The 121,896-nt window shown below is 37.4% G+C and overlaps 4 protein-coding genes and 1 long non-coding RNA gene across 8 annotated transcripts; 2 read left to right on the top strand and 3 right to left on the bottom strand.

Moving 5' to 3' along the window:
* Positions 1–917: 917 nt before the first annotated feature.
* Positions 918–27,886, bottom strand: LOC126830548 (protein Aster-B). The gene is made up of 17 exons (XM_056102616.1): positions 27,524–27,886; positions 14,945–15,049; positions 13,362–13,806; positions 12,308–12,392; positions 11,230–11,333; positions 10,415–10,591; positions 9,594–9,743; positions 8,085–8,274; positions 7,166–7,309; positions 6,214–6,338; positions 4,992–5,184; positions 4,363–4,416; positions 3,873–4,040; positions 3,273–3,336; positions 2,574–2,687; positions 1,881–2,001; positions 918–1,085 (listed from the first exon to the last, which is right to left on the bottom strand). The coding sequence occupies exons 1-17, from the start codon at positions 27,766–27,768 to the stop codon at positions 1,014–1,016; spliced, it is 2,556 nt and encodes an 851-aa protein (XP_055958591.1). The 5' UTR covers positions 27,769–27,886; the 3' UTR covers positions 918–1,013.
* A 179-nt stretch (positions 27,887–28,065) lies between these two features.
* LOC126830744 (intraflagellar transport protein 46 homolog) lies at positions 28,066–42,484 on the top strand. 2 transcript variants are annotated; one of them, XM_050561140.2, is made up of 13 exons: positions 28,066–28,138; positions 29,212–29,317; positions 30,164–30,193; positions 32,313–32,410; positions 33,196–33,347; positions 34,121–34,195; positions 36,791–36,884; positions 37,637–37,771; positions 38,439–38,551; positions 39,429–39,495; positions 39,764–39,824; positions 40,521–40,624; positions 41,439–42,484. In XM_050561140.2, exons 1-13 carry the CDS (start codon positions 28,106–28,108, stop codon positions 41,538–41,540), a joined length of 1,170 nt encoding a protein of 389 aa, XP_050417097.2. In that variant the 5' UTR covers positions 28,066–28,105; the 3' UTR covers positions 41,541–42,484. The 2 variants fall into 2 exon arrangements, with proteins under 2 accessions (XP_050417097.2, XP_050417098.2); XM_050561141.2 differs by lacking the exon at positions 30,164–30,193.
* Positions 42,485–43,157: 673 nt separating this feature from the next.
* Positions 43,158–66,598, bottom strand: LOC126830746 (tryptophan 2,3-dioxygenase). Of its 2 annotated transcripts, none has more exons than XR_008789113.1 (13): positions 63,042–63,064; positions 57,079–57,181; positions 56,246–56,319; positions 55,823–55,900; positions 52,829–52,890; positions 50,941–51,016; positions 49,968–50,024; positions 49,720–49,773; positions 48,987–49,085; positions 48,495–48,558; positions 47,652–47,801; positions 45,803–45,893; positions 43,158–44,867 (listed from the first exon to the last, which is right to left on the bottom strand). XR_008789113.1 is itself a non-coding variant. In XM_050561142.2 (13 exons), the coding sequence occupies exons 1-13, from the start codon at positions 66,485–66,487 to the stop codon at positions 44,786–44,788; spliced, it is 1,029 nt and encodes a 342-aa protein (XP_050417099.2). In that variant the 5' UTR covers positions 66,488–66,598; the 3' UTR covers positions 43,158–44,785. The 2 variants fall into 2 exon arrangements, 1 of the variants encoding a protein (XP_050417099.2); XM_050561142.2 differs by lacking the exon at positions 63,042–63,064 and adding an exon at positions 66,449–66,598.
* Positions 66,599–79,365: 12,767 nt separating this feature from the next.
* Positions 79,366–90,412, top strand: LOC126830743 (acid-sensing ion channel 1). Of its 2 annotated transcripts, XM_050561139.2 has the most exons (9): positions 79,366–79,841; positions 80,729–80,893; positions 81,766–82,339; positions 83,257–83,355; positions 85,132–85,306; positions 86,625–86,681; positions 87,152–87,311; positions 88,632–88,723; positions 89,437–90,412. In XM_050561139.2, exons 2-9 carry the CDS (start codon positions 80,754–80,756, stop codon positions 89,565–89,567), a joined length of 1,428 nt encoding a protein of 475 aa, XP_050417096.2. In that variant the 5' UTR covers positions 79,366–79,841; positions 80,729–80,753; the 3' UTR covers positions 89,568–90,412. The 2 variants fall into 2 exon arrangements, with proteins under 2 accessions (XP_050417096.2, XP_055959010.1); XM_056103035.1 differs by lacking the exon at positions 79,366–79,841 and having other exon boundaries at positions 80,527–80,893.
* A 16,097-nt stretch (positions 90,413–106,509) lies between these two features.
* Positions 106,510–111,459, bottom strand: LOC126829462 (uncharacterized). The gene is made up of 3 exons (XR_007683410.2): positions 111,312–111,459; positions 110,257–110,401; positions 106,510–106,848 (listed from the first exon to the last, which is right to left on the bottom strand). It is a non-coding gene; the product is annotated as an uncharacterized LOC126829462 (long non-coding RNA).
* Positions 111,460–121,896: the final 10,437 nt, after the last annotated feature.

The following is a 121,896-nucleotide window of genomic DNA, read 5'->3' as shown; positions in this document are numbered from 1 at the left end:
ATATTTGATTCTCTAATAAGATCTTTAAAAGAACCAAATTAGGCCTCACCAATTTTATTTTCTGTTTTTTTCAGGAACAAATATAAAATATTTCCTTCTTCTTTCTTCGGGAAAATAACTTATTTAAAAATCAAAAGTACTTGATTGCAATGTTGAAAAGCTTTTAGTTCCAAATTTTTGAGTTTTGAAATTTTAAACAAACCATCTTTCACGTGATTCAAGTGACTATTTATTTACTACGACTCCAAAGAACAGAAAATAAGATAGGTTTGACCTTAGTTCTTTTTATCTGGAAATATTATTTTTACAAGTATTCTTGTTAAGCGTAGCAAGCGAAAAACAATTGTGAAAGTATGCAGAAGGAAAAGCAAATTGCATGGGTGACACTATACAACCACAAAAAATATTTCTGGGTATAGAAACAGATGGTTTATCTGTTTAAAGATGCATTATGTAATATTTAGATAAAGAGCTGGTAGTTTTTGCTATAACAGTTCAAATTCGGTTATGAAAAATAAATATTATTGAAAATTTCAGTCAAATTATATATTCTGAGGAAAGATATGAATGTTTGAAGTTTAGTTTTAATTGTCATTGCTACAATAATAAACAAAAATTTGATTTTCCATTTAACGTTAACCTATTAAATGGAGCAGATAGTTTAATCCACTTAATATCCACGCCATCCGATAGTATTGCGAGTTGATTATAGACTTGTCATGTTAATAAATGTCTAAATGACAATTCAAATAACATTTGAAGCCAGAAAAAAAGACCTGCAATAGTAAGATTTAATTCTTACATAATGTATCTTTAACCAGTATGAAGGCAATTTAAAATCTGCAACTTTGGGATCCTTTTTACACGCTAGCCCTACCTGTCAATAAATATAGTATTTGGACTGTTAATCAACAATAAAACAGAATGTACTGTATATTCATAAAACTGAATGAATTGTATATTTATAAAATAGATAAGTTTTGTGACCATTTTTTTAATTATTTTTTTCGATGTCAGCTACTTGAATCTGTATTTTTTAAACGTCCTTCAAGACTGCTGTGTAAATGTACCAATGTTCCTTTTATCTATAATAAAATATAATTGTTCAAAATAAATTATGTATGATGAAGAAATGTTTAAAAGGGCTATAATTGATACAACAAAGGATGAGTACCTTTCTGTGGCAACCAGGTATATCAAGAAGACGGCCATACGCCATGCTGTGTGCTATCAGACTGATCAAATTCAGTGGTATAATCAGAATGACCCAGATTGGTGGTATAAGCAGATTGACCCATATCAGTGGTATAATCAGATTGACCCATATCAGTGGTAATATATTTACCAACATTTATGGTAATATGGCACTTACCAACATTCATGGTTATATAGTCATTTACCTATAGGGGATCACGGTGGCTGAGTGGGTAAGGCGCTGGCTCGCTAGCCTGGAGGTCGGGTGTTCGATCCCTGCATTGGCCGAGAAAGTTCATCCAGATTTTCCGGCGTGGTTCTCCCTTGTCAGTGATTCAGGACGGAGGGACTGACAAGGACAGCTGTCTAGTCGTTCGGATGGGACGAAAAACCGAGGTCCCGTGTACACATTGGCGTGCACGTAAAAGATCCCTTGACAGTTGGAATTCGATATAAGAGTAGGCCGTAGTGCCGCTGTCCGGGCAAAATTTCCCTCATAGCACACTGTATGGCGTATGCCCGTCTTCATTAGCCCAGTTCGGAGCAAAACAGTAGGACGTTAAACCCCATTTCATTTCATTTCATTTCATTTACCTATATGGATGGAAATATAGCCATTTACCAACATTAATGATAATAAATATGGTCATCCATCCAACTAGGTACTCTACCAAGTTGAAACTTACCTGATCAACTAATATTATTGATGTTGATAAAACGTCTCTCCATTTATCTATTTCACTATCATGTAAATTCTGTTGTTGTCGTAATAAATGTACCCATTCATCTTGTGAATGTGGATATTTACTGCCAAAAAGAAAAAAATGACGCAAAACTTAAAACCCAAGGGAGAAAATAAACTTTAAAAAAAAAAGGAAAGCATACAAAGCAAATATTTTCACACAAATGTTGGTCAGTTCAATTAATTTTTGTAGATATTTTCCCATATTTTCCTGTAAAGTAACTGCTTTCATACATTCAGAATTTCTACCTATTTGAAAGGTATTTATCCTTGAATATCAAACTATAACTCAAACATCCATTCTACAAAACAACCACAAGTTCATACCTTTACCTGCCTTTATTGTACATAGAGGGGTGGGGTGGAGGTGGAGGGAAAACCTATAGTTTTGAAGAATTTTGTAAACATCCCAGTTTACTGAATATCAGTCTAATTTTGTCATATTTTCACAAATGCAATGATTTTTATCAAGCACTGTGACTGATGCACTTTTAGGGAGCGTCACATGTCAGTCAATGTACAACAAAGTCAGCTAAGACAGTCAAGGTAACCATAACAGGTAACACCCATCCACTACCATAACCCAACCAGGCCAGGGAATCATTGTTTTAGTTAATTTCTAGAAATGAATACTTACGCTAGGTTTTCTAGGATCTGATCAGAGTGTGATTGATAAAAAGCTCCAGCGAAACTTTCTAAAGACCAGAGTTTATAAAACAATATAGCATTAAAAACAACTAGTAGGGTTAAACTGAAATATAAAACAAACAAAACAAAATGAAATGGGTTTTAACGTCCTACTGTTCTGCTCCATCTGGGTTATTCAAGACGAACATATGCCATACAGTGTGCTATGAGGGAAATTTTGCTACAACCTACTCTTATATCGAATTCGGATTGGCAAAGGATCTTCTACATGCACTCTAATGTGTACACAGGACCTTGATTTTTCGTCACTAACAAGGAGGAACCACGCCAGAAAATATCGATGAACTTTCTCGAGCAACGCAGGGATCGAACACGGGACCTCAAGGTTAGTGAGCCAACATCTTACTCACTGAGCCACAGTGGCTCCCATTTTGTCGAATAATTCAAGTAGGAAATGAAATGGGGGGTTTGAGGTCACACTTTACTCCATCAACCTGGTTAATGAGGATAGGACATTGTCTGTTCTCCAACACTGATAAGGGGAAACCAGGATGGAAATTTCCAGGGATCCAACCCCAACCTCATGTTTAGTGAGCCATCGCCTTACTCACTGAGCCTACCAATATCCCACCACATCAGCTCACTGAGCTCAGGTGATTTAATGAGGTTACAGTATCTAAATACTTACATCAGACAGATAATTCTAACTAAAGCATCAGATGATATCCATAATAACCTATCATCTCTTAAACCTATAATAACACAAACAATTATAAAACTTTAATCCAACTAAAACACATATACAAATATAAGAATTTCATCAGTTAAATATACAAACCTTTTATACACAAATATAATGTATTTTTTTTGTTTTAAAGTCTCTTAAATGTCATCGGAGAGATTGAGGAATCCTTTGCAAACTATAATATTGAGAAGATTGAACCCCTAAAAGACATATCCGTCCAATGTTATAATAAACAAATGCAGTGATGTTATAATAAACATACACAATGATGTTAAAAAAACCATATACAATGATGTTATAATAAACATACACAATGATGTTATAATAAACATACACAATGATGTTATAATAAACATACACAATGATGTTATAATAAACATACACAATGATGTTATAATAAACATACATAGGTATGTTATAATAAACATACATAGGTATGTTATAATAAACATACATAATGATGTTATAATAAACATACACAATGGTGTTATAATAAACATACACAATGATGTTATAATAAACAAACAATTAAAATAATCTTACTTTTAAGAGGAGATGGTGGTGTAGAAACCTGTCTATCTGCCTGTCGAGAAGAGGTTTGTGTTTCTGATCCCGTTGTACCTCCTTTCCTTCGTTTTCGTAACTTTTTCTTGGAAATTGTATGAACTAATAATTTATCACTCTCTTCAACTTCTCTACGTAAATGAACGGCTTAAATAGACAAAAGAAATACCACAGTTGTTTTATAGTCATAACAAAAACAAAACCCAGTCGACTTTATTGCTACAAAAACAAAACATTAGATTAACAAACAGCTCTCGATTATAAATTATATTCAGTCAATCATTATGAATATTTCATGTGCTGTTTTTAAGGCAGAACAGTCACATTTTGGATAGAAAATATACAAGGATATGGTATGGTCACATACAGCATTAGTCCAGTTTAACCAAACGCATCAAACTGATAGAGTAGCTGATGTCTGGGTGTGGTAAACTACAAGTGGTTATTAATCTTTATAAAGGTAACTTACCAAGATCTCTGAAATAATCTGTTAATCCACCTACCGCTGATCTTTCTATCATACCTGTAACATTTTATACATCTTGTCAATTATGTGGTCAAAGGGGAGATAATATTGACTTTAGGACAAACATACAGAGTTGTCTCCCTTTAATATTCAAGAATTGTAAAAAAAAATGCATAAAATTCCAAAGAAAATGTTTTATGTCTATGCAACAAGACAAAATTAATATTCTTTTGCTTAAGTTTATGTCTATGCAACAAGACTTAATTAATATTCTTTTGCTTAAGTTATGTAAATGACTTTGCTTAAAAACTAATTGGAAATAGGTGTACCAAAATGTCATAAAGAAAACTTACACCCACAGGAGCTAAATAGTCAAAGCAGTCGACAAGGGTTGTTGCATATTTTTACTTTTGTAGATAATGGGAGTATTAACAAGAAACTAATATTAATTTAGTAATGATGATCGAGGCAAGGCCTAAAATTCAATAGCTAATATCTTGGTTCAGATTGGAGCAATTTGACTGAAATTTTCAGCATATTCTATTTACGTTATCTTTTTTTAAAACTATTATAGTGGGAACTGTCAGCTCTTTATCTAATATCCCATAATGCCCCTTTAAGATATGACTTACTTTTTATTAAACCCATCACAGATTTTTTATATTTGACTTCTCCGGTGACACGAAGACGACATTTATCCTTGGTAACTCTAGTGAGACAGTATTGTGTAATAACGAAGAAGGAATCAGCGTAAGGGATGCCGTTATTTTCACACTGACAGTCGACAACATATATAATACCAGGTTTACTCTGTTTATAACATGTCTGAAAACATTCAAATATTACAAAATAGTACAAGATGTCTACAATATTCAAATATTACAAAACATACAGAAAGTTTATAGTGTAACACTTTGGTCCTTGAGATAATTTTGGTTCTTTGAAAAATTGTTGCTTCACTCTGTCTATAGAGTTAAATCACACGTACTTAATGAACGTGATATAGTTATACATAAAAAACAGTGATATTTTGGTAAAATCATAACCATTATCAAAATATCCATCAAATTCTATCTGTTAAATGACCTATGGTTGGTAGAACAAAATAAGGTAATGTCTCCTATCTTAGTCGTGGTGAAATAAAGAGGTTTATTCCATATATGGGATGGAAATTAACATCAAGGTAATTGAAGCCTTGCAGAAATTAAGGGGTGTAAATTAGGGTGTAGAGTGAGTTGGATCAGAGCTCATTCAGAAATTCCTAGCAGCCATTATTATTGATTACAGCTTAGCAATAAAGTTGTGAAACTATTTTATGCTGTAATCTTGTTACGATCACGAAGAAACAAACACAACAAGAAAGAAGTACTATAGTACTACAATAGCATGTCTACAAGATTCAAGTATTACAAAAAATACAGAAAGTTAATATCATGGCTACAAGAACCAAATATTACATCAAAATCATCTACATAACAAATAGAAAGTTGGCTTCCAATTCGAGAGAAATACAAAATAAATGTAATGAGATTTCCATCCTACTTTTCTACACAAACCAGGATTACATGTATGAAGACAGAGGCAAACAATATGAGTGAAATTTTGCCAGAAACACAGTGTTTCTAGCTACTATTTGCACAATTCCAACAGTCAGGGATCTTTTACTTGCACATCAATGAGAACACAGACGAACCTTGGCTGTTTGTCCAGCTCCACTAACAAGTGTCAAGGCTGGAAAATCACAAACTTCCACGGCCATCACTAGTATCAAACCTGTGACAGCTTGGTTATTAAGCCAGGGCCATACTCACTCCACTTATACAAATAATTATAATGTATGTGAAATGATCTTACCTGTCGTTCTGTAGAGGGAGATGTTTTTGGTCCGATAGAATGATTTAATGATAACGTATAACTTATAGTTCGAACACGATTACCATCTTCATCAACTTCTTCACCCCAATTGGGTATTTCAACATCTACAAAAAATAACACATTTACTAGTAATTATAACATCTACAAAAATAGTACATTTAAGATAGTACTAGGTATTATAACATCTACAAAAATAGTACATTTAAGATAGAAACTGAACTTAATTTTTATTTCAATTGTTATTAAACTAACATACAAACAAACACACAATTTTAGGTGTGGGAATGGGGATGGCGATATAGCTGTAAATAAATTAAATAAATAGACAAGCCTGGCAAATAAATATGACACCAAGATATAAAGATGACAGATTACCGTAATAACAGTAGATTAGGTGTTCGAAGCCTATTTAATTATTATTTCATAAATTAGTTCTCTCCTATTATGCACAAAAAGGAATTCCTTAAAATGTAAAAATCAACAGACAGACCAAATGAGACAGAAATGAAATGAAATTAAATGGGGTTAAACATCCTACTGTTCTGCTCCGACTGGGCTAATGAAGACGGCAAATAAGACAGACAGGTTGGCCTGATAGGCTAACAGGGTATGATCTTACAATGAATCAGGATTGCTAAAACAAATCAGAAGTCCCAAAAAGCAAACTTGAAAAGTTTCATATTGACCACAGTTGATTTGGCGGAGTCGTAGGCCATTTTTGAAGAGCATCTCACCAAGAACAGGAAGAAGATTGACATATGTATGTAATCATTTACTGGTCTATATTTTCACGGCAAGATAACATCAATATTGATCGAAATTAACCAATATTGAATTCTAATTTGTGTTTTAAATTTCAAATATTTATATTATGCTAAATATTGAAATAGAGACTAAGTTCGTTTAAAACCAAACTGTTGTTATGACTTACCAAATGTTTTTCTTGATTCAACAAAGATTCTGAAGAATGGAGTATCAGTGAATAATAAAGTGAACATTTTATCAACTGATATATTAAATACTTCATCTACATATAACTTCTCTAGATGATCATGTCCTGAACATGCTACTTCACCTAGAAATATAATAAACATAGCAAATACTTTAATATCATGTCCAAACAAATGAAATGAAATGAAATGGGATTTAACGTCCTACTGTTCTGCTCTGAACTGGGTTAATGAAGACGGGCCTATGCCATAGAGTGTGCTATGAGGGAAATTTTGCCCGGACAGCAGCACTACGGCCTACTCTTATATCGAATTCCAACTGTCAAGGGATCTTTTACGTGCACACCAATGTGTACACAGGACCTCAGTTTTTCATCCTATCCGAACGACTAGACAGCTGTCCTTGTCAGGCTCTTATCAATACAATAATTTAATTTTATTCAGACCAGGGATCTAAATCAACTGATTATAGTCAACTTCAGTTGATTGATGTATGAAAATGTTTATTGATAAAACAATGAACTAAACACATGAATTAATCTACAATTGGTTCAATTACAAAACTTAGGTCATTTTGGGAATAACATATAACTCAATTTTATTTCAATAACTCGCTTGCGCATAGGGGTCTTTAGCAGTGGGATGAAACCAGAGGACCCGGAGAAAACCCACAAGGTTGAACAGGCAACCCTACTCCTTGTCACGTACAACCAAGGAATCAAAACCACGCCAGTTAACTCAATGACAGACCTTATGATACAGCACGCACGTGCTATCATGAAATACAATACTTAGATAATTTTTCAATACTGTATTTATTTTGTATATATTTAGCCGCAGATTTCAATATTAATTAAGTTTTGTCTAAGATCATGAAGTACAATAGATAATTTCTGATACCTTCACTGTCTTCTGTTGTATCACTGAAATCTGTTGGTATTTCTGAACGACCTAGTGATAACGGCGAGTCAAGTGACGGACTCGTCTGGGGATGAGAGAAAACTTCATCTGATTGGATAGCATCTTCATCATTACTAGCCATCGTCAACATCTCGGATGTACCATGAATATCTGATGAATCCGTCTGTTCCTGAAGAAAAACAAACATGTTAAAAATTTCATATTTTTAAGTTATATTTTTAAAATTTATTAAAATAAAGCCTTAAAATAGATGGTATCCATAAACCGTTCTACCTTGTTAAAGAATAATCCTATTAATCCTATAATTCACTATTGCCAGCTGAGAAATTGGCAAAAATATCATTTTCAACTTCAAATTCCAATGTTTGAAAGTAGCTAATGCATGGAGGCAATAGGAACACAAGGGAGGTAATTGTGTTATTATTTCCTGTGTCAATGATTTTTAAGGGTGGGAAATAATCCCCATGGTCATATAATAGTGAGTTGATAACCTATTGAGCAAAAGACATAGAAATAATTATGTTTTGACTTTCTTAGAAAATATGAAATTCTCGCTTTAAACAAAATTTAAAATGATGATTTATATTTTTTTTTTGAGCAATTATATTTAAAATATGAGTCAACTGATTTTGACAAAATATAACCTACCCGAATTCTGTTCAATTACACTTCAATACAAATATATTATTATTAGATACAAGCAACAAAAGGCCATTTGCAAGATTTGGAATCTCATGTAAACTACAATATTTGACATCATCTGTAGATGATATAATCGAGTCAGCGCCTCCTATAAGCGTTGGAGAAAATCTTTTGATGGGCCTCTTTTTAAGCCCAAATGAATCAAAGAATATCTACCGTAGTGCTGGTACGATATATCGTTGAATTGATATATCACGCTTCACCTTCTTGCAATTCGCTTATTGAATCATGAGATGCTAAATCGATGTATCGCTATTCACCTCCTCCCAATTCGCGTACTGAATTGTGAGACGCTGAATCGCAATTCATTTTTTATGTTTTTCTTTGACACTTCAATCAATAACCCATCATTCTTAATTATCCATGTCCCACATTATCCATAGGTACACACTCTTAAATTGTTTTGGTCCTTATTTTGATCTACATCAATATCTTGATATGAAACAGTTTTATTTCTTTGACATCAACAAGACTAAAAATATCATGTATTCATTTATCCTGTTGTTTTCTTGTTATATATTGACCTGGTTATGAATAGTGATGCGAATTGTAACGTAACACCTGAATCACAATACATGTCGTATTGTTACTACAATGGCAATACACAGCATTACCTAGCATTGATATTTTAATTTTAGAATAGATTGAGTCGTTAAAAATTAGACAATTTTGTTCTGACATGGTCAAGCATTTTGTTAAGATAACATCCATTTTTTCTAGTGTATGTAACAAGACCTTTAAACCCTTCGCACAAATTTACTACAACAGCTATTTAACTTAATATACCTTTAATGGTGGCATTTCTGGTGGTAATAGTTTCTCCTTTAAATCATCCATTCCAGGAGGTGCTACATAATCTTCATCACTAGATGTTAGTCCCAATTCTTCTCCATAACTATAGTGTATCCACTGCCACTGTTCTTTAGGATTCATAGGCTACAATAAAATTTCATACTATAATTCAGAATTATAGATACATTATGTAAGATTTAGATCAAGAGCTGGCTGTTCTTGCTATAATAGTTCAAAAATAGATAATGCAAAATGATTATATTGAAAATTTCATTCAAACTATTTTATTCTGAGCCTAGTTATCACATTCTATAGTTTTGACAAGATGTGTGCATTGCTTGTTTATTATTGTAACCATGGTACTGGTATAATTGAGGCTTATATCAATCCAATACTTTAATATTCCTATTCACTTCTTTCTATTTATGTCATCCCTTACAAACTACGATATTGTGAAAGTTGAATCTCTAAAAGGAATTCAAATTCAAAAATGGTTCAATTCCATGCAGTATTTAAAAAGAAATAAAAGATGTCTGCAATCAGCTTCCTTTACATACGATATAAACAGGATATGAAAAAAAAGCCAGTGCCACCTGTATTTTTTGATTGGCCTCTTTTTAATCTGACTGAATCCAAGTCTGAAGATTATCTACCATTTGAGTGTAGATTAAGCCGTTAAAAATTTGATTTTGTCTGAAAAAAAATAAATGACGAGGTGTTTACCTCAGAAAGTTGAAATAGCATCATATATGTTTTATCTCTGGCTTCAAAAGCAAATGAGGATCAGCGGTTTAAAATTTATAAATTGTGTTTACCTCAGAAAGTAGAGCATTTTGCCAGAGTCGAAATAACATCATGTACGTTTTGTCTCTGGCACCGAAAGACGTGAAGAAATATTTCTCTTTTTCCGTTGTAACTTGTATAGCATTAGGTATTACTCTAGCTGTCTTCTCTTTAGTTATAGCAACGATTTCACTACATGGTATCGTTAACTGTAAATACAAGTCAATAATAAATCAAATTATTTATATAAAAAAGTTTGTGTCTGCTGTCAGAAACTAGCCATTTCAGAACTTACATTTTTGTATCTTTTTATTTCAAGCAGTAGAAGGAAACTGAAAAGTTGACCCTACTCCTTATCAAATACAAGCTGAGATTCAAAACCTTGATACTTGATTTGACACCAGACCTTACGATCAAAAGTACATACATGTAAATGACAACACAATACTTTGGTAGTTTTCAGACTATTGCATGAGTTTGCTTATTTTTCTGCGGTCACATGCAATAATAGGGAGGTGAATTTTGTCCAGACAGTGGCGTTTCTCCCTAAACTTTATCAAATTCAAAATATACGTGTTCTTTTACTATTTTATGTACACAGGTGTACCTCAGTTTTTCATCCTATCCTAATGACTGGGAAGGCACGACCCTTAACAAGAGGGAAGTGGTCCTGAAAAATCCTGAGTTTATTCTCAGCTTGTAAGTATGATTCTAGACAATAAATATAATGTTCATTCCACAATAACAATAACTCCAGAGAACAAAGATATACATTATTTATCAAATTAATAATTGAGGCCAGACTTGAGAAGAGATTTATTAAAATAGATAAGTATGTTTTACTTACCACCGTTTCCCATCGAAATATGTTAGCATAGAAACAGATCCAATTCTGTGATAGGTACATTCTACCTTGTACTAATATATCTTTCTGTAGAGCACATGAATAATCTACACAAAAATAAACAATATTCATTGACAATTATAAACATATATCTTTGTATACAGCATACAACACATTCATAATCTAAACAAATATAAACTAAATTCATTGACAATTATAAACATATATCTTTCTATACAGCACATGAATAATCTAAACAAAAATTAACAATTATAAATATCTTTCAGTAGAAAACATAAACAATTGGGTTTAAAGTCAACTCAACACTTGCGCGTAGAGAACCCGGAGAAACCCCATGAGGTTTGAACGTGTAATATAGAATGAATACAGATGAACTTTCTTGTATTTGTTTCTCCATCTAGACTAGAATCATGAGAAAACAAGATAAATTGATAAAGATCCAAATATCTAGTATCAACAGTAAATAATCTCCCGGCTTGGAATCAATCTGTTTAAAAAGAGGACCATCAAAAGATTTTCACCAAAACTTATAGGTGGAGCTGGCTTGTTTATATTGTCTACAGAGGATGCCAAATGTTAGACAAAATTTCAATACATGTACTGAACTATTATTGGGACTCATATTCCTTTTTGTACTGAAATGTCCCTTTTTTGCGATTCAACTTTTACAACATGATCGACAGAGGCTTTTAATTAAAATTTTGATTTTAAAAAAGTGACATTTATCTTTGTAAATACTGATAGAGAAAGAGAGAGGAATGGGGTTTAATGTCCACTCGACACAAACTAGGTCATTTCGGGACTAACATATGGTTTAATTTTATTTACATAATTCACTTGCGCGTAGGGGTCTTTAGCAGTGGGAGGAAACCGGAGGACCCGGAGAAAACCCACGAGGTTGGACAGGCAACCTTACTCCTTGCCACGTACAACCGGGGATTCGAAACCACGCCAGTCGAATCAATGACAGACTTTATGATACAATGCGTGCACGCTAACCATTCAGCCATCCAACCTCCCTTGTAAATACTGAACAGAAATTATGATGTTTATTACTTACCAACAACCAACCTATCATCTTTAGGTACATCTTTAAATAATTTATGAAAATCTTCACTACGAGATTTATAGGTTGGACTTAACATCTGTAACATATAAAACAAAAGAAATAGGCATACGTCGTGCAGTGTATTATGAGGGACATTTTGCACAAACATCAAGGTTTTGATTTCCAACTGCCAAGTGCTTTTTTTTTGTTTACATGAACAGCAATGTGAAGGGACTTCGGTTTTCGTCACATCTGAATGACTAAGATGCTGTTCTCTGTGAGGCCTGGAGGTTTGGTAGTCTACAAAGAAATGTATGTCCCGCTGGCATTGCATTCTGAAATCAAGTGGGGTATAATATCCCACTTTTATGCACAAACTGATGCATACATGCAATGCAGCTCTGTAAGGAACATTTTGCCTGGACCTCTGCATTTCTGCTTACATCGCATTACAATTGTCAATAGCTCATATTTTTAGCCCCATCCATACAGCTTGATGCCTTTTCCTTAAGAGCGCTATACTTCCTTCCTCTCCCTCATGAGTCAGACCTAATGTTCTAGACAATAAATAACAAGTAAGAACTACAAGCCAACATTTTTTAATTCAGTATCGGTGAAACCTATAAATGTAAGTCACCTTGTTTGTTTGTTTTTGTTGATATAACAAAAACAGCAGACAACATTCCAATCTAATTAAAATACAGATCTATATTTCGTTTCGTTTTTTTTTTTTATGGCCTCTACTACATGAAGATCTGACCGTTTGTAGTGGGAGATCGCGTCAGAGGTCATACGAGCAGCTTTTGACCCTATGATGTAAGACATTTGATTAACCAATCAGCATTGATGTTTCTAGTGGGTTACCCACAGTTCTGTGCAACTCACACCAAAAACTTGCCGTAACAGACCTTTTCATTAGCTAATCCCTCACATCATCCTGAAGGCAGGTCATATAACAACTCTTCCAGATCCTAGTGCAGTAAAGTAAAACAAAACTTTGAACTATAAAAAAACGAAACGAAACAGGATCTGTGTTTTAATCGGATTGAAGACATTCAGGACTTACAGTGTACCATGATTTTGCTTTTCGTTTTTTCTCGATCTTGGAGCATTTTGTCCCGTAAGATGAATTAGACAGGTCTGGTGTTCTAACACTCGTGTCACTGACAGAACCATTCCAAGAATCAACACTCAGATTCAAGTCCAGAGATTTCTCCGAACATTTGTCCATAATATTATCCAGGGAGCGTTCAAACGATCTCTCCCTAGTCTGCTGACCTTCACTTTTGTCACTGCTTTGGTCGAGAGAGTCTGATTTTGAGTAAGGCTTCGATGAGACATCTTGGTTTTCGATTGCTGAGGTGTCTGGTGTAGTTTCCTTGTCTTCTGCTGCTTCGATTAAATCACTAGCAGATGCAAACTGATCGACGTCTGGACTACTTGAGTGACTTTCTTCGACTTCCTGTATCGTTGTCTCAGACTGTTTGTTGCTGCATTTCAATTCTGATTCACTGAAACAAGCAATTTAACCATCAAATTAAAGGCACAAGTTAGATCATTTACATACAGGTTGGTACTAAAAACAATTCAACATCAAATTAAAAGACACAACAAGCTAAATCATTTACAAATTGGTTGGTACCCAAAACAATTTAAAGGCACAACAAACTAGATCACCGATGGAACCCTAAACAATTTAACTATTAATTTAAAGGCTACACTAAACAATTTAACTATTAATTTAAAGGCACAACCAGCTAGATCACCAGTTGGTACCCAAAACAATTTAACTATTAATTTAAAGGCTACACTAAACAATTTAACTATTAACTTAAAGGCACAACCAGCTAGATCACCAGTTGGTACCCTAAACAAATTAACTATTAATTTAAAGGCTATATCACCAGTGGTACCCTAAACAATTTAACTATAAATTAAAAGGCACAACCAGATATATCACCAGTTGGTACCCTAAACAAATTAACTATAAATTCAAGACACATTATGTAAGATATAAATCTCCCTATTTGCAAGTCTTTCTTTGGCCTCAAATGTTCTATAAATCATTATTTAGACATCTGCAGGATTTAAAAATTTAACGATTAAATACACAATCGAGACAAAGCCTGTCATAACTAGGCTCAGAATAAAGTCAATTGAATAAAATTTTCAATATATTCATTTTTCATTATATATTTTTGAACTATTATATTATAGCAATAATTTCCAGCTCTTTATCTAAATCTTACATATTTAACTATCAATTCACAGGCACAACAAGCCATGTCACTTACAAATACCCGAAAGCCAATAAAATGTACTAAGCATCTGTTAGTATAAAAAAAAAAAAAGATATATTTGTCTTAGAAACATAGTTATCTTGCTACTTTTCACAGATTTTATGCTGCCATCTCCAATTCTTGTAATCATCTGTTGATGCCTGAAGGATAACTCAATTCTATTGACAAATATCAAGGCCAAGATGGTATCTACATGTACATGAAGTCTTGGTTTATCGTTTTTATTATCTAAAGCCACGGTGGCTGAGTGAGTAAGACACTGGCTCAGTAACCAATCCCCCGACTGGGGCAAATTTCCCTCATCACAGCAATTTAAATAACCAAATTTTAAACTGACTATGCAACTTACACATCATCTAAATCTCCTGCTGAACCATGGTGACCATCTTTATTTAAACCAACTGTATTTATAGACTCCTGACTTGAACTCATTGCAGAGTCTCGAGATCTTCGACTACAAAATAAAAATACACGTTGATTTAAATGGCATGAATAAAGGCTACTTGTGACAGGAACATCAGACTAAGGGACGATACCACGTCCACCATATATGGCTCCTTTCCCTTGAGCATCATTTGTTTGAACAACAGAGCTGTGGTGGCTAAGTGAGTAAGATGTAGGTTTGCATCCTGGAGATCCAGTGTTCGATCTCAGTGTTAGCCGAGAAAGTTCATCAGAATCTTCTGGCATGGCTCCACCTTGTCAGTGGTGTAGGACAGACGGCAATGTACAGGTATAGTCATTCAGATGGTATAAAAAACAAGGTCCTGTGTACACATCGGCATGCACGTAAGGTAACCTTTGAACCCTGCATTGGTGCAGGAAGGAGGGCACGGCAAGGAAAAGTGTCCAGTCATTTACATGGCCTGAAAAAACAAGGTCCACCCATAGACTCATTGACATGTAAAAGAACCATTGACAATATAGCACACTGCATGGTGTATAACTGGTGACAGTGTGAATGTACCTTTAATCTATTGGCCCTACAAATGTATGATGTAATCTTATATACTTCCATATAAGGTATTGAGGTGAGGGGGGGGGGAGAAGAAATGGCCAATAAGAAGTAATGAAATGAAATGAAATGGGCAGCGGCACTATCGCCTACTCTTATATCGAATTCCAACTGCCAAGCGTCTTTTACGTGCATTCCAATGTATACACGGGACCTCGGCTTTTTGTCTCATCCGAAGGACTAGACAGCTGTCCTTGTCAGGCCCTCCATCCTGTATCACTGACAAGGGGGAACCACGCCGGAAAATCTGGATGAACTTTCGCGGCCAATGCAGGGATCGAACACCCGACCTCCAGGCCAGGGAGCCAGCGACTTAACCACTTAGCCACATGATCCCACCATTGAGAAATAAGGGAGAGGTGAATTGCGCATGACTTTAGTTGTTGGCAGTGAGTGATAATGGAAGACTGGACTACATGTAGGATGATATGCTAACTGAAATAAAATTGAGTTCGAACTAATGCCCATTTTCAAAGTAGGCATGTACATGTAAAACCCCATACTTCATTCCATTTTCATAAGAACAAAATGATGCCATGATCATTAAATATAAATATTGCTATAATACAGGTATAAATAGACTTATATTGTATTATTATAAGTATAAAATAATAAGGGGGAACAAATACAAGCTGTTATCATATATAACATCTGGTGCTGTTTGATAGATTAGAACATTATAGACCAACATACATGCCAACAATTTAAATAGACCTATTAACCATATTTCATTTTACTGCTTTATATGCTATCCATAAAGCTACTGAACAATATGACCCCCCCCCCCCCCCCACACACACACACAGAGTAATACACATTACTAATTATTATAATGGTGTATTTATACTAAATCTGGCTCCCGGATTCATTCACTTGATTTGATAATTGTTTGTACTGTCTGTGTATTTTGTCTTGTCTGTAGGTTTGGTGGCTCGCTAAACTGGAGGTCCTGTGTTCAATCCCAGCCTGCATTGGCTGAGAAAGTCCATTACGAAATTTCTGGGCCTAGCAAAGGACAACACATAGTCGAGAAAGTTGAGATGAAAAAACAAGATCCATGTACACAATGGTGGGCACATAAAATAACCCTTGACAGTTAGAATTCAATATAAGAGTAGGCCGTAGCAAAACTTCCCTCACAGCACGGCGTATGCCCGTCTTCATTAGCCCAGTTGGTGCAGAACAGTAGGACACTAAACCCAATTTCATTTCATTATGTAGTGTGTAATTTGGTCCTCCTGTTCTTAGAATATTAAAACCATGTTCATTAATAAACTTTATGTCATTCTACTGCTTTATATGATAATAATGAATCATTACTAATCATTATCATTATGTATATATATTGCAAAACTTTCACATACTTAATGTATCCAGATGTCTCTTTACAGAAAATAATACAAACAATTTGTCAGCTGTCACAAATAAATAAATAGACAAGATAACCTACAAAACATATAGATATTGATTATACAGGTTATATGGCTAGCTATATACCATTAATAATTAAATAGGGTAACATCTACATCCTTCTATTCTACTTCAACATGGATAATGAAGACAGACATATTGCATGCAGTGTGCTATGAAGGACTACTCTGAATGTGAATTCCATTTGTCAAGGTTTCTTTTTTCATGGATGTTAATGCATCTCATTCCGAACCACAAGATGCTATCTATTTGCAATTCTGTCCATGTCGTAACATTGACATTGGGAATCTATGCAGTGTGTTATAAGAGAAATTTATGTATTTTAAATCTCTACTCTCAACAGTACATGCACACCCTTTTATACACGGGAGATGCCAATTGTAGACCGGTTATGGAGGTTCCGGTGTTTCCGGAGTCCAAAATGGCCACTTCATATAATTTGGGGAATACTAACCCCAACGCTAAGTCACTAACCCTAACCCTTTTTTAAATAGACTTTGAACAAATTTACCTTTTATACCTTTTAAAAGTGTTAGTGTTTGGGTTTAAATAGTATTCCCCAAAATTCTCATTTATATAAAGCAGCCAGTTTGGACTCCAGAAACGCCCCCCCACCCTTTTACGGCCTACAATTAAAGACTAGATGCTGTTCAAAGCATTAATGAACAGCTTGTTTAATGATGAGCTTTTTTCAAAGTTTCGAACCCCTTTCACTTATTAATGAGAGCTTTGCATTAATAAGCCCAATATTTGCTCCAGGTTAGCGAGCCAACATCTTACTCATTGAGCCATAGTGGATCACTAATTTCATCTGGCGTGTACATGTAATTGACATGAACCCACATTCACAACTCAATCAAATTAATTGGCTCTCCATTTTACCTGTTAAAGATAAATCGATTTTGACGAAAAACTCGAGAAAAGAATGAGTTATCCAGTAATTTTAACGGTATTTGTTCTTTATTTTCAATGTCTGTAGGAACCTCCATTTCTAGTATCCTACAGTTTTAACTTTTATACTGTTTTTAATAGTCTTTATGTGAAAGTTTATCTTTATAATTGGTTCATTAGTTTATTAGATATGGTAACAAAAAAGTCTGTATCAATAATACATTTGATCATTTAAACTTCTACTTTCACTTTCATGAAGAATAAACCACATCCCATTTCAACTTGATCATTCAAACTTCTACTTTTACGAAGAATAAACCAGCTCTTTATTCAACATAAAATCTGTTTGTACTACTAATGTTGATCAGGAATTATATAAATATTGACTACTTCTAGTTTTTCCTATGTATCAATACATGTATGTGAAATTTTCATCTAAAAATAAACAATACCATCCACAATACAAAGTATAAAAACACAACACTAGCTTGTATACAATGTTTCAAGTTTTTTTTTATTGTACTCAATCACGAAATCTCTGCATCTAACAAACAGCACATTTAATAAAAGACCAGTTGTTTCAAACTTCTACTTTTTCCTATGTATTTAATATGTGAAATTTTCATTCCAAACTAATACCATCTAAGTGTATAAAAAACACAACACTGTTTTTGTACACATATAATATATAGCACAACGTTTCAACGTATTTTCATTGTGCTAAATCTCAGTATCAAAACACAGTAAAATACGACGCAATTCTGTATCGGTGTACATGTATCTATTCTCTGTAGAATTTCTGCGTAATTTTCCTTTGTTCATTCCAACTTCTACATTTTCCTAGATGTATTAAGTAAAAGTGACATCTAATTAAGTAATTTTCACTCAAAAACACACAGTACACACAGAATTCAGTATCTGAATTGTCTCTAAACCGAAGAATATCTGCTCACTTTTTGACCGTTTGTCAGAACAACAGACAAACCAAATAATGGCAATCACATTATAAAGTTAGAAGAGCGGAAAATTAATCATATTTTCAATACTAACTGACTAATTAAAATATTAATTTTATATTAATTATATATTAATTAAAATGTAAAGTCAATGTCGCCCATTACGATCCATCAATAACTGTAGAACTGTTATTGAACAGAGATGAGAGACTTCTCACGTCTTGTTGCCCGTTATCAGTACTACAGGATGCAGGGTCTGGAAAGTAGAAGTGTCTCCCGGTAGTCAGTCATGACAGTCACATGTATACTGGTACATGAATGTTGGAAGTCTAAATTATAAGAATAAGATGCAACATATTTCTCTTAAAGTATACTGCATGGCAAATGTCTTCATTAGCAATGATTGTGAAGAAAACTAAGACATTATGCTTAAATACTATTTAAAAAATTTAGTGCATATACATGTATACATATATCAATAAAGAGAGAGAGAGAGAGAAATGGGGTTTAACGTCCACTCGACACAAACTAGGTCATTTTGGGACTAACACATGGTTCAATTTTATTTCCACAATACGCTTGCGCGTAGGGGTCTTTAGCAGTGGGAGGAAACCGGAGGACCCGGAGAAAACCTACGAGGTTTGACAGGCGACCCTACTCCTTGTCACGTACAACCGGGGAAACATATATCAATAACCCAGTCTTGTTATCCAAATAGTTCCCACATGTTTACTCATTTTTTTAAATGACATAGTCAAAGGGTCATGAGTCTATGCAAATAAGCATTTTTATAATGGCAATTCATTAGCCACCTCTCTGTTGACCAATAATGGAAGTAGACAGGCGTACGAGCTGGGGGGCGGCCGTCCCCCCATTTTGGGCACCAAATGCTGGGAAAATTTGGGCACACAATTGTACTTTGTAAAAGTTGTATAAAAAAATATTGTGTTCTTGAGTGTGTCCAATTTAACAGCGAATTTATTATTATTATGTAACATACTAAGAACCTAACTACATTTTTTGGGCACCAACCACCACCGCCCCCCCCCAGTCAAAAATTTCCCCGTACGCCTATGGAAGTAGTTGATCTGGCGATATAGAACTGCACCGGTCCACCCAAGACTCATTTTGTTCTCTGGTCCCCGACAACTACATGTATATAAAAGGGAACATCCACACAATCTCACTTAAAATTACAATTTCATATTTTCTAAGAAAGTCAAAACATAATTATTTCTATAATCTCACTTAAAATTACAATTTCATATTTTCTAAGAAAGTCAAAACATAATTATTTCTATAATAATTGGTTGTCAATAGGTTGTCAACTCACTATTATACGATCATAGATTATCTTTCTCACACTTAAAAATCTTCACACCGGAAATAATAACACAATTACCTCCCAATTACCTCCCTTGTTTTCTTATTCCCCACCATGGGATAGCTATCTTCAAACGTTTGAATTTGAAGTTGAAAATGATATTTTTGCCAATTTCTCAACTGGCAATAGTGAATTATAGGATTAATAGGATTAATCTTTAACAAGGTAGGACTGTTTATAGGTACCAGCTATTTTAGGGCTTTATTTTAATACATTTTAAAAATATAACTTAAAAACATGAAATTGTAACTTTAAGTCCAATGAAGTAGACATCTGGGACGACTATTCGCCACCTACATGGTATACATGTAGATTTCTCGTCATATAAGACATTAAAGCCTATTGCATTAATAAATTATCTTCCTATTCTAAAACTGTATGCAAATTACATACCCTGATCAGATGACAAGATCTACGAGACACTACAAAATATTCACCATTATTCAGGCGTGGAAATAATCGTTTTACATGTACCTGACAAAATGTCACAGTAATGAAATAGTACCTGACATTTTCAACTTAGTGCCGGACATGTATTAATAATATCAATTCAAAAGACAAATCAGTGCCAAACAAAATGGCAGACACCAAGAGTTCAGTGCCTGAAAAAGCCTGAATCTGTGTCTGACATTTCCAGGCTTGCCATTATTATTATGTGTGCATTGCACACATAAAATTATCTATAAAAATTTTCATCATTTTTTTTTTTTTTTAAGAGAAAATTTTACACTGTCATCTGTAGTCTGCCAATACTTGATAATGAGAATTGCCAAAATCAATTAACTTTCATAAAAACATGTAATTGATCCGAATAGGCTTCAAAGCCATTGCATAAATATATTACACATATGTTAATTACTACATGTATATACATATAATTGCATGGTACCATACAATGAGGTTAATTCCCTTTTTCTGAAACCTGATATAATAAATCATGTGTGACATTTAGACTATTATATATAGCATTAGTTTCTAACATAACAGCTGTTATCAAATACATCCAAAATTTATATGGATTTACAACATTGCAGGAATGAAAACTTTATCTATAAAAATATGGGTTAAGTAACAATATATTAATCAATATCTACTATACAGTAATAACAAGAATGGAATGTACAATGTATCCAATCTAACAAAAAAATCAATTACCTCCCATTGAGACTTGCTGATTGTCATGACGAAAAACATAACAACTTGAATTGGATTAAACTTATACCATTTGTACACAATAAAAGGGGGGAGGGGAAGGGGGACAAAAAAAAACTTTTAATGGAAAAGAGACATTCAAATACCAACCAAAGATTCTGCTCTTTTGCAGCTAAAACATGCAAGATCGTGACTGACAACTTATAGTGAATTTAAAAATCAATAAAAGAACAAGATTAGCTTTTGATCATATTACATGATCTATTTATGGTATCAAGAATCACAATAAAACTTTGTGAACAGAGAGAGAGAGAGAGAGAGAGAGCAATGTGACATACATGTACAAGCTTTGGTTGAAACCACCACACGTGACTCAACGACACTTTATAATCTCACAAGACCATTCGACCAACAATCCCAACTTAAGAATAGTCAATGAAATGAAATGAGGTTTAACATCCTACTTTTTTGCACCAACTGTGTAATGAAGTTGGCTATGAGGGCAATTTTGCCCTGGCTGCAGCACTACGGCCCACTCTTTTATCAAATTGCAACTGTCAAGGGTTCTTGTACGTGGATGAGAATGTGTACATGGGACCTCGGTTTATCAACCCATCCTGATTTAAAATTAATTTATACTGGAATTTCTGAGGGAATCTTTCCATTATATTGTTGGAGCGGTGTTTTCTTCTTTATAAAACGGTATTTTATTAAAATTGATTGGCAATTTATCACTCATAAAAAGGCATAGCCAACTTCCCTGTCTCGTGCGGCATGCATTCAGTCCATGTATTATAATGCCCATGATTATCATGTCTGTTATTGTCGGTTGTTGACAGCTATTTCGCGCCAAAATCAACCATTTTACACATTTCGTAGTAAGATATGCCTAATATGGTAGGCGAAGAATTCCATGCGACATTGAGATTGTGCCACTGTAAATGGGAATGTTTGTATAGAGTCTCAAACGACGTACTTTCCATACGGTTTTAATAGGCAGCAATTCAGCAGTGTGTTTAGCAGACAGATAAAGTCTAACATTATATGTAATTGTATAAATATAAATTGGATGAAACGACTACTGATTTTTCAAAATGTGAATCGGTTTGAGCTAGAAACCGAATCGACTACGACTAAACCGATCAATCATGACAACCCTACTAAAAATATGAATTATTAAATCTATCCTGTTGTTTTGAACCGTGATATGAATCGTATTGTAGCACCTGAATCACAATATGTATCGTATCGAGACTGCAGTGGCAATACCTAGCACTAGTGGGAATTATCAATGTGTGTTTTCCCCTTGTCAGTGGCGCAGGACAGAGGGAACGAAAAAAAAAAAAAAGAATTTCATATAGAGTCAGTAAAAACTTCCCTCATATATTGTGTATGCATGTATTCATTAGCCTTGTTCATGCACAGAAGTTGGACTTTAAACCCAATTTAATTTCATTTATTCTAAAATTAATGACAAATATAATTTGTACATGTACATTTGTATGTGCGAGTGTATAATAATAATAATAATAAATAAATAAGCATCCAGTTTAAAATGTTAAAAGTTCTTATTTCAGTAAACAATATCTTTCAAAATCTTATTTCTTACATGTACATGTATCCTGTTTTTAAATTTTCTTTAAAAATTCAATCAACATTTCAAACAGAGTTTCTACTTCAAAATTTAGATAACGCACAGTACATGTACATGTACATAACATGTAACTTACATTTTTATTTACATACATTCTGATATCGTAAATTCACATGTCTTTTTGTTTTTATGAAGTAAGCTTACATAAAATATTTTATCGGAATAATAACTAAATCTATAATATTACCAAACCAACAATTTAAATTATTGAATGAAAACAGTTAATAATGTAAACAGTTAATAAAACCAACTATAAATAGGAACTGAGAGAGAGAGAGAGAGAGAGAGAGAGAGTTTAACTCTACTGGACACAAACTAGGTCATTTCGGGACTAACACATGGTTCAATTTTATTTCAACAATTTGCTTGCGCGTATGGGGTCTTGAGCAGTGGGAGGAAACCAGAGGACCCAGAGAAAACCAACGAGGTTGGCAGACGACCCTACCCCTTGTCACATACATGTACAACTGGGGAATCGAAACCACGGCAATTGACTCAATAACAGACCCTATGATACAGCGCGCACGTGATAATCATTCAGCCATCCAAGCCCCAGAACTGAAACAGGATTTGATTTGAAAGACTACAGTATTAAAACCAATGAATCACCATTCTCTGTCAATTAGAACAATATATCTATCACCTTATTACTTTTAACTCAACTAATAATTGTAAAGGAAACAGCTGTTTACATCTGTTCTAATTATAGATTTTTAAACAGAAATATCTTTATTATCACATTATTTATACAATATATAACATGTCATATTATCACACATGAGTGATGAAATAAGTGTTAAAAACCAGGAAGATGAAGAGATTAGAGAAACCCCTTTCTACATATAAAAGTACAAAGAAGTTTCTTAATTGGGTGACAACACAACATCATACCATACTCTACTGAATTACCACACTAATATACATGTACTGTCAGACATTTTTATTTTTTATTGGTCACATTCATGATGCCAATGAACAAGACAGAGAGAGAGAGAGAGAGAGAGAGATATGGGGGAGAGGAGAGAAAGATAGAGTGAGGGAAGGGGAGAGATGTGTACATGTAACTCCACTCGACACAAACTAGATCACTTCGGGACTAACCTAGTGTACAATTTCATTTCAATTACAATTCACTTGTCTGTACAGGTCTTTACACTGTAACCTAGGTATCATTTAATCTTGTGTTTTTAGCACTAATTTCTTTTACATTCAGTCAATATAGAAAAATATTCGTAAAAATCGTTTAAAATCACCAAAAATCATATAATTTGTACTTGTTTCCAGTTTAAAGCTGACCATTCAATTTTGATAATAAGTGTCGAAGTTTAAAGTATTTAATTTCTTGCTTTTTATGAATTTTTAAACAAAGATTTGAAATCAAACGAATGTGAAAGAAGTCAGTACTTGATCCACAAGATTAAATGATACCCAGGTTAGTGTTCGCAGTGCCCGTCTTCATTAGCCCAGTCTGATCGGGTAGAACACTAGACGTTATGTACATGTACGTATATCAATAAATGATACCAGCACTACTAGTAACAGATGTTCATCCGATAGTTTTCTTTTAAAATTAAATACAATTCACTTTATTAAAAAACATAATTTAATCAATTATACATTTATGCTTCATTTTATTTAATTTGATTTATATTATCAGGAGGAAGACTCGATAGTAACTATGGTAATACAATGTACTTGTGTAATGAATTTATGAATTTAAAAACATGCTTCACATTTTATTGATAAGTTTCCCCCTATATTACTAGTCAACACTTGTACTTGTATACATGTAGGAATGATATATTTCAGTTTATACCCATAATATGTAGTTTACACAAATTGATGACAACCATTTTAAACTGTGCTGAAGTGTCATGATTTTTTAAGTAATTTTTTAAAGATACATTATGGGAGATTAGATAAAGAGCTGGCAGCTCTCAATATAAAAGTTAAAACAAGATAATGTAAAGGGAATTTGCGGTAAATTTCAGTCAAATTGATCCACTCTGAACTGAGAATTTAGCGATTGAATTCTGGGCCTGTCCTCGATCATCATTACTAAAGTCTGTACGATAAAAAGCCTACCCGGTAGTTTCGATTATCCATTTTTTGATTTAATTATCAATGAGCGTTGAGCTGCAGTGCAGATTCAAATCCATTAAATATCGCAGGCTAGCGATGACGTCGAGAGTTGATTATGGTCTGGATAAGTTAATTAATGTCTAATTAATAATTTAGCAAACATTTCAGGCCTAAAGAAAGACTTGTAATAGGCAAATTTAGCTCTTGCATAATGTATGTTTAAGTAATAAACTATAGGTAATATTCAAGAAAATGAAAATTTCTCTTTAGAGAATGAACTGAAAGGGGATTAATGTTGTTTGGATTAATTTGAGACAAACATGTCATGTTTTTAAAATTTTTTAGTTACATGTACATGCTTTTGTGAATCGTCATAGCAAGATGAGTCGGAAGTCTTTTACGATATGAACAAAAAATTTAAAATAGATTAAAAATATCTTTTTAATAATATAATAACACGAAAGGTTTAAAGTTTAGATTTGACATCTGGTCAGTGAGCTAATGTGTTACTCACTAAGCCAACATGGTGGTGGACCCTAGGCAAGATGGGTTTTACAATGTAGCCGTACCTGTAGTGCAGGTATTTAATTACTTGATTGTTTTCTTTTGTGTTAAAAGGTAATTATCTTTACACCTGATACCATTTTTCAGACTGATACTCCTTTTAGAGATGGGGGTTGGATGACCGAATGGTTAACACATGCGCGCTGTATCATAAGGTCTGTCATTGAGTCAACTGACGGGGTTTCAATTCCCTGGTTGTACGTGCCAAGGAGTAGGGTCGCCTGTTCAACCTCGTGGGTTATCTCTGGGTCCTCCGATTTCCTCCCACTGCTAAAGACCCCTACGTGCAAGTGAATTATTGAAATAAAATTGAACCGTGTGTTAGTCCCGAAATGACCTAGTTTGTGTCGAGTGGACGTTTAACATTTAACCCCATTTCTCTCTCTCCTATTAGAAATTCATCCTTTACCAGGACTTTAATCTTACGAATTACCATAGTTCAAACATTTAGGCCGAGATAATCAAATTATGTATTCAAATAACTAGAGATACATGTAAACTGAAACTCATGCAACCATTCTTGGTATCAAATTCACTGAGATTACACTAAATGGAGCCAAATTATCTCAAGAAAGCATGACACACAGCATGGCACTCGAGTGATAATATAAACAATTTTACAATCCTGTCTATTTTAATATTATATCGGAAAAATCAAACTGGTTTGTTTCATTTTTAGACTCTTCATAAAGTGACCAGGTAAATTAATACGGTAAAACAATTAATTTGTCAATCCGTAGAGAGTATCTTGTGCTTTGCAGTAAGTGCTAATAATAACCTAATGTATACAAATCTTCGAGCGGGAATTAAAGGACATTAATTTACTGTGATATATTACAAATGACATGTGCTATATGAAGTATTTATATGGTCTTTAGTGAAAGAAAACATTGTTGTGGCTACCATTTCTGGTTTTGAAGGTCAGATATGATAAGAAAACAAATATCGGTTTGTAGTTTTTTGAACCGTTTCACCAGTGCAACCGAACCGTGACCGGTTAACCAAGTAGCGTATACATCCTTAATTATTAGGCAATCAAGTCTATGATCTTTATCAAAAACAATAGGTTGGTAGGCAACAAAACATATGCCAAAATATTGAATATTAAATCTTGTACCTTGTCAAACTATAGACTAGTGGATATTAATGCCGAGCTAGTGCCTGACAGTAGACTACTAGCCCTGGGCTAGTGGATTCAAAAAATTTTTTACGCCCCTGAAGCATGCCCTGGCAATTTTGCACCTTTAATGCTTGTATCATGATCTTGACCTCTCTGAACAAATTCTTAGTTTTGTCACAGATTAAGCACCTGCTACGCCATGATTAAACGCTTGCTTGAACCATGTGGCATGTGTCAAATTATATAGGGACCTATAGGTATCAATGTATAGTCAGGGATCTCCATGAGTTAAAAATTTAAATTAAACAATCTAATTTGAACATCCCTGATCTTACTCTATGTCAAATCAAATTTTATACTTTTACCGATTGACAGTACTAGATCTAAATCTACTGTCCCTCAATTTTTGTAAATTTGTGTAAATTGATGGCAATAAAAACTTATTACCCGTACCATATTTGTTTGTACAAGCATGGACCTTATAAGGTACAAGTTTACAATTACATGACTGGTTTTCTTTGTGGAAATCACCAATAACTGTAATGGTTATTGATTCTTTGACATGTCATGTTATGATGTTCACTGATTTGATACTAATAGACCTTTACCACTAACATAACACTAATAGGATAGCCAGTGGCTCTGATCAATGAACGATGAAAATTTGGATAATACTTACTGACTTTGTCTGAGAAGCAGCAAGGGTGAACCTTCTGAGTTGCTGGCAGCTGTGGGAGAGGATGATTTCCCCCAACTGCCACCACTGCCAACGTTTGATAAACTCTTTGACTCTTTCAGTGTTGTTGTGCTGGCAAATAATGACGTCGTCGTCTGCGTTTTATCTATTTCAGGGCTTGAACTGGACGAAAATCGGGATACTTCTAAGACGGAACGCCTTTGATCTTTACTAACTGGTAAAGACATGAATGTTTCTACAACGTGCAATATTGTCAAATAATTCCCTTCACAGAAAATAACCAAAATAAATGAAAATTATGGTTATAAAACATTCTTCCGATTACAAATTTTGTTTTTAGAAGGAACTGATTATAATACGGAAGTTGGATTGTTTCGTATTAATTATAAAACATTACATATATAAATTCAAAAATAATTTATAGTATAATATACCAGTAACAATAAAATTAAGTAAATCTGGGAAATTGTCTTAAGAAAATAATAAAGATGCTTTTAGAATGAAGTACGAAACTACGTCGTGTCGTCTCATATCCCACAATGCAACGATAAATTCCAATCAAGTATGGCTGACGATTCAGACGAAGAAAGATCTGCCGTAAGTATTTTTTATATAATTCTCTCACATGAAATTATCGCCGCACTTGTACAATTGTAAAATTTAATTTTTCAATATATGGATTACATAGTACAGTTCGACAACATATTGTACGTCAATGTTTTAAAGAAAATGGATGGTATCCAATGTCAACAATGTGTTGTGACACTAATCATTCCGATTCGTCGAATGTCAAATGAAAATATAATAATAATGTGAATAATATCAATATTGTGATATTGTTTGCGTGGTGATGACTAATTTTTATCCAGTGTTCGAGACTCGCGTCCAAATACAAGGGCTTAGGTAAAAGGGACTAATTGTGGCTGGGTCTAGATTATTGTTACGACGATGCTTTCAGAGCCTTAGCTCAGGCCCGGATCCAGGACTTTGTCAAGGGGTGGCATACATTGGAGCAAAAGGTAATCATCAGACTCAGAGTGCCACATACATAAGTGGTTTGCAGTAGTGGCGAGGGGTGGGGGGCACGGCCCCCTGGATCCGGGCCTGTGGTAGAGTTGAAATCCATTGATTCAGAGGAGTAATAGAAATCGATGGTCGTAACAATAGCCACAGGACTATTTTTTACGACTATTCAGTTTTTAACTTCGCCAATGGAGGGCTCTGAAAGTATCGTCGTAACAATAGCCTGAGGACTATTTTTACGACTCATTACAGAGGATACATGTAATGTATGTATACGCCACTTTGCAAAGAATATATAATAAATTTACCACTGTTCGTCATTTGTTGACTCAAAGTTATAAGCCAAACCTGACGCTAGCATACAGAATTTTTCACTTTTATGAAATACTAATTATAAATTTTACATAAAATAGCAGACTCTGTATCTTTAGCTTTGCTGAAAGCAGCACTGTTACTATGGTTATTTGCCACCCAGGGGACGAATATTCTAGAAATGCATACCTAAATTTGGTGATGAATAACTATTCTTTACCCAGGTCGCAATAAACCATGCAATCTCACTTTTATAAGAAATTAAAGATATGATGATGTGTAAGTTTAATTGGGGTTTATTAACTTACTAAGCTGATCTTGTACTTTACTTCCAGGCAAAAATTCATCAGAATCAACCGTATGATGAATCTCTAGAGGTACCGGATTCTGAAGAAATAGCCAGTACTTATTCTCCCACCCCTAGAGTACCAAATCCTGCAGGTAATTTGTGTACTGCATTAATACTATATTTAGTAATATATCTCAATCTAGAAATATTCTATTCATACAATTTTAAATGTTTTAGAAACTTTACCATCTAAATTAGCCATTTTATATAAGTAGTCTGGTTGTTGTTAATATCTACATTAATATACTTGTCACATATTGTTAAGCAAGTTGTATTCATTATGTAGTAGATAGCAACCACTTTCCGGGTTATTATTTAAAATTTGAATTCAGAGGGCAGAACATGCATGTTTTATTTCGAAAAACAACCCTGATTGTTATTTGAAATTTGATTCCTAAAGGTAGAGCCTGCAGGTTATATTTCGAAAAATAACCGTGGCAATAGGTTGGTATCTGACTTATAAACTATAAAGATTATCTCCAAGTATCAACGCGCTGCTCATCTTGTGCACATGAAATTCAAGCATATGGTTATTGTATTTTAATTCATTGTCCCTTGCCAGAGGGAGAGCCACGTTAAAAAGTCATGGTAAACTCTCTCCAGGGAATCTTTTATGTGCACGCTAATGTGTACACAGGAGCTCAGTTTTTCATCCCATCTGAACAACTATACATTGTCAATTGCTAGGTATTCTGTCCTGCTACTTGACAATGGGGAACCACGGCGAAAAATCATAATTAATTTTCTTGGCCAACCCTGGAATCAAATACAGGAACTCTAGGTTAGCGAGCCAACGTCTTACTAACTTAGCGACTGCAACTCCAGTGAAGGCCTATAAAGTCTTGGTAGCTTTTCTTTTTAAGTATAAAAACTACCAATATTACTCCTTTTTGCTATAATGATAAATTAACATTAATTTGTTTTTTTGATGATAACAGCAAGAGCTCGTCAAACTCTTCAACAACCAGGTAAATAAAAGCATGTATAATGAGTTAGAAAATTCAGTTTAAATTAGTTTAATGAATTAAAAGACTAAATATGCCCATGTAGGCTTTTGGTTTATTTTGTTTTAAATTATTCATAGCTATCTTTGGTTACATAACTTTTTTGATATTTTTTTTTTGTAAAATTGAATAGTGATAACATAAACGTAGCATGTTCCTTTCCTCCCATAAAATAGTGTTTACGGTGTATAGTTTGAAAAAAATTAATACATATTGATATGGTGCATGTATGTATTTGTGGCTGAGCCATAATGTGTTGTGTATTAAAGATGCATTATGTATGATTTAGATAAAGATCTGAACATTCTTGCTATAATAGTTGAAAAAAAGATAATGGAACGTGAATATGTTGAAAATCTCATTCAAATTACTTTATTCAGAGCAAAGTTATAGCAAAGATCCATTTTATAAATAAATTTTTAAATTTATGAATGATGTTTAAATGGTCCAGAGAGTTGATTACATGTATAGACTCAATAATAGTTTATATAACATTTGAAGCCAGAATGCATCTTTAATAGAACATTAGAAACTAAGTTAGTTTTTCTTTACGCGCACATGGAAATGTGGTTGTATATTGCCAATCTGTCCGTCGACCCCAATTTTTTGTAAACACTCCAAGACCACATTTATTATTTGATTGTTTTGAAATTGATATGTATAGTTTACATTAGTGAGATGAAGAATCCTATTTAATTTCAATTTCTTCTGGAGTTATGGCCCTTGTTTCACTTTGTTGCACCTTGTGAATGCTCTAACAACAAAAGTTATCATCTGATCTGTATGAAATTTATATGCAATATGCATCATTTCAATTAGTGAAGCAAAGAAGCCTATTGTATTTCAGTAATTTCCTTTAATTACGGAAGATTTAGCTGCTGTGGGTGTATGTTTTGTTTCCTGGCAACCTTTTTTTTTCTTTCTTTTTTTTTAAAACAATGTACAATGTACAAGTTAGTAGTTTATAGTACCGGTATTGCACATAAATTTTTTAGATTTAGAAATTTTGCTATTCAACTCATTATTCAAAAAGCATTTGAATGTTCAGGGGTTTTTGAAGCATTTTCAGATTTCTACAATTTATTTAAACACAAATTTTTCTTTAATTACATGGGTTTATTTTAGTATTAGGCCTATTTGATTTCGAATTCCATTATGCAAATGTTGTCCTCAAATAACGAATACCAAATTGAATTAAATTCTGTATCTCTTATGTTTTGAATACAATCTGATTAAAATACCTATTTTTGTTTCATTTTTTTTTATAATTTCGATGGCCTCTACTACATGAAGATCTGACCAGTTGTAGTGGAATGTCGTGTCAGAGGTCATACGAGCGACTTTTGAACCTATGACGTCAGACATTCGATTAACCTATCAGTTTTGATGTTTCTAGTGGGTTACCCACAGTTCCGTGCACCTCACGTCAAAAACTCACCATAACAGACTGTTTCATTAGCTAATCCCTCACATCATCGAGAACGTGGGTTATATAACAATTCTTCCAGATCCTAGTGTAGTAAAGACAAGTAAAACGAAATTTTGAACTATAAAAAAATGAAACGAAATAGGATCTGTGTTTTTATCAGATTGTTTTGAATAGTGCAACCTGGTGTTTCCTACAAGTTAATTAAGTCATAGTTCATAGTGAAAACTTTTTGTTTGTTTATGACATACGTGTACAAAAATAAAAGTTATATACTAAAAGTGATTAGTAAAAATAATATTAACCATAAGCTTAGATAATGACCCTAGTGTGTGCTATGTAGCATATAAACTTTACCCTGTCCCTAACTGACAGCTGTATTTTTAGATGTGAATTTAATTAAATATGTTGTTTTTAGCAGCAAATATAGTGTTCAAGTCAATATGGTGTCCTTCTCAGACACCCACAGAGAAGCCATGTGTTTTGGGAATTTTGAATGGGATAAATACTGAAGAGCATATAACTGAAACTCTCACAAAAAAGGAAAATTGACATACCCCAGTAATGGTTTTATAACAAAAACAGCCCATTGTCTTAATGAAATGTATATTTCACAATACATGAATAATTCAAATAATAACAACTTTCATATTGTAGGTAGAGGTATGAGTCGTGGAGATTCTCCTCCTCGATCAGATCTGAGTGATGGATCCGACGATGATGATGATGATGATGATGATTTTGAAGAAATGAAGGTACAATTATGTTTTATTTTATTTATTTTTTTTAAAACAACAGGTTTAGTTTACACTCCTATTCCTACTGCCATAAACACTCTATTCTCTGCTATTAGGGAGCTCAGTAAGTAAGGTTCTTCTATTAGGGAGTTCAGTAAGTAAGACTCTGCTATTGGGGAGCTCAGTAAGTAAGACTCAGCTATTAGGGAGCTCAGTAAGTAAGACTAAGCTATTAGGGAGCTCAGTAAGTAAGACTCGGCTATTAGGGAGTTCAGTAAGTAAGGCTGTGCTATTAGGGAGTTCAGTAAGTAAGGCTCAGCTATTAGGGAGTTCAGTAAGTAATGCTCAGCTATTAGGGAGTTCAGTAAGTAATGCTCAGCTATTAAGGAGTTCAGTATGTAAGGCTCAGCTATTAAGGAGTTCAGTAAGTAAGGCTCAGCTATTAGGGAACTCAGTACTGAGTAAATAAGGCTCTGGGTTACTAAACAGGAGATTTGCTGTTCCCTAAGATTTACCAGCGTGGTTTTCCCTTGTAGTGCAGGTCGGTTCTGACAAAAAACCTGAGATTGTGTGTATACATTTTGGCGTGCACGTAGAAGATCCCTTGACAGTTGGAATTCAAAATAAGATTAGGCCCTAACACCACTGTCCAGACAAAATTTCTCTCATAGCACACTGCAGGGCATATGCCCATCTTTATTAACTCAGTCGGTGCAGAAAATTAAGAATGTTTAACCCCATTTGACTTCATTAGCGGGAACTTTCAGTTCTTTCATGCATCTTTAATGTGTTTTGTGATTTAGACACCTACAGTAGCTAAAGCACCAGCTGTTAGACCAGCACAACAACAACAACAACAACCAGGACAGCAACAATATAACTCAGAAGATGATGATGATGAAGAAGGATCTGATAGTACAGAGGATGATGATGAAGATGATGTCCATGTTGAAGGGTAAGAAGACATCTATATTTAATTCATCAAAGTCCCTGTCCTAATGTTATCAATATAATTAAATCAATTCATCAAAATCCTTGTTTATGATAAAATGGCCCGGGAAGGACCTATCCTAATTATATTATGTTCAATGACATGTTGAAGGATTAGAATTTGAAGCATTTCAAATTTCAAGCATTAGAGATACCCTCCCATGTACAATCTGTGTGATTTGTTGATATATTGTGACTAAAAACATAATCAAACTAATTAATCTATCAATAATTTGGTTCAAATCCCTCTCATATCAACAGATGCTGAGCCTTAGGAGAATAAACTGCATATGAAAGACGATACCGTCTTTAATCGTTGTCCATTTATCATAAATATTGAAGCCTAAGTAAATTTTTCAATTATCCCCTGCCTAGGTCATTTTCAGTGATTTTTATCATCCACCATCAAGTTTATCAACAAATGCATGTACATCAAGCGCCCGAATCATTTTTGTCCTGTGTGCGCTTCATTGGGTGTTTTTCAAGGAATCCAGTATTTTTATAGTAAGATTAGGTGTCTTTCCTTTCCATATATATCAAAATTGCTATATTTTTATTGGAAAACTGATAAATACTTTTGTAGGATGTATCTTTAAAATCGTCCAAAAAGACGAAGGTTTTCAATTGCTAAGCAGGACCTTCTAGGGTCCTGTAAGCCCCCCCCATCATCCCCTTCCGGTGCCTTTACGTCTATTATATATATATGTGGTAAGTTAGATTAGTGTTTATTTATTTCAGAGCATATGATCCAGCTGAATATGATAATTTACCTGTTAGTCCTGAAATAAAAGAATTATTTCAGTATATTACAAGGTATGTAAAAAGTTCCCAAATTTCCTCAACAAATTGCTTGTTGTTTTAAGATGCAAGAATTTAACCCTGTATAATCTAAACCATCAGTAAGTTTTTCTCACACAGTGTGCGATGCCCTGTCGTAGGTAGTGTGTAGGGTGACTCTGTTGTGATGCCACAGTGATCCAGTGCAACAGCCATATATTGTGTACATCTGCGTCACCTAAGTGGTATTTATCTGTCACTGGTCATAAAGGGCTATGGAAGCCTGTCACAGTTACTATGTCAAATCTCACGACACTGCATTTCTCAAAGAAATGTGAATATTTATATATTACTTTGGCATTACTATTTGTGTCACCTTTGCGGTAACAGAGAATTTGGCAAAATGTTGAACTTTTTCAAAAACATTTATATCACCTTACTACACCGCGGAAAAACACTCTATTTCACGGTGGAATCTTGGAGAATCGCTAGCGAAACGGCAGCTAGCCAAATCACCGCGAAATAGGGTGTTTTGCGGTGAATTATGGTGTTTCGCGGTGAAACACGGTGAATCGCTTAAGTGCCGATATCATCCCGATGTAAGCATGTTGACGAAAAATGTAATTTATTTAAGTTGAATACAAGATATGTTAACCGTTGGCGAGGCAGCTACGGTCGTATTTCTAACACACTGTACATGTATAACGTGGTGCACTCGTTTTATTTTAGAAAAGAATAACTGTAGGCTCGATAGAAGAGCCTATTCTACATGAACCCCAAACCAATGGTAACTGTCAACTTGTATGTTGTCATTCTAGTGCAGATTTGTTTGAATAACAGAAATGTCCCGTGTATCAAGATCAAAGAATAAAATCGCACGTAGCCACTCTTTGTTGTTTTTATGCGAATTCAGTTAATCTAAAAGGGGCTCCGGCGCAATTTAAGGAATTATTTTTGAGCCAATATTAACCATCGCCAATTTTTTAAATCATGGGATAAAGTCAATTAACAAACAATACGGGTCTACTTTATTACAAAAACATTGGTGAACTTACCATTTTGTCTAAAATCATAACGCTAATCAACAAACAATACTATTGTTCTTTATTACAAAAACATCGGTGAACTATATTGTTTTGTACATATTGTATTTATTTATTTGTTTGTACTATATGTTATACCTGATGAGTCTTTGGCTTAAAGGAATAAAGAATTTGAACTCGAACTAATCGCTGTCGGGATGGCGAGCCAAGCTAGTTGATTATTAGGTAAATAAAACAATATAAACAACCAATGTGTAAAAGTGATCTATTCTAATCAATTAAATAATATACAAGTCAAGTACCGGTATTACCTTAACCGTGGACGGGTTTGCTTGTGGACGGGTTAACGGACACTCAACTTACAAATATTAATTCATCGCCGTATTGGCACTGACTGACGGCACTTCTCGTTTAATTTATTGTGTTAATTTCACTATTGTTTAAAATGTAAACAAAATCTTATCTCGAGTAGGTAGTACCGTATATCGAGCTAGTCTAGTAAGTAGTAGGCTAGGTTAATCCAGACTAAAACGAAAGTCCTTTTATTGTATTAATAACATTGGCTTCTGGTAGACTCGATTGTCATCTAAGGGATTATATTTTCTTTACGCGGTCTATTTATAGAACAGTAAAACGATTGTAAATATTGGCGCGATAAAAATTTATTTATAAGTCCAAGCTATTGTTGATAGAAAATAATAATGATTTACGTGTATCATAGATAATATTAAGTAACAATAGAATGAAAATACTGTTTGTTGTTTTTCGAGTTTTAGGCCATTATTACTTTTTTTATGCATATTTTTGGTATGAACTTTTTTGGACCAGTAAAATCTCATTCGGTCCAGCAATAGTTGGAATAATACCTGCCCAAATGTCCAGTAAATAAAATAGCATTTCGCATGGACTGCAGGGTACATGTATATGCAGTAGAAAATCGACAAGTTGGACGTACAAAAGAATGGAATCATTCAGAAAGTGTACTCAAAATAAGTAAATTATAACGGGTTGAAGACGAGAATTAACACACTCGTGGATATTGTATAAATATATGAGGCGCATGTAATGTACACGTATGTGTGTGTGAAATGGCTTTATTCAATATCTGCTCCCACCGAAATGAATTGGGTGACATAAAGTAGATGTATATTGTCACAGCGGATATTATTCGCCGAGTAAAACAGCGTAAGAATATATACTATTCAAAAAAAGTAGGGGATATTTGATTTTGGGGGCATAATACTAAAATATGCAAATGACTACGAAAAAAGTCACTATAGAACCTAACAGAAGAAACATTTCCAGTTACATGTGACGCCCAAACGCACCAATAGCTACCGCATGGAATGCAGGTGATGCTTGGGATCATCATGGGGGTCCAACCCAAGATTTGCACATGTAGTCCCAATCTTTGGCGCACCATAGATACACACCATAATCAATAGAATTCAAATACAATATTTGATTATTGTAGAATTCAAATACAATATTTATTTATTTTAGAATTAAAATTCAATATTTGATTATTTTAGAATTAAAATATAATATTTGATATTTTAGAATTCAAATACAATATTTGATATTTTAGGTATACACCACAATCAATTGAATTAGAACATAAACTGAAACCATTTATACCAGATTTTATACCTGCTGTTGGGGATATTGATGCTTTCTTAAAAGTAAGTCACTTTATTTATTAATGATGTCTGTGTATTATTTGTGACAATGGATTTTCCGGCTTGATTCCCCCCTTGTCAGTGGTGCAGAACCGAGGTCCAATGCATACATTGGCGTGCATGTAAAAGATCCCTTGGCAGTTGGAATTCGATATAAGGGTAAGCCATATTGGCACTGCCCAGGCAAAATTTCCCTCATAGCACACTGTATGGCTTATGCCCGTCTTCATTAGCCCAGTCGGAGCAGAACAGTAAGACATTAAACCCCATTTCATTTCATTTTGTGATAACGGCTCTGTCTTATTAAGATTAGATCTGCATTATATAGATCAGAAATTAAGGGGCATATGCTGAAATAGGCTCCGTCCACCCATCCTGTTGTTGTTGTTCGTTCTTTTTAATGTCCGCTTCGACCTAAGGTTATATCGTTGACAAGTCATATTTTTATTATCTTAGCACAGTACCCGGAGTAAACCCACAAGGTTGAGTAGGCGCCCTTATCTCCAAGCCACATGGATACAAAATTTAAGTTAATGTTTGGTATACATGGGTGAATTCTGTTGATGACTTGAGTGTTCTTTGTGTCTCTTGGAAATAAAATTAGATCTAATTTGTATATTCATGACATATTGAACCAGTGTATTTGTAATTGAATAATTTATGGTTGCATCAGTAAAATTATGTTTTATTTTATAGATCTAATTGGCATATTCATGGCATAGTGTATCAGTAAAATTGTCTTTTATATTTTGTAGATAAGTCGACCAGATGGTAAACCAGATACCTTGGGTCTCACTGTACTTGATGAACCCTGCGCTAAACAATCTGACCCTACTGTCCTTGACCTTCAACTTCGGGCCATATCCAAACAAACCATGGCTAAGCAGTTGGTAAGTTGAGAAATGTTTACGTGTAAATAAGCTGATTTTTGTGTTATATAATATAGACCAATAATACTTATTGAAGACATATTTTGCAAAACAAGATGTCAGACTTTAAGGAAAAACTTGGAACTTTATTCTGAAAAAAAAACAAAATACAAAGGCAAAATGACTTGGAACATTTTTTCATTTGTGTTTTTTCATATAGATATTATTTAGTTTATGTGAGATGGTTACAAATAATACAATAAAAATTTCGAAACAGGGGGACTCAGATTGTGTTTTTATTGCTTTTTGGAAAACAACACAAACCAGACAGACTTTTGAATCAAGGGGGGGTTGGATGGCTGAATGGTTAGCACGTGCACGTTGCGCTGTATCATACAGTCTGTCATTGATTCAACTGGCGGGGTTTTGATTCCCCGGTTGTATGTGACAAGGAGTAGGGTCACCTTTCCACCCTCGTGGGTTTTCTCCGGGTCCTCCGGTTTCCTCCCACTGCTAAAGACCCCTACGCGCAAGCCAATTATTGAAATAAAATTGAACCATGTGTTGATCCCGAAATGACCTAGTTTGTGTCGAGTGGACGTTAAACCCCATCTCTCTCTCTCTCGCTCTCTCTCTCTCTCTCTCTCTCTCTCTTTTGAATCAATATTTTTAATGTTTTAAATTTCAGATTGTAAAAAGCTTAGATAATGCCGAAAAAAATCCCAAACATGTTGAGAATTGGATTGAAAGTATTCGTGATTTACATCGATCAAAACCTCCACCCAATGTACATTATTCTAAGTAAGTATAATTTCACAGATTCTCATAGATTATTCCCTTTTTAAAATGAAATGATTTGTACTTTCAAATTATGAGTAGAGATTTTGATTATCTGTTGATTAAATATATTATTATGTTAAAATAGAATTTAATAACATATTTATTTCAAAAGGTGGTCGTGAGATTTAACGCCTGTGCTTTAGATCTTAAGGTCTGCACAGTCATTGAGTCAGGTGGAATAATTTGGTTTGCCTGCCTAACCACTGTGTTCTTTGGTTTCCTCCAACTGCTAAAGACCCCTAGACACAAGCAAATGATTGAAATAAACTTGTACCATATGTTAGTCCCAAAATTACCTAGTTTATGTCAAGTGGATGATTAACTCCGTTTCTCTCCCTCTCTTTATCAAGAGGGCCTTTAGTCTTGGTTTCATGTATCAAATCGTTAAGTATGAAATGAAATGGAGTTTCTTCTACTTCTCTTCACCAACCAGGCTAATGAAGACAGGGCATACACCATGCAGGGACAGAGGGCCTGACAAGGACTGCTGTCTAGTCGTTCGGATGGGATTCAAAACCGAGGTCCCATGTACATGTTGGCGTTCACATAAAAGATCCCTTGACAGTTTAAATTCGATATAAGAGTAGGCCATGTTGCAGCTGTCCAAGCTAAATTTTCACTTCATAGCGTATGCCTGTCTTCATTAGCCCAGTTCGGAGCAGAACAGTAGGACGTTAAACCCCAATTCATTTCATTTCATTTCACACCATGTAGTGTGATATGAGAGAAATATTATCTGTTAGTTTTTTTAGTACAAAGTCAATCTGATGACTACTATTATATAAACTGTACATCACCATCATTAACATTCATCAACCATCTTTGTTTTTGTCGACAGAAATATGCCTGATATTGACACATTAATGCAGGAATGGCCACCAGAATTTGAAGATTTACTGAAAGAGGTAATAAATTAGATAAAAACAAATTTGAACTGAATATGATTAAATTATTGTGATGAGTTTATACAAAAATATACAAATGTAAAGATGTTTTATCAGAGTGGAATATATGCTTTTATATTCTTCCTTTTAGTCAAGGCTTGTAATTGTTTGAATTCAGAACTTGATTCAGATTGAGTTCAGGCATTAATTTACTGAACGAGACAAATTTAAGTTTAATTTTCAATGTTGTTAACCTATTTTGATTGTTGTTTTTTTTTTTATATTTTAGATTGGCTTACCATCTGCTGAGCTGGATTGTGATCTTGGGCAATATGTAGAAATAATTTGTGGTTAGTTTTTTTTTTTATAATTATTTATTTTTTCTTGGTAGCTCACATTTTAATTATTGGATTATAACTCTGTTCAATTGTTCTCGAACTGTGACAACTAGATATTCTCTATATCTAGATTATTATGAAGCCAGGATATAAGGCACTTGTCACAACAGTGCTGGATTAACCAATATTGGTGTCAGTAATTGACTGTCACTAGATAAGAGAAAAATAGAAAAAGTCCGTGCATTGGCATGTTTTTATGAGGTATAGAATGAATAAAAACAGGGAATGTATGGACTATTTCTATTTTTCTTGTTTTTCCCTTATCTAGTGACATTCAATTACTTTTTTGAATTATCAGATATCCATCCTCTCGCTGTCTCACCTAAGTACTTTTGGTCTTCAAAGGAATAATTAGTCAGCAGAAGTTCCCCTGTGTATCTGTTATCACTTGTCACTTCAGTCAATTATATAGAAGGACAACTCATGTTTTTCTTTTGCGTTCGTCACTTCCCTTTCTTGAAATTTTCATTACGCATCTATCGTAGCTATGATCTCTGTGTTAATATTTATATTTGGAATGTGTTTAACCAGTTCTATAACATATGTGATAATGACCGACAGAGCTTAATTTTGGCATGTTATATTGTGATTATATGTTTGAAGGAAATTCTGATTACTGGTTTATGTTTTTTATTTATTTTTTTACAGGTCTCTTAGATATTCCCATCTATAAAAACTCACCTCAGAGAAATGAGAAAATTCAAGCTCTGCATGTTTTATTCACTCTGTATTCTGAATTTAGAAATTCTCAAGTAAGTTGTTTTTACATATATTATTGACCCCCGTCTAAAATGAGTTAGTCTATTGGTCTATCATACTGTTTAGAACACTATAGGTCTATTCCTAAATAAATTTAAATGTTCAAACCTGGTGTAGATATTTGTTAGGAGAATGTCTTGACTGAGTTCAGGGATCTTTTTCCACTTTGGTTAAACAGAAATAAGCAATTTGATTGACGATGATTTGGGATAGGATAACTCTTGATTGTAATTGAGGGAGTGTTTTGAAACTTGGTGTATAATTTCATTATATCAATACCTTGACTATGTTCAATAATGAGCATTTTCTAAAGGGTGTTATTCAAGATTATTACAGCTCCAGAACTATATTATAAGACAAAAGGGGGGTTGGATGGCCGAATGGCTGTATCAAAAGGCCTGTCATTGAGTCAACTGGTGTGGTTTCAAATCCCCTGTTGTACATGACAAGGAGTAGGGTCGCCTGTCCAACCTCATGGGTTTTCTCACGGTCCTCCGGTTTCCTCCCACTGCTAAAGACCCCTACGCACAAGCGAATTATTGAAATAAAATGTTAAAAAAAACATGTTAGTCCCGAAATGACCTGGTTTGTGTTGTGTGGAGGTTAATCCCCATTTCTCTCTCTCTATAAGACAAAAGGTTTTCACTCTGTCTTCTATTTATAAATCCTGACTTCAAAACGGATGTCCTGGGCCTTGTTCCAATGTAAAGAAAAATGATTTTCTTTACTGTTATTATAAAACTTAAATTAAATTTACCAATATCTTTAGAATATTTGTAATAATTTCATCCTATATTTTCCTTTCAGCATTTCCAAGCTTTAGCTGAAGATAATAAATTAGACAATGATTTAAAAAATGATGATTATGGTGGAGGAGGTATGGGGGATGAGGATCGACTTGTTTTATAGTTTCAGTATAGACTGTACATAATGATAAATGAATATACTGTAAAAAAAGGAAATAAAAGATGCATTATGTAAGAGCTAAATCTGTCTATTGCAGGTCTTTATTTTGGCTTCAAATGTTATATAAACTATTATTTAAACATTCATTCACATGACAAGCCCATAATCAACCCTCTAGACCATCAGATGGCTGAGATTTACATGGATTAGAATGAGATTTTAAAATTAAATGATAAAATGTATAAATGAGACTTAAATCTCACTTGGCCAGGACATTTGCTAGGATAATAAACAATATACGCTACATCTGAAAGAAATTTTCAATATACTAATTCTTCATTATCTGTTTTTGAAATATTATAGCAAGAAAAGTCCGCTCTTTATCTAAATCTTACATAATGCATCTTTAAGGAAGTATGCTACTGTGGGATTCAAAAAGAAATCTGAAGCTGTAGCTCTGATACTTTATAGAATAATACTGTAATATTTTTTATCTTTAAATAACTTGCTGTACCTTATTTTCTTTGTTTATGAAAATCTACCAAATATTATAAAGCTATTGAAAATTACCGCATCAATCAAAGCAGAAATCCATATCAACCAGAAATGAGGAAGAAGATATTGTGAAAATTGATAAAAATGTTTCTTTAATGTGCATTTATCCAGAGCTGTTCACATTTTTCAATCTATCCAGTTTTCAATCAATCCGTCCAACTCCAACCATTGATTATTATCATATTCATTCATATTCTCTTTACATTGGTTAGTTTGTATGTAAATTTTTATGTATTTTATCAAAAAAAGTGAAACCTACATTGTTATTATATCGTTATCTTGTTTGAAGAAATAAACTCCATACATATTTCTATGTTGAAATCACTACATATCTTATGTATATTTGTGTTTTATTCTAACACATTAAAATTATAAAAATGAGTTAATTGGTATTCTTTGTGTGAGTTTTTGTTTCAATCATTAAATTATAACAGACACCTGTCTTCATTAACCTGGGGAGCCATGGTGGCTCAATGAGTAAGACATTAGCTAGCTAATCTGGTGGTGGTCTCGTGTTCAAAACCCCAGCGTTGGCCTAGAAAGTTCATCAGTTTTTTCGTGAAGGGCTTGATAAGATATACGTAGTTAAAGTGAGATCAAGCATTCCATTGAAGATGGTGCCCAGGGAGATATAGGTAGACAACTCTTGTTACTGTACCCATTTAACCCCCAAACAAATCCAGACCACTGGGTCAATCATACACCCACACTTAAAGGGCGCAGGGCCTAACGAATTAAGAAACCACTTGGTATAAATATACTTAAGAATGGAATGGAGCTTAATGTCTCATCAGCACAATTAATTTGGTCATTTCGTGATTGACAGTTATTTGGTCTCATGTGCAATCCTAGAGAAGTGAATTGCATCTGGCATGCGTTTTGTTATGTGCACCCGCCTATTCTTCATCGTATTCCAACCTCCCCCCCCCCCCCCCCCCCCGCTCTGCACAACTGATAAGAAGAAATCAAGGTGGAGAATCCTTAGCAATGTTCTCGGGTCGATGTCGTGATCGAACCTGTAACGTCCTAGTTACTGAGCCACCCTGCCTACCAATAACCACATAATTCATTTCAACTTTTATTCTAAAGATTCCATAAATAATTCTATCTGGAAATTTTCTGGATTGTACATCTATTTTTGAAAACAAAACGTGCAGCTTTATTTTTATTTCTTTATATTACAGGCAAAAAAAATATCTATAGCAAAAAGGTTAGACAAAAATCATATATTAAAGCCGCCGTTTGTCATTTGCATCTAATTATCTAATTTATCCCGCGAAAATTTAATATAATAATTATAACAAATAAAAAAGTGAAATAAATAGAAAATACAAAATAAAAAAGAATCAAAATAGCCAAATAAATAAATACGTATAATATTAGAATACTTAATACTATACAACCAAAGAAAATACATACATGTAAGTATAATATTAGAATACTTAAATACATAGAACTAAATAGATACTACATGTATAGTATAAAAACCATGTTTGGATTGATATTCCTATTAGAGTTTTATCTTTCACAATATTGTAGTTTGCAAGTGATTTATATAGGGCTTATATAATGGTGCATCAGGACTAACTAATATCAGCTCTTAGATACAAACATTTACATTCTCAATTTCTCATTATAAGATACTTGCCTAGGACAGGAAATGTCGCAAGTTTAACGTTCTAGTGTTCTTCACCGACCGAGATAATCAAGCAGGTCATAGGAAAGGAAAGGCAATGGAGTTCAACGTCCCGTCAACAAAGTACATATCGATTATTTTGGGACTAATATACAGTCATGTATGCAGTGTCATGGAGGGAAATTTTGTCCAGGCAGTGGTGTTTAGGAGATGCTAATTTTAGGCCGGTTGGGCCGGGAGGTTCAACGATTTCCGACGTCCACAATGGCCGTTTATATAAATGAGTATTTGGGGGAGTACTAACCCTTACCCTCACCCTAACCCCTAATTAGAAGTTTGATAGACTTTAAAATAAAACAAGTTTCAAGTTTAATTACACAACCAACATTATAAAACAATAAACTGGATTTATAAACAAATAAATATCTAGTTATAATATTAAAGATGCATTATGTTAGAGCTAAATCTGTCCATTGCATTAGCTTAAAATGTTATAGAAACTATTATTTAGACATCTATTCACATAATCAACTCTCTAGATCATCGGATGACCTAGATTCAGTTGGTTTAGTACACATGCAAGGTTTAAAAATTTATCGATAAAATGAATAATCGAGAGTTTGAGACTTAGACTCGATTGTTAAGTACCGTTGCTACGATAATGAACAATCTACGCTATATCTCTCAAATGTTAAAACATTCATAACTCCGCTCAGAATAATGTAATTTGAATGAATTTTCAATATAATCATTTTTCATAATCTATTTTTGAACTAGTACAGCAAGAACGGCCAATTCTTCATCTAAATCTTACATAATGCATCTTTGACTTTAAACAAAATAAATATCCACTAAAGTAGGCAAACATATTAATGTGCAGATGAACCTTCCATTGAGTTGAAATGTAAACAAATCGACCCACTTGTTGCATCCTTGCTCTTTTTTAACACGTTTCATACACACCCGTCTAATAATTATATATTGAAGATTATAAGTGTTAAATATAATTAAAATATAAGTTAACATAAAAGATATGTTTTTAAAGTTGATAACGAGTCTATTTTGTGATTTTGAAGTCGACCGAAGGTATGACGTAGGTTGACATGGTAAACAGATCCCAGAATACCTTGTATTGGTCACTGAAATAAAAACAAAATAAACGTTTTATTTCTCAATTGATATCTAAACAACCCTCTAACGCATCATTTTGTTCATGAAACTGTTCTGCTCGGACTGGGTTAATGAAGACGGTCATACGCCATGAAGAGTGCTACGAGGGACATTTTGCCCAGGCAGTGGCACCATGGCCTACTCTTACATCGAATTCCAACTGACAAGGGATATTTTACGTACACGCCAATATGTACACGGGGCCTTGGTTTTTCGTTCCATCCCAACGACTAGACAACTGTCCTTGTCAGGCCCTTCGTCCTGCACCACTGAAAGGGGAAACCACGTCGGAAAATCCCGATACAATGCAAGGATCGAACACGCGACCTCCAGGCTAGTGAGCTAGCGTCTCACCCACTTAGAAACCGTGGCTCACATGAAGTTTAACGTCCCACTTTTCTGCACTGACCCGGATAATGAAGACGAGCATACTCCATACTTATGCCATGCAGTTCGCTGTGAGACAAATCGTGCCCAGACAGCGATATTTCCGCCTACTATTCTTCGAATTTCAACTGCCAAATAAACTTTTACCAGGCCTCAGTTTTTTGTCCCATCCGAACTAATTGTCTCATTTCCTTGCCAGACTCGCTGCCCTAGACCAGAGAGATATAATCATATCCAAATGTCCCACTCATAGAAATGGTGCAAGGCGCGTATAAGAACCTACCCAACAGTAGACGAGTGATAATCATATCCAAACGTTACATTCCTATAGAAATGGTGCAAGGTGCGTATAAGAACCTACCCATCAGTAGACGAGTGATAATCATATCCAGACGTTAAATTCCTACAGAAATGGTGTAAGGTGCGTATAAGAACCTACCTAACTGTAGACGAGAGATAATCATATCCAGACGTTAAATTCCTATAGAAATGGTGCAAGATGCGTATAAGAACCTACCTAACTGTAGACGAGAGATAATCATATCCAGACGTTCCACCAGTACCAGGTTTACTTCCAATCATTCTGTGAACCATATTAACATGGCGTCCTGTAAAATATTTAAAAATAAAAATTCACAGAAGAGTTGCACGAGTAGATAATAATGACAAAACGTTGACAAGATATTAGAGATCTGAGATTGCATAAAGGAAAACTAACAATATAATATCAGGGCAGGGTTGAGGTTTTGTTGACCCTGGGCCAAAATATTTCATGGGGCCTATTACACAGATATCCATCCATCCATCCATCCATCAAATACAAAATATCAAAATCAGAGATACTGTGTACCGTAAATTCTACTTAATAAATGAAACACAGCATAGTACTGACCTGTTTAAAGATACATTATTGGAGATTCGATAACGAGTTGGCAGTTCTCACTATAATAGTTAAAAAGGCAATTTGCTGAAAATTTCATTCAAATTGATCCACTATGAGCCGAGAACAACGCGATTGAATTTCCGCCTAGCCTTGATCATCATTTATGATTACTAAAGTCAGTACGATAAACATCATAGTCTCGATTATCCATTTAATCGTTAAATCGTGAAGGAAAGTTATGCAGTAAATCGGCTCACAATCAACTAACGATCGAGGCTAGCGATGCCATCTAGAGTTGATTATGGTCTGGATAGCTTAATTAATGTCTTATTAATAATTTAGATAACATTTCAGGCCTAAAGAAAGACCTGCAATAGACAGATTTAGCTCTTGCTTAATGTATGTTTAATCTTCCATACTATACTATAAAAGTTTCACTTTATTTACCCGGAAAACCCATAAAATAAGTAATTTAGACTTGTCTCTGATATAAGTAAAATCGGATATACATGTAAGCAATTTCAAGCTGTCGCCTCACCCGTTGATTATATCAGGGCTCACTGTACCAGTAGGATTTATTGAACCAAGTGAGAGCTTAGGGAAATACAGACAATGATTACGCAAGGAACCTTAAAAGGGTGAGGCCCTAGGCCATGGCCTAGTTGACCCGTGCCTTAATCCGACCCTGTGTACTATAACCTTTATGTTTAGAGACTGGCACGCACTGGAGTCTGAATACCCGAATCGTGCAAACTTCAATATTGTGAAAGTTTAATCTCTAAAAGGAGAGGAGAGAGAGAGAGAGAGAGAGAGAGAGAGAGAGAAATGGGGTTTAACGCCCACTCGACACAAACTAGTTCATTTCGGGACTAACATATGGTTTAATTTTATTTCAATAATTCGCTTGCGCGTAGGGGTCTTTAGCAGTGGGAGGAAACCGGAGAACCCGGAGAAAACCCACGAGGTATCTCTAAAAGGAATATCATTTCAAAAGGTTTTAATTCCTTTCATTATTTACGATATCATGAACATTTCTCAATATTCGGCATCCTCTACAGACAATATAAACAAGTTAGCGCCACATATATTGGCTGAGGGTTGGGTGAAATATTTTATGATGAGCCTCATTTGAATCAAACGAATAATTAATTTGAGTACTTTATTTCATATACAGTAGATTATGTCATGAAAATGAATCAGATATTGTACGAAATATGCAATGATACGACGGCCCGTTAGTGCTAAACAAAACGAAAATCTTAATCTTTTGAACAAGTTAATATCTCGTTTGAACGAGTTAGTATGTCGTTTGAAGGAGTTAGGAACGAGTAAGTATCTCGTTTGAAGGAGTTGGTATCTCGTTTGAACGAATTAATTATCTCGTTTTAACGAAATCTTAACTCGCTCAAACGACATACATTTTCTTTTTGTTTATCACCAATATGCTTTCGTACAATGGCGATCAACAGCTTAAAGTATTTACCTCGCCACGTCATAATGGCCTCATCAACATCTAGTATAAGAGTTATAATCTGATATGGTATTTGATATTCTGGTTCGGCCTGGAGTTGGTGAACCAGTAAAGCACCAAGAAAACCATCATATGTAAAATAATTCCTGAAAGTATGAGGATCTGAAAGAGGAAATAAATATGTTAAGAGAGCAGGAAACACGCCCTTTCATTCTAATTAAAACAATTCATTTAATTCATACAGATGCTGTCCGTAAGCAATATCAGTACAGCGACAATCTATTACTGTACCAAACAGTTCAATCCTGTTATCTCGAACTCGACTGTTCATACATTAAATGCTCGAAATAATAGATGTTCAAACCACCCGTATCTATTGTTTTGAAAACACAACTATAATTACTTCATTTGTAAGACTCGAAAAGAATAACGCCCTTTCCTTTTAATTAAAACAATTCAATTAATTTATACAGATGCCGTAATTCAGAAACTTCAGTACAGCAACAATATATTACTGCATCTAACAGTTCAATCCTGTTATCTCAAACTCGGCTGTTCATACATAATATACTCGAAATAATTGATGTTCGAGCCAACCGCATCTATAATTACTTCATTTGGTTTAAATGTAAGACTCGACAAGGTAAACGTATTGCTACGCCTTTTCAAATATAAACGTATCTATTTACACAACCATTCATTTGGTGTTTTGAGTGGTGTTTTATATAGGCGAAGTTTGTTTTCCAATCACATTCGGACATCCTTAATAAAATATTTTCTATAAAGAACCTATCTATAATAGGTGTTGTGTGCAAGGTATGAAATGTCTAATTTCATTGAACAGATGGAACTTACTTTTGCCGTCTCTCTTACGTAATTCATTAAACAGATTCTCGTCATAAACACATCGAAGGTGTTCCTGAAAAAAAGAAACAAACGAATGCTAAATGAGTGATTGAAACCAACAATACTTGATTTATTAGTGATCTGTACAACTTTTAAAAACTCACATAATAAATAGTACAATATGTAATTTGTGAAATCCTTATATATCATGTAATTTGTGGTAGTTACGACTGGTTTTCCTGGTGTAAGTTTAAGAATAATTTGATTGAACCCACTGAACATATTTTTAAACCTACACAAACTGAAAAAGACTTGAAAACTTGTGAGGAGCTACCTAAGTTTGTGAATAATCTTTGTGACGTTTTGCCAGTATGCAGCTCGAGTCGCGCGCTAATGGGTCCCTGTCAAATCCGAGACTTAGTCAAATGGCGACATCGATTCCTACATATTGGCGAGAATTAAGTTATACTCCTCCAAATTACAAAATAAAATACAATTTACCGTATTACTGCCAGCTTTCTGCATATCACTGACACTTTTTTGATAACTGTTGATAAATTTCTGTTTTCCAAACTTTTCAAGTATACTGGCAAGCCACGTCTGTAAAATAATTAGTGAATAAGTTCAAAGTTATTAGATTTTCATTTCGTTGCCATAGGTCTATACTAAATATACAGTAATAACCTCGTCCTTTCCATCATTCGTTCGTGGGGCTAAACGTCCATTTCCATCTACGGTGATATCGCAGACAAGAAAACTACTTGAAAACGAAATGAAATGGAGTTTAACGTCCTACTTTTCTGCACCGACTAGGTTAATGAAGACGGGCATACGTCATGCAATGTGCTACGAGAGACATTTTTGCCCGACGGCGACGCCCGGGCCTACTCTTACGTCGAATTCAAACTGTCAAGAGTTATTGTACGTGCACGCGAATGTGTGCAGGGGACCTCGGGTTTTCCTATCATCCGAACGACTATACGCTGTCCCTTGCCAGGCATAGGGGAATCTTGCCGTAAAACAATGAAGCCGAAGGATAAATCATCCACCTACAGTTAAAAAAAACTGAGGACAACAAGACAAGAAACCAGTTGGCAATTACATACGTAATCAATGCGATTTCACTTAGTACCATACACAAAGAACCAAACCAAACCGGATTTGAAAGCAGACGTTAATACATGTATATATAAACATCCAGGTATTTTATAGATATTCTGTAAATGGTATTTACCTGGGTCAGTTCAAATATATTTTGTTCCCGGAAGGCTTCGTTGACTCTTTCAATCTGAAAAAAAAGACTGAATTGAATGGAATTTGAATGGAATTTGAATGGAGATTGAATTGAAGTGAAGTGAACTGAAGTGAACTGAAATGAAATGAATGGACTGGAATCGAGTGGAATTGAATGGACTGGAACCGAATGGAGTGAAGTGGAATGGAATGAAAGGGAAATATACATTCAATTAAGATATTAAGTACCTGTTCAGGTTTCATCTTTTCTTTATAATTAAACTGTGTTTGGCCCTTTCGGTTTTCCTGAAAAATAAAATCTAATAAAATAAGAAACAAGGAAGCATTCTATGGACTCGTATGTAAACTTTAACGGTACTCTAAAAATACAACAAATTATGAGGTCGCGGAGAGAGAGAGAGAGAGAGAGAGAGGAGAGAGGAGGGGGGGGTAACGTGCACTCAACACAAACTAGGTCATTTTGGGACTAACATATGGTTTATTTTTTTATTTCAATAATGCGCTTGCGCGTGAGGGTCTTTAGCAGTGGGAGGAAACCGGAGGACCCGGACAAAATCCACGAAGTTCAACAGGCGATCCTACTCCTTGTCACGTACAACTGGGGATTCGAAACCACGTCAGTTGACTCAATGACAGGCCTTATGATACACCGCTCACGTGCTAACCATTCGACCATCCAACCCCCCGAGGTCGATGGAACAAACCCGCAGTCCTTGTTTGAGGTTAAACTATGCGGCATCATGGCCATCTAAAAACTAATGGAATCCTACACACCCCAACATTTTTTAAATACAAAATTCCTAAAACAGATGGCTACCAAATTACGTTTGTTTACAGTAAGTAGACTAACGTTAAAACATACGGAGCCGCGGTGGCTAAGTGAGTAAGACGCTGGCTCGCTCACCTGAAGGTTGCGGGTTCGATCCCTGCGTTGGCCGAGAAGGATCATCGGGATTTTCCGGCATGGTTTCCCTTGTCAGCGGTGCTAATATCTTCGCTCGCAATAGTGTAATTTGAATGAAATTTTCAAATTATTCATTTTACATTATCTATTTTCGAACTATTATAGCAAGAATGGCTACCTCTTCATCTAAATCTTACATAATGAATCTTTAATGGTTGAGATTTATGGTTAGCATACACTTATCCCCAATTTAAAAAAAACCCAACAAAACCCCCCCAAAAAAACCCAACATCTTACCTCCTTCAAACCAAAAATATTTTCAATCAATCGGAATTGGAGACTCTGGAATCCAGAACCGCCGGTCAACTTACCACTTAAAGAAATGACAATAAACGTAATATTAATATCAACCGTTGAATATTACACGTCACTTGCAAATAGCAGTGAACCTCAAACAAGTGTTTAAAAGAAAGCAATAAGGTAAAAACTTCTACGCCCTGCTCAGCTACATAAATAATAATTGTAAAATAACACTTTATCATGAGAAAAGTGTCACGGTCGCGTGCTTTATCCTTTATCATCAGATGGTGAGAGAGAGAGAGAAATGGGGTTTAACGTCCACTCGACACAAACTAGGTCATTTCGGGACTAACATATGGTTTAATTTTATTTCAATAATTCGCTTGCGCGTAGGGGTCTTTAGCAGTGGGAGGAAACAGGAGGACCCGGAAAAAAACCCACGAGGTTGGACAGGCGACCCTACTCCTTGCCACGTACAACCGGGGATTCGAAACCACACCAGTTAACTCAATGACAGGCTTTATGATACAGCGCGCGCACGCTAACCATTCAGCCATCCAACCCCCCTCATCAGATGGTGGGATCAGATAGACATTTAAAGCGCGAGGTAATGATATAGTCACATGTGATATCACATTTATTGCTTTGCATCAACAGATTTTCCGGCGTGGTTCCCCCTTGTCAGTGATGCAGGACGGAGGGCCTGACAAGGACAGCTGTCTAATCCTTCGGATGAGACGAAAAACCGAGGTCCCGTGTATATATTGGAATGCACGTAAAAGATCCCTTGGCAGTTGGAATTCGATATAAGAGTAGGCGATAGTGAGCTGCCCGGGCAAAATGTCCCATATAGCACACTGTATGGCGTATGCCCGTCTTCATTAGCACAGTATAGGAGCAGAACAGTAGGACGTTAAACCCCATTTCATTTAATGCTTTGCATCAATGAAATTGAATCACAATGTGATGCTATTAATTCATAATAAAAATTGTGTTGGATTTCTCTCTTTAAAAAGCTCAGTGTATATTTATGCCTACGTAATTTGGAAACGGTGATGGTATTATGCATTGTCAAATGTCAAATTTCCTTAACAGCAGTGGTTCTAAACCTTTTTTTGCCAGCAGCACACCTTGGAACACATGAAAAAATAGCGGCACACCTGGCTAAATATATATGACATATATTTGAATTTTTCAAAATAAACGTCATAGACGGCATACAACCGTAGACACTGACTAGTCTTAGTGTGCTGTTTAAAATTTCACGGCACACTTAAGAAGATCTCACGGCATACCTGTGTGCCGCGGCACACTGGTTGATAATCACTGCTTAACAGGAACCTGGCAAACCTCCTCCTGCAAAAATTTCGGGACGCGCCCCTGATTTTGGTTTTTCAATCAAATAATAAATAATCAATGTGAGTACATTATAGTCTGGATTAAACCGCGCAAAATACGGGGTTAGGGTGGACTAGTGGTCTAGAGTGTCGCGCTTAGACCTCTAGTTGGGCGGTCACCTCTGGCTCGCGGTTGTGATCTCGATCCCTGTATGTGACTTTAAGATCGGGGCGCCTTCTCAACCGCGTGGGTTTACTCCAGGTACTCCGGTTTCCTCCCACAGGAAAGACAATTTATCTGCGATATCACCTTCGGTGGATGTGGACGTTAAACACTAAGAAGAAGCCGTGTAAAATGAGATAATGACAATCGTCGACAAAAGAAGATTTCCATTTATAACTCGGATGGAAACCTGTCCTGTTTTGCCCAGCTTTAAAGGCTTTATTCAAATATCTATCTCTTGTTGCCATTGTTTGAAAGAAGAAAAATTATCGATAGCGCTGAACATCCAGTGATTCAATCTATTTATAGTTTTATAATAATTTACCGGAAGTTCATAAAAGCCAGTTGACCCATTGACTCCATAATTTGAAAGTTGCCCAACAGCATCTGCAATAAAGAAACAGAATCATACATTTACATACATCAATAGAAATGAAAAAGGGGTTTAACGTCCCCATACATCAATAAGGGAACACATTCACTTGATGGTTCTTGCCGTACCCATGGGAGGAAATACCTAATATAAAATACCCTGTAGCAACCTCAATATATCATTTCCCCCACCTTTGGGTTGTCAATATTTTAAATAGACACGCCCTTTAACCGACATATTAAACAATCTAAATGGTACTGTTTTGGTGGTACAGTGAAATGTTTACTAGTAGTCTACTTGAAACTTGTGCATCTTCAACTGTCAATGCTCAGTCTAGAACAAGCTTTGATGCATGACATGGCCATACGTTGCTGAGAGCCCCCCCCCCCCCCCCAATTAAAATTCGGCATAGAGTGTAAGCAGGGCAGAGAGATAATGAATAATATTATAGTCAACAGGAAAATAAATGGTGGTCTGCATTCTATATAGGTAAGGTCAAATTACCCCCCTTTGCCTATGATACAATCAAAAGCCAAACTTTTTCTACCAAAGAGAGTAACGATGTATTGTTTCTGTAATTGCATACACCACCCCAGCGGTACGCATTCAAAGCTCGAAACCGACGCGGTTTCACAACAGTCAGATGCGCAAGGAGCCGAGCCAAACCATGACCTAGCCAAATATGAAACCGCTACTCAGCGGTTAACGCGGAAGGTAATATGACGTCATTCTCATTGTATGCATTTTTAATAAAGTAAAACCATTTATAATTATAGTTTATTGCTGCATTGTACTGACTCACATTCTTGTATTACATGTATTAGCTTTAAGGTTACGTTAACAATTGCAGATTCTCCGAGAAAATAGAAGTCGGTCAGGCACACATAATGTAGTCTTTATTTCTTTAACGTCGTTCAGTTATTTTCAGACAAGAAAAGTTAAATGAAAGTCAATATATAGGATTGAATAAAACGTTGATTTTTGGAGAATTTATTGATGTTCAGTCCATTTAGAAAGATATTTTATCGAGTGGAAATCGATTATTTTTCGTAGAAAATGTTCAAGGTATACGTAAGTAAACTCCAGATAGTTAATTTCCATGTAATAATGTGATTCGAATTTATCAAGTATTAAGCTATTCAGTTTAAAGATACGGATTATTTTCGGTATTCGGTGATAAAGTTTCGAAATATTTTCGATTTGTTTCAGGGGAGTGTCCAGGAATTTAAGCAGCGGGGGGTTCAAGGTGGTGACAAGGTCGGGGGGAACTAACCGGGAATTTGATAAGACAATATTTCTGCTCATTTACGTGCATACATGTATAGAGTTACAGTGGAGTGGTGAGCCGATGTTATTTCCACGAACGTAGGAGAGAACAAATATTCTCTGTGACACCCCCCACCCTACCCCTCCCCACCCTCAGTCTCAGAGTAAATCTGGACTCATCTCAGAACATTACACGTGCTCATCGACGATTACCCCAATTTCTACGCTGCCTACACCATTGACGCCTGTTTGCCATTTGCTGGCGAGTTAATGGAATCGCAACACGCGGTCGTCGCGTCTGCTAATGGGCTGCATGTAGCCGATTTCTAATCGTTTGGGGTGTAACTCGAATTCCTGTAACTTGGTGCAAGTTTACAGAAAGCTGATTGGCCGTTAAAGTTTGTCCTCGATTTCGCGGGACCTGCGTACGAATGTATTGATCCTAGGCTTGTGTAGTGGCTCTAGGACGACATGAACGAGGTCTATCATCAACATTGTGTGTTTGTTGGTACCGGTTCCACAGTCTGCTGATCACAAACTGTGACACATTAAGCATGTTGGCTACTGCTCGCTGTGTAGAACCCATTTGAAGCATGCCAATAGCACGTAGACGTTCATCGTGTTGAAGACGTCTCATTGCAAATTAAACGTAACACACTGAAGCAAAGATACGCTAAACAGTAAATCTTATGCAAGAACCGATAGGAAAGCAAACATGGATAGGATAAACCAGCACGCGGCAGTTTTCATCAACCCTTCCTTGAAGTGTCAAATTTGACAATGAACCCCTACCACGTGTATGGCGCTATTGCGTGTCGCAAGTGCAGCTCGGTGAACATACCCTCAAATCATGTCAAGTGTTAATGACTATTTATCATATCACAACCTGCATAGGTATTTGAATTTCAATACCCCCTACTTTTTTTGAAGAATATAGAATTCTTTAAAGACTATACAATTACTTTCAGATCACAAAGTCAAGTATATGTATAGGATTGAATAAAAATACATTTTTGGAGAATTGGAGAAACTTTTAAAGACTTTTTTCTCACACTACGTTCATTTCATGTAGAGACATGTGTTTATACAGTCTGCACATAGCAAACAATTTTACTTTCAGAATAAAAATACATTTTTGGAGAAATGTTTTAAGGCTTTTAAAGCACAATAGGTTCATTTCATTTAAAGGGATATATGTTTATACATACTGCACATAGAAAACAATTTTACTTCGAGAATAGATCTCTTGCCTAAAATGGCCGCCATATTCCAAAATTACTAAATGATTTTGTAATTTGGTTCTTATATATATAGAGAGAAATGGGGTTTAACGTCCACTCGACACAAACTAGGTCATTTAAGGACTAACATATGGTTTAATTTTATTTCAATAATTCGCTTGCGCGTAGGGGTCTTTAGCAGTGGGGGGAAACCGGAGGACCCGGAGAAAACCCACGAGGTTGGACAGGCGACTCTACTCCTTGTCACGTACAACCGGGGATTCGAAAACACGCCAGTTGAATCAATGACAACACCCGCCACTCCCCCCCCCCGGTTCTTATATATTCTACGTGTGGATAAAACCTATCAGAGTTTTACAACATTCTTGCGAAATTTCTAGAAAGAGAAATTAAAAGTAGAATCCAAAACATATAAAATATGTGCAATAAAAGAACGTACCCTTAACAGATCGCGACATCTCATTATAAGTGTTGGCATTTCACCTAAAGCTTTCTTTTCCATAACACTACCTGGATTCTAGAAAATAAAAAACAACTTATATTCATATCAACTAATAATTCAACACAATATATTTTGACAAATAGAAATCGTTTTAAATGAAAATGAATCGATTAGATTTACTTTCGGAATCTTATTTTTCTTTCTTTAATTCCTCGCAAACAACAATATTGTCAAAGGTGAATTTCAAAGGAATATCCGTCCACATATTGTTCATTTCGATTCAATGTTTACAGCTAGACAATATAAAGGGTACCGCCTATGAATTTCGCTCAAATCTTTTGATGGCCATCTACAGTTAAACGTGGCGGTAAATAAATACATATTTTTGAACCGTTTGAACGCTTTAAAAAAACAACTTACATTTATAGACAGTTCAAAATTTTTCTTGATCCGACCAAAATCAAATAGAATCTGTTTGAACCAAATTTCGAATCCTGAAAAAAAAAAAAAAAAAAAATTTTTAGATAAAACAGGGTGCTATGTATTATTTTGTATAAATTCCAGCTGGAAAAAAATAAAAATGCACCGAATCGTGAATTAACCACACTTCAAAGTAACCTTTATTTTCTTGTCATTGATTATGTCAGGCGTCTTTTGATTTCGTTTCTTTCCATTTAATCATTCTGTGATCACATTCTATTGAATATTAAAAAATAAATTAACTACCCCCCCACCCCCAACAGAAAAATAAAAATGAAAACGTATGCCTCACTACTGAATTACTTGAAAGTTTTTGAAACACCATCTACACAGATCTAACATCATCCATCTTTAAACTGGTAGCTCGTCGTAAATAAGCCCAGGGAAAGTTTAAATACGTGCGAAGGCTTTTGTTTTTAAATTCCAACCTATTCCTTTGTTTTTCTCTCAGTTATAATTAATTTGTCAGAAAATTATTGTTTGGTTTTTTTTGCTCATTTGGATATTCAGTTTTCGTCTGATCTTATTTATTTATTTATTTAATTTTCCAATAGACATATCAAACATGACAAAAGAGGTGACAATATAAAGTTACATAATAATAATAAGATGAGAAAGTTTTTGATGAGAGAAAAAATAATGATGTCGTGAATGATCAACCTCTTGAGGTTAACCCATAAAAACCTGCTTAAATTAAAACTAGGTTTATTTAAAAGAAAAATACAAACAAATAATGGTGTCCTTTTCAGAATAGTTCCTCAAGGAATACATACCATGGTGCACGGTAATAAACAGGTGTTCTTCTGGTTCTGATGATAGTTGTCCAACACAATCTAATAATCCAGTCACCTTAGGCCCCACATAGCCCTCACCTAACTATAAAAATATAACAACCAACAACTGATATAAATATTTGAAATATGTAAATATCTCCACCACAGAAAAAAAATCATTACCAGAATTTAAAATGATATCCAATTGCAACTGTGAAACAGCATCCAGGAACCCACGGGAAACTCCCTTACATTCATAGATTTCACAATGTATCTGTTGATACAAGTGAGTTTAATATACAATTCAAATGCCGTTTTTTACCTTGTATTAATGAATTGAGCTCTAAATACAAAGCGTTCTAACTTGGTTGTCATAATTAAGCATTTGGGTTACGTAAACTAAGTACTTTTAGTCCAGTGTTTACCGGATATGGCCAAAACAAGCCAGCGCCACCTACAATCTTCAATAAAATCTTTGAATGTACCACTTTTTAATCCTTTTGTAAAGAGAGAAAGACAAATGGGGTTTAATGTCAACTCGACACAAACTGGGCCATTTCGGGACTTACATATTGTTCAATTTTAATTCAGTAATTCGCTGAGGTAAACGGAGGACCCGGGGTAAACCCACAAGGTTGGACAGGCGACCCTACTCCTTGCCACGTAGAAGCGGGGAACCAAAACTACGCCACGTGACTCAATGACAGACCTTCTGATCCAACGTACACGCGTTAACCATTCGGCCACCCAACCACCTGATTTTGTAAACGTTAAATAATTAATCTGAATACATATTAGCGTGTTTAACCTAAAAAAAAATGAAATATTGCCCGAAAAATTCAAATAACTAGCAACGACATTAATTAAGAGTGGTAATTAAATATGGAAACCTATACAGTTAATTTAAGAGCGCGTCCGTGAGAGGACCATGTAAAAATTGAAAAAAAAAACCAAAACAAAAAACGATAACCCTGGTGTATGGTGACCCCTCGGTGACAGAAGGCACAGGATGTAGTGAAAATATTTGTGAAATGACAACTTCCGGTTTAACATATTTCGGCCAATTTTTTACTCTAATTTCGAAACGATCGGACTCGAAATGTTGTGGCTCTAATTTTTAATATTTGTCGGGTATGATAGGCCTACGTGGTCGATTTAAAATCCTGCGTTCGTTAGCGAATAATTGAATCGTTTGAAATGTTCTATGAGTTATCTGATATGTTTTAAACATATGTTTAAAACGGCGCCACCCTAAAACGTGTGTAGCTGCTTCTTGACAGATTTGACATAGAATTGCTTGGTGTGGTTGTGGAAGATTATGTAATTAACAATAAGTTAACAGTTTATGTCAATATCCCATTGATATTTCGTTGATTTACGATGATCACTTCACGAGTTATTTCTCTTAACTGCGAATAACTAGCTGCCACAATAGTATGAGTTGCCGTTAATTTGACGTTGTACGCTCATTCCGTAATTGAAACAATATTTATATATAAACTATAAATCTGTTTTTGGAAGATTATGTAATTAATAATAAGTTAATATAAATACAGTTTATATATTTTATAACATAATAATAAACACCTATCGAATGTTATTATAACTTGTTGAATAACACACATGAAATAAATAATATAAACTAAGCCACGCCCAATTCCCGTATAAACAGTAATCTTGATGTTATTTTCTGGCATATAAATAAACATCTATAGAATGTAAATATAAATGGTTATACACACATTAAATAAATAATAATAACTAAACCACACCCAATTCACCTATAATCAATAACAGTACTAGCGGTACTATACTGACGTCCAAAAGAAAGTATACACACTAAAAGTATGACTAAGTTTTGTTTAGATTAAAAACATTTGATAAAGCATTACTGAGTTTGTCTCTTGCGTCCAAACTCAACATTTCTAAGCAAAATAAAAATGTGAAACAAATTGACATTCTACCCTAATACCGTATACCATGGAAAAATGACTTTGATTGATGCAGCACAAAATGCACAGTGTATACTTTCTTTTGGACGTTAGTATATTTTCGACCTATATAAAGCGTGCTTCTATATAAGAATTTACATATTATAGATAAAAGAAATAAAAAATAAACAAAATCAACCGGAAAAAAAGAACAATAAAAGATTATGAAAATATGCCCCCCCCCCTCTACCTACACACATTGTGGAAACCATAATGATATTAAATTCATCTTAATTAAAATATATTGTTTCTTTTGAATTTCCTGGAACTGAATTCTACATAAGAGTTTACATAATTATCTTATTGTTACATCACCTATTTTCCCCATACTTGAGAATTTTGTTGTCGGGGAGTTCTGTCCCTTACTCTCTGATGTTCACTGTCCATTACGTTTTCGGGTACGCCGTTTAACAAATGATCAAACTAATGAGAGGCCACACAATAGATTGGTGAAGAAATGTAAATGGAAAGATAAAAGGGGAGATTTATATGTTGATAATATTGATTTAGAAGCTGTTGATAAATTGTTCAAAAGTATAAGTAATATACATTTAGATAATATTACACATGATGATGTAAATAGTATAAGTATCGACTTATGTAAAATATACTTAAAAAGCGCCGACAAAACCTTTCCAACTGTTAAATTTACAGGCAACCGAAATGCTAATAAACAATGGTTTGGTAAAGAATGTAACATAGCCAGGACTAAATACCATGTTGCCAGAAAGAAATATCAACAACATAGAAATAATAGAAATAAATTATATATGGTCGAATCGAGCAAAATTTACAAAGTAACTATGAATAAATATATGAAACAAAATGCACGTCAGATTCAGTGTAAGTTGAGAAGTATGCAGAGTATAAACCCAAAGGACTTTTGGAAAATGATAAATAACCTTAATAAGCAACATGACGATACAAAGTCCGACATCAATGTAGAGATTTTTTATGATTACTTCAAGAATATAAATGATAACACTGACATCGAAAACGATGACGAACATATACTATTCAAAAAAAGTAGGGGATATTTGATTTTTAAGTGTTATTAAAGTCACCTAATGAAACTGACGAAGAAACAAATGACAAAATGAAATGAAGTTCACATTCATCGATTTATTCCAAATGATCGTTAGACTAAGTAAGGCACAGACTGACCATTATAAGGGTAAAATGATACCCGGGGTCAAACAGCAAAGTTACCACAGCATCACAACCAAGTCAGTAACGGGTAAATCCTCCTCTGTTTGCCAAACAAGCATTGATCCGACGTGGCATACTCCTAATGCGACGTCTAAGGTCATTTTGTTCCAGATTGTCCCATTCCTGTTGCAACGCAGCAGCAAGTTCTTGGACATTGGCAGGACGTTGTTGACGTTGACGTAACCTCTGTCCAAGCATGTCCCAGACATGCTCGATGGGGGAGAGGTCGGGACTCAGTGCTGGCCAAGGTAATGTGGTGATGTTCTGTTGTTGGAGGTAACCTGTAACGATCCTGGCCCTGTGACATCTTGCGTTGTCATCCTGGAAGATGAAACGGCGGCCATGACGTCGTGCGAACGGCACAACATGGACTGCCAAGATGTTGTCCCGGTATTACTGGCCTGTAACACGCCCTGCAACAACATGTAAAGCCGTTCTTCCAGCAACAGTGATGCCTCCCCACACCATAACAGAACCACCCCCAAATCGATCATGTCTGATGACGTTAACGTCTTGGAAGCGCTCGTTTCGACGACGCCACACCCTCCTACGTCTGTCCAAAAAATCAACAGTGAACCTTGACTCATCTGAAAACATCACATTGCTCCAGCGTCGATTATCCCAGTGTTGACGATCCCTACACCAACGACGTCTTGCCTGAATGTGATGATCTCTCAAACAAGGGATCACGCGAGGACGTCGGGCGCGAAGGTGACCCCTATGCAGTCGATTCCGAATCGTCTGGCCACTCACTCTCACACCAGTGTCTGTTTGAAGACGAGCGCTGATCTGATTTGCTGTGATGACACGATTTCTCAAGGCCAAGGTACGGATAAATCGACCCTGGGCTTGAGTTGTCGCCCTTGGTCGACCTGAGCGTGGTCTGTCCTGTACAGATTGTGTATCACGGTATCTGGACCATAGCCTGCTTATGACAGACTGAGAAACATTCATCGTCCGCGCCACAACCGCCTGTGTTGGGCCGATCTGTAGCATGCCAAGGGCACGTAACCTTTCATTTTGGGTAAGCCGACGCATATCAAAATTTGTTTTCTGGTCACTAAAACAATTAAACTGATGTTTCCACCCTGGAATTCAATGCCACAATGACTGTAACATTCAAAGTCAGAGTCGTGCAAATCTTGGGTTGGACCCCCATGATGATCCCAAGCATCACCTGCATTCCATGCGGTAGCTATTGGTGCGTTTGGGCGTCACATGTAACTGGAAATGTTTCTTCTGTTAGGTTCTATAGTGACTTTTTTCGTAGTCATTTGCATATTTTAGTATTATGCCCCCAAAATCAAATATCCCCTACTTTTTTTGAATAGTATATTATAAACAGCAAAAATGCTACCTTAGATAAAGAAATTTCCAGAGAGGAGATACTCTATTCTGTTAAATGTTTAAAAAATAACAAGGCAGCTGGAACCGATATGGTAATAAATGAATATATTAAGTCCACAATTGATATATTTATACCCATTTATTGCATACTTTTTAACCATATTTTTAACTCTGGGATTGTACCAGCTTCTTGGACTATTGGGAGCATTATGCCTATATATAAAAAGAAAGGTGACCCCGGCTTACCCGAAAACTATAGCCCCAAACGATCCTCAGCTGTCTTGGAAAACTTTTTACTTCCATTATAAATAATAGATTAAATAATTTTGTAGACGGACATAATATACTTAACGAAACACAGGCTGGGTTTAGAAAAGACTACTTCGTGACAGATCACTTATTTGCATTGTATGCAATTATATCTTATTTAAGGTCTCAGAAAAAGAAACTTTTTTGTACATTTATAGATTTTAGTAAAGCTTTTGATCAGGTATGGAGAATAGGTCTCTGGTATAAAGTTCTGAATTCTGGTATTACTGGTAAATGTTTTAATGTTATTTACAACATGTATCAAGACATAAAGTCTTCTGTGAAATATAAAAACAAAATATCTGAAGCCTTTCCCTGTAAGACAGGAGTTCGATTTGCACTGTATTTAAATGATCTCGAATCATTTTTACTAAAACATGACTGTAAAGGCGTCCAAACAGAATACTATGAAAATGAACTTTTAAACTATCTAAAAATATTTGTACTTCTATATGCTGATGATACTGTATTATTTGCTGACAATGTAAATGATATGAACAAATTGCTAAATATATTTGGTGAATACTGTACTCTATGGAAACTAAATGTAAACATAAATAAAACCAAGGTTGTGATTTTTGGATCAAGAGGCCAGTCTAATGCAACTTTCTCGTTACTGAATCATGATTTAGAAATATGTGATTCATATAATTATCTGGGCGTTGTATTCTCTAAAGGATGTAGCTTCGCGCAAGCGCAACAAAGAATTAAAAACCAGGCTTCTAAAGCTCTATACCTCTTGTATTCGAGGATCCATAATATCAATCTGCCAATTGACTGTCAACTTAAACTTTTTGATTATACTATATTGCCGATTGTACTGTACGGTTGTGAAATATGGGGATTTTGGGAATTATCCCCCATAGAAACTATCCATAACCAGTTTTTAAGAAATATATTGAAAGTAAAAAAAAGTACTCCTCTGTATATGTTATATGGTGAAACTGGGAGATACCCTTTAAATATTTATATTAAGCATAGAATGGTTAGCTTTTGGATTAAAATGATAACTGGTAAAACTGGCAAATATTCTTTGTTATTATATAAGTCTCTATTAAAAAATGATGTAAATCATACTAATAAATGGCTAATGACTATCAAACATACCCTTGACGAATGTGGAAAAAGTTATGTATGGAACTCACAACAGGCGCGAAATCCAGTTAAACTGAAATATGAATTGTTACAACGACTAAAAGATCAGTATATTCAAACCTGGTCGTCAAATATCCAGAAATCGAATAAATCTGTTAACTATAGAATCTATAAGACCGAATTTAAATTAGAACCGTATCTTATCTCACTGCCGAATAATTATAAATATTCTTTTATAAGATATAGAACATGTAACCATACACTCCCTGTTGAGGTCGGGAGATTGATGAATGTAGATTTTGAACAGAGAATTTGTCCTTTATGTGAAGCAAATACAATCGGCGATGAATATCACTACCTATTCAATTGTACTTATTTTATTACAGAAGGCGAAAAATATATATCCAGATATTATTATACAAGACCCAATACTTTTAAATATAATAAACTTTTGAATTCAAGCAAACAATCAATAATTATAAAATTATGTATGTTTTTTAAGGTAATACTTAACAAATTTATGTCCATTGACTAAGAAATTAAAAGCCTCCATCTTGTAAATATGTAAATAACCTATCACTCATATGTCATGTATTTGATCTGAGTTGTGAATAAAGTTCTGTTCTGTTCTGTTCATAATTAAAAGAAATAAAAAATGAAGAAAAGCAACCGAAAAAAGAATAATATTAGATTAAAAAAATAAGCCCCCCCCCCACTTCTACCTACACACATTGTGGAAACCATAATGATATTAAAATCATCTTAATTAAAATATATTGTTTCTTTTGAATTTCCTGGAACTGAAGAGTGGCCACTTCGCCTACTGCAGAGTTTTCAGAGAAACATAGCTGACGTGTAAGCTTACTAATATCTAAATGAGAATATTTATTTGTGGCACGCGTAGACTTGGCTGGTAGAAATGGAATATGCTGTAATCTTTTATAGACAAAGCGGTATACTAGATACGATTCAATAGTCAAGTAAAATGTCTCCACACGCGTTGATATTATGTGTAAAGCCTAGCTCACAACCCGCCCTAGCTGTTTTGACATGCACGGGTCGTAAGCTTTGGTAGCTCGCAGACCAGCAGCGAGAAACCGGGTGAAAATTTTGTATGTGAAGGATTAAAAGTCTCTACGGTCAGTCTGCGGTCTTCTACGGTGCCGAACACACGCAGGTGACGTGTAGGTCTCACGCACTGGTTACTAAAATTTCCCCGTAGACTGCCCATAGTACTAGCACGTACGGTGGTTTGTGGGTTAGGCTTTAGATGTCGCTCACACATTAACTAATATTAAAATACAGATGTGACGTCATCCTTTGATGTTGGAGTACCATTTCAAATAATCGTACGGGAAATGTGCCAAGCGTAACTTGGTAAAATATTGAACTCGAGTGACGTATTTCATTGCAAAGCACGTGCAAGTGTCTGTATTTTAAGTTGTTTAATGGTCTCGAGCTTGAGACATTGCGTAATATATTGTTACAATATATTACTTAATGTCTCGCTCTCGACCATTAAACAATACGTAAGTACGGGAGAACTACACAACACGAAAAGTAATATATTCCAAAAATATGAGCACAACCGTAAAGCTGCACTACTTTGTTTCACTGTAAACGACCAAAAGATAAAAGGTATATGGACACAATCTGATTTTAACACTGGTTTAATAACATTTTAAATTTTCGCTCGTCCTAGAGCTATTCATCAAAAAGTTTTGCATGGCGACATAAAGTATTCTGTAGGGATGATACTTTTCCGGAAGAGGCTAAAAATGTCCGAAGGTATTCCTACAAGAAAGATGGCATTTAACGCAGCTCGCTTTGTGATGAATCAAGTTATTTCATCCTACATCGAGCGCCGGGATGTACAGAATTGTGTCTTTCAAAATATTTATATTTCCAAGAGTTTTATCAATTCATAAAGATTTCTCAATTTTAATTTGAAAATGAAGCATACATATCATTATTGTTATATTTATAAGGGTTTAACGTCCCATTGGCTAATGACGACGGCGTACGCCATACAGTGTGCTATGAGGGACATTTGGCTCGGGCAGCGGCACTATGGTCTTCTCTTATATCGAATTCCAACTGCCAAGGGATCTTTTACGTGTTCTGTCAGGCTCTCCGCCCTACACCACTGACAAGAGGAAACCACGTCGGAAAGTCCCGATGAACTTTCTCGGCCAATGCAGGGGTCGAACACGCGACCTCCAGGCTAGCGAGTGAGCGTCTTACGCACTTAGCCACCGTGGCTCCCTTTGGAGTGATGGAACTGAAACCACAGTGGTTCGTTCTAATAGGCCTTGGGGGGGGAGGGGGTATTCTGGTAAACCGTCTTCATTAGCCCAGTCGGAGCAGAACAGTAGGACGTTAATTCCCATCTCATTTCATTTCATTTATTCTGGTAAAATCTGAACAGAATTTGAGGAAGAAGCTTGGCCAGTATTAATTTCCATCACAAATCAGCACCAATAATCTTTAATTTATTGAACATTTTAATCCAGGCTCTGGTTTAAATAAATAATATTATTCGTATTTCGGTAAAACCTAAATAGGAATTGAGAAATCAGTGTCAACCATTATCGCAAATTTTAAATAAACTCTCCTGAGTTAGGTGTGTTGCCTTGAAAGATAGAATATCGAGAATAATCTTTTTCGCGTCATCATATATTTTTAATTATTTAGGTAAAATCAGAATATGGATTTCTATAAAACTGGAAGATATGATGGTTCGATTCAAGTGTTGATAAGAACGCTCCTAGGGATTTTAAAGCGTGATTTTTCCCTGGTCAGTGAGTTGTGCAGGGCTAAAACTATTTGTTAAGGCCAGCTCAATTTTCGTCGAGGTCGCTGAGATGTAAATAAGGTTAGGGCACGTGATTGTTGGCGAGATTGTAGGCTAGGCCCAGGGTTAGAGTTGGGTTTAACGCTAGCCCTGTTTACAGCTCGTGACCTTTGAACTTGAAGTTGGCCTTATCAATTGGATTTAACCGTGGTACAGGATGGAGGGTGTGACAAGGAACAGCATCTGGTTGTTCTGATGGCACAAAAATCGTGGTCCCGTATACACATCGACGTGCATGCATAGAAATGCAATGGGGTTTAACGTAATGAATACCTTGACTGCAGTTGGAATACCAATAAGTATAGACGAAAGCACGGCATTTCCCCATACCCCACTCCACCCATAGCATTACCTCTATAAAACTTAAAATGTATTTGCATTATTCGGTGAATACCTTGACAGTTGGAATACGAATAAGTCTAGACGAAAGCATCTCTTTTCCCCCTCCCGCCCCCCTCCCCATAGCATTACCTCTATAAAACTTAAAATGTATTATTCGGTGTTTTTTTGTCGTTAAGACAGAATAATATTTTCTATAAGTATTATAGATCTATATGATGCTTACCTTTAGATAACTAGCATAATTAATTTCCTTATCAGACATGTTGAGGTGTCTTACGGTCCTATGTATTGAAGCACAGGTATGGTTACTAAGACGCACTGTAAGGTAACGAACAATATATACCCTTAATTGGCGTTTCACGGAGAATGGCGTACCAATGTGTCATATGACCAATTCTCGGAGATTGTAAATTCAATTTAACTGGGAATCACCGATTCACTGCACTACAGACAGAAGACACATACTTGGGATATACACGAACAAACCGATTCGAAGAAATGAAATGAAATAGGGTATAACGTCCTACTGCTCTGACTGGGCTAATAAAGACTGGCATACGCCATACAGTGTGCTATGAGGGAACTTTTTCCCGGACAGCTGCACTACGGCTTACTCTTATATCGAAATCCAACTGTCAAGGGATCTTTTACGTGCACGCCAATGTGTACACGGGACCTCGGTTTTTTGTCCTACCCGAACGACTAGACAACTGTTCTTGTCAGGCCCTCTTTCCTGCAACACTGGATTTCGTTTCTTTCCATCTCACCCTTCACCACTGACAAGGTGGGACCACGCCGGACAATCCCGATGACCTTTCTCGGTCAACGCAGGATCGAACACTGAGCCACTCACTCAGCCATGAACTCGTTTAATGTGGTATAGCTGAAGGGACAACATTTTTAAAAACAAATTAGAGAGGATTCTACCGCATAACACATATTTTCAGCAGGAATTTCCGATTTGTGAACGTTATGACAGGAGTGTGGTGTCCACTGATATCCCAGGAGGAACTTCAGATACCGTAGGGAACACAACCCAATATTTAAACCGTCAGCATATCTGAGTGACGGTATATTTTTAACACAAGTTGAGCATTAATTTAATAATATATAACATTTAAGGCTTAAACATATATTATGCAAGAGCTAAATCTATCTATTGCAGGTCTTTCTTTAGGCCTGAAATGTCATCTAAATTATAAATTAGACATTAATTAACCTATCCAGATCATAATCAACTCTCGATGGCATCCCTAGCCTGCGATCATAGTGGATTATGAGCCGATTTACTGCATAACTTTCCTTCACGATTTAATGATTAAATGGATAATCGAGACTGCTGTTTATCGTACTGACTTTAGTAGTAATGATGATCGAGGCTAGGCGGAAATTTCAATCGCTTAATTCTCGGTTCATAGTGGATCAATTTGAATGAAATTTTCAGCAAATTGCCTTCACATTATCTAGTTTTTAACTATTATAGTGCGAACTGCCAACACGTTAACTGGTTTAAACATATTTTATTACTTTAAAGTAAACGGATCGGACAAAAGTTACTAAAACTTACAAAAGAGTCCTCTCCAACAAAGTCAATGAATGTACATATCGGATACTAATAAACAATACATTAACAAAACAAACATATTTACACAAGTTCAGTGTATTTAAAATATGGACCAGGGAGAATACCTCGGTAAAACATACCTTACAACAGCGAAATATACGAAAGCGTGTAAGGTTTATTTGGCGAGGTTCAAATATTAAATTAATTTCTATTTAAAGGAAAAACTGTTTGGCGGGCGGTAGCATGTTTATCCATTCTAGAACTACATCATGATTTGAAACGCTCTGTGTTTTCTATGTTTTTCTGTACTTGCTTAACTAAATACATATTTTGATTTGTCGTTAATTCCGGGTCACCAGAAAGCAGTGTCGTCAGATTTAGGTTATAATAGTTTTTTAATTGATCAAATAATATACTCCTTTGCTCATCATACAAAGGACAATGTTGGAAGTAGTGTTGCGTATCTTCCGTTTCATGGCCACAGTGACATTTTTGATCATTTACAAGGTTAGATTTATAAAGATGTGATTTTAATGGGCTACAGCCGTGACGAAGACTTGTATGCAATATATTAAGTTTCCTGTTACATGTTAATAGATAATTAGGTGGAGGTTTTGGTTGATCAAAGTTTGTTATTTTTGATCTGAATACTGCTCTACTAGGGGCAGCTTTTGTTGACGAATCTAACGAATTCCAGGCGCGAATTGTGCTTAGGAAAAACAATTTTTCTAAACGTGACGTTCGACAACGTGGCGTCAATAGATCGTTGGTATTTCGTAATGAATATGGTGTGTTATTGTTTCTATATTGTTGTAAGATATGTGTAAGAAACACAGGACAATTATTGTTGTATATATCGTAAAGAAGTATCAGTTTCTGTCTGAAACGTCTGGTTGACAGTTTGTCCCATCCCGTTTCTTGATAAAGGGCTTCTTTACTCGCAAACTTGGGTAAACCCGTAACTATACGAGCAGCTTCTAACTGAATTTTTTCTATACGAATACTATCATTTTTGGTACAGTTATCCCAGACCGGACTAGCATATTCCAAGATCGATCTGATGTTGGCCCATTTTAAATCTTGCGACAAAGTAATGCCTAGGTGTTTGTGGTACGGGACAATATCGAGTTCAGTTCCCCCTAATTTGAGGGAGGGCAGTTTCCTTAGCTTCTTCGGTGAAAATAGCAAGACTTTTGTCTTATTCGGATTGAAATTTATCAGCCATTTTTGTGACCAAATGTGTAATCGGTAAAGATCATTATTGAGCGAATTTTCTAAGTCTTCGATACTAGATTTAGTACAACCAATGGCTGTATCATCAGCAAATAACCTGGCAATGTTATTCAGTACATCATAGATGTCGTTTATGAAAACAAGGAACAAGAACGGTCCCAACACGGATCCCTGTGGCACTCCAGAATTCAAGTTAATCTGATTGGAGTAAACATTATTTACTAATACTTTTTGTTTCCTTCCTTCTATGTAGCTTTTTATCCAAGTCTGACAGGGTTCATCGATTCCATATTTACTGAGTTTATATAGTAGACCAGTGTTATCTAATCTCCCATAATGTATCTTTACCATTTAGCTCTTGAATAAAGTTGACGACATACAGTGTTACATAGTTCATTATAGAACTGGAGCTTCTATTCACGTGAAAACAGCATACACTTCCGGTATAATAGGTTTATTATGAGGAACGGATACAGAATGATATAGATTATCATACAGGTGCGGGGGATCACGGTGGCTAAGTGAGTAAGACGATGGCTCGCTAGCCTGGAGGTCGGGTGTTCGATCTCTGCACTAGCCGAGAAAGTCCATCCAGATTATTCGTCGTGGTTCACCCCTTGTCAGTGGTGCAGGACGGAGGGACTGACAAGGACAGCAGTCTAGTCGTTCGGATGGGGCGAAAAACCGAATCCCGCGTACACATTGGCGTGCACGTAAAAGTTCCCTTGACAGTTCCAGAAATAACACCCAGGAACCAAAAGGTTAACACCACGGTAGGAATGAACAGAATACAAATGTACTTGATATCTGTATTGTTAAACATACATTATGCAAGAGCTAAATCTGCCTATTGCAGGTTTTTCTTTAGGCCTGAAATGTTATATAAACTATTAATTAGACATTATCAAATCTCGATCCCATCGGATATCTCCGATATTAAGTAGATTAGAACGGTTCAGTCATATTTTGATTTAATCTAAAAATGGAGGAGCGAGACTCCTTCGAACAACCAGTACGGTGGTTTCAATTAATGCACACGTCTTGTCAAACCTTCAAAGGCTAATACTTCGCTCGCAATAGAGTAATTTGAATGAAATTTTTTAATTTATTCATTTTACATTATCTTTTTTTAAACTATTATAGTAAGAATGGCCAGCTCTTTATCTAAATCCTATATAATGTATCTTTAATAGCAATTGCAGGATATGAGGTACACGCACCGATACATACAGACACACAAGGCAAATCCCAATACGGACATTACGCAGTTAGTAATAAACAGGGGGGGGGGGGGATGGCAAAATAATTAGCACACGCGCGCTGTATCATACGGTCTGTCATTGAGTCAACTGGCGGGGTTTCGATTCGATAAAATTGAACCATGAGTTAGTCCCGAAATGATCTAGTTTGTGTCGAGTGGACGTTAAACCACATTTCTCTCTCTCTCTAGTAATAAACAAAAGAAGTATTTAGAAATAAAGTGAAACTATAATTTCCTTTCCGATCAATTTGGGTGTGACTAATGCACGGGTTGCAGGAATCGAAGATGACTAATATGTTTGTGCTATGCATGAACATATCTGGGTATTACCAGCAAAATGATTTTACAGAATTTCAATAAATAGTTCATGAAAAGTACAGTTTTTACTTTCGGGATTTCCCAATTCCTTGTTTTACAACACGACGTCAAGTTTAATGAGAAATGATCTGCAATATGGTTAAAGTAGCTAGGTTTCTAATTCAATATCATTCAGAGTCTTCGACATTGAAAACACGAGGCTAGAAATATTCCACAAGTCATGTGAAACGGTGACGCCATTTTCTTACATGGAGAGCATGCGCAATAAATACTATCGGTGTAGACTGGAACAACCAGGCGCTAGAGATTGCCATTCGATTAAGACTTCTGTCGTATTTTGCCGAACATAACAGATTAGAAATTGAATGTAAATCAGTTTATATACATTCATATTACATTATTATATTTATGCGCTGAGACCCATTTGTGTCAATTTCTAGGTCCAGAATATTAGCGATTTGGCTCCTTTAAGTCTATTTGTTTAGTGCCAATGGTAAAAAGTCTATGAGCCCCGCCCCGTTACGCGACAATTCAAACGACTAAACGCTCTTACTTTACCAAACTTTCAGTCCTGCTGACAGGGATCGAGCTCGGAACTCCCTGGTTAGCGAGCCAGCGCCATACCCACTGACCCACCGTGGTTCCCTTTAAGTTTTATGTTTCAATGGGAATTTGTGAGAATTTATCTTAATCGGCTTATCAGTAAATGAATGTTTCCTGACAAATATCAGTCAGCGATCTTCAGTATATAAAAAATAGTAATAATATTTTTTTGTAAATGTAATTATTGCATATTATTACTTTCACTTTGGACAGGGTCATGTGTATCTCATATCTCAAGGTGTGGCGATGTTGGTTGGTGATGTAGATCCCCGAGGGAAGGAACGCCAGTCCTTCTCAACTTTATAAAAAATACAGATTAACATAAATATCTCACAACTTAAAATAAAATAAATATCTTACTGCTAAATGGTATGTAATACAGAGAATACAGAAAAAATAGAAGTCTTGGATCAGTGCGAATCGTAGATTTTTGGGGTACCTGTTGCTAAATTGAATTAATAAAATTCACGACCTGGAGGTTTGCCAAATATATATATAAAGACAGCTGGAAATGAAATAGTGTCGATCGTTTACACATCTCTTAGTGAGGACCACAACGGATATATGGTCTGACAAGATAGATCTAACTATACAGAGGTCATATACTGGGCTGCTCATTGTCTGGCATGATATAAACATAACTCTCGATTTAGAATATGCAGTATACATTGCTAACTGGTGAATTTAGTTATTGGGGTCATGGGAGTCACGGTGACTCAGTGGGTAAGACGTTGGCTCGCTAACCTGGGGGTTCTGTGTTCGATCATGGTTCCTCTTGTCAGTGGTGCAGACCAGAGGGCCTGGCAAGGGACAGTGTATAATCGTTCGAATGGGAAGAAAAACAGAGGCCACGTGTACCCATTGGCGTGCACTTAAAAAAAACCTTAATTGACAGTTGGAATTCGATATAAGAGTATAGTAGGCCATAGCGCCGCTCTCAGGGCAAAATTTTCCTCATAGCACACTGTATGGCGTATACCCGTCTTCATTAACCCAGTCGGTGTAGAACAGTAGGACGTTAAACCCCATTTCATTTCATTTCATTGGAGTCATGGTGGCTCAGTGAGTAAGGTACGGACGTACTACCTGACTCGATCCCGGTGTTGGCGGGGGAAGTTCCTCTGGGTATTTATGGTGATACAGACCGGGGGCCTGACAACTAACAGCGTCTAGTCATTCGGGTGGGACGAAAAACAGTCCCGTGTTTAAACGATGATGTCCACGTAAAAGAACCACGGACAGTTCAAGTCTATGAAGAGTAGGCGGAAACGCCGCTTTCCGGGCAAAATTTCCCTCACGGCAAACTGCATGTCCCGCTTCAATAGACCGAATTGTACTTGAATAGCCAGCCAGTAACCATATACATCAGTTACAGTCAGTTACCAATGGCCTTTATGGTTACAATAATCGAGACTAGGAACTATATCGCTGAAATGTTCAATTAAATAGGCCTTATATATTATTATGTGAGAAACTGACAACATAACCACGTAATGTCGAACTATCTCCAGATGTCTACACAGATTTTTTAAAAACAACTATTCACAAATATATTAAACATACAAAACGTTTTGCTCCGTAAAACGCAACCTTGGGGAGAGGAATTTATTTATTTATCTAATTTATGTAATTATTTTTTAATTCTTTTTATTTATTCATTTATTCATTTATTCAAAATTACTTATCTACTTATTTGTACCATAACTTAAAGTAGCTTAGTCTCTAACTCAATATCATCCAAAATCTTCAACATTAAAAACACGATTTATTGGTCGGTTTAAATCAACATTGATGTTGTGATCTTACCGGGAAAAGACGGACTTCTGATGTCCAATATTTAAACCAAAATAAACATTTTACAATTGGTACACGAATCGTGTACCATAATGCGTTTGAGCGCTATGTGTAATAAGGGACTCGAAAAACGAGGCTAGGCATATTCCACAAGTCATGTCAAACAATGACGCTATATTGTTATCTGGAGAGCATGCCCAATAAATACTATCGGCGTAGACTGGAATAACCAGAAGTTAAAGATTGAAATTCGATTGAGAATACTGGCGTATGTCGCCGAACCTAACTGATTAGAAATTACAGTAAAACGGAAACGATTGAAGTTGAATGTAAATATTACATTATTGTATGCGTTGCGACCCATTTGTGTCCATTTCTAGGTCCCAAATATTAGCGACTTAGCTCCTTTAAATAATGTAATTATATATTGTCTGTATCATTGAAATTTTACATATATTATACACCCAAACTAGAAGGAGGCAAATTAATATGTCAACTTGGCTTGTTTTTGTATCATATTCTTTATGCCTTTGTATAATATTGTGGAAATAAATACTATTTAAACCATGGACCTTATTATAATGTATATATTATTAAACCATAACCTTGTTATAGCGAAGTGTTAAATTTCACGGAAATAATTAATTGTTTACAAATATTTCAAGTGTGGTGATGGTGTTGTATGATCGATAACCTTCGTGTACTGAAGTTAGGTTCTTAGTATGTTACATAATAATAATAAATTCGCTGTTAAATTGGACACATTCAAGAACACAATATTTTTTTAAACAACTTTTACAAAGTACAATTGTGTGCCCAAATTTTCCCAGCATTTGGTGCCCAAAATGGGGGGGGGGGGGGCGGCCGCCCCCCCAGCCCCCCCAGCTCGTACGCCTATGATGATGACCCGTGTTTGCACACATATTATAAACGCTTAATCACATGAATAATGCAATAGTACATAAACTAAAACTACATAATTCGATATACATTTCACATGAATAATGAAATAATGCATAAACTAAAACTATTTTGAAATTACCGTGAATAATGCTATATTTTATTTCCTGGAAATGATTTCAGACAAACATTCCTGCACGTATAATTGACTTGGGAGATTTCCATTGATTTACAGTTTTAAGTGATCCGCTCTGGGTGTGTTCGTTTACAGAGAATTCAGATTTCCTAGAACTGAGTGGAAATTCCTACGTCAAGTTTTATGCAATATGTTTCCTCAATAAGATCTTTTCGTTTTTGAGCCATCGGTTGTAAACGCGGCCGACAATAAATATTTTATAACCGCAATAATATATCCCCCCCCCCCCACAACCCCTATCTGGTAATTTTTGATCACGGTTTGACCCATTCGTCTAGAATCGAAGACAAGATATTGGATTGGCATTTTCTACGAGAATTTGGGGATATTCATGATTCATGATATGAGTAAGAAGGACCAGGATGAAATCAGACGTGAATAAAGTAAATCGTCTACCAAAATGACATCACAGCCTATAGATTCCTTTCACTGTGCCCTATCAAATTTGATATCAAGATTCAATAAAACGAATTCAAGCATGCACAATCGGCCGTAACCACTAACCCATGTACAAATATACTCTACCAAAAAACTAGGGGATATTGAAATGCAAATAATGAAATGAAATGAAATGGGGGTTTAACGTCCTACTGTTCTGCTTAAATGCTGGGCAAATGAGGACGGGCATATGCCATACAGTGTGCTATGAGGGAAATTTTGCCCGGGCAGCGGCACTATCGCCTACTCTTATATCGAATTCCAACTGCCAAGGGATCTTTTACGTGCATTCCAATGTATACACGGGACCTCGGTTTTTCGTGTCATCCGAAGGACTAGACTTGTCAGGCCTTCCGTTCTGCACCACTGACAGGGGGAAACCACGTCGGAAAATCCAGATGAACTTTCTCGGCCAATGCAGGGATCGAACACCCGACCTCCAGGCTAGCGAGTCAGCGTCTTAACCAACTAGCCACCGTGGCTCCCGAAATGCAAATACCTATACAGGTTGTGATATGATAAATAGTCATGGACACTTGACATGCTTTGAGAGTATGTTCACAGATGAAGAACTTATCGCCCCAACAGAACCATTGAGCTGCATGCGCGACACGCAATAGCGCCATACGCGTGGGAGGGGTTCATTGTCAAATTTGACACTTTAAGGAAGAGTTGATGAAAACTGCCGCTTGCTGGTTTATCCTATCCATGTTTGCTTTCCTATCGGTTCTTGTATAAGATTTACTGTTTTGTGTATCTTTGCTTTAGTGTGTTACGTTTAATTTGGTCGGGAGACGTGTTCTTCAACGTCAACCGACAACACTGCAAGAATTGGCCGCGGCACTGCAAGAGGAGTGGGCCAGATTGTCCCAAATCGTGATTGGACGGTTGATTAGCAGCATGCCACGACGAATTGCTGAATGTCTGAGGATTGGTGGAGCAATTACTCATTATTAAGACAAAAATCAAAAACGTCCATTTTCACTTTTCACTGTGTATCTCTTTGCGAGTGAAATGAGGCCGTCAAATAAGCCGCCCATATGAACTGTTTATGTTCATGTGTAGGCAATTGGCCTGTTATTAACATACACTGGTTACCTCTAATAAAAACAGCAGGGCATTTCCGCAGTTTTGTATTGTTTCTGAATATCCCCTACTTTTTTTTGAAGAGTATATGTAGGTCGGCGACTATTTGTCTGACTAAAAATGACCTTAACCCCACACCACCCCGCCAAAAAATCTCAGTTAAAGTCTTTGCTCAAAGTTGAGAATAATAATCATGTTGAGAATATTCTTAATTTAGAATTCACAAAACCAGTTGACCAAATTGTTAAGTGTTTTAATGGTTTAACCAACCTGGGTATTCCACCCAATGCAAACTGATATATCATTAAACCGTAACTTTATTATGTCTATTTACAATCAATAGAAAGGCAAATATACATGTGGTATGTGTAAGTTATAAAATAGCGAATCGTTAAAGTGTCAATTTAAAAAAAAAATCATGAATGTGTTGAAGGATATGGATGGGATATACAATAGATCTCATTGTTCGTGTGAGAGAGAGAGAAATGGGGTTTAACGTCCACTCGACACAAACTAGGTCATTTCGGGACTAACATATGGTTTAATTTTATTTCAATAATTCGCTTGCGCGTAGGGGTCTTTAGCAGTGGGATGAAACCGGAGGACCCGGAGAAAACCCACGAGGTTGGACAGGCGACCCTACTCCTTGTCACGTACAACCGGGGATTCGAAACCACGCCAGTCGACTCAATGACAGACTTTATGATACAGCGCGCGCACGCTAACCATTCAGCCATCCAACCCCCCTTGTTCGTGTGAGGCCAACATAGAAATAACAGAACAATTATTGAAAGAAAATATCATTTATTTGATAAATGACGTTGTAATGCAATCTTGGCTCCTAGCGATAAGTTTACAACTCGTTTAAACCGGTTCCGGAGCTCCCCCGCCCTCTAGTAACTCATGATTGGTTAGATTTGTTTGAATGAAATTCTGCCGATGTTTCGACATTTAGGCATCGGTTCTTTAATGCAAACGTTACATATTAATGATCCTTGAAACATTTTCCACATCTTGTCAACAAAAGTTCATCCGAACTCAGCCGATTTGATGATTGACAGGGAACTATTTTAGCGCGCAATTCGGCTAAATATGCGAAATTTCTGACGAAACGCGAGTTTGAGCCGCCATCTCGGATCTTTGTGAAGCGACCGACGGAAAGATATATCACGTGACATTCAAAATGGCCGACGAGTTTTCCCCAGAGATAAACAATAAAGGGCAACCTTACCTCTGGGAGTCGCGATTGGTTGTAATGAACATTACACAATTCGCATGATATGCAATAATAATGACAAAATACCAAACCTTTCAAAGATGGGGTGCTGAAATCCACATAATAACAAATTAAACATACATTATGCAAGAGCTAAATCTGATTATTGCAAGTCTTTATTTAGGCTTCAGGTGCCATAGAAATCATAAATTAGAGCTTTATTTACACAACAAGCACAAAATCAACTCTGTAGACCCACGGATGGCTTGGATTCGGCTTGGATTTAAAGAGGATTTCATTGATTGATTAAATTTTTAAATGGCGTCGTAAGCGGAGATTAACCGTTACGTTGACGTCATACTCCCGGAAATTTTCGATCGAGGCTATTTGATAGAGTGTACGAAGCGAGGCCGCTGTTGAGCGAGGCTGCGTGTCAGTCAATTTGATTGAAAGTCCGATATATACGGCCTTGATATTATGTTTAGTTGTGGTTAAAATGAGAGTTTGGATGTCGGTATTATACGCTCTTTTGTCACTTGCGTTTACAGAAAAATTATGGAAATTGATAAACATCGCAGCTAACATCACCCCAGTTGAATTGCAGCCCCATCGGATCGCTGTTTCCTATTTTGTCTGTTTCGGGAGTTACGTAGGCCTACCACTACCAGTTACAATACAAGAGTACACGCAGGCTAACAAGAAGTCGGCTATAATTATTGATTTGGTCCATTCCTTTCAAACTTTGGCTTCTTATCTATATATTAAAAGTCTTATTTTTAATTTGTAGTAAAAATAAATGTGATGCGAATTGAATTGCAACCCCGTCTCAAACCGAATAGGCTAACGGTACCACAACCATTGAAAACGTTTCCTATTTTGTCTGCTTCGGGAGTTACGTAGGCCTACCACTACCAGTTACAGTACAAGAGTACACGCAGGCTAACAAGAAGTCGGCTATAATTATGCCTCATTGATTTGGTCCATTCCTTTCAAACTTTCGCTTCTTATCTATATATTAAAAGTCTTATTTTCAATGTGATACGAATTGAATTGCAACCCCGTCTCAAACCCAATAGGCTAACGGTACCACAGCCATTGAAAACGTTACTTGATAATCGAGATTATGTAGGTGGAGTTAACGCCTGTCAATCAAACGATCGGCCATTCTTGGAGACGGTGAAGAGATAGTTGACTCCTATTGAACTGTTAAAACAAGAATGACCAACTCCCTATTAAAATATCCCATAATGTATCTTTAACATAATAAACAATGAATACAAGACCGTGTATTAAACAACAGTAGAATTAAAAAAATAATATTTCATTAGAATGGGAGAGAGGGAGGTTTTTCAAATAAATAATTGCAAGAACATGGCCCATCTTTACCACACTGATTTCAACGAGGGGCTACAACATTCTAAATGTAAACAATGTGACGTTACCCGTAGAAGGCATGCTTGGACCTACAATTGTCAGTCATTTAATACAGAGGTATTACAAGACCTTCGGCTTTCACAATACGTCTGTGAAACAAATTGCGACTTTACCCCTGTTGATTTTTGTCAAGCTAGAGTGATCTCCCCTGTCCCGTTATCGATTCAGACCACAAATACATTCTCCTTATAAAATAAAATGTTCATTTTCGGCACTTGAAAATGTCACTTAGAAGTTTGTTATTAAAATTGAGAGACAGGTATTATTAAGACTGTCGGATATCTTAACAATTATAAACCCACCCACAAAGCAGTGTACTGGCGCCCCTACATACACAACCACTCACAGGAATAAAACGTCACTAAAAGCGTGGGGTCTGGTTAAATAAGACGGTTCTGGGTATTGTGGTTAAATATTGTTTAATGGTGGCTAAGTGGCTAAGTGGGTAAGACGCTGGCTCGCTAGCCCGGAGGTCGCGGGTTCGATCCCGATGTTGGCCGAGAAAGTTCATCGGGATTTTCCGGCGCGGTTTCCCCTTGTCAGTGGTGCAGGATGGGGGGCAAGGCAAGGACAGCTGTCTAGTCGTTCGGATGGGACGAAAAATCGATGTCATGTGTACACATTTGCGTGCACGTAAAAGATCCCTTAGCACACTGTATGGTGTAAGCCCGTCATCATTAAAGACGTTAAACCCCATTTCATTTCAGTTCAATTTGATTATAAAACAAACAGAATATCATACTTTAGGATTAATGAGTTTACGGACGAACACAAAGTTTTTTTATATCTTGTTGAAATAATAAACTGTTTTATTTGTATCTATTGGAATTGAACACGAGACTAAACGATTTGATTCATTTAGCAATTTGGTGGATTAACACACATATTTACATCGTGATTTACAATTACTAACAACCAAATGAGAATCCATTATTGATCTGATAGACTTTATATACTAGAATCACGACCACGTTTTAACAACAATTAGTAGAGTCCATTGAAGAGAGGTATGAATAACAAACATATGAAATGGTTTCTGGTCTTTATCCATTAAACTGCGACAGTGGATTCGATGTACTGACAGATGTCAGCAAGTTTCAACCAGAGATTCGATGTACTTACAGATGCTAGCAAGTTTCACATTGATAATCAGAGGAACGTCGTTAAACTGAGATATTTTCTAGTTACACGGAACATGAAGCTAAATGTTTTAAGTACTAACATTTGGTAGCAAGTTTCACACATTATTGAGGAACGTCGTCGTGAAAATGAGATATTTTCTTGTCAGTAACAAATAAACGGAGGTATGGGGACTAACAGTTACTAATAGGTTTCACAAAATACTGATTAACGTCGTTAAAATGGGGTATTGTCTAGTCAGTAACAATTAAAGCATGGGGCTGAATGTTTTAAGGACTAACATTTGGTAGTAAGTTTCACTTATTATTGAGGAACGTTGTTAAAATGGAATATTTTCTAGTCAGTAACAATCAAACAGAAGCATGGGGCTGAAGGTTTTAGCAAGTTTTACACATTATTAATAACTGGTGGACCGTCGTTAAACTTTGGTGAGGTATGGTATTGTTTTTTCTTATTATAAAATCACTGTTAATGTAAGCTTGAGTGGCCCAAATGAGCTGGTTTCGTTTATTTGATATGCAAAGAAAATAAGGTTAAACAAATTGTCAAATATTGGGTTTTAAGTTAAATTTTACTCTATTGAATTCAGCATGTTTAAACATTTTTAAAAACCTACTTTATTAAATATGCATTATGCAAAAACTAACCCTGGCAATATAGGTCTTTTTCTGGCTTCAACATCTAGGGGGGTTGGATGGCTGAATGGTTAGCGTGCGCGCGCTGTATCATAAAGTCTGTCATTGAGTCGACTGGCGTGGTTTCGAATCCCCGGTTGTACGTGGCAAGGAGTAGGGTCGCCTGTCCAACCTCGTGGGTTTTCTCCGGGTCCTCCGGTTTCCTCCCACTGCTAAAGACCCCTACGCGGAAGCGAATTATGTAAATAAAATTAAACCATATGTTAGTCCCGAAATGACCTAGTTTGTGTCGAGTGGACGTTAAACCCCATTTCTCTCTCTCTCTCTCGCTTCAACATCTTATACAATTTATTATTTAGACAATTTATTCACATGGCAAACTCATACCCAACTTTCTAGATAATCGGATGGCATATATTTTGAATGAATTATACCACCCGCTTTGTTTAATAATGTAAAGTTGAAATGGATAACCGGGACTTGGGATATTATCGTAGCAATGGTACTTAACAATCAAGACTACGGTAGAAAAACTTCAAACTTATATAAATCCCCCCAGAACAACGTCATTTGGCTGAAATTTTCAATATATCTGTTTGTGAACTATTAAAACAATAACGGTTAGCCTTTTATCTTAATATTAAAAATGAAATGTTTGAATTTTCTCTTTTCTTTTCATTAATAGCCTAAATCAATAGACGTGCACAATTATGGGTGATGAAAAGAAAAAGGGGAGCGTTCAGAACAGACTGCCATTACGACCTGCGAAGATGGTTGATATCTATGAAGAGTCGGTTACAATCCATGGTGTTCCCAAGATGATCAAACCACAATTATATTCCTTTAGAAGGTAGGAAATAAAATCCGCACCGCCCATAAAAATTAATCCATTTGTATGCGTTGTCTCTCTAAAGCTGTCGAGGTCTCGTGTGCACGTAAAAGAACACTTGGCAGTTGGAATTCGATATAAGAGAAGGTCGTAGCGCCGCTGTCCGGGCTAAAAGTCAATCTGTTTCTATTTTATCTGAAATAAAGCCATCGCTCAATTAAGCTATTATACCAACCAACTTCCTGATTGATCTGATATCAAACCATCGCTCTATTAACATATGTTTTATTACCCCCCCCCCCCCCGCATGACACACTGTATGGCACATGCCCGTCTTCATTAACAGAACAGTAGGACGTTAAATCCTATTTCATTTATTTTGACGGGGCGTTAGTAGAGCGGTTACAAGATTTTAATGTACTCTGGAATAGTTCAGATAGACAAGGCTCTTTTGCTGGTCAGTTTTGGAGGCCAAGATGTTATTAAACGAATTTAATCCCGACCCCTGTAAACGTATATCAGCAGATGGTATTGTTTTGGACATAACTTCGGACATATAAGTACCAATCGAAAACATAAAAAGTAAAGCTTTCGGTGCGGTGAATGTATAATATAAACGATCTCAGTCAACGCGGAATCGAACACGAGACCTCCAGGTTTGCGAGCCAACGTCTTACTCACTGGGTCATCGTGACTCCCCTTCAAGCATATAAGTCGTCTAAAGACTCCAATAATTTTGAAAATATATCTAAATTAAACCCTTGACATGTCAAAGGGAGCCCGAGGAACGACGGACAGACAGACATATATGGAAATACATTGATAAACATCGGTCGGACATGGATAACCATACACTAGGGCGTATAAAATGGTTTTGAGCTTCCTTTTTTCAGACCGTTGTGGTCCTTGATGTTGTTTGGTATGGTTGGTGGCTTAGCGTTTTTGATCTACGAATCTCTTACTAAGTATTATGAGTACCCGATAAACACAGAGACAAGATTGGAATTCAATACCCAAATACAGTTTCCCACAGTCACCATCTGTAATGCTAACCAGTTCCACCTTGGCAGAATACCCAACGATCGACAGCTGCATGAACTTCTATTCAGCCTTAGTGACGCTTATCTTCTAGATGTAGAATCGGGTGTTGATGATGCATCCGATGACGACAATACTACTAATGACACAAGGACGTATTCCGGAGATGATCTACACGAATTTGCCCTCAGGGCTGCACATAGACTGGAAGATATGTTCCTAGTTTGCGTGTGGGAGGGTGAAGTGATCAACTGCGCTGACTACTTTGAAACGGTCATCACAGATTTAGGAGTCTGTTATAGTTTCAATACTAACACGTCTTCGCCGTTGATGTCACATGGTTCAAGTTCAATAAGTGGATTAAGGATAATGGGGACCGTTGAACAAGACGCATATTTTTTCTCAGCAATGACTTTTGCAGGACTTAAGGTAAATGCATTTTTTGATATAATGCCCCAAATACGATTTAAAATAGTACCAAATACGACTATCGCTGCTACTGCAAATATACGTCGCCATTTTAGTATATATGCGAACCTTCCTGCTGTCACATCCATAGCTTCGATTATCAAGGTGCTTTTTACAGAAAGCTCTGAAAAAATTGTAATCTGAAACGACGTACCACGTATGTGTTGACCGATCAAATCGTTTTACGAATTTGTACGATCATATACGAGAAAGCCAATCAGCGAACGGGATTTTTTACTACATCAGTTTTCACAAAAAATGGCTTCACATTACCCAACCCGAATGAAAACAGGAAAAGAACCAAGCGAAAGCAAAGCAGTTCAAATGGAACAGCACTCGTTTGCTTGGTCTATTCTACACGTTTTTTTTTGTTTTTAAAGAATATTGGTTAGTGGTTTGTGAATTGGCCATTTTTAATTAGTTCCTCGTGATCTTCTGGGATATGCTTTTCGATGATCCTTAAAAATGACACTGGAAACAATAAAGCGATGACGTCGTGTAATGACTTTAAAATTGTCATCTTGTCTTTAATATTGAATATTAGGATCTCATATTTTTACGATAAGATAAAAACAGCGATATTGATTAAAACAGACCAATATTAAATTCGAATTCGTATTTTTAATTTCGAATATTGTGGATAATATCGAGTTACAGGTTTAGTCCCCCCCCCTTTAAGTTTAGTTATATTTCGCTTACTTAAAATAGAATTTTATTTTATTACATCTCTTAAACACTCATTTTACAAAGTATACCCCTGGGTGTATTTAAACAGTTTTGAGAGACGTTTGATAGTTGTTTGATACTCGTGTATTATAATGTACTATAATGTTATATGTTTTATTAAAGCACTATAAGGTAATTTAATTATGTTATAGGTTTTATTGCACGAATCAGGGTCGGCTCCATTGATGACATCTAATGGATTTGTTGTTAGTCCTGGAACCACCACATTAGTTAATGTACGAAAACAAAAAGTAAGTTCGTGTATTAATTCTATTATTCCATTTCAACATCTATTATTGTTATCATCTATATATATATTTGTGACTGTCGTTTGTCTGTCTGTCTTTCTGTCTGTCCGTCTGTCTGTCTGTTCGGGGTTGGCGGCTACACTAGGTCTGCCCCGAGTCTGAAATTTGGGGTATAGGGGTAGCTCGGACCGGGGAGTAACATAGGCCAGGTGGCGTTAGTATACCACTTCCGGTTTCGGGGTTATGACCCCCGAGCGATGCCGGTCTGTTCGGGGTTGGCGGCTACACTAGGTCTGCCCCGAGCCTGAAATTTGGGGTATAGGGGTAGCTCCGACCGGGGAGTAACATAGGCCAGGTGGCGTTAGTCTACCACTTCCGGTTTCGGAGTTATGACCCCCGAGCGAAGTCTGACTGTTCGGGGTTGGCGGCTACATCTGCCCCGAGTCTGAAATTTGGGGTATAGGGATAGCTCGGACCGGGGAGTAACATAGGCCAGGTGGCGTTAGTCTACCACTTCCGGTTTCGGAGTTATGAACCCCGAGCGAAGTCGGTCTGTTCGGGGTTGGCGGCTACATCTGCCCCGAGTCTGAAATTTGGGGTATAGGGGTAGCTCGGACCGGGGATTAACATAGGCCTGGTGGCGTTAGTCTACCACTTCCGGTTTCGGAGTTATGACCCCCGAGCGAAGCCGGGTATCCTGCTAGTTAATCAATATTCCCTTCTATTTAAAACCTATCAATATTTTGTTATTGTTGATATTATCTATATTCCATTTCAGAAGCTATTAACGACTTTCGAAAAAAAAAATTGATAAAAATGCATTTAATAAATGTACATAGTTTACATTGAAATAGTTCCACGGTTTCAATCTATCTATCTATCTTTTCTAATATTTGTGACTGTCGTTTGTCTGTCTGTCTGTCTGTCTTTTCGGGGTTGGCGGCTACACTAGGTCTGCCCCGAGTCTGAAATTTGGGGTATAGGGGTAGCTCGGACCGGGGAGTAACATAGGCCATGTGGCGTTAGTCTACCACTTCCGGTTTCGGAGTTATGACCCCCGAGCGAAGCCGGGTATCCTGCTAGTATATTATAAGTCAATTCTTTTCATCAGGTTTTGTCATTGATTTTTGTTTCTGTTACCACGCGATGAATAGCATGATTAACCCATATAATTGTTTCAAGAGAGGGAAAGAAATGGGGTTTAACGTCCACTCGACACGTCATTTCGAGACCAACATATGGTTCATTTTTTATTTCAATAATTCGCTTGCGCGTAGGGGTCTTTAACAGTGGGAGGAAACCAGAGGACCAGGAGAAAAGCCACGAAGTTAGACAGGCGACCTACTCCTTGTTACGTACAACCGGGTAATTGAAACCACGCCAGTTGACTCATTGACAGATCTAATAATACAACGAGCAGGTGCTAACCATTCGGCTACCATACTCCCCTGATTGCCCCCCCCCCCCCGTAATTGTTTCAAAATGGGTGGTGCTGATGTTACGGATTCAGATGATATATACATCATAATGTGTAAATTATAGTCGGTTGTGTGGGCGGGGTTGTGGGCGGCTAAGTGGGATCTTTTTTAAAACAATTTCAGGGATGGGAATCGGGGAGGACCACCTGGTTTCTGCGCTCTGCACTGCACGCTGTGCTTAATCCACCATCCTTTGTCCCGACCACCCCCACAAGGTTAACAATAGTTCCACGGATAGTAACGGGTTGGCTAATCTCGCACCCATGAACTTTTACATTTGTAAGGTGTTGTCTTTTTTAAGGTAATTGGTCTCGGTAGCCCTTTTAAAGCATTCGGGTCTGATTATTGTTTGGATACAAATCAGAAAACCTTACAGAGATACAAGGAATATATCTACACACAAGATACATGTGAGATGAATTGTCTGTTGGATCATCTGGTAAAAAACTGTAACTGTCGTAATATGTTTGATAAGGGTAGGTACCAAGCTAACGTTAAACTCTTTTACGAGAGAGAGAGAGAGAGAGAGAGAGAGAGAGAGATGGGATTTAACGTTCAATCGACACAAACTAGGTCATTTCGGGACTAACATATGGTTCAATTTTTATTTCCATAATTCGATTGCGCGTAGGGGTCTTTAGCAGTGGGAGGAAACTGGATTATTAGTTGATAATTTTAAAAAAAAAGAGTGTTTTATGTATAATTTCAGAGAGAGAGAGAGAGAGAGAAATGGGGTTTAAAGTCCACTGGATACAAACTAAGTCATTTCAGGACAAACACATGGTTTAATTTTATTTCAATAATTCGCTTGTGCGTAGGGGTCTTTAGCAGTGGGAGGAAAACGGAAAACCTGGAGTAAAACCCACGCGGTCGGACAGGCAACCCTACTCCTTGTCACGTACAACCGGGGAATCGAAACCCCGCCGATTGACTCAATGGCAGACTTTATGATACAGCGCGCACGCGCTAACTATTCGGCCTCTCTTTTACCAGAGAGATAGAGAGATAGTTTAATGTCCACTCAACACAAACTATGACATTTCTGGAATAACATATAGTTCAATGTTTTTAAAAATAATTCCCGTGCGCAATGGGGTCTAAATAAGTTGTAGAAAATTTTAGGGCCGGTAGAAAACCTATGAGCTTGGACATGCGATCATACTCAAGCTTGGGATCCAAACCACACCACTTGACCCAAACACAGATCTTAGGATCTACAGTGCATGCGTTAGACCACCCTCCCCCATTTCAGACATGGTATGGTCGTCACCCTATTATTGTCAATATCTCTGGTGGTGGTGGTGGTGGTGGTGGTGTGTGTGTGTGTGTGTGGGGGGGGGGGGGGGTCATTAGGTATTTGTTGATGACTGTTAAATTCGCATCTAACTAGCACTGGTGGGTGTATAGTACATAATGCATGTTATGTTTGGCACTTTCGAAACAGATATTACTGTGGAATAATTTCCAGAATTGTGTGTCTGTTTACCGATTAGAACCGACTGTATTTGTTATAGGTGCTTGTTAGCGTTAATTTGTTTAAATGTAGTACCAGTACATAAATAGAGCACAAACGGATTGGGACAAAAGTTAGGAAACCTTACCGATGCCTTGTCCACATACATTGTAATTGTCAGTAATAATAGTGCAATTAGTAAAAGAACAAAAAACTGCAAGATATAAATGTTATAATAAATGTTTAAAAATCTCATTATTGTAGAATTCTGAAATATTCTATTGATGAAAGTAATTTATTTAATTTGTTTATTGATCAACTATATAATATACTGGTTTCAGGTACCGATAAATATTGTTCTCTACAAGAATTAAATAAATGTTACATCCCAAAAAAAGGTATTTATTGATTATTAATAATGTTTGTGTTTCCATTTGTTTGAACCATTATTATTTCAGATCATATATTACAGATACCGTTCAAGACAACTTTATAACGCTTTAAATAAACCTTGTTCAGGCGCGTGTCCCGGGGTAGGGTGGGGAATCCAGGGGAAGAGAGCCTAGGAGAGAGCTTATACATTTAAAAGAGTAAATCTCCTTCAGATAATATATGGCCTCTGATGCAAGAAAGTCAACTTTAAATTTACAAAACTTTCTGGGGAGAAAACCCATAGCCCCCCTCGAGGCTCCGCGGTCAGACACACCGAAGCACCCCCCCCCCCCGCGCTCATTTTTCTGCACACGCCCCTGTTGTTTGTAATAATGTACTCTGTCATAGTTGGTACCTTGGGACTCAGAATGATGATGACAGAGTGATGGTGTTCTAGTTTCTAACTTATATTGTACAATCTTTTTTCAATTTCCAGCGGAAACCAATTATTCAGCGGTGTTCGAAAAATGTGACTGTCCAGGCCGGTGTATCAAAGAACAATTTCCTTTCGCAATATCCGTTGCTGACTTTTCAAACTTCATGCAATCCTTTCTTGTGAATACAGCAGAAATGCTTTCCAGTGAATCTGATGTCAGGTACTACACTCTAATAACTTAAAGCTATGTTAGTGACGCCCCCGACCCCAACCTCCAACGGACTGGTTTTCATTGCCCCCCCCCCAACCTCCACTTCACTATCGTTGCTAAAATGCAATTGTTTCTATTGACTACGGGATTCTTGGTGTGGTCACTGCTGATGGTAAACATCACAATGGTAATATGTTTATAAAAGTTTTAGAATGATGTCGAGGAGGGTGTGGGTGGCCCAGTGAGGGTGTAGGTGGCTTGGGGTGGCTCGGTGAGGGTGTGAGGTGGCTCAGTGAGAGTGTGGGATGACTTAGAGGGGGTGGGGTGGCTCACTCAGGGCGTGGTGTGGCTCAGAGAGAGTGTGGGATGACTTGGAGGGGGTGGGATGGCTCACTGAGGGTGTGGTGTGGGTCAGAGAGAGTGTGGGATGACTTGAAGGGGGTGGGATGGCTCACTGATGATGTGGTTTGGCCCCGTGAGAGTGTGGGATGACTTGGAGGGGGGCTCAGTTAGGGTGTAGGGTGGTCCAGTGAGAGTGTGGGATGACTTGGAGTGGGGGGGGGGGGCTCCGTGAGGGTGTGGGGTGGCTCAGTGAGTATGGCGCTGGCTCACTAAGATAACCAGCAGATCTCGGGTTCAGAGGAAGGAGGGTGTGGGAAGGGGGTGTGGAGAGGAACAGTACCTAGTCGTTCAGATGGGATGCAAACCCGAGGTCCCGTTGGTAGCACGTTAAAAATTCCCCAACAGTTGGAAATGTAAATAAGAGGAGGCTTTCGTGCGTGTCAGGGCTATCACACACCGCTGTCAGGGCAGAATTCCCTCATATCCCGTCTCCATTATCTATTAACCAGAAGTTAAAACCCATGTCATTTCTTTTGATTATTGAAAAGAAGATGGTCTTTGAAAAATGTCTAGATCGTAAATATTCAAGTACATGACTTCCCATAATTAAACAAGCATTATGTGAGAGCTAAATATGTCTATCGCAGGTCTTTCTTTAGGCCTTAAATGTTATCTAAATTATTAATTAGACATTAATTAACTTACCAAGACCGTAATCAACTATTGATGCCATCGGATATTAAGTAGACTGAAATACGTTTTGTGGTTGATGCGGTTACCGTAGAAATGGATAATGGAGACATTGTTTATTACCGTGACAACGGTAGCAATGACAGTCGAGGCTAGACTATGTTGTATCGGCAAAACCTAGGCCCAGAAATTTGACTGACATTTTGAACATATTCCCTGTCTATTTTGTAACTATTATAGCGAGACCGGCCAGTTCTTTATCTGATCTTACCTAATGCCCATTTATTTTTTTCATAGAGAAAATGGTTTTGATTTAAGAATCTTTTATGAATCTTCAACAGTTACAGTCACTGAACAAAAAGCACAGGTTACGGTAGAAACTGTTTTTGGTGAGCACTTTTTCTGTTTTACATAAGATGTTAATTTTCCCAGCTTGTTTCTTCTTGTCTGTAATCATGCTTGCAATGAAACATGGCTACTTGGAACAAATGTCCGTTTAACTGTAGCGCTATGATCCAGATAACATTTTTAGCCTAGAATGATTCGTGTCCAATAATTATAGCCAACCAGCTCAATTTCTTCACTGGGTTATTGCTCAATGATAAGGCCAGCTCAATGTTTTGTCATAGGTCACGAGATCTAAACAGGGCTAGCGTTAATCCCAACCCTGACCCTAACAAGGCCATACCTAACCCCAATGCTTACCCTAAACTACAATCTCGCCAACAATACCGCGCCCTAATCTTATTGATATCTCAGCGACCTTGACAATACCGCGCCCTAATCTTATTGACATCTCAGCGACCTTGACAAAAATTGAGCTAGCCTTAACAAATAGATTTAGCCTCTTCACTGTCCTCTTAATGAGTGAAATGGGCTTAACGTCCTACTTTTCTGCATAATCCATGCAGTGTGCTATGAGGGAATATTTGTCTGGACATCAATTGAATTCCAACCTTTAAGGGTTCTTTTTCGTCTACATCAAGGTGTACAATGGTGGATCTCGGTTATTTCGTCTTATCCGAACGACTGTGAATGCCAATTGAACACGGATCATTTTGAATGAATTAATGAATGTATACCCAACTTTTGTTTTTTACAGGTAATATCGGTGGTAACATGGGATTATTTATCGGAGCCAGTATTTTATCATTGATTGAACTTGTCGAATTTCTTGTTGCTTTAATGGTAAGTTGGCGAGCTTGTCCTAGATCTGTTAGCGATGTACATTAGGATGATGATGAGTTAGTTGTATTTTACGTCCGCTTCCACCGAGGTGATATCGCAGACAATGTACATTAGGACGAAGATCTAGTGTTTAATATGGGTATTTTATTTGACGTTGACTGAGTCGGCCAGACTGAGTTGTTGTTTATTACAAAACCCTGGAAAGCCGAATCGCCTTCCTGTATTTTGCAATCTTTCCATTTGTGGCTTACACTGTCCAATAATTTATATGTCCATAATATCATGACTGAGTTTTGTGCTTGTGTTATTTATAGTAACAGTACGTAAGCGGGGTTTTGTTTTGGATTGAAAAACTGTGTTAAAGGAGCTAAATCTCTAGAAATGGACACAGCTGGGTCGCAACGCGTATAAGAATACAATATGAATGTATATAAACTGATTTACATTCAATCGTTTCTGTTGTTACTGTAATTTCTAATCATGAGTTATGTTCGGCGAAAAACGAGAAGAGTCTTAATTGAATGCCAGTCTTTGGCGTCTAGTTATTTCAGTCTACACCGGTAGTATTCTCCTACATGGGATATGTTTATCCTAGTTCATCGCGTCGCTTAATACAACTGGCGCTCGAAAGCATTCTGGCACACGAATCGCGTGCCAATTTTAAAATTTTCATATTGTCTTAAATATCGGATATCAGAAACCCCACGTTTCACGATAAAATTAACAACATCAATGTTGATTTAAATTGACCAATAAGTCGTGTTTGCAATGTAAAAGACTGTGGGTAGTTGAAGACTTTGCTCCTTTAATGTTAACGTCATTATCGAGCTGAATACTGAATACACATCGCGGTAAATCATATTGATGAATTCCCCATTGTGTTACCATTAATCAGATATATAGTACGTGAATATTGTTCATTAATAAATGTCACCAATGACGTTATTTGAATAGCCACTGATTGTTTATCATATGCTAACAAACAAATTATTTTAATATGTCACATTAGGGATAGATAAAATTGCATGGAATCAGACCACCAAACATTCCCCGCCATTGATTACTAACGAATTGTAACACGCCCCCTCCCACTTTGCAAGACTTTTTTTGTTTAATGACGTTTCTGTCATGTCTAATTTTGGTGAAATTTGAGGCTGGCGAAGGAGAGATATAGGACAAGAGGTTACCTGATTATGTGACTCAAAATTTTTTATCGTGTGGTTTTATCATACAGCCGTAGACCCAGCAGTCCGTCAAAGCTACACAGGTTACAGTTTTTGGTGTGAAGCATTGAGGTCATGACAGGACCTTACGTGCAGGAGTCCCCACCCCATTCACGTTTTCCCGAGAACCCTGTTGACGCAATAGACTTTTCGCATAACATATTTTCCTCATGAAAAGAGGAACACTGTAGTTGCTTTTCAGCATTCTAGGACTTTATATACTAGAGATGCATTATATGCCCATAAAAGGATGCGAACACGATGATAGAGATTAGATTGTTTTGACGGCGTAAAGGCCACTCATCACATTTGGTCAAAATTCAAGCTTTCCTTTCAAGACATAGCTGTGTAGGTGTATCTTTAATATCTTTATGTCCCATAAATCACAATCCTTTGGGTTTTTTTTCGAAAAGTTCCGCCATATTATTTTTGAAAAGACACAAACTAACCAGCGAAAATCCAGACAATTAATTTACAGTTTCTATTTTTTGACGGATAAAAGATACAGTAATAACAATTATAGACAAGCCATTTCTCAGCGCTTTATAAAACCACTGTTAAGACTAACGAAGGTGATTTAATTATTTTATTATTATAGTCTGACTTGTAAAGCTCGTTATTATAGTCTGACTTGTAAAGCTCGTTATTTTAGTCTGACTTGTAAAGCTCGTTATTTTAGTCGACCAATTTCTAAGCGCTTTATAAAACACAGAAACATAATGTTAACAATAGCTGTTAGTGTTACGGCAGAAGTCTATAGTTGCATCATTACTTGATTCAGGTCCATAAATTAAACGTTAAGAATCCTAGTGCACATTTTGTACCATAAACTCGTCCCAGTGGCTGCCGCTAGTGCAGAAAAAAGAAAACGCAACGATAAATTAAACCTCTCTAAGTCCCCACCCTCACAAGTTTGAAACTAATATGTAGAAGGCAGCTAGAGTGAGTCGAGTGACTTTGCAGAGGCTTTCCCGTTGCGTTGTCCCCCGTAGCCAGCTCGTAAAACTTGGTTGGGCTATGGAGTTTTTGGAAGGGTCTGAGAATGTGTCAAAGCGCCAATGGCGCGAGCCAGAGGGTGGGGGGTAGGTCGGGTGGTGTGGATGTCCTCTCCCAGAAAATTTTGAAAATTTGGTGCTCTCTCCTCGCATCTGAGTGCATTCCTGGGCCTCAAATTTAACTGCCTCAGGCAGGGTTTTATGGCTGATTCTTCTGAAATTTCCTTCTTCAACTCCACCCGTCCATATCATCTTAGGGTAGTAGAGAGTGTCTTTTGATTTATGCGGAGAAGTCTAGGCCGGGCAATACAGCTGTAGTATCAAATTTCAAGTGAACCATAGGTATTCTCTTATTCTATTTATAGAGTAACAGTGTAGGCTGCACAATAGGCACCTTATGTTAGACACAATAGGCGCCTACATTTTAGGCGCCCATAGGCACCCCACATCGGGTGTAGGCAAATGCAAACATTTGAACCGGCGCCTTTGGTACCATCAAGAGCTCGAGATTATTTTGAACTATTCTTCTTCCTATAGGGTAATGAGGTGGACAACCACTTCCTAATAACCCGTGCAGTTTGAAATTTGCGTGAATGAATGATTGACACAGACGGACACTTGGTATCGTAGCAACGCGCGTAAACAAAACAAAGCGACTCATGCTGGCGCGGCTCATTCAGATATCAACAGCATAGCGGCTTACCTTATTCGCCGGATTTCTTGATTATCCTTACAGGGGGTGATGATGACAGACAGGCCTCGGTGGACCATGCTACGATCATATGGGTCGCCTACCAATTTGATCACTCGTAAAAAATCCTTATTGTCGGCTAAATATTGAGGGGGGGGGGGGGGGCTAATGCGATTTGGGGACATTTAGTCCAATAATCATTAAGTTCCGTCCAGCTTTTACAAGAAATCTGATGAATTGAATAATCCTCATCCTCTGTTGACGATATAAATGGGATATGACCAAAATAAGCCAATACGCCCAATAATCATCACTAAAATCTGTCTAATAGCACCTATGTACCTCCAGGAACTTGTCCAGGAACATTTAACCTCTAGGAACCTAAGGTCAAAAAATAACTTTCAGTCACAGGTACCAACTTACAATTTAAAAACTTTTAGAGCAAAATCATTTTCATATCTGGCAGCTTCACATTGGAATAATCTGTCTAATCATTTGAAACAGTGCCCAACCCTATCAATTTTCCAATCATCATTGAAGACTTATCTGTTCCAACGCTATGTTTAGAAATGTGCTTTGAATTGTTGCTAGAATTGTAGAAAACTGAACTCTTTGCATGCGCTATGAGCATACAGTCAGTGTGGAATAGCTATACAAATATTCACATTATTTATTATTATTATAATCCGACTAAATCCATACCAGGAGATTATCTATCGTTGATAATTTTATTGTTTTATCAAATATTAAATAATCAATCAGGGTATATTTCAGCGTGGATTAAAGATGCATTATGTAAGATTTAGATGAGATGACCGTTCTTGCTATAAGAGTTCAAAAATATATAATAAGAAATCAATATATTGAAAATTTCATTCAAATTTCTTTATTCTGAGCGAAGATATTAGCCTTTGAAGGTTTGGCAAGATGTGTGCACTGATTGTAACCACCGTACTTTAGATTAAATCATTAAATGGCTGCACTGTTCTAACCTACTTAAAAATGGACCTATCCGATGGCATCGAGACTTGATTAATAAATGTCATATTAATAAATGTCTAATTAACAGTTTACTAGCAGGATACCCGGCTTCGCTCGGGGGTCATAACTCCGAAACCGGAAGTGGTAGACTAACGCCACCTGGTCTATGTTACTCCCCGGTCCGAGCTACCCCTATACCCCAAATTTCAGACTCGGAGCAGATGTAGCCGCCAACCCCGAACAGATAGAATTCGCTCGGGGGTCATAACTCCGAAACCGGAAGTGGTAGACTAACTATGCTACTCCCCGGTCCGAGCTACCCTTATACCCCAAATTTCAGACTCAGGGCAGACCTAGTGTAGCCGCTCGGGGGTCATAACTCCGAAACCGGAAGTGGTAGACTAACGCCACCTGGCCTATGTTACTCCCCGGTCCGAGCTAACCCTATACCTCAAATTTCAGACTCGGGGCAGACCTAGTGTAGCCGCCAACCCCGAACAGACAGACAGACAGACAGTCACAAATATATATATATAGATAGATATAACATTTAAGGCCTAAGGCAAGACCTACAATAGGCAGATTTACCTCTTGAATAATGCCTGTTTAAGCTGTACAACATTAGATACAAAATATTGTCCTAAAATACAGATGACAACCAACGACTTTATAGCATACTAGCAGGATACCCGGCTTCGCTCGGGGGTCATAACTCCGAAACCGGAAGTGGTAGACTAACGCCACCTGGCCTATGTTACTCCCCGGTCGGAGCTACCCCTATACCCCAAATTTCAGACTCCGGGCAGACCTAGTGTAGCCGCCAACCCCGGAAAGACCGGCTTCGCTCGGGGGTCATAACTCCGAAACCGGAAGTGGTAGATTAACGCCACATGGCCTATGTTACTCCCCGGTCCGAGCTACCCCTATACCCCAAATTTCAGACTCGGGGCAGACCTAGTGTAGCCGTCAACCCCGAACAGACAGACAGACACCCGGCTTCGCTCGGGGTCATAACTCCGAAACAGGAAGTGGTAGACTAACGCCACCTGGCCTATGTTACTCCCCGGTCCGAGCTTCCCCTATACCCCAAATTTCAGACTCGGGGCAGACCTAGTGTAGCCGCCAACCCCGAACAGACAGGCAGACAGATATCCGGCTTCGCTCGGGGGTCATAACTCCGAAACCGGAAGTGGTAGACTAAGCCACCTGGCCTATGTTACTCCCCGGTCGGAGCTACCCCTATACCCCAAATTTCAGACTCGGAGCAGACCTAGTGTAGCCGCCAACCCCGAACAGACCGGCTTCGCTTGGGGATCATAACTCCGAAACCGGAAGTGGTAGACTAACGCCACCTGACCTATGTTACTCCCCGGTCCGAGTTACCCCTATACCCCAAATTTCAGATTCGGGGCAGACCTAGTGTAGCCGCCAACCCCGAACAGACAGACTTCGCCCGGGGGTCATAACTCCGAAACCGGAAGCGGTAGACTAACACCACCTGGCCTATGTTACTCCCCGGTCCGAGCTACCCCTATACCCAAAATTTCAGACTCGGGGCAGACCTAGTGTAGCCGCCAACCCCGAACAGACAGACAGACAGACGACAGTCACAAATATATATATAGATAGATTAACTTGTTGTACGTTCTTGCTAATGCCAGGTTCCCACTGTCGTGCGATGCTTTACAATAGGAATTTCCCTATTGAGTCCGCGATCTGGTGTGTGCAGATACGTTTCGGATACGTTTTGATACGATCAATACAATTGCTACGACTGACCTCAATTTATGATAAGACCTGATAGGATGAACACGCTTAATCCACGATTAAAACCATTATTTCAATCGTAGCACGAATGGAGAAAGTGGGAATCTAACATTAGATAGTTTAAAAATAGATAAATAAGAAAGAGAGAGAAATGGGGTTTAACGTCCACTCGACATAAACTAGGAAATTTCAAGACTAACATATGGTTCAATTTTATTTCAATAATTCGCTTGCGCGTAGTGGTCTTTAGCAGTGGGAGGAAACCGTAGGACCCGGAGAAAACCCACGAGGTTGGACAGGCGGCCCTACTCCTTGTCACGTTCAACCGGGGAATCGAAACCACGCCAGTTGACTCAATGACAAGCCTTACCATACAGCGCGCACAGAAAACCCACGAGGTTGGACAGGCCATTGTTGTCACGTACAACCGGGGAATCGAAACCGCGCCACTTGACTCAATAGATAAATAAGAAAATAATATACTATTCAAAAAAAGTAGGGGATATTTGATTTTTAAGTGTTATTAAAGTCACCTAATGAAACTGACGAAGAAACAAATGACAAAATGAAATGAAGTTCACATTCATCGATTTATTCCAAATGATCGTTAGACTAAGTAAGGCACAGACTGACCATTATAAGGGTAAAATGATACCCGGGGTCAAACAGCAAAGTTACCACAGCATCACAACCAAGTCAGTAACGGGTAAATCCTCCTCTGTTTGCCAAACAAGCATTGATCCGACGTGGCATACTCCTAATGAGACGTCTAAGGTCATTTTGGTCCAGATTGTCCCATTCCTGTTGCAACGCAGCAGCAAGTTCTTGGACATTGGCAGGACGTTGTTGACGTTGACGTAACCTCTGTCCAAGCATGTCCCAGACATGCTCGATGGGGAGAGGTCGGGACTCAGTGCTGGCCAAGGTAATGTGGTGATGTTCTGTTGTTGGAGGTAACCTGTAACGATCCTGGCCCTGTGACATCTTGCGTTGTCATCCTGGAAGATGAAACGGCGGCCATGACGTCGTGCGAACGGCACAACATGGACTGCCAAGATGTTGTCCCGGTAGTACTGGCCTGTAACACGCCCTGCAACAACATGTAAAGCCGTTCTTCCAGCAACAGTGATGCCTCCCCACACCATAACGACGCCACACCCTCCTACGTCTGTCCAAAAAATCAACAGTGAACCTTGACTCATCTGAAAACATCACATTGCTCCAGCGTCGATTATCCCAGTGTTGACGATCCCTACACCAACGACGTCTTGCCTGAATGTGATGATCTCTCAAACAAGGGATCACGCGAGGACGTCGGGCGCGAAGGTGACCCCTATGCAGTCGATTCCGAATCGTCTGGCCACTCACTCTCACACCAGTGTCTGTTTGAAGACGAGCGCTGATCTGATTTGCTGTGATGACACGATTTCTCAAGGCCAAGGTACGGATAAATCGATCCTGGGCTTGAGTTGTCGCCCTTGGTCGACCTGAGCGTGGTCTGTCCTGTACAGATTGTGTATCACGGTATCTGGACCATAGCCTGCTTATGACAGACTGAGAAACATTCATCGTCCGCGCCACAACCGCCTGTGTTGTGCCGATCTGTAGCATGCCACGGGCACGTAACCTTTCATTTTGGGTAAGCCGACGCATATCAAAATTTGTTTTCTGGTCACTAAAACAATTAAACTGATGTTTCCACCCTGGAATTCAATGCCACAATGACTGTAACATTCAAAGTCAGAGTCGTGCAAATCTTGGGTTGGACCCCCATGATGATCCCAAGCATCACCTGCATTCCATGCGGTAGCTATTGGTGCGTTTGGGCGTCACATGTAACTGGAAATGTTTCTTCTGTTAGGTTCTATAGTGACTTTTTTCGTAGTCATTTGCATATTTTAGTATTATGCCCCCAAAATCAAATATCCCCTACTTTTTTTGAATAGTATATAAGAAGGCTTCTGTCCATTAGAATTAATTATAATATTAATATAGAACTGTATGGTAACTGTATGGTAACTGTATGGTAACTGTTAACTTCAATCTTACAGACGTCTGTTAGGGTCCTTTAATCAAATAAACGACTAAATGAACTGTTGTCTTAAGACGCTGGCTCGCTAGCCTGGAGGTCGGGTGTTCGATCTCTGCATTGGCCGAGAATGTTCATCTGGATTTTCCGACGTGGTTCCCCCCTTGTCAGTGATGCAGGACGGAGGGCCTGACAAGGACAGCTGTCTAGTCCTTCGGATGAGACGAAAAACTGAGGTCCCGTGTATACATTGGAATGCACGTAAAAGATCCCTTGGCATTTGGAATTCGATATAAGAGTAGGCGATAGTGCCGCTGCCCGGGCAAAATTTCCTTCATCGCACACTGTATGGCGTATGCCCGTCTTCATTAGCCCAGTATAGGAGCAGAACAGTAGGACGTTAAAACCCCATTTCATTTCATGAACTGTTGTCACTGATCACAGCCATTTAATGGACAACTATCGCAAGAGTAATTTCCCTTTTAACGTTTAAAAGAAAAATGTTAAAATGAATTGAAATGGGATTTAACGTCCTACTGTTCTGCTTTATCCGGGCTCATGAAGACGGGCATACGCCAAGCAATGTGCCACGATGGACATTTTGATCAGAGAGAGACTTTCCTCTGAATTTCAGAAGGTACCTAGATGGTAGACGTTCGATCTGATCAAATTATAGATCAATATTTCGTTTCATTACTTTTAAACTATATAAAACGAAACGAAATAAGATCTGTGTTTTAATCCGTTTGCAAATAAATCCAAATATGTACAATGTCCAATATATTAAATACAGGCAACACGGTTAAACATCTACTGTATTAGTTTTTTCGCATCCCATTTTCTCGCAAAACAGCCAGTCGAACCGAGAATTCAGTGCGGATTTACCTTCGGCTTGGCATTAGCCGAGGAAGTTCATCGGGATTTTGCGACGTGGTTCCCTCTTGTCAGTGGTGCAGGACGGAGGGCCTGACAAGGACGGCTGTCTAATCATTTGGATGGGAAGAAAAGCCGAGGTCCCATGTATACATTTGTGTGCACGTAAAAGATCCCTTGGCAGTTAGAATTCGATAGAAGAGTCGGTCATAGTGCCGCTGCCCGGGCAAAATAGCCCTCGTAGCACACTGTATAGCGTATGTTCGTCTTCATTAGCCCAGTCGGAGCAGAACGGTATGACGTTGAACCCCATTTCATTTCATTTCATTTGATATTTGACAACCGAGGGTTAATGCGCTGGCGTGATTCGTGCTAAATACCAAGGACCGGGGCCGTAATATAGAGAGTCTGGCCAACTAATATCCCAATGGCTGTTTGTCTAATCTTATTATCGGGCCCACTCTGTCTTATGTCGAGCTATCATTTCGTTCGTTTTCATTGATACTCATTATTGATATTTGTCTTTCTTGTGGGTTGGGTGGCCGAATAAGACGCTGTCGTTAAGGCAACTGGCGTGGATTCGATTCTCCGGTTGTAAATGGCAAGGAGTAGGGTCGCCTGTCTAACCTCGTGGGTTTTCTCCGGGTCCTCCGGTTTCCTCTCACTACTAAAGACCCCTACGCACAAGAGAACTATTAAAATAAAATTGAACCATGTTAGTCCCGAAATGACCTAGCCTGTGTCGAATGGACGCTACCACCCCCCTCTCTCTCTCTCTCTTTCTCTCTCTCCCTCTCTCATATTTGTTTTGTTCTGTAATGTTGATGGGCGTTAAACCCCATTTCATTTCTGATCTATCAAACTTACCCACTGGCTAACAAAATGCCGACAGTGACAGCAGAAGGTCAGAATCTCTTTATATATGGCTCTTCCAAGGACTATCGATTGCCATTTTCTCTGTTATTATTTCAGATGTATACGTTAATTATACATTACACTACATTATCTTTTATTAAATACCAAAAATAGATCAAATTTGTTATCCAGCTCTCAACATATCTGTTAATGCTTGCCAGTACTGGAAGAGGTCAATTTTCTACTCAGTTTCCGCTTGTCAGTGGTTGATCCTTCACGTTGGTGTGAAATGAAATGAAATGAAATGGAGTTTAACGTCTTACTGTTCTGCTCCTAACCTGGGATAATGAAGACGGGCATACGCCATACAGTGTGCTATGAGGGAAATTTTGCCCGGACAGCGGCACTACGGCCTACCCTTATATCGAATTCCAACTGCCAAGGGATCTTTTACGTGCACGCCAATGTGTACACGGGACCTCGGTTTTTCGTCCCATCCGAACGACTAGACAGCTTTCCTTGTCAGCCCCTCCGTCCTGCATCACTGACAACGGAGGATCTCTAATCGTTCGAATGCGACGAAAAAACACGGTCGCACTGGCATGTACGTAAAGGAGATAAGAGCAGTATTAGAGCCGCTTACCGGGAAAATCCCCCCCCCATAGCACACTGCATGGTGTATGGCCGTCTTCATAAATACCGGTTGTTTACATAGGTCGCGCATGTGTATGAGTCTTTAGAAGTGGTTGGTGTCGTCGAAAATACATGTGGTTTGGTTTGGTTTGCGACTCAGTAATAGATCGTGTCGGATAAAGCGCACGCGTTAGAACCACACCCAATCTCAAGTAAATGCAATATCTCACTATTGTGTGTTAAATTTGGAATCGCGGTGGCACGATGAGTAAGACACTGGCCTGCTAACCTTGAAGTTGGGCGAGAAAGTACATCGGGATTTTGCGGTGTGGTTCCCACTTGTCATTGATGCGGGATGGGGCGTAAAACCGTGGTCCTGTGAACAAATTAGCATCCACGTGAAAGAACCATGTAATTCGATATGAGAGTCCGAAGCACACTATATGGAGTACGCCCGTCTTCATTAGGCCAGTCGGTTCAGAACCAGGGGTGTACATAACGATTTTGTTTGGGGGGGGGGGGGTGTTTAGCCAAAATGCGACCGACTGATGCCCATACCCCTAGTACGAGTGACGCATTCAGGAGCCGAGCACCACAGGTGCGAGTTTTGTAGGGGCCATGTGCAGTAGCGGATCTAGATAGGGGAGGGGGTCCAAATCTAGGGCGCCACCCCAGCCGCAATCCCACCCCACAATGAATGTCAACAAAATACTGGCTATAACATTAAGCGTCTCGGTAGAACATAGATGATATTGTATAATTATATAGTTATTTGCCGATCGTTGTCTCGCCGGAAAGCAGTTTTATTTAAGTTGACATAATGTTTATGTCATTTATGATTGTGCCTATAACACTGAGCAATCTGAGACAATTTTGAAAAATTGAGTCAATATCTTGGCATTTGAGGTCATTGCTGGGAGAAATTCTTGTGGACGAGAGGACCAGAGATGTGAGTCAATTAGACAAAATCTCGAGATCTGCCCCTGTCAATTCCGCCTGTTTTGCAAGAGTTGACAGAACTTTTGTATAGTCTGACGCCCCACAACCCACACACCAGTGCCAGTGGTAGTATAATGGTGTGATAATCTGCTATCGCTAATATAATTAATGCTTCTTAAATTAACCACTTTAAGATCAACTTCCTAGTAAGTCGTTAACCTGTCACCACTTTTCAAGCCGTCATTGGTAACGACTTTAATCCCATCTATTGTTTTTGTTGATTTATTATATTGTTTAATCTTTTATGCATTGTTCATCCATCGACATGTCAGTTTTAATTACATTTACTTTTATCTTTTTATCTGATTTTCCTTAAATATAACAAAATTTGTACATTGAAGGCAGTCACTAGTTAGGATCCCTTACTAAGTGCAGTAACTGGCCTGTCAGTACTGTATGAAGATATATGTATATTTATGTTCCGGTATATTAAAGAACTGAAGAATCATTCGAAGTCTGTTATATCCGAAGAGAGAATTTACACCTCTAAAGTTGGCGGAGAAGTTTTTTGTGTGACAAGACCCCAACCTCTCTACAAGTCATAGCGAGTATACCACGCCACCCCCAAACGACATCTTCAAAATGGAACAGGTTTTAATCCCTGAAAAATTGGCTGAGATTTTTAAAATCATGGACATTGAAACAGAGGCCAACCAATGGAGAATAGAAAGCAGTGGAAATAAATTTGGCGTTGTGCTAACATGGAGTGGTTTCTATTCTTCGGTGCCACAAAAGAGGAAATCAGCCAGTAAACTCAAGCGAGATTGGTACAGAAGTCAGAGTTACAAAGAAAAACAGCAGACTCAACTACCAAACGTAAGTACCATTACAAATACAGAGGAAAAAATGCCTGGAGAGCACCCTCTTCCTGATATCCCCACAAAGAAATTGAAGTCGAAGTTATGCCAGACAAAAGCAGTGCGTGTTTTTAACAAGACCACCCAAACAGTAGCTGTTACCAAAGACCCGATTTCTCAAACAGAATCTTCGATGAATGGTGGCATGTACGGCGAAGATATCGACATTTTAGGATTGCCACATCTGAAACGCGACGACACCTTCGTTGCGCTAATGGGGGAGAACAAGAGTATTATGCCAAACCTTAAAGTTCCAGTGGAACCTACACCCTTTGCTCGGATTGAAAACATTCTACGACAGCGATATTTGGGCAATCCGGATGACCATGAATACCTAATACAAACCGAACGAGGGACATACTGGGAATGTGCAAAAACTGTAAGACAACAATGTGGAGATTTTAATCTAAGAGCCGTGCCCGTGGAAAGCTATAATAGTTATGAATGGGAATCTAACTGGAAATGGAGATCTAAATTTCCTGGCTGTAGACAGTACTATTAGTGTTTGCTTCTTGAATTATACCACTGTTGCCCGTTTGTGTATTTTGTTAATCCTTGATTGGGACTTCCAACTTAATGGACTCAATATTTAATGTCATCTTTTTATTTACCTGATTCCATGAGTCAACAATGTAATGTATCATTTAGTTCATGTTGTGTATTAAGACGCAGGGACTCGTCTTTTCTAAAACAGAGGAAATTGTAATAGTGTGATAATCTTAGCTACAGTCAGTATTCGTGTTCGGCTCAAATTTTTTCTCTCTTGCTCGATTGTTTAACTTTACGAATTCAATATTTAATATTATTGTGTTTTTCATCATTCAACAAATAATATATCATTTCTTTCGTATCGTTAATTAAGACGCAGGGACGCGTCTTTTCTAAAACACAGGAAATTATAATGGTGTGATAATCTGCTATCGCTAATATAATTAATGCTTCTTAAATTAACCACTTTAAGATCAACTTCCTAGTAAGTCGTTAACCTGTCACCACTTTTCAAGCCGTCATTGGTAACGACGTTAATCCCATCTATTGTTTTTGTTGATTTATTATATTGTTTTATGCATTGTTCATCTATCGACATGTCAGTTTTAATTACATTTACTTTGATCTTTTTATCTGATTTTCCTTAAATATAACAAAATTTGTACATTGAAGGCAGTCACTAGTTAGGATCCCATACTAAGTGCAGTAACTGGCCTGTCAGTACTGTATGACAATATATGTATATTTATGTTCCGGTATATTAAAGAATTGAAGAATCATTCGAAGTCTGTTATATCCGAAGAGAGAATTTACACCTCTAAAGTAGTACTAACATAACTAGGCAGTTCAGTATAACCGTGAATATGATAGTGCTGAGACAGTATAAGACAACAGAGGAGTGGAAGAATGATGTTATAATGGAATCGAGCGCCGCAGGCGCGAAATAATTTCAGATGTGTAAGCGAGCTTTTAATTTTTGGGACTGGGCCTGACAATTTTAGTCAATGTCATGGCAAATGGATCCAAATTCTCGTTAACGAGAGGATAAGAAATGGGACAGAATCTTGAGGCCTATCTGTCAATGTCGCCTGTTTTGTGAGAATAGAACTAACAATTATACAGTCTTTTGACCCACGACTCACTCACTAGTGATGGGATCGTATAAGACAGAGAAGGAGTTGAAGAATGATGGCATAATGGAATTGAGCGCCGATATGTAACTGAGCTTTTAATTTTTGAGGACCGGGCCTGAGGGCACTTTACGTCAACGGGGCGCTTACTTGGTCTCTGAAATGCCCTGGACTTTGGGGAGAGATTTTGCAGAATTCTGATGGTCAGAAAACACCCCATTAATTCCTTTAGTCTGAGACCGACTGCGGTGAGCACTTTTTTTGAGACCGAATATTTTTTTGCCATGGGGTGAAAAACATTTTTTTCAAACATGATAAGTTGACAAGGTTATTTTATACTAAAGTTTTGCGTGAGTAGCGTGACGTGTGCAGTGAGCACTTATTTTGATACCGACTGCTCATATCTTACGACCGACTGCACTGATTTTGCGACCGACTAGTATTTGGGATCTATTCTGGCATTATTTGTTTACCTCATTAATTCATTAAGACGGCGATGCATAATTTTGAGACCGACTGCAGTGACTGCACTTATTTTGAGACCGACTATTTTTCTCCCTGGAGGAAATTTTGTTCTTAGACCTAAATACTGACAACAGAATAAGAGTGAAACACAACATTTTTTCAAACATGATAAGTTGACAAGGTTATTTTATACTAAAGTTTTGCGTGAGTAGCGTGACGTGTGCAGTGAGCACTTATTTTGATACCGACTGCTCTTATTTTGCGACCGACTGCACTGATTTTGCGACCGACTATTTTTTTCCCCCGCACATTTACGCCCCTGTTCAGAACAGTAGGACGTTCATTCATTCATTTTAGATTTATATTTCCATGAAAACTACAGATGTTATACGTCACCCAAACGAGCATCGCTGCAGTGCCAGAGAAATTCCAAGATAATCAAATCTGTCTCATCTGACAACTTGAGTATTAAATGGATTAGACAATCCACGCCATTTAATCGGTTAATGTTAAAACAGAAAGTCGAGACTTCGTTTATTATTGCAACAATGATAACCGAGACTACGCTATTCTTGTAAAAACTTCAAATGATCATAACATCGTCCAGAATAAAGTAAATTGACTGAAATTTTAAATATACTATTCAAAAAAAGTAGGGGATATTTGATTTTTAAGTGTTATTAAAGTCACCTAATGAAACTGACGAAGAAACAAATGACAAAATGAAATGAAGTTCACATTCATCGATTTATTCCAAATGATCGTTAGACTAAGTAAGGCACAGACTGACCATTATAAGGGTAAAATGATACCCGGGGTCAAACAGCAAAGTTACCACAGCATCACAACCAAGTCAGTAACGGGTAAATCCTCCTCTGTTTGCCAAACAAGCATTGATCCGACGTGGCATACTCCTAATGAGACGTCTAAGGTCATTTTGGTCCAGATTGTCCCATTCCTGTTGCAACGCAGCAGCAAGTTCTTGGACATTGGCAGGACGTTGTTGACGTTGACGTAACCTCTGTCCAAGCATGTCCCAGACATGCTCGATGGGGGAGAGGTCGGGACTCAGTGCTGGCCAAGGTAATGTGGTGATGTTCTGTTGTTGGAGGTAACCTGTAACGATCCTGGCCCTGTGACATCTTGCGTTGTCATCCTGGAAGATGAAACGGCGGCCATGACGTCGTGCGAACGGCACAACATGGACTGCCAAGATGTTGTCCCGGTAGTACTGGCCTGTAACACGCCCTGCAACAACATGTAAAGCCGTTCTTCCAGCAACAGTGATGCCTCCCCACACCATAACAGAACCACCCCCAAATCGATCATGCCTGATGACGTTAACGTCTTGGAAGCGCTCGTTTCGACGACGCCACACCCTCCTACGTCTGTCCAAAAAATCAACAGTGAACCTTGACTCATCTGAAAACATCACATTGCTCCAGCGTCGATTATCCCAGTGTTGACGATCCCTACACCAACGACGTCTTGCCTGAATGTGATGATCTCTCAAACAAGGGATCACGCGAGGACGTCGGGCGCGAAGGTGACCCCTATGCAGTCGATTCCGAATCGTCTGGCCACTCACTCTCACACCAGTGTCTGTTTGAAGACGAGCGCTGATCTGATTTGCTGTGATGACACGATTTCTCAAGGCCAAGGTACGGATAAATCGATCCTGGGCTTGAGTTGTCGCCCTTGGTCGACCTGAGCGTGGTCTGTCCTGTACAGATTGTGTATCACGGTATCTGGACCATAGCCTGCTTATGACAGACTGAGAAACATTCATCGTCTGCGCCACAACCGCCTGTGTTGTGCCGATCTGTAGCATGCCAAGGGCACGTAACCTTTCATTTTGGGTAAGCCGACGCATATCAAAATTTGTTTTCTGGTCACTAAAACAAATAAACTGATGTTTCCACCCTGGAATTCAATGCCACAATGACTGTAACATTCAAAGTCAGAGTCGTGCAAATCTTGGGTTGGACCCCCATGATGATCCCAATCATCACCTGCATTCCATGCGGTAGCTATTGGTGCGTTTGGGCGTCACATGTAACTGGAAATGTTTCTTCTGTTAGGTTCTATAGTGACTTTTTTCGTAGTCATTTGTATATTTTAGTATTATGCCCCCAAAATCAAATATCCCCTACTTTTTTTGAATAGTATATATTAATTTTTCATTATATAGTTTTAATCTTATTATATCACGAACGGCCAACTCTTTATTTAAATCTTACATAATGCGTCTTTAATATTGTTTTATGGCACGCAAACACCCTCCAGGATATAGGGAGGTAGATGGCCGAATGGTTATTGAGTCAACTGGCGTTGTTTCGAATCCCCGGTCGTACGTGACGTTAAACCCCATTCTCTCTCTCTCTCTCTCCCCCCTCCCCTCTCTCTCTCTCTCTCCAGGATATAATGCGCCCTATGTTGAATGGGTTGATAATGCTTACGATCCATGGCTTTTGGATTAAAATAGGGAGAGAGAGAGAGATATGGGGTTTAACGTCCACTCGACACAAACTAGGTCATTTCGGAACTAACACATGGTTCAATTTTATTTCAATAATTCCCTTGCGCGTAGTGGGAGGAAACCGAAGGACCCGGAGAAAACCCACGATGTTGGACAGGCGACCCTACTCCCTGCCACGTACAACCGAGGATTTGAAACCACGCCAGTTGACTCAATGACAGACATTATGATACAGCACGCACGTGCTAACCATTCAGCCATCCCCCCACCCCCCACCCCCCACCCCCAGGGGTGAGTTCGAGAAACCTTTTCGGTGTATAGCGGGAGAGGGATGGGAGGGGGTGAGTTGGAGATTTTTCTTTTAAAATTGCTTTCCATAATTTCAAGTCTTGGTGCCCGACCTAGTTCGGGAATATCGTACAGACGGATTGTCTTCGAAGATATTGCTAACCATTCGGCCATCCGACCCCCCCCCCCCCCAATTAAAATAGAATATTAGAAGACAACAAGCAACAGTCGTATTAAACTTCATTTCATTTACTATTTAGACTGAGTTATTACAATTATGATTTCACTTGCTGTTCACATAATCCATGTGTATCTCGGACAAGAAAATATAGGTTCCTTCTGGTGTAATCACGGCATCGCTCTCTGAGAGAACTTCTACATAAATTTTATCACCATTGTCAAGAGAGGTTTTAGTATCCATCTTGCACAGATTACGTCGGACCTTGTCATCGTTTGTATGGCATTCCTTTAGTGTTGTTGTCTGTCCGTTTTTATCTTCATGCTGGACCTTGACCCCAGCGTTTTTCCCTGGCTCTAATCCAGAGATCGACACATGCGCCTCGATATAGTAACTGAAATATATAAAGACATTTTTTTTTATTTTAGTGGCACCTCATCTTTAACAGAAGGCTTTAACCCCCGTACATCTTATCAACGACCTGAATATTTCGGCACTAATTTCGATTGGCTATTGGTCGGTCCAGCCGGGAAGCCTATCAGATTCCTCGGCCATCGCGAATACCAAGTATCACCTGTGATAATCGAGTTGCAAAGTTCAAGGTTCATTCAATGTCATGGTTTCCGCCATAAATGGCATCATTATTACTATTATTAGGCCCAGGATGACACCTTTCAAAGTTTTATCACACGCAATCAAGTCCTAATATATAAATAAAAATTCATGAGAATGGTTTGAAAATCTTAAGTAAGAATTGGTTTTAGGATCTAAGGGGAAATATGGAATTGCATGCGTATACCCTTCTGGTAATGATTATTGTCCGTTGTCATCTATATAGAGAACATACACAATTTTGGTTCCGCGTTGTTGCTTATAATCGAAAATGAATGACTTCCGAACGTTTTAAAATTGAAAGACGGTAGTCAAAGTAAGGCTCACTGGGGTTCCCTTTCTGGTAATGATCTATTATTGGGCATCATGTAATAGACTGGGATCTCCTTCCAGGTAATGATCTATTATTAGGCATCATGTAAATAGAACATAATATTGTTATCACAAGACTGAAAGGATATATTGAACTAATGTGAAAATTACACAGTCTTAAGCCTTCTTTATTTACTGATTTTAAAATTGATGGTGGTATTAGTATTAATATGTTCTCACGTAACACCTGCTCATAGAAAAGTAGCCCAATCTTTTGTGTCAATTTATTCTATTATTAAGACCAAGTCGTCTTCTCTCGACAATAACACCCAACGATCTTGATAATGTCTTGCCTTAATACGGAATTAGTAAGGATAAATTGGCAAGTGCTTGTTGGCATAAAGGCTATCTATCAGAATTACTGAATCCTTTAGGGACATATTTACTACAGATTCGAGATTGGATTTTTCGTAATGTCATTAAACACTCATTATGGTCCCAATGCCCGTATCAGTATTGGGATCAGTATTGCAATAAGAGCTTTACATTTAAGGACCTGTTAAAGGAGCACTCAATAAAACATGTGAGGATTCTTAAATACCTGAGGCTGGGGGTTGCGGTGGCTCAGTGAATAAGACGCTGGTTCGCTAACATGGAGAGCCCGTGTTCGATCACTGCGTTAGTTGAGAACGTTCGTCGAGTTTTTCCGCGTGATTCCCACTTGTCACTGGTGTAGGGCGGATGGCCTGGCAAGGGACGGCACATAGTCGATAAATTGAGGACTCGTGTACACATTGGCGTCCATACAAAAGAACTCTTGACAGTTGGGATTTGGAAATAAGAGTAAGCCGTGGTGTATGCAGAGAAGAAGGACGCTAAACCCCATTTCATTTCACATCAAACCAGTAGCTGTAAACAACCATACATCGTGGTGTTTTTTCATTTGAATGACTGGTTAATCTATCAGTAAGAGTTTGTCGAGATTTTTCAAGTCTCTCGAACAACTAAACAATGAAAACACATACATCCTCCTTGATCTAGTATGTTGTATAGTCTGAATTTAGTTTAATGTGGACTTCCTTGTTGGATTCTTTTACGGTCTCACGATACTGATAATGTATAAACTATTTACGAAACTGATTAGTTTTAATTGACAATTATATGTATAAGGACACAAACTGAAAATAACCGATAATGTGTTAGAGAGAGAAAGAGAGAGAAATGGGGTTTAACGTCCACTCGACACAAACTAGGTCATTTCGGGACTAACATATGGTTTAATTTTATTTCAATAATTCGCTGGTGCGTAGGGGTCTTTAGCAGTGGGAGGAAACAGGCGACCCTACTCCTTGTCACGTTCAATCGGTCAATCGAAACCACGCCAGTTGACTCAATGACAGGTCTTATCATACAGCGCGCACACGCTAACCATTATCATATATCGTTCGTTACTTCAGTCAGTTTTGCGTCACTTCCCTTTTCTTCAAATCTTCGTTACGCATATATCTTAGCAATGCTCTCTTGTGTTAAAATTATTTTTGGAATGTGTTTACCAAGTTCTATCCCATATTTGATAATGGCTGACACGAACAGTGTCCTTTAATTAAAGATGGACGAAAATGTATATTTGATCGGCAACATTTAACCACAAAATAATTATTTCATTGAACGAATCCCGACTAGTGGGCTGTCACATTGCCGCAGAATATTGTTAGTTGCACTTTACTGTCAGTCAACGTTCACTTATTTTTAGTTTCGAATCAGCTGTGAACATCTTCTTTGATTGACATTTACATGTAGTAATTAAACATATTAACACAAGGTACAATTTTATGGATACACAATTACTGAGTTTGTTCCTTATGGCCCCTAATCAAAGGTGTTAAGCTTTAATTGAATTTAATTTATATCTTTGTTGCATATTCTGTATATATATTTAGATCATTTGCATGATAAAGCCGAGAGTATCCTCGTCGGAACGTCGCTTAGTATCAAACTCGGTAATTGTGTATCCATAAAACTGTGAACACCTTTAGAGTGTGGGCATTATCAAAATGCTGAGGGAGCCAAAGTTCAAAAACTAAGAGGTCGAAGATTATTTTCCCGTGTTGGTCGAGAAAGTGCTACAGATATCAATTCAGTTAAAATGAAATGGAGTTTAACACCCTACTGTTATGCACCGACTAGAAGACGGACATATGCCATACAGTGTGTTATGAATGAAATTTTGCCCGAACAGCACCACTGCGGCCTATACTTTATATAAAATATTTTTTTATATGCACGCCAGGGATCAAAAATAGGTCATTTCGGGAATAACACATGGTTCAATTTTATCTCGATAATTAACTTGCGCGTAGGGGTCGTTAGCAGTGGGAGGAAACCGGAGATAACCCACGAGGTTCCGCGAGATTGGACAGGCGACCCTGCTCCTTGTCACGTATAAACGGGAAATCGAAACCACGCCAGCTCACTCACACGCCTTATGATACAGTGCGTACGTGCTAACCATTCGGCCATTGCCCCCCCCCCCCGGTATAAAAAAATGGACCTTCGGGTTAGCTAGCCACCGTGTCTCCAAATTCATTTAAAACACTCGATGGTTCTCTTAAGGTCTGTCATTGAGTAAACTGGTGTGGTTTCGAATCCACTGCTAATGACCCCTACTCGCAAGCGAATTATTGAAATAAAATTAAACCATATGTTAGTCCCGAAATGACCTAGTTTGTGTCGAATGGACGTCTCTCTCTCTCTCTCTCTCTCTCTCTCTCTCTCTCTCACACACAAACACACACACACACACACACACACTTTGTTTTCGTATTAATGAAAAATTTACATCCGCCTCCTCCGCCAAAATATATAAGTTCTTACTTACTGCCATTTCTTGGTGATATCAACAGTTCTAGTTTGGGGATGGAAGTTATGTTCACTGTCATACACGGCCTCATCAAATGGTACACGTTGTTTTTCACCAGCCGCCAACGGTACATTAACAGTTAACTTCTCTCTCGTGTACATTCCTTATAATTCATATAAAATAAAATAAATACAATACAATACAATACAATACAATACACCATGCCACACACCACTACACCACACCATACCACACACCACCATACCACACCCTACAACAACACAACGCAACGCAAAACATCACAACACAATCTAGGTTCATAGTAGTGTAGAATTAAAGTGGCAATATTCCCCAAGTTATTCAATGAATGCAGGAAAAAATATGATCTGCGCGAGCAGGGGAGCTTCCCCACAAAACACACACACCCCACACATACACCGACTTACGCCTGTTCCATCCTCCATCGCCTTATTGAATCTATGAATATATTGTGTTTATACCATTGTACTTTATGTATAGGTCAATAAAATGATACAATACAATCCCCCAACATGCCATATATTCACCGTATTTCTCCACTGTGCGCACTACCAGCGAAGTTTGATTTAGTATCATCCGTACCTACCTTGTCGGCACTGACAAGATAGTTCGGTTCTTACAAGAAGCCGACTTATCTTTGCGAATAATGAGAACTGCATGCGCTTCCCAGTTATTGGCCGGAGAGTGGGGGGTGCAAGATTGAAAGATATTTTTTTTTCTTGGGTGATGCGGTCCTTTCCCCGAAAACCCACACGCTTTTCGTGGGAAACAACAGATCATAAGGTCCGTCATTGAGTCTGACGTGGTTTTGATTTGACGCTTGTACGTGGCAAGGCGTAGGGTCGCCTTTCCAACATAGTGGGTTTTCTCCGTCCGGCTTCTCCTGTTTCCACCCACTGATAAAGACCACTCACTACCCGCAAGCAAATTATTGAAAAATTGAACCATATGTTACTCCCGAAATGACCATCTTTCTCTCTCTCTCTCTCTCTCTCGCGCGCGCACTCTCTCTCTCTCTCTCTCTCCCCACTTACCATGAGTAAGATGGAATAATCCCAAAGCAAGCACCGCCAGTATGTTAACCAAGGACGACATTTTGTCTGCTGTTCAATTGTAATATCTAACCAAATGAGAGCAGATTTTCATATGCGATTTCAGTTAAATATCAAATCCAGAAGCCATAAATTAGTTGTTTGTCAAACGATTATATGATTATAAATTCGGTTTATTGTTAAAATTACAATTAGTTGGAAACAGCTCGCCCATAGAACGTTAAAACGAGGGTCGAATGATTCAGTTTGCATAAGAAAAGTTGCCAACGTTGTTAAATATGTTAAATCGAGTGTAGAATGTGCATAATATAACATAACTTTCATTGTCGATCACATTTTACCATACTTTGGGCGGTATTAACCAAAAAAAAAAAAAAAAAAAAAAAAAAAAAATAATAATAAAAATAAACACCCCACCCCCTGTCAGTGAATAAGTAGTACCGTTTTTTTAAATTCAATTAAGTTATGTATGTATGTGTAGAATATACAACATATCTATTAGATGTCTTTCCTTGTCGGTCAGGGGGATTGAATGTCCGAGTGGTTAGCGAGTGCGTGTTGTATCATAAGGTCTGTCATTGATCATTGAGTCAACTGGCGTGGTTTCAATTCCCCGGTAGTGCGTGACAAGGAGTAGGATCGCCTGTGGAACCTCGTGGGTTTTCTCCGGGTCCTCCGGTTTCCCCTCACTGCTACAGACCCCTACGCGTGTTGTATCATAAGGTCTGTCATTGATCATTGAGTCAACTGGCGTGGTTTCAATTCCCCGGTAGTGCGTGACAAGGAGTAGGATCGCCTGTGGAACCTCGTGGGTTTTCTCCGGGTCCTCCGGTTTCCCCTCACTGCTACAGACCCCTACGCACACGCAAATAATTGAAATAAAATTGAACCATATATTAGTCACGAAATGACCTAGTCTTGTCGAGTGGACGTTAAACCCCATTTCTCTCTCTCTCCTTGTCCGTCACTTATTGCAATACATTGGTGCTCTTTGACAAAATATTCTTCGTGTCGGCGATTAGTATAGGAACGATGGAGTGTACTCGGGTGTTCTCAATTGTTTTCGTTCCATAACTGGATTATTTTGTTGAAATACGTTATCGACACACGAGGTACACAATGACCTAATTCAGGCGTAGGCATGACATAAATTAGGAAATGTGCCAAGCCAAATACCACTGACGGAGATTAGTCATTTGGTCAAATCATTTCGAGCAACTAGATTGCGAAATTTCGCATGTCGCCTCCGCACTTAATGCGTTTTGATTGGCACTTAACCTCTATTTGAAAATGATATTGTTTATTAAATGTTTAAGGAAATATTTACAAATGATAAGATAATTAAAATCGTTATTATTCGTGGTGATAAGCGGACCTTTGACATTTCGGACCACGTGGAAAGCAAGCAGTTGTTAATCACTTGATCCATTCCATTATTTGTATAAAATATTTTGATTAATGAAGAAATAAAAGACCCATGCAGACGATAAACAGATACTAGAGATATTTATTAAATGTCGTGGGCTTCGTGACGTTGCTTCACAAGAAGCAGGCCAGATTATCCGTATTAACCCCCTAAACCAAAGACAATTTCAAAATGGAACGTTAATACTAAAATCGTGATGGTGAAAAATTCAGCTTTGTTTATTAATGAATATGTCTTCCGTGCTCTACTCCACAGCTTGAAGGAGTAGGTGTAAAACGTGTTTTCTTCAATACTGCGGCGAGTCCTCGATATATCTGTGAGCCCTTCAGTCATATCTTCGAAGACAATCCGTCTGTACGATATTCCTGAATTAGGTCGGGCACCAAGACTTGAACTGATGGAAAGCAATTTTAAAAAAAAATCTCCAACTTACCCCCTCCCATCCCTCTCCCGCTATACACCGAAAAGGTTTCTCGAAATCACCCCCTCCCACCCCTCTCCCGATATACACCGAAAAGGTTTCTCGAAATCACCCTCTCCCACCCCTCTCCCGATATATATAGTGACAATGGCGGAAGGGGTTAGACGCATGTAACTTGGTCTCCCACAACAACATGTGAAAATGGCTCATACACAATAATATACTCTGTGAAAATATGTTTATTTCCTACAAAATGTGGTCACTTGTATTGTGATATCCCTACTAAATCCCTTTTTTGAAAGTAAAGGCGGTAATTTATGAAAATAGCCAAAACGTAGAAGTTCTTCAAGTTGTTTGTTTGTCTACTCAATGATGACGTCATCCTGCACGGACTTAACTCAACTCCTCACCCCATTCATCTGTGTCGCCAACAAATGCAATAAAATTATGGCATGAAACTGTGAAAGCTTACATATAATTATAGTGTGTTACCTGTGTGGATTTGTCTGTTTTATTTTACCTGGAAAAAGGCAATCTTGTAAGTACAAACAATCCTTATCTTTGTTATTGTGGCTCTGCACTTTGAATGGAGAAATTGTTCAAGCGAGGACTGTTCACCAGCTCCTCGTCCTCCAGCCCGCCTGAATCTGAACCCAAGCGTTTGAAAAGCAGGAGTGAATCAAATACAGACGACGAAGTTTTGATGGATTCAGTATCAATAAATGAACATGTCATAATGAATGTCCTCAATAATGACGCCATCATATCGAAAATAGCTAATGCCGTGGCATCACTAGTTGCTAACAAACTGTGTGAGAGGGTCGCAGAGCTCGAAAATAGAACAACACAACTGGAATCAATTGGCAGGACCAAAGACGCTGAAATAACGAAACTAAATGATAAATTAGATGATCTCGAGCAATATGGGAGACGGGAGGGGATACGGATCTCGGGGGTCAATGAACTTGTTGAAGAAACGACTGATGATATCGTCATAGATGTTGGCAAAATACTTGGGGTCGACATTGACCATTCAGATATTAACAGGAGCCACAGAGTGGGTGCACCAGCTCGGTACCATAAAACAGACAAACCACGCCCGATAATAGTCCGTTTCAAAGGCTATGCAACTAAACGTGCATTCATTATTAACGCTAAAAAACTTAAAACCGTTAACTACAGTGCATTACCTGAACACCTCAACAAACATAAGATATCAGTAAATGAAGATCTCACCCGCATAAGAGCAAAATTGGCATATGATGCGAGACAAATGGCTAAAGAAAAGAAAATTAATTCTTCGTGGACCCGCGATGGCAACATATTCCTGAAATTAAGGGACGACTCCATCAAAGTTATCAAATCTCAAACAGAACTTGATAATTTCAAAGAAACAACACGGCTTAAAGTGGTTATACGACCTCAAGCACAAAATTTTGAACGTGGTGCAGCAATGAACACCGATGCCGATAATACTAGTGACGATTAATGAATTCCATGTATAACCATTAAATGGTTAAAAAAAAAAAATTTTCTTGTTGAAATAAGAAATGGAATAGTGTATCCATATATCAAACAAACACAAATTAATTTCGACAAATGCAGTCCCTTGAAATCCACCAACTTTTCCGTGGCACATTCTGCTGGCAACTATATTTTAGTACAACGTATGGATCATTACTTTTTAGGGAATACCACATATAAATTGTGATCTGTACAAAATTCTAAATATGCTTCGTACAAACTTGTCATAGGTTGTATGTCATTTAAACCTTACTCGTTGTTATAGTGTGTAGTATTGCCACTTTAACTGCGGAATTAGTCATGCATAGACAATCGTTATAGGTCAGCAGATGTTTTCTTAACATGTGTTGTTATAATTAACTAGGCCATCATCAAAATAAACAACCTTGTTTATAAACATACACGTGTATGAAATTAATTGTCATAGGTTAAATGGCATGGGTTACATGTCAATCTATACTTTATTCTTTATTAGAATTGCCTGTGAGTACTGTCACCTTAAACCAATGGATTAGTCTTGCACTTGCACATAAAATCGTCAAGTCAACGAAAGTTATATCATTACATATTATAATTCACTAGGCCTGGACGAAAGAGTCACTCTTCCAAAAAACAAAGTACACCAGCCCAATATATTGAAGCTTGTAGAACAAAGACTGCCTACCAATTAATTATTTAAAGTGCAAATATAACATTATGGTTTCTTGCATGCCCCTACTATCGTCATATTGTTGATGAATTGATCCTATTGTTAAGAGCGTGTATATGAAATAATCTATTAAAACACAACTTTAGCAGCAACTATATACTGAAACAGCATAATGTGGTTTTTCAGATAGGGGTCCCTGCATATGTTTTGTAGGATACACCATAATCGCTCCGAGCCTTAAACTTCACATGTTACCCTACTGTTGATTGATAAGAAACCCAAGAGAATACTTGGGAAATATGTACATATGTTACTCTATTAGTTATCTTCTTATATTTAGTAATTATTGTCTTATTCAAAAGATTTTACTGTTCATTTCCGTTATTTTGTTAATTACCTTCAAAATAAATCTAATATGCCTTATTATGTGCACTTCACAACATATAACATCAACGCATTGTTTTAAAATTGACCAACTTTATTGTATTTCTCCATCTAAAATTTCGTGCTACTTAATATCTGTTGTCACATTTAACATTGCTTCTTCTTCGCCCATTTGTTTAAAACAAAGCATCATTTCAAAACAATCGCTAATGAAATAGCCTTATTGAAGAAATGGGCAGAAGAAGTATTACATGCCTTTCATACTACAGTTATATTTGCTCATGAAAATGTCAGATGTATTATACCTACTTCCGTCGGTATTGAAAATACGATTATTTTGTCATTAATAATTTATACCTTACTTTTACTTAGTGGCAACATACAGCCCAATCCGGGACCAGATAAACATCTGAGTCTCTTATACTTAAATGTACGTAGTATCTCACAGAAACTTGATCTTATACAAGCAGAATTTTCCGATAATGATATCTTGGCATTTTCCGAAACATGGTTAGGTAAAGACTCAAAAGTAGAAAACTTAAACATAGATGGTTTTCATTTACCTGTACTACGTAACCGTGATGATGGATTTGGCGGGGTGGGGATTTATGTTAAAAGCTCTCTATTTTACAAACCTAGACCTGATCTTCATATACCAAATCTTGAAGCGGTATGGGTTGAGATCAAAACTAAGATTAAAACCGTTCTCGTTGGCTGTTTTTACAGGAAACCTAGCTCCACCATTGATTACTGGGACCGAATAGCAAATAGTGTCTCACTAGCTAAAGCTGAAAACAAACCTTGTCTTATTGTAGGCGATTTTAACGTTAACCTTAGGTTAAATACACCATCCAGATTATTTGATATTATAAAACGCTTTAACTTAGCCCAACTCGTTAGAGACCCAACACGAATCACACCCCACTCTTCCACTTTACTGGATCTCGTTTTAGTTAGCTGTCCCGATTTCGTTTACTCAACAAATGTTCTTGAAGCAAGCCTGAGCGACCACTGCCCGGTTAAAGTGTTTCTTACTTTTGATAACCCCCAACCGAAAAACTACACTAGAACTATATGGTCATATTCTAAAATTGATTTTGAAGAATTGAATAGGCACCTTGAAGCATTAAATTGGCAAAGTATTTTTGAGATAGACGAATCCTCTAATAATTTGACCGATGCCTTTTCTGGTGTGTTGATTAAAGCCATTGAAGATTACACCCCACACAAAACCGTGATAATACGCCCTCGTGATGCGCCGTGGATGAATAGTCATTTGAGGAAAATCATACGCAAAAGAAACCGTATACATCGTCACTCGAAACGTCATAACACGTATGAATCTTGGGAAAATTTCAGATCGTATCGCAACTTTGTTATTTCTGAAATTCGCAAATCGAAACAATTATACTATGATAAACTTGACCAAAACATTTCAGAGAATAATTTCAGTGAGAATAATTGGTGGCGACTTGTCAAATCAATTTCCATTAAACAAGGTAACTCGATCAAAGAAATACCTCCTCTCCATTTTAATAACACGATATTTTACGATACGAACGATAAGGCAAATATTTTAAATAATGTCTTTGTTAGTAACAACCAACTAAGCGACATAGACGATGAGCCGCCGACATTACCATTTAATGATTTCTCCATCGAATACATATTGATGACTTCTTCCAAAGTGCATGATATATTAACTTCAGTCTGCCTTAAAAAGGCCCCCGGGCCTGACAATATAAATAATTTGATATTAAAATCGTGTGCTAAAAGCTTATGCAGACCCTTAACCAAACTTTTCAATTTCCTAATTGATAACGTCACTTTTCCCAACTGTTGGAAAGAAGCCAGCGTAGTACCGATCCACAAGCATGGTGACAGACATGACCCTCAAAATTATAGACCAATATCTCTATTATCAACCTTAGGTAAAATCTTTGAGAAATGTATTTTTAAATATATTAACAATTTTCTTATTAGTCATGATATCTTGACTCCGCTCCAATCTGGTTTCAGAAGTAATGACTCTACAATTTTCCAATTGGTTGACTTATATGACCAAATTTGTCGTTCGCTTGATAACGGTAAAGAAGTAAAGTCCATATTCTGTGATGTTAGTAAGGCATTCGACCGTGTTTGGCACAAGGGTCTCATCTATAAATTAAACTCTATTGGTATTCGGGGAAAATTACTTAAATTAATTGAAAATTACTTACAAAACCGTCAACAGTCAGTTGTAATCCGCAATCAAAGCTCTGATGTCCTCATGATAAGGTCTGGAGTACCACAAGGCTCGGTACTCGGGCCTCTTCTATTTTTGATTTATGTAAACGATATTACGCGTGGAATAAATGCAAATATCCGTCTTTTTGCGGACGACACGTCCCTATACATGGTAATCGATGATCCAATAGGATGTCAATCCCTTCTAAATGAAGACTTAAAGAAACTAAGTAACTGGTCGAAAAGTTGGAAAATTAACTTTAATCCGCAGAAAACAAAAACTATTACATTCTCGAGAAAACAAAACCCTACCCGTATTGATCTTTACTTTGATGGAACAGCACTAACTGATATCAAAGACCACAAGCATCTGGGAGTTTATTTAAGTAGTAATTGTAATTGGACTGCTCATATTAATTATATTGTGACTAAAGTGAGTAAATTTATAGATTGTTTCAGAAGTTTAAAATATCGTTTAAACAGAAGGTCTCTTGAGACAATATATAAAGCATTTATACTACCGTTATTCGATTACGGTGACGTAATCTGGAATAACTGTACTAAACACGAAAGTACTGTACTTGAAAACTTAAACCTTGATGCACTTAGAACAATTACTGGATTAGTGAGAGGTACATCTCATTATCTATTGTATAAAGAATCCGGATTCACTTCGCTTGAAACTAGACGATATCGTCATAAACTAATTTTATTTTACAAAATGGTGAATAAAATAACTCCAGGTTACTTGTCTATTCTAGTTCCTCACAAATCTTCGGACGTAAACCCTTACGAAACGCGGAATTCACAACTATATAGAAATATTTTTGCTAATACTACATTTTATAAAAACTCCTTTTTACCGTCCGTAATAAAAGACTGGAATAATTTACCCGAGCATATGAAAGCATGCCCTAGTATAAAACTTTTTAAAGCACAGTTAACCAATGATGATAAATTAGTACCTAAATATTTTTACACCGGAAAGCGTTCTTCTCAAATAATCCATACAAAACTGCGTCACAATAAAAGTAACTTAAACTACCATAAATTCGTCATGCACTTAACGGACAACCCAGCATGTTCATGTGGCCACTACATAGAGGATACGGAACATTATTTATTATATTGTCCAAAATTTACCAATGTTAGATTCCAAACTATAAATACATTACCAAATATTTTTATTAACTTACAAACGTTAACCAATGGTGATAGCAATAATACCTTACAAATAAATACGCACATTTTCAATACAGTCCACACATTTATACATTTATCTAAAAGACTACAATAACCATCGTAAAATACCATCTAAATTAATTACTTTTCGGTTAATATACATCTGACGTCCACAAAACATGATGCAAGGCAAGCGTATTATGAAATAGTAAGGCAATGTAAGTGACACTAACTGTTAAATTACTTGCATGCACGATTAGTGTGAATATTAAATATTGTACCGTTAAATGTATTTGTATGAGAAGTGTATATATCACAGTTGTATTTGTAGTATACTTAATATATAAGGAGACGAATTAATATAAGCCTTGGCTTGTTTTTGAATCCTTACCTTCAGAATTGTATATGTATACAACACTTATCTTATTTGAATAAAATATTGTTTAAATCATATATACCGAAAAGGTAAAATGAAACAAAACTTTAGAACCAACTCAAACTTTTCATGCGGCTATTGTTGCTTTCGAGCTTAACGCCCGCTTCCACCGAGAATTCTATCACAGACTCGGGTGGCCCTTGCTCGTGTTTTTATAGAGACACTATTAAAGTCATGACGAAACGTCTGCCTGCCCACGGTACGCGAACAGACTTCGGTGATGAGAACCCAAACATTGCTCACGGTCCTCAATAAGTCCATAGTCCATTTTGCATACGCAGTGGATGACGGTTAACATCCCACCAACGTCCCACCAACACAGCCGTTCTTGCCATCGGCCATTGTAAGGTTATTATAATCTACTATAGCCACTTCCGCGATGTCAGGGAGAAGATTGTTTCGTAATTGCCCAATCTTCCTGAAATTTCGAATTTCACGGTTTCTTTAACGTGCACAGCAAATTTTGTACACAGATCGAACTCGAGTTTTATCATAGAACCCGAAGGACCGAGCAGAACATTCCTTGTCAGCCCGCTTTAATTTCATTCTTTAATTTTTTTTTTAATTTCACTTTTTGTTTGGATGACCGCAGTCCCCGCCGTTAAATGGATGTTCAAGGTCTTCGCCCCCTCCACCCCCTCTATCTAATAGAGATTATTAATGACTGGATTAAAGTAGTTAAAATGTCGAAGAGACATTAAAATTTCTCTTTTTTTATTTATGTGCTTGACAGGTTATTATTTACGTAGATGTGAGTTATATTATATTGATCTACTAGATAATGAGTTACTCGGGTTGCGAACTTAAACAATGGCGGGCGCCACGTGTTGACATACTTGCCCAGGTGTTGTATATACACGAAAGCAGATTAAACTTTTATATTGATTACTTAATAATTACTTCCACGTGGGGTGGCTTAACGACGTAGTTGCATAATATTTACTACTATATCACGTTCCCTTGAAGGCAGCACGAAATGAAATGGGGTTTAACGTCCTACTGTTCTGCATCGACTGGGCTAATTAAGATGGGTATACACCATATGGTGTGGCATGAGGATAATTTTGCCGGGACAGCGCGACTTCGGCCTATTTTTATCTCAAATTCCAACTGGCAAGGGTTCTTTTACATGCACGCTGATGTATACACGGGGACCACCTGAACGACTAGACACTGTCCTTGCCTTGCCCACTGACAATGGGAAACCTCCAGGTAAGCGAGCCAGCGTCTTGCTAACTGAGCCACCGCGGTTTCCACAAATATAAAGAGAAGCGAAATGAGAATATAAGCTAATAATAGCCCCTATTACTCAGAGGGGGCAATTGGATGTCTTGGTGATCTAGAGTGTCGCGCTTCTAGTTGACCTTGAGGTCGTGGTTCCGAGCGTATGTGGCTTGGAGATAGGGGCGCATTCTCAACCTTGTAGATTTAATCCGGTTTCCTCCCACAGGAAAATATGACAATTTGTCTGCGATATCACCATCGGTGGAAGCGGACGTTAGACGCTAAGAACAACAACAACTATTAGTTCATATAGCACCAATTAGCAACTACATGCATAGCACCAATTAGCAACTACATGTATAGCACCAATTAGCACCCGACATTTATAGCACTAATGAGCACCTATTTCAACCCCTGTGGGGGGGGGGGATCTAGTGGTCTAGAGTGAGCGTGTGGGCGCCTTCTCAACCTCGTGGGTTTACACCGGGTACTCCGGTTTCCACCCTCAGGAAAGACCCTATGCGTGCGCTAAGACAATGAAGATGGAAATAAGACAACTTAACAGGAACGCCATCTCATCAACGGTAAAGATTATGCACTACCCTATACTACTTGTAGGCCTACCGCCTTTTGGGTGGAAATGAAATGAAATGAAATGGGGTTTAACGTCCTACTGTTCTGTTCCTATACTGGGCTAATGAAGACGGGCATACGCCATACAGTGTGCTATGAGGGAAATTTTGCCCGGGCAGCAGCACTATCGTCTACTCTTATATCGAATTCCAACTGCCAGGGGATCTTTTACGTGCATTCCAATATATACACGGGACCTCGGTTTTTCGTATCATGCGAAGGACTAGACAGCTGTCCTTGTCAGGCCCTCCGCTTTTGGATGGAGCCTGTGAATGGTTACTGTAACTCAAAAGGCGCGATCTATTTCCAACCACCTACGCTAGACGAGTCTCTGTCTAACAACTGGCTGCTCTCGCAAGTTTCCAAGGAAACACTTGTCTGCGACATCACCCTAGGTGGAAGCGGACGTTAGGCCAAGTCAAGACCTGGCCTACAGGTAACCTCTCGCTGGCGGTCGTGATT

This window comes from Patella vulgata, chromosome 8 (genome assembly GCF_932274485.2).
Source record: "Patella vulgata chromosome 8, xgPatVulg1.2, whole genome shotgun sequence".
Classification (NCBI taxonomy): Eukaryota; Metazoa; Mollusca; class Gastropoda; family Patellidae; genus Patella; species Patella vulgata.
Note: the sequence above shows the minus strand (reverse complement) of the source record. Positions and strands in the feature narration are given on the sequence as shown.

Excerpts from the sequence above, each read along its gene's own strand:
- LOC126830548 (XM_056102616.1), bottom strand. The coding sequence starts at position 27,768 with ATGTCTTTACCAGTTAGTAAAGATCAAAGGCGTTCCGTCTTAGAAGTA. Across the intron at positions 6,339-7,165 it reads TGAATCAAGAAAAACATTTG|ATGTTGAAATACCCAATTGG; the intron begins GTAAGTCATAAC and ends TATTTTTTGTAG. Across the intron at positions 2,002-2,573 it reads CAGATCCTAGAAAACCTAGC|TAAATATCCACATTCACAAG; the intron begins GTAAGTATTCAT and ends TCTTTTTGGCAG.
- LOC126830744 (XM_050561140.2), top strand. The coding sequence starts at position 28,106 with ATGGCTGACGATTCAGACGAAGAAAGATCTGCC. Across the intron at positions 29,318-30,163 it reads TAGAGTACCAAATCCTGCAG|CAAGAGCTCGTCAAACTCTT; the intron begins GTAATTTGTGTA and ends TGATGATAACAG. Across the intron at positions 34,196-36,790 it reads TTATTTCAGTATATTACAAG|GTATACACCACAATCAATTG; the intron begins GTATGTAAAAAG and ends TTGATATTTTAG.
- LOC126830746 (XM_050561142.2), bottom strand. The coding sequence starts at position 66,487 with ATGTCTGATAAGGAAATTAATTATGCTAGTTATCTAAAG. Across the intron at positions 52,891-55,822 it reads GATGTCGCGATCTGTTAAGG|ATGCTGTTGGGCAACTTTCA; the intron begins GTACGTTCTTTT and ends TCTTTATTGCAG. Across the intron at positions 48,559-48,986 it reads AGAAAGCTGGCAGTAATACG|GAACACCTTCGATGTGTTTA; the intron begins GTAAATTGTATT and ends TCTTTTTTTCAG.
- LOC126830743 (XM_050561139.2), top strand. The coding sequence starts at position 80,754 with ATGGGTGATGAAAAGAAAAAGGGGAGCGTTCAGAACAGACTGCCATTA. Across the intron at positions 83,356-85,131 it reads TTAATGTACGAAAACAAAAA|GTAATTGGTCTCGGTAGCCC; the intron begins GTAAGTTCGTGT and ends GTCTTTTTTAAG. Across the intron at positions 88,724-89,436 it reads TACGGTAGAAACTGTTTTTG|GTAATATCGGTGGTAACATG; the intron begins GTGAGCACTTTT and ends TGTTTTTTACAG.